The sequence below is a fragment of the Crinia signifera genome, chromosome 7 (assembly GCF_055691185.1).
Source record: "Crinia signifera chromosome 7, ASM5569118v1, whole genome shotgun sequence".
Classification (NCBI taxonomy): Eukaryota; Metazoa; Chordata; class Amphibia; order Anura; family Myobatrachidae; genus Crinia; species Crinia signifera.
The window spans coordinates 174,274,689-174,376,733 of record NC_139223.1 but is presented as its reverse complement, the minus strand read 5'-3'; the positions used below and the strand labels follow the sequence as shown (position 1 = coordinate 174,376,733).

The following is a 102,045-nucleotide window of genomic DNA, read 5'->3' as shown; positions in this document are numbered from 1 at the left end:
CCCTGCTGGACCACCAGGACGAAATTTTGAAAAGTTGACCTTACATTATGACCTCATTCTCAGCCCCAATTACATCCAACATGTTATAACGAAGCAAAGTGTGAAAAGGGAACGGAGGAGGGGAAATACCTTTTATATCTATTGAAAATAAATCAGCAAAGGCAAAGGCTCTTTCACAGTCATTTTAACGCGAAACAGTTCTTTCCTCATTATTCCTGACGATTGTTTCCTCTTTTCTATCTTCCTCTTTTCTCAGGGCATCTAAATAACCAGCGCACTGGCTGCAGCAAGCTCAGGACTGAGGCTGAGGACCTGCCCATCACCTTCTGAGGACGGGGCTGGTTACCTTGTACCAGGCACTATATAAGGTACAGTTATAATGTATACATGATGGTTTAATATGATGCAGCATCAAACTTCATGCACATAAGTAGGTGTGTGGCAATTTCTCCATTCCGCTAGACTTTTTGCCAATTGTCTGCCGTGGGCCAGCACCATTACAATGGTATTTGTTACTGCAATAGAACATAAGCTCTATCGCATGCGATGTATCACATGGGACCCTTCAAAGGGAATTGGATGCAACTTCTACCATCATGTCGACTATGTTCATGTTGACCTTTTGTTTGTGTCAACATTCTGTCCATTTCACACTGAGCAAATGACCCGGGAAATTGCAGGGTTAATCGGGATGCGGTCATTTGGTCTACAGCATGATGGTAGACAGTCATTAGGTCGACATGGGAAAAGGTCGACATGTCATTAGTTCGACAGGTCGTTAGTTTGACAGGTCATTAGTTCGACAGTGTCTACGTTGACAGTCAAAAGGTTGACATGGGGTTTTTCGCTGTTTCTTGAGCTGACATGTGCCGACTATGCGGTATTTCATGCCCTACCATTCACTAGGGCAGGGCAACACCGGCCCTCCAGATGTTAGTAAACTACACATCCCAGGATGCTTTGCATTAGTTTTGCTATGTGGCTATGCTGAAACTGATGCAAGGCATGCTGGGATGTTTAGTTCATCAACATCTGGAGGGCCGGTGTTGCCCAGCCCTGCACTAGGGCGTGGTGGGAGAATAAAATAGTGTGCCGAGCGCAGTGAGGCACCGTGCCCGATGCATAGCGAGTGCAGCGAGTGATGCGAGGGGATGCGGTGCACTTTAAACTGTGTCCATGTCAACGGTGTTGACATTCAGGTAAAAAAAACAGTGAAAACCCTCATGTCGACCTTTTCACTGTCGACCTAGACATTGTCGAACTAACGACCTGTTCAACTAAAGACCTTTCGACCTGGAACCATGTCGACCTTGTCCCATGTTGACCTACACCCATGTCGACATTTTCCCATGTCGACCATCATGCTGTAGACCAAATTATCCCAACCCGGTTAATCTGCGTCATGTGTCGTTGTGAAAGGTTCAACCCGGGTTAAATACCCCATGTCCACGAATAGTCATGACCCAGATTAGTAGGCCCAGGTTATGTTGAAAAAAAGTGCTCATCGGTTGGAGTCACTACCTGGGTGCCACCAAAGTGCACAAGAGTGATGACCCCAAATTGCCACGAACGGGCTGGGGTGACAATGCAGAGTGCACCCCGGGTGTCATATGAAACGGGTTTGAGCAGTTGTTCCATTGGTTGAAACTGTGGTACAGTAACATAGCTGGGACTTGGGATTTTGGTGTGAAAGGGGATAACAGAGCTGTGGTACAATGTCACTGTCAGACTGAACAATGCATTTTGCCTTCGTGGTTCTTCTCTGAAAATATCTATTTTGAGGTTTTGTTTCCATTTACGCATTTTACAGCATGTGATGACCATGTAATTCTCAGGGTTATATTTGTTATATTTCGTGTAAAAAGGATATTAGAAACATAGAAACATCGAATTTGACAGCAGATAAGAACCATTTGGCCCATCTAGTCTGCCCCTTTTTTTACCCTTCAGGTAATCTCAACCCTTTTTAATCCTTATTTCTTTGTAAGGATAATTTGTATCCCACGTTTGCAGAGCGTCTTGCTACATTTCCTGCGGAAATAATGTTGAAATGTGGATGCAACAGGTTGGCAAGAGGACAACTACAGCATTTACACGTTCGGTGAAAAGATCTCAATATATCCGACCAGTGGACGGGGTGGTAACATCCCACTCCAAAAAGTCCTTCTACCCCATTTCCCCTCAGTCTACAGCGCTCACAAGAGCACTCCTACCACATGCGTATGGGTCTGCATGGGGTGCATATACACATTTGCACTTGCGCATATGGTCACAAAATACACTACGCAAGCTGGCATAAGACCCAAATACTGTAAAGTTACAGATGTCCCCATTAAGTCACGGGCGCCATGTTTTTGAAGACCTGCGGATGCACATTAGATTCTGTCATAAAGCCAGAGTTTGCTTGCTGCCATAGAGGAGGGGCCCATGTGGAACCTGCCCTATCCTCTCTTAAAACAAGCCTGTGAGAGAGCGTTGACAGCATGTATCAAAATCTTTGTGTGATTCTGAGTCATGTGTATGGGGATGGGAAGCCGCTTAGTGACATATCTCCTGCACTAGGTATATTAATGATGTGGGCCGCGGCCTTCGTCTTACAATCAGTGAGGGTTTACTCCAGCATATACAAGATCCCCCATATTTGTTGAATCAAAACTTGTTTTAGTATAACGTAACAAATTAAGGTTCTGCGGCTGCCGACAACTACAATTACTTTACGAGCAGAATCAGCCGCAAAATGTGTTAAAAAAAAATTAACAGATGCCAATTAAGTGAATTGACTGAGGCTGACAAACATACGCATTTGCATGGTGTATGCACGAGCCCAGCTTTGAGTGCAGCCAATGATCCCGGCATTAACTGTGGGCAGAGATGTGAGGAGTGATGATGTCAGTGGGGGCTCCACCAGGTCAGAGAGGAGTCACTGTCCCGCGGTGTAGGGTGGGTGATCTATGTCTCACAGAGGGTGTGTTCAGTAGGGAGGATGGGCGATCATTAGAGATCCACCCAATTTCTATATTCTCTGGATTTCACATCTGAATTTTGAATTTGGGATTGCATGATTTTATCAGTTTTTATTGATTTTTATCCATGATTATAGATATCCCCCCCCCCCATTTTAAACTTTAAACACTTGAGGTAATAGTGTATCCATCTGACCGCTGGACACTGTCGCATCTGTCAGGGGATTCCCCCCGCCATTCCGCCTCTGTCACTAGGGTCCCATCCTGACTGCTTGCAGTAAAAATACTAATCCTAAAATGGCCGTTGCCTCAAAGAAGACCGTTATTGTGGACGTTAGGGGAGTTGGAAGGACATTTTTCAATGCCAAAAGGCACAGCCGGACCCCAGCAGCAATGACGCTGGTGGATAGAGGTGGAACGAAGGTTGAACGGAGGAGGGAATCCACTGGCAAAGACTAGGAACTAGGCACCGGCAGTGTTATCAATATCCCCCCAAAACTCCCAGCACCCACAAACCACCCAGGATCTACGGGGGTTATTGCTACGCCACTGACTTGTGATTTTGTCAAAGTAATAAAACAAGGAATTAGACCTCTATTGGTCCTAGTAAGTGGTTTAAGTCCTAGAACTTTTACAGTTGGCCAATCATAGTAGCAGATTTGAAAAGCAACCGTTAGCAACCAGTTATTGATGTGAAGTGATGCGGGCCATGTTCATTTTTGTGTCTCATACTGTATCTTCTATGAAGTTGCAGGCTGCTGAGTGTGGCTTTCTGGTACATTATGTGGGTGGTACTGTGTCATATCTTAGGCAAATTTCACAAACACTTAAGTGGTTTTACTATATGACAAGCAGAGGAAATGAAAAGAGGAAGACGTAAAGGCTACACTGTGGCAAAACTGTGGCTTGCTAACGACATACACACTAGTGTCATTGGTCCAAAGTCTTTTCCAAGGATATTTATTCAGAATGAATTCACTTTTTCTATAAGGACAGGAAGCAGATGGGGAGACTATATAAGGTAAGAGTATCTTCTAATTGTACTATCCTCCTAACCCCAAATAAAGGTGACACAGCAGCAGAAAGAATACAGAAAGAACTACAAATACAAACTGCAATTTGAATTGGTTCTCGCTCCTAAAGAAACTTCTCATTTCGTTATTCATTGAACCGTTGCTCTGTTTCTATGTAAGAAAAAAAAGGTCACAAGTCCCAAGTTTGTTCAAGATTTATAGAACGGCTTCCATATTCTGGATGAGTGCACAGGAAGTCGTTTTATTCATTTCTGAATTATTTCACTGATTTCTTCCTGTATCAGGAACAGTTCTAAAAGTTACAGATTTAACTAAAAGCGCCGCCGTTACTTCATACTGCATAGCTACCTACCTTCCCGCATCCTGCAGGGGGGCTCCCATTTCAGTCATAAATCTCCTGCTGTCCAGGATTGTGCTCCTAATCTCCCAGATTCTTCAGATTCTAACGGGGTGCCAGTAAGGAGTTTCTTTGCAAGGACAGTGATTAGTTGTAAACACTTTGATTTGTTGTAGCTGACAGGACAGAGAGACAGTACCACATGATCACACAGGGTCTTCTTTATCTGTGCTGGTGTGCATTCATCCATAAATATAGGCAGGGCTTAAAACATGCAGACAGTCCAGTGTTCACAATAACATAACAGTTAATACACCAAAAACAAACTTAGGGATGAATTCGCACAAGGTCACATTGCATTTGGAATTTATGGCATTTATTATATACTGTGCTGAGTCAGAAGAAAATGAATATTACAGCGAATGCATAGTTGAAAACAAGAAACCCCTTATAGTTTTCAAAAGTACGCAACAAGGTAATACTGAGCCCAACATAGAGCTGCGGGGACCTATGTAAAATGTAACACATTTCAAAATGAGCTATTTGAATTTTGCTGAATCAGTGTTTATTATGGGACAACATAAGCTAAGAATGACATTTAGATCATTATGGGGCGCATTTATCAACATATTGCGATGCCGGCGCAGTGGCGTCGCCGGACTTCGTATTGCGGTGTTGAAGTACACCGCCTGGATGTATGATTAAAAGGGTGCAGGGACAGGGCTCCGAAAGGAGCCCGTCCCTGTGAAGCCCTGACCCAGAAGCCGGGGGGTCTGGCATGCACGGTTATGCGGACCCCTGCCGACCCCTGTGACCGCACTGCCCCGCTCGGCAGTGCGATCCCGTAGCCATAGGCTACAATGGGCTATCGCCATCCCAGAATGGGGATAGCCCAGGGATGCGAAGCCGGGCTGCCCGATGTTAATACATCGGCAGCTTTGTATTCCCCATAGAAACCTATGGGGGATGCGGCCGGCGGCGGTGCAGGGGGGATCGCAGCAGGGATCGGAGATTCCTGCTGCGGCCCCCCTTTGATACATTTAGGAGATACTTAATATGTGCGGCTAAACCCTGAAAACGTTTTGTGGAGCAGCACAGAGACATATACAAAAAGATTTAATTTTATGGAGTATTTTGTCAGGCGTGATGTTTGGCTATTTCTGCTGGTGCCTAGGAATAGTTTAGTAAATATTATAAAAGTGGTTGTGTAGCCCGTATGAAACAATCAGATTCCAGGGATCATTTGTATATTACATCCTAGAAAATGAAACGCAGAATCTGGTTGGTTGCTATGGGCAACGCCGCTACGTTTTTGAATCTTCGGTAAATGCAGAATGCAGCATTTGTGTAGGCTGATGCACATCATTGTGGTTTGCAAAAGAAGTAGCAAGACTTCTTTTGCAAACCACAATGGCTTTCTTTTTCTTGTGTTTTCTTGTGTTTCTTGTGTTTTGCCCACTAACTGATACTAGTGCAAAAAGTGTTACTGAGGACAAGGGAAAAGCAAAACTGTTAAATGAGTTCTTCTCATCAGTATTTACTAAGGGAGAGCAGACTGTGGAACGAACATTTACCACAAACGGGACAAATAAGCCAAATCTCATTTTGGATTTCACGCCAAAGTAAATAGTACTGAGGCTAAGCAAACTCAAAACAAATAAGTCACCAGGGCCAGATGGGATTCATCCAAGGGTATTAATGGAATTAAGGGATGAACTAGCTACCCCCCTACATTATATCTTTAGCAAGTCACTATCGTCAGGTATAGTACCAAAAGATTGGAGAATAGCAGAGGTAGTGCCAATATTCAAAAAAGGAAGATCCCGCTAATTACAGACCCGTTAGTTTAACATCAATTGTGGGTAAAGTATTTGAAGGATTTTTAAGGGATGGTATGCAGGAATATTTAGACCATCACCGTCTACTCAGTACTAACCAACATGGGTTCGTGAAAAATCTTTCATGCCAAACTAATCTACTAGGGTTCTATGAAGAGGTTAGCAAAAACCTTGATAATGGAAATGCTGTAGATGTGATTTTCCTAGATTTCGCTAAAGCATTTGATACTGTCCCACACAAGAGATTGATTAATAAAATGGAAAACCTAGGTTTGGGTGAAAATATCTGCAGATGGGTAGGGAATTGGCTATGTAATAGAGAACAAAGAGTGGTTGTGAATGGTGCCATATCAGATACGATACCGGTACTAAGTGGAGTGCCCCAGGGTTCGGTTTTGGGGCCCATTCTGTTTAAAATTTTTATTAACGATATTGGGATAGGGTTACTCAGCAATGTATCCATCTTTGCGGATGATACAAAACTTTGCAAAGTCATCAAATCATCAGAAGATGTCACCATGCTTCAAAATGATCTTGCAATTCTAGATGAGTGGGCAAAAAAAATGGAAGATGAGGTTCAATGTAGATAAATGTAAGGTTATGCACCTTGGGAGACACAACCAGTGTGCAAGTTACAACCTTAGCGGAGAGGAACTGGGTAATTTCATACTTGAAAAGGATCTAGGAGTCCAAATAGACAGCAAACTGGGATGTAGTGCCCATTGTAATGTAGCTACAAAAAAGGCCAACAAAATTCTGGCATGTATTAAGAGGGGAATGAAAACTAGGGACTCAAGGGTAATTATGCCACTGTATAAAGCACTGGTGAGACCTCACCTCGAGTACGGAGTGCAGTTCTAGGCCCCACACTTTAAAAAGGATATCATAGAATTAGAAAAAATCCAAAGGCGAGCAACAAAGCTTATTAGGGGAATGGAGAATTTAAGCTACGGGGAGAGATGAAGCAATTTGGGACTACAGGTTGAGTATCCCGTATCCAAAATGCTCGGGACCAGGAGAATTTTGGATAACGGATTATTCCGTATTTTGGAATATTTGGTACTTGTGAGTTATCCGGGCGTCCGATTTTTTGATTGTATGCCTTAAGTTAAGGCATACAATCAGATGCGATGCGATGCGATATCGCATCGCATCGCATCGCATGCGACCATCGGATGCGATGACCCGATTTTTCCATAGGAATCAATGTTAAAATGATTCCTATGGAAAAAGGGGTCCTTTTCATACCCCTACTATCCAAGTGGGCATGGAGTTGGATATAAACCTGTGGCGAGCGTAGCGAGCCACCGAGCCCGAAGCGTGGCGAGCGAAGCGAGCCCCGCGAGGGGACGGTATTCTGTGTCCCCTCGCGGGGCTCGCTACGCTCGCCACGCTTCGGGCTCGGTGGCTCGCTACGCTCGCCACAGGTTTATATCCAACTCCATGCCCACTTGGATAGTAGGGGTATGAAAAGGACCCTTTTTCCCATTGAATTCCATGTTAAAATGGACTCAGTCCATTTTAACATTGATTCCTATGGAAAAATCGGGTCATCGCATCGCATCGCATCCGATGGTCGCATGCGATGCGATGCGATGTCCCGATCCGACCCGATTTAAAAATCGGACGCCCGGATAACTCACAAGTACCGAATATTTTAATATTTCAATGATGTATTTTGAAGTATCTTGCATTTATGCTGTATAAACACATAAAATAAACACAAATATATTTTATTACCACATAAAATACACACAAATATATTTTATTTGTTCAAAAAACAAGGTTTTAAAACATGAAACAAAATTTGTGTCCTATCTCAGATATTGAATTTGAATGCCAAGCAATCATTTTCTTGTACATATATAGTGCCAGTTACATATCATGTCCTCAGTAGTGCTGTTACAGATGTCCCCAGTGAGTTTTTAGCTAAACAATTTTTTTTCCCCACTTTCTGGAAAGTATGGTTTTCGGAATAATTCGGATAACGGATATTCGGATACGGGATACTCAACCTGTATTTACATTGGAAAAGAAACGTTTAAGGGGGGACATGCTCAACATGTACAAGTATATCAAGGGCCAATATAAGGAACTGTCACACACCCTCTTTTCTACTAGAAAGGAATCTAGGACAAGAGGGCATGAGTATAGATTAGAAGAAAAAAAAATTCAGCTAGTAGAAAGATGTTCTTTACGGTCAGAACAGTCAAACTCTGGAACTCTCTTCCCAGAGAGGTGGTAACGGCTGGCTCACTAAATGCGTTCAAGGCAAAGTTGGACAAGCATTTACTGGATAAAAACATCCATGGGTACAAATAAGAAATATAATCTGTCTGTAAAATATCAGAACCTACCAAATCAGCAATGGATATCTATACCAGGTTTAACTAGATGGACGCAAGTCTTTTTTCAGCCTTACCTACTATGTAACTATGGGCCTTATTCTAGTTCACTCTTTCTGACAAAACCCTTCTTAGATGGACAAAACCATGTGCACTGCAGGTGGGGCAGATGTTACTTGTGCAGAGAGAGTTAGATTTGGGTGGGATTTTACTTCAAAGTGAGATCTATATTGCAGTGTAAAAATAAAGCAGGCAGTATTTACCCTGCACAGAAACAAAATAACTCACCCAAATCTAATTCTCTCTGCACATTTTACATCTGCCCCCCCTGCAGTGCACATGGTTTTGTCCATCTAAGAAGGATTTTGTCAGAAAGAGTGAACTAGAATAAGGCCCTATGTAAGTTGCAATTATAGTTAGAAAACTGAGGGAGAGACAAGTACATTTACAGAGGAGAAAGTCCTCACAGAACTCTCAAAACTGAAAGTGGATAAATCAATGGGGCCAGATGGGATACATCCAAGCAGTGGCGTAACTATAGAGGGTGCAGGGGATGCAGCTGCTATGGGGCCCGGCCGCTTGGGGGGCCCGAGTCCCAGCAGACACCTTCCCCTGCACCCATTAAACATTTTTATTTGACTTTGAAAAGTAGTGCCGCAAGGGCAGAAGCAGTAGCGCGGCTATCCTGTGGAAACTCCAAGCAGTTTCCCCTCTCCTTCCCCTTTCTGGCGCTGCTGGGCTGGAGAGCAGGATCTCAGAAAAGCAGTGCGGTTGGTGCTACTTAAGTTCGGGAGGCACAGGGACCCGGCGCCGATGTGCGGGAGGCACAGGGACCCAGCGCGATGTGCGGGAGGCACAGGGACCCGGCGCCGATGTGCGGGAGGCACAGGGACCCAGCGCGATGTGCGGGAGGCACTGGGACCCAGCGCCGATGTGCGCGAGGCACTGGGACCCGGCGCCGATGTGCGGGAAGGACTGGGACCCTGCGCCGATGCACAGGGACCTGGCGATTATGTGTGGGAGGCACAGGGACTCGGCGGTGATGTGCAGAAAGAACAAGGACTCGATGCGCACATGTGGGAGACCCAGCACTGCTTCAGGACTGCAGGTACAATCAAAGAACTGCTTTGCTTGCACTGAAGGGTGAGGGGACAGGGTACCTACTAGTGTACCTGGGGGTGGGAATGGGATAAAATTTAAAAGATTATGTCTGTCTAAAGTAAACAATTGCAAACCCCTGCTCCCCCACATCTCTTCTCACCTCCTGCCCCCTCCCTGTCTCACTTCTCTCTCCTTTCTCTCTAACCCTGCCCTTTCAACCCTTTCTCTCTCACTTCTCCACCATCTCTCTGCCCCATATGTCTCTTTGGTTGGTCAATATGGCGCGCAGTGAATAGCAAGGGGGGAGCTGGAGCTATTCTAGTCAGCATGCTGCTAAATTAGAGAATGCTGGTAGTCACAAGTATCTGATTTTTTTTTTTACTTTAGTGCCCCACAGCGATACTGTTTGCACCACTTTAGGGCTTAGAAAGGAATCGCCACCCTAGTTTTGCTGGTTTTCTGCCTGCACCCTAGAAGTGGTGCGAGCAGAAATACCATAGCTGGAGCTAGCGGTGTGCTGATATAGAATAGCTGTGCAAGCTCCCTCCATGTGCTGCTGACTGTGCACCATATTGAATCGACCCCTTTATCTCTCTCACTCTAGTCTCTCTCTTGATCTCTCTGACCCTGTTATCTCTCTCATCTTTCACCTTTTTTCCCACACTTCACCCTCTCTCTTTCCTCCATTTCCCACTCTTCTCCCCCCCTTTCTCACTGTCTTCCTACCTTGCGCTGTCTCTCTCTCTCTCTCTTTCTCTCTCCCTGTCTTTCCAACACCTTCTCTCTCATTCTCTCTCGCCTGTCACTCTTTCTCTAAATGACACTACCTTCCTCCCCGACACGTTTGAGTGGAGGGGGGGCCCTTCCAAAATTTTGCTATGGGGCCCACAAAGTTCTAGTTACGCCCCTGCATCCAAGGATACTAAAAGAGCTTAAAGGGGAGCTGGTAAAACCAATAACAGAATTATTCAACCAGTCACTAGCTACTGGAGTAATCCCAGAGGACTAGAAAACAGTGAATGTAGTCCCACTGCACAAAAGTGGTAAGCAACTATCGACCAGTGAGCCTTACATCAGTAGTAGGGAAATTGATGGAAACACTCTTAAAACAAAGAGTTGTAGAATATCTCAAAACCAGCAATTTACAGGATCCAAAACAGCATGGGTTTACTGGGGGAAGATCATGTCAAACAAATCTTCTTGACTTTTTTGACTGGGTGACTAAAGTAATAGATCAAGGTGGGGCTGTAGATGTAGCTTATCTAGACTTTAGTAAAGCTTTTGACACTGTCCCACATCGCAGACTGTTAAATAAACTTGAAAGCTTGGGATTGGATTCTAAGATAGTTGAATGGATAAGAGCGTGGTTGCAGGACAGAAAACAGAGAGTTGTAGTAAATGGAGTACAGTCAAAGGAGGGAAAGGTTACAAGTGGAATACACCAGGGATCGGTACTTGGACCGGGCTTTTTAATATCTTTATTGGTGATATTGCAAATGGAATTGAGGGTAAAATGTGCCTTTTTGCAGATGACACAAAGGTATGCAACAGGGTAGACACACCAGGAGGGGTAAAACAAATGATTGAGGATCTAGGTAGATTAGAGGAATGGTCAAGAGCATGGCAACTACAGTTTAATGCCAAAAAATGCAAAATCATGCACTTGGGTCTCAGAAATCCAAAGACTAAATGGTACTTATGTAGTATTTGGGCGCCCGATATGAAAATCGGGTCGGGACGATCACATCGCATCGCATGCGACCAAATCGTATGATGCGATCGACCCGATTTTTCCATAGGATTCAATGTTAAAATGGACTGAGTCCATTTTAACATAGGATTCGAGGGAAAAATGGGTCCTTTTCCTTTCCCCACTATCCAAGTGGGCATGGAGTTGGACATAAACCTGTGGCGAGCGTAGCGAGCCACCGAGCCCAAAGCGTGGCGAGCGCAGCGAGCGCAGCGAGCCCCGCGAGGGGACGTGGATTTGTTAAAAAGTATTCCACGTTCCTATGGAAAAATCGGGTCGATCGCATCGCATACGATTTGGTCGCATGCGATGCGATTATCGCATCGCATGGAATTGCATGCCCAGATAATACATAAGTACCGACTAAATATAGTATAAATGTAGATACTATAATGGAAACTACTGAGGAAGAGAGGGATCTAGGTGTCACTATATCAGGGGACTTAAAAGCAGGTAGGCAATGTAACAAAGCAATGAAGAAGGCAAAGTCAGATACTTGGTTGCATAGGGAGAGGTATCAGCAGTAGAAAGAAGTAATAATGCCACTGTATAGGTCATTGGTACGGCCTCACCTAGAGTATTGTGTTCAGTTCTGGAGGCCATATCTCCAGAAGGATATAAATACATTAGAGACTGTACAAAGAAGAGCAACTAAAATGGTGCATGGCCTACATCACAAAACGTACCAGGAAAGACTAAAAGATCTTAATATGTATACTTTAGAGCAGAGAAGGGAAAGGGGGGACATGATAGAAACTTTCAAATATATCAAGGGCTTTAACAAGGTACAGGTGGGAGACATTCTTCACAGGAAGAGGAGCAGCAGAACACGAGGACATGCGCTTAAACTAGAGGGAGGAAGATTCAGGTGAAATGGGAGGAAGAATTACTTCACAGAAAGAGTAGTAGATAAGTGGAATAGCCTCCCATCAGAGGTGGTAGACGCAAATACAGTAGTACAATTTAACCATGCTTGGGATAGGCATATTGTTATCCTTACAAAAAAATAAGGATCAAATATGGTTTGAGGTAACATGTTTAAAAAAGGGGCAGACTAGATGGGCCAAGTGGTTCTTATCTGCCGTCAAAGTCTATGTTTATGTTTCTATGTTTAACAGTCGGCATATCGTTATGGCATACCTCCCAACTGTCACGATTCCGTCGGGACAGTCCCGATTTTCGGGTCCTGTCCCGACGTCCCACCCGCGGCAGGCATTGTCCCGCTGCGGGGGGTGGCAGTTGGGAGACCCCCCAATCTAGTAGAATAGACGCTGTGCGCATGCGCACAGCGTCTATTCTCGTATGAAAATGAGGTTGCGGCTAATTAGCATAAGCCGCGCCCTCATTTGCATACGCCCCGCCCCCTTTTCGGACACTCGCGCGGCAAAGCCGCGCGAGTGTCCCTATTTCCTCCGGACGAAGGTTGGGAGGTATGTTATGGTTACCAATCAGGTGACTCAGAGTGAAATTTGGTTATTATAGTTTTATTGTAAAAAGCAGAAACTGATTTTTATATTTTTGGTACAGAATGAGTCACATCTACTTTATAGATGACAACGGTGCTGGGAAAGTAGCATCTTACAGCCCAGCATAGGAAGCTAGAGTCGGGGCTTACAGCTGAAAACATAGGGGTTGTTCAGTGCTGGCTTATACCCCTTTCACACAGCACAAATAACCCGCTGTGTGAAAGGGCCATTTCGAATATGCCAGGTCCAGCAACCCAGCAATCCGACCCAGGATAAAAAAAAGTGTTATTCCCGGGTCAGACCCGGGTTGCTGTGCAGTTTAAATGGGTAACCTGGGTTTTGTTCACTTTAATGGAGGAGGCAGCAGCGTCACCTCAGTGCTGACTCTTACCCTGCCTGACAAGCCGCCACCTCGCCCCGCCCCACCGGATGATGTCAGTGACTCGGGAATAAGCTGCTGTCGACGTGACAACTATCAACATTCACAATGTCCGTATTGAATGTCTGAATGCGAACATTTTGAACCGTGCCCCTATTGCAGTGATGGGGAACCTTTGGTCCTCCAGCTGTTGAACTACACATCCCAGCATGCCCTGCAACAGTCTTAGGGCCAGATGTATCAAGCTTCAAAAAGTGATAAAGTGGAGTACACACACTTCATACAAAAAAAAAAACTTTATACTTTCTGCTCCATGTCCGCAGATAATATCTTTACCTTCATGTTTGTAAGAAAGCAACTTTTTGTTCCTTTCTTACAAACATGAGGGTGCAGATATTATCTGCGGGCATGGAGCATAAAGTATCCGGAACAAACCATGTTGTTATGCAAGGGGAGCAAATATTTATTTATCTTTTTTTTTTTTTTTGTGCAGGGTAAATACTGGCTTCTTTTGCATGAAGCCCACAGATGTTTGACAGCTTTATTTTCACATTGCACTTTAGATACCATCAAAATCTAACTAACTAAGAGCCTTATTCTGGTTCTTAGAGGCAAATTCCTTCTCAAATGGGCAAAACCATGTGCACTGCAGGTGGGGCAGATGTAACATGTGCAGAGAGAATTAGATTTGGGTGAGTTATTTTGTTTCTGTGCAGGGTAAATACTGGATGCTTTAGTTTTACACTGCAATATAGATCTCAGTTTGAAGTAAAACCCCACCCAGATCTAATTCTCTCTGCACAAGTAAAATCTACCCCACCTGCAGTGCACATGGTTTTGTCCATTTGAGAAGGAATTTGCCTCTAAGGGCCAGATGTATTAAGCTTCAAAAGTGATAAAATGGAAAGTGATAAACAACCAGCCAATCAGCTCATATCTGTTATTTTTCAAACCCAGCGTGTGACATGACAAGTAGGAGCTGATTGGCTGGCTGTTTATCACTCTCCATTTTATCACTTTTTGAAGCTTGATACATCTGGCCCTAAGAGTGAACCAGAATAAGGCCCTAAATGTATTGTCTTGGTCTTAAGGCCCCCATACACTATGCGATTTGGGCCCGATTCCGGTGGATCGGGCTGAGAAATCGGGTGAAATCGGCCCATGTATCTGATGTCCGATCGGACCCAGAGATTATAAATGCATCACGTATGATCTCAGTGTCGTTCCTCCTCCCAGCGGCATGGAGCGGGGATCGAATGCGATATATTGCATGCAGAAGGGCTGCATGCGATGTACCGCATGCGATCCTGATGCCCAGGATGGTCCCAGGCAGCTCAATGTGAATTGGATGCGACTACTCCTGTTGCATCCAGTGCATGCACTGTCGGTAACTGCGGGGGGATGGCTATGTGCGGGGCCTCACATAGCCATCGCTGGGGGCATTCACACGGAGCAATCCGTGCTTTGGACCTTATTCTGGTTTAATCGGACCCCCGCGCATTCGCTGTGCAGCCACTGTAAATAGATTATTCGCCGGGCGACCGCAGATCAGAGACACCTTAGAGGTTTCTCTGATCTGTGAGCCAGGAGTAATCATTCGATGGTTGTTGACCATCGGATGATTTTTCCCCGGCTGCATTCGCAGCCGTGCAGGGATTCGCGGAGGATCGTGATATGCGAAGGGGGGTGGCCAGCATTGCCGGCGCCGAACGGCGTTTGTTGGGCCTTGCGAGTCAATCAGAATAAGGTCTTTTATTTCTGAAGCCCAAAACACATGGCAATCCCGCCGACGCCAATATCAGTGGCAGCGGGTCCCAGCGTGGTACATACACACTTCCCGATCCCGGATCCCATGCGGTCGTTAATGATCCGCGGGAGCGCACATAACAACATTGAGTGTACACACTAGAAGATAAAGTGAAAGATATATCTACTAGTGTGTATTCTTTATGCCGTTAAAGATGGGCACCTTCACCCATCGTTACCCCATCCAGCAAGTTAGGATGAAGGAGGTCCTCATAACGGCGGCCATGCCCCGTTAACGGGCATCACTCCCCTCGCACCCCCTCCCCTTGTGTGTATGCACTTGCCGATGCTGGCACCCCCAGTGGGACGCCACCGAAAATATTGGTGGCAGTGAGTTTGCGCCGTGTATTTGGGGCTAGAAATAGGGCTTACATTGCCCTGCGTGCACATGTTGCATATGCCCCACCTGCAGTGCAGCCCATCTGCAAACATTGCAGCCTAGCTAACAGGTAGGTCTGAATGAGGCCCATAGTTCTACTATTACTGCAACAATAACTTGTGGCTCGGAAACCAAAGAAACAGCAGACTTTTATACTATAGGCAAAGTCCTAATTCATTTTACTTTTATTTTAGGAAATGTCCTGGTATATTATTTCCCTGTGGATACAAGCCGCAATTCTCACTTCCAGTATTGGTAAGTAAATATGTGTATTTCATTTTGCAGGGACCCACCCGAGAATACGTCTGGGGCATTCCCTGGTTGGCCCCTTTCTCATCAGAAAAGTCCCTGAATTTTCTGGTGCGGGGAGGAGGCGAGCAGGAGGTGGGCAGGACTCAGGAGGCGGGCAGGAGATGGGATGGTGGCGGAGGAGGTGGACAATACTCACCCCGGGTTGCCAGTCCACAGGTGGCGGGCGCAGATGACAGGACAGACGGCGGGCGCAGATGATGCAGCTCTCCGGCTGCAGTGAGGGCACCGGAGAGCTGCGTTAACTTCATCCACCGCCTGTCCTGTCATCTGCGCCCGCCACCTGTGTGGATCCCCATCTTGAATGCCCGGTTGAGTACCCCTACCCCTTTCACACCGGCCAGGACCCTGGGTTGAACCCAGGAGCAACCCTGTTAGCTAGCAGGGTTGAAATCCCGACAAATTTTCCCGGGATTTTGGTCCGGGAACCTTTCACACCAGCAATAGTCGCGGGTTGTTCACGGCCCAACCCTGGAATTTAGGCTGGTGTGAAAGGGGTATAAGATGGAAGTCCAGGGACAAAGCATTGTGCACCTACTGGAGAGGGTCAGGTTGGGAGCTATGCAACATTGTATAGACCTGGGGTGGACAAACCTGTCCTAAGGATCTACCAACAGTTCATGTGACTCAAGCCACCATAGTAGGAATGAATGCAGCAGGTTTGAAAATGTGACAGTTAGTAATGACTACAGCTGTGCACCAGCTAGGTGATCTGGGGAATGTGACAGTTAGTAATGACTACAGCTGTGCACCAGCTAGGTTATCTGGGATATGTGACAGTTAGTAATGACTACAGCTGTGCACCAGCTAGGTGATCTGGGAAATGTGACAGTTAGTAATGACTACAGCTGTGCACCCGCTAGGGGATATGGGGAATGTGACAGTTGGTAATGACTACAGCTGTGCACCAGCTAGGTGATCTGGGGAATGTGACAGTGAGTAATGACTACAGCTGTGCACCAGCTAGGTGATCTGGGGAATGTGACAGTTAGTAATGACTACAGCTGTGCACCAGCTAGGTGATCTGGGGAATGTGACAGTTAGTAATGACTACAGCTGTGCACCAGCTAGATGATCTGGGGAATGTGACAGTTAGTAATGACTACAGCTGTGCACCAGCTAGGTGATCTGGGAAATGTGGACCGTTGGTAGACCTCGAGGACCGGTTTGGCCACCCCTGCTATACACGATTATTTGTTTTCTGATCATACATTCTTCATAGTTGCCTACCCTCCTGCATTCTGCAGGAGACTCCCTGAAATAGCAGCAATCTCCCTCTTTCCCTAATTAGTCTAGCAATCTCCCTCATCTCACCTAGCCCACATTACGCTGTTACATCCTGCTGCAGGTTCAATTTGTCGGATCGGACCCATCAGCGATACATCCGGTCCAATTCCGAGGTATCTGCCAGCGGTACCGCACTGCTGGCACACATTTTTATGCGTGATCTACCTCCAGGCGGCGGGTGCTGAGCAGCAGCAAGTGGTGAGGAGCAGTGGGGCGGGCGGCGATCAGCAAAAAGGGCACGTCGGGCATCGGTGGGTATTAGAATTTTTTTTTAAAGTGTCAAATGACTAGCCGGCCTCTGATTGGCTGAGAGCTCTCATTCGACACAGTTTTTAAAAATTCTAATACTCACTGCTGCTCCCAGGGAGCTGCCGGTCGGCTTACAGGTCGGCTTATGACAAGTTGGCCTAATGTATGGGGGCCTTAAGTTCAACTCGCCATCAGACAGACCAATTATCTGACATTGTCCTATGCCAGGGCTGGGCAACACCGGCCCTCCAGATGTTAGTGAACTACACATCCCAGGATGCTTTGCATTAGTTTTGCTATGTGGCCATGCTGAAACTGATGCAAGGCATGCTGGGATGTGTAGTTCATCAACATCTGGAGGGCCCAGTATACCCACTGCAAGATCTGAGCACTAATTGTCGCATGTCTCGGGGTTTCTTAAAAGACTTCTGATGCCCAACAGAGCTGGCAGAGACTGGGCAGATAATTGGGCACTGTATGGCCAGCTTTATTTATGTTTAATGGTCCGCCCATATGCTGCCAATATCGCTACCTCTGTTAATGATGTGTATGACAGCTGCATTTTACCTGAGTCTGACACAATAAAGCATCTTTCTCTTGGAGAGTTTTTTGTAACTGATCCAGTGGTAGGTGCCCATGTGTAGGGGTGTGGTCAGTCTCCAGAGGGGGTGTGGCCAGATGAAAGAGAGGCAGTAAGATGGTCTTGACTGCTGTATAAACATAGAGGGGGGGGGGGGATTTAGGAAGATGGGAGTTGTATTTCACATGAGATGCTGCAATGGGCAACCAATCACAATCTACTTATTTATTTAGCACCTTCTGGAAGATAATAGATAGAATATTATTGGTTGCCCATAGCAACCTATCTGAAATCCTACATCTTAGTACATACTGCTATTGCATGTATGACAATGTACCAGATGAACAACTGTAGCAATACGCCATACACTGTGCAGCATTATGTAACTTATGTATATAATATATAATTCATCTGCACAGTCTAGAACTTGATCCCTAGAAGAGGAGGCGGGCCCACAGGCAGTGCCCCCCCCCCCCCCCCCCCCCCCCCCAGGGGTTTCCCCTGTACCTCTGTGGACCAGTCCAACCCTGGTTAGAGCTAAATAAAATTTGGAGAAAGGACCATCATGTGACACAGCACAACAGGGGGAGAAGCAAGGCCCGAACATGGGAGCCCAACTGGACCCTTGCTTCGCTCGCCTCATATGAGCATGGTGGCTCATGACACTCTGCTTTGCTTGCCACCTGGTTACTAAAGGCAATAGGTGGTGGCGTGGATAGTGACAGTACGGGGCCACCGGCCTAGCTCCACCCCCATAACCGTGAAAGGTCTTTTCTCCAAAGTGGATCTAGCAACTGCTCGATAAGAACTTGTCTAATGCACGTATTTCTTGCACATAGTGGTCACATTCAGGATAAAGTACAACAGAAACTGGCATAATACTTAGGGCCTCGTTCAGGTTCATTCACAAAAACACATTTGGATTGCTAATAGGCAAAACCATGCCGCACTGCAGCTGGGGCAGATGTAACATGTGCAGAGAGAGTTAGATTTGGGTGAGTTATTTTGTTTCTGTGCAGGGTAAATACTGGCTGCTTTATTTTTACACTGCAATATAGATCTCACTTTGAAGTAAAACCCCAGCCAAATCTAACTCTCTGCACATGTAACATCTTCCCCACCTGCAGTGCAGCATGGTTTTGTCCATTAGCAAACCAAATGTGCTTTGCGAATGACCTTGAATCACCCCCTGAGTAAGCACCAGCCCCGGGGAGTTCAAACATTATAAAGAATTCATGTGTTCACCTCTGATGTACATTCACAACGAGACAGCATGGAACATTTCGCCGCTACAGAGCGAATCTCGCGGGAATTCACTTTGCATGTTCTAGAAATAACCGCTACAAATAAAAAGGCCCAAACCTAAAACAGATTTGAAATAGTGTAATAATAATGATACTAACGCCTCTTCCTTCTTGTTACAGTTTATGGCCAAGTTTGCACAAAGATTAAAGCAGACAACTGTCAGGAATGCATCCGGTCTGGTCCGCACTGCGCTTGGTGTAAGAAAGTGGTGAGTCAGACGTCTTTTAAGAGTAGCGTTAAAGCAGCTTGGAAATGATGTGATGTCGGTTGTCGTTGGCATGTCGTATTGATCAGTGCACTCAAAACTTTATTGATACATACATGGAATTTAGTTTGAAATATATAATAAAATTGCCGATAAAAATGATGTCATCGCGTTGGAAAACATGTTACCTCAAACCATATATGATCCTTATTGATTTGTAAGCTATCAATATGCCTATCCCAAGCATGTTTAAATTGTACTACTGTATTTGCGTCTACCACCTCTGATGGTAGGCTATTCCACTTATCTACTACTCCTTCTGTGAAGTAATTCTTCCTCAGATTTCCCCTGAATCTTCCTCCCTCTAGTGTCAGTGCATGTCCTTGTGTTCTGTTGCTCCTCTTCCTGTGAAGAATGTCTCCCACCTGTACCTTGTTAAAGCCCTTTGATATATGTGAAAGTTTCTATCATGTCCCCCTTTCCCTTCTCTGCTCCAAACTATACATACTAAGATCTTTTAGTCTTTCCTGGTACGTTTCATGATGTAGGCCATGCACCATTGTAGTTGCCCTTCTTTGTACAGTCTCTAATGTATTTATATCCTTCTGGAGATATGGCCTCCAGAACTGAACACAGTACTCTAGATGAGGTTGTACCAATGACCTATACAGTGGCATTATTACTTCTTTCTTTCTACTGCTGATACCTCTCCCTATGCAACCAAGCATCTGACTTGCCTTCTTCATTGCTTTGTTACATTGCCTACCTGCCTTTAAGTCCCCTGAAATAGTGACATCTAGATCCCTCTCTTCCTCAGTAGTTTCCATTATAGTGCCATTTATACTATATTTAGTCTTTGGATTTCTGAGACCCAAGTGCATGATTTTGCATTTTTTGGCATTAAACTGTAGTTGCCATTCTCTTGACCATTCCTCTAATCTGCCTAGATCCTCAATCATTTGTTTTACCCCTCCTGGTGTGTCTACCCTGTTGCATACCTTTGTGTCGTCTGCAAAAAGGCACATTTTACCCTCAATTCCATTTGCAATATCAACAATAATGATATTAAAAAGCACTGGTCCAAGTACAGATCCCTGGGGTACTCCACTTGTAACCTTTCCCTCCTTTGACTGTACTCAGTTTACTACAACTCTGTTTTCTGTCCTGCAACCACGCTCTTATCCATTCAACTATCTTAGAATCCAATCCCAAGCTTTCAAGTTTATTTAACAGTCTGCGATGTGGGACAGTGTCAAAAGCTTTACTAAAGTCTAGATAAGCTACATCTACAGCCCCACCTTGATCTATTACTTTAGTCACCCAGTCAAAAAAGTCAATAAGATTTGTTTGACATGATCTTTCCCAGTAAACCCATGCTGTTTTGGATCCTGTAAATTGCTGGTTTTGAGATATTCTACAACTCTTTGTTTTAAGAGTATTTCCATCAATTTCCCTACTACTGATGTAAGGCTCACTGGTCGATAGTTGCTTACCTCTTCCTTGCTTCCACTTTTGTGCAGTGGGACTACATTTGCTGTTTCCAGTCCTCTGGAATTACTCCAGTAGCTAGTGACTGGTTGAATAATGCTGTTAAGGGTTTTACCAGCTCCCCTTTAAGCTCTTTTAGTATCCTTGGATGTATCCCATCTGGCCCCATTGATTTATCCACTTTCAGTTGTGAGAGTTCTCTAAGGACTTTCTCCTGGTTGGTTGGTTGGTATGAGCTCTGACCCCTTCCACTAGTGTCAGTGATATGCAGAAGAGAGTGAAGGGAGCAATGATAGAGAGAAAGAGAGACAGTGGGGGGCGGAGAGAGGAGAGTGGTGGATAAACTGATGGGGTGAGAGAGAAAGAGGTGAGAACGCAGACAAAGAGAGAGGTCAGGAAAAAAGTGTGGGGGGGAAAGTGAGTGGCGGCAGGAAAAATAGAGAGAAAGGCAGCAGTGTGGCGGAGAAAGAAAATAAGTAACAGCCAAGTAACTTTGGGCATGAGAGTTAGTAGTACATATAGAAATGTGATCCCGTGAATGTGATTCGTTGTCACACTTATTATTGGTTTGCTCATGTTTAATTACTTTTGGTAAATTTTTTCTTTTGCTTTTATGCCAATGGGTCGACATACTATTATAATCTGTCCCTATGCGTGCCCGGATCATGAAGTAAGAACAAGTCGGTTAAAAAAAAAAATCCTGAAAAACGCATGTCGCCCTTTTCACGAGCTGGCCGTAAACATGTCAACATTTTGTTAATGTCGACCTAGATTTGTGTCATCCTTTTCATCTGTTGACCTATTGTCTGTTGAACTGGACACTGTGACCAATCACCCTATGCTATTTAATGCTGGTAATGGTAGAGACAGAGACAGCCATTGAAATGATGAGTAGTCAGAGAAAGGAGACGAACAACTATACACAGAGACTTCTTTTATTCTGAATACAATGGCAATTTACTAGACCCCCTACCTATATTTTGCTTTGGGGCTAGGCGACCAAATGTTCCTTCTGTGATCACAATATTGCGTTCTCAGGAAGCGCCAGTCTCTGGAACGGTGACTTTATTCTCTACAGGATATGACACTCAGCATTCTCAAGAGATTGAGTCAATCATAAATCCATATGTTATAGTTCATGTTTATTATTGGCTGTTACGCATTAATGTCAAAAAGTGCTTTTACTTGTTCTGTAAACAGAAGCATCAGCAGAAAATAATAGCATGCTCACACAAGGGAGGTCAGTCCGGTTGACTAGGTACGCTGCGAAACTCGCAGCTTACCGAGTCCTTGTAACGCAGCCCGCTGTACGTGCGAACGCCCCTCCCCCCCTGCTATCCGACTATTTCACTGCAGCGCTGCTCCTGCACAGACCACACCCCACACACACATCCGCTGGGAGCACCACGGAGACTATGCAAGTCTCCGAGGGCGCCCGCAGTAAAGGCCTGCACATGCAGAAAATATTGGTACCCGGTGCAAATTCGCAACTTAGTGTACAAAGCAGAATGTCCCAGGGCGACCCAGGAGTGCACAGATTTAAGCAAGTTTGAGGCGGACACTGACGTAATGCGCCCGCACCTAGCAGAAAAAAGGAATGCCAATGTTTGGCTGGGCACTCCCAGCGTTTCTATGGTTGTGCCCACCATTTTTATGGGCACGGCCATGAAACACCGGGGCTCCACCATGGCACGTCCCCCTGCCTGTCAGTCAGGCTGTGAGCGCCTTGGCAACTGAGAAATCTGCCAAAGGCGCTGGCAGCTGGGCCATAACCAACCAGAATCACCCCTTGGTTGATTTGGAATCTATCAGGGGACTGTTGGTGATGGTGCATAAGTAATGTTGGAAAATGAAAGTAAAGATCTGATTGGTCAACAGTTTTCTTTTTTTTTTTTTTTTTCTTGAAAGAACATATATATGGAATAGAAGCGGGAGAGCGGATTGTAAATGTATTTCTGTTAATGTGCTCTATATAGAATTTCACCAATGCAGGGGAGCCCAACTCCGTCCGATGTGACACCATGACGGCGCTGGCTGAGCGAGGCTGCGGGGAGACAGATCTCATTAACCCTATAAGCCGACCGCTTTTTAAGGAATCACATTTCATAGGTCGCACGGTACAGCTGAAACCTACAGAGATTGAACTGCAGTTAAGACCAGGTAAAAAACAGACAAACACCTTATTCAGTATCCTGCGGCTTCTTTCATATTAGCAGTGGTGGATTTTACCTGTCCTGCACTACACCCCCCCCAGGGAAAATCCATCACTGTGCTCACCATAAGTAAGGCCAGATGCAGTCTGGACTTCCTATTGGATTGTGACTGACTCCCCCTGACTGCACCGGGACTGACTCCACCTGACTGCACTGGGACTGACTCCACCTGACTGCACTGGGACTGACTCCCTCTGACTGCATCGGGACTGACTCCCCCTGACTGCACCGGGACTGACTCCCCCTGACTGCACCGGAACTGACTCCCCCTGACTGCACTGTGACTGACTCCCCCTCACTGCACTGTGACTGACTCCCCCTGACTGCACCGGGACTGACTCCCCCTGACTGCACCGGAACTGACTCCCCCTGACTGCACTGTGACTGACTCCCCCTCACTGCACTGTGACTGACTCCCCCTGACTGCACCGGGACTGACTCCCCCTGACTGCACCGGGACTGACTCCCCCTGACTGCACCGGGACTGACTCCCCCTGACTGCACTGGGACTGACTCCCCCTGACTGCACAGGGACTGACTCCCCCTGACTGCACAGGGACTGACTCCCCCTGACTGCACAGGGACTGACTCCCCCTGACTGCACAGGGACTGACTCCCCCTGACTGCACCGGGACTGACTCCCCCTGAGTGCACCGGGACTGACTCCCCCTGACTGCACCGGGACTGACTCCCCCTGACTGCACCGGGACTGACTCCCCCCCCTGACTGCACTGTGCTTTCTCTACAATGAGAGTGGGTGCCGGCAGTGGTAGATGTGCTGGCATTGCAGTGGCAGTGGTAAATAGATGCTTTGCACAAAAACACATCGTCTATTCACGGGAGACCGAGGGGGTACCCCAGCTGCTCACAGACTGCTGGGCACGCCCCACAATTATGGCAAATAGGAGGTGTGGCTCGTGGATGTGACATCCATGAAGCAATGCCCCTTTTTGTCAAGATCACGCCTCTTTTTGGACATGGACATGCCGCTGCCGGAGATCTGAATTACATATTCCAATTGTTGGGAGGTATGAGTAAAGGGAACAAGCGGATGTGTGTGACTACATTGTGCTTTAGGACTGACACTGTGATTGTGATATCCTCAGATATGCCTGTGGAGTTCGAAGTGACGTTTAAGCGGGCAGAGGGGTATCCGGTGGACCTCTACTACCTCATGGACCTCTCTTACTCCATGAATGATGATCTTGCCAACGTCAAACAGCTGGGAAACCAATTACTCAGTGCCTTGAACAGCATCACCAAGTCGGCACAGATAGGTAAGAGTTGTTCACATATTGATCTTACCACCAAAAGAGATGCATTGGCCATGGTAATTGGCCCGATTCATGCGTGGAAAGGTCCATACACACTGGGCGATTATGCCTAGTGTGTATGGTGCACGATGATGGTCTGAAAAACGCTCACTGCATACACACTGCATACACACTGCATACACATTGAGCGATTTTCCCCCTGCCCAGCAGGAGGCTATGGAAAGCCATCCTCTCATCTGCTGGTAATACCAGTGGCCGGCAGCAATGATGCGGGAGCGCGCAGTAGCGCTCACCGCTGCCCCGTACACACTGGGCGACTTTCATGCTGAAAGCCGTTAAGCCGAGGAAACTGAACATGAAAGTCGCCCAGTGTGTGCCGGAGGCGCGGAGAGAATTCGATTTGGCTGAAACTGAAATCTAAAATGCAGTGTAAGAATAATGCAGTCAGTATTTACCCTGCACAGAAACAAAATAACTCACCCAAATCTAACTCTCTCTGTACATGTTGCTTTACTTAACATGAATCAGGCCCTATGGAGCCAATTCAGACCCGCACGACATGGTCTAGGTCGACATTATCAAAAGGTTGACGTAAGCAAAAGGTCGACATGGAAATGGTCGACAGAGGAAAAGGTTGAGGTGACTTTTCAGTTTTTTGGGGTGTATACACGTATAAGTGTGCGCTTGGCACATTATTATAATCTAACGCTTGGATCATGAAGTAAGAAAAAGTTGGTTTAAAAAAAAAAACTCATGAAAAACTCATGCCGACCTTTTCGTGTTTCGAAAATGAACACGTTGACCTTTTGTCAATATCGACCCTGACCATGTCACCCATTTTTTATGTGTCGACCTATTGCCTGTTGACCAATGCTGAGTCTCTTGCTGGTGTCGCACAGGTTTCAGTGTGTAATCTGCTGCTGAGTCTCTTGTTGGTGTCACGCAGGTTTCAGTGTGTAATCTTCTGCTGAGTCTCTTGCTGGTGTCGCGCAGGTTTTAATGTGTAATCTGCTGCTGAGTCTCTTGCTGGTGTCAAGCAGAATTCAGTGTGTAATCTGCTGCTGAGTCTCTTGCTGGTGTCGCGCAGGTTTTAATGTGTAATCTGCTGCTGAGTCTCTTGCTGGTGTCAAGCAGAATTCAGTGTGTAATCTGCTGCTGAGTCTCTTGCTGGTGTCGTGAAGGTTTCAGTGTGTAATCTACTGCTGAGTCTCTTGCTGGTGTCGTGCAGGTTTCAGTGTGTAATCTGCTGCTGAGTCTCTTATTGGTGTCGCGCAGGTTTCAATGTGTAATCTGCTGCTGAGTCTCTTGCTGGTGGCGCACAGGTTTCAGTGTGTAATATGCTGCTGAGTCTCTTGCTGGTATCATGCAGATTTGAGTGTGTAATATGCTGCTGAGTCTCTTGCTGGTGTCATGCAGGTTTCAGTGTGTTAATCTGCTGCTGAGTCTCTTGCTGGTGTCGCGCAGGTTTCAATGTGTAATCTGCTGCTGAGTCTCTTTCTGGTGTTGAGCAGGTTTCAGTGTGTTAATCTGCTGCTGAGTCTCTTGCTGGTGTCGCGCAGGTTTCAATGTGTAATCTGCTGCTGAGTCTCTTGCTGGTGGCACACAGGTTTCAGTGTGTAATATGCTGCTGAGTCTCTTGCTGGTATCATGCAGATTTGAGTGTGTAATCTACTGCTGAGTCTCTTGCTGGTGTCATGCAGGTTTCAGTGTGTAATCTGCTGCTGAGTGCTGGTGTTGCGCAGGTTTGTTTGTAATCTGCTGCTGTGTCTATATCTGATGTCGCACAGGTTTCAGTGTGTAATCTGCTGCTGAGTCTCTTGCTGATGTAACGCAGGTTTCAGTGTGTAATCTGCTGCTGAGTCTCTTGTTGGTGTCGCACAGGTTTTAGTGTGTAATCTGCTGCTGAGTCTTTTGCTGGTGTCGTGCAGGTTTCAGTGTGTAATCTGCTGCTGAGTCTCTTGCTGGTGTTGCGCAGGTTTCAGTGTGTAATCTACTGCTGAGTCTCTTGCTGGTGTCGCGCAGGTTTCAGTGTGTAATCTGCTGCTGAGTCTCTTGCTGGTTTCGCGCAGGTTTCAGTGTGTAATCTGCTGCTGAGTCTCTTGCTGGTGTGGTGCAGGTTTCCATTTGTAATCTGCTGCTGAGTCTCTTGCTGGTGTGGCGCAGGTTTCAGTGTGTAATCTGCTGCTGAGTCTCTTGCTGGTGTGGCGCAGGTTTCAGTTTGTAATCTGCTGCTGAGTCTCTTGCTGGTGTTGCGCAGGTTTCAGTGTGTAATCTGCTGCTGAGTCTATATCTGATGTCGCACAGGTTTCAGTGTGTAATCTGCTGCTGAGTCTCTTGCTGATGTAACGCAGGTTTCAGTGTGTAATCTGCTGCTGAGTCTCTTGTTGGTGTCGCACAGGTTTTAGTGTGTAATCTGCTGCTGAGTCTTTTGCTGGTGTCGTGCAGGTTTCAGTGTGTAATCTGCTGCTGAGTCTCTTGCTGGTGTTGTGCAGGTTTCAGTGTGTAATCTACTGCTGAGTCTCTTGCTGGTGTCACGCAGGTTTCAGTGTGTAATCTGCTGCTGAGTCTCTTGCTGGTGTCACGCAGGTTTCAGTGTGTAATCTGCTGCTGAGTCTCTTGCTGGTGTCGTGTAGGTTTCAGTGTGTAATCTGCTGCTGAGTCTCTTGCTGGTGTCGCTCAGGTTTCAGTGTGTAATCTACTGCTGAGTCTCTTGCTGGTGTCGCGCAGGTTTCAGTGTGTAATCTGCTGCTGAGTCTCTTGCTGGTGTCGCGCAGGTTTCAGTGTGTAATCTGCTGCTGAGTCTCTTGCTGGTGTCGCACAGGTTTCAGTGTGTAATCTGCTGCTGAGTCTCTTGATGGTGTCGCCCAGGTTTCAGTGTGTAATCTGCTGCTGAGTCTCTTGCTGGTGTTGCGCAGGTTTCAGTCTGTAATCTGCTGCTGAGTCTCTTGCTGGTGTGGCGCAGGTTTCAGTTTGTAATCTGCTGCTGAGTCTCTTGCTGGTGTTGCGCAGGTTTCAGTCTGTAATCTGCTGCTGAGTCTCTTGCTGGTGTGGCGCAGGTTTCAGTTTGTAATCTGCTGCTAAATCTCTTGCTGGTGTTGCGCAGGTTTCAGTGTGTAATCTGCTGCTCAGAGTCTTTTGCTGATATCTCACAGGTTTTGGCTCCTTTGTGGATAAGACTGTGCTGCCATTTGTGAGCACTCACCCCGAGCAGCTGAAGAACCCTTGTCCCGACAAGCCGGACAACTGCCAGCCTCCGTTCTCCTTCAAACACATCCTCAACCTCACGGGGGACGGGGAACAGTTTAAGACGCAGGTGGGATTGCAAAACATTTCCGGAAACCTGGATTCGCCAGAGGGAGGTCTGGACGCCATGATGCAGGTGGCAGTTTGTGGGGTGAGTACAATTCGGTGTCTTTGGGGTCTATGTACTAAGCCTTGAAGAGAGAGATAAATGGAGTGGTAAAGCATGAAAAATCCCCCCCCCCCCAAAGTAAAAAAATAGTGAAAAACTCTTTTCATGTATCGATCGTCATTGTTATGTTGACCTTTTACTTGTGTCAACCTTTGGCAAGTGAACCTAGTATATGTCGACCATTTGGTGTCGGATTGTCTACCTTATACCTTCCAACTTTCTTAGTAAGCCGACAGGATGAATGCATGTGCCCCAAATGAGGGGGTGTGGCCTCATGGTCTATAATCACGTCACTCCAGCGAGGCCATGCTTCTGTTTTCGCCTCTGTGAGGGGCATGGCCAGTGCTGTGAGCTGCTGACCATGCCCCCTTCCCTCTCTTTTGTGAATAGAATAGGGTCTATGGGGATTATTATTTGTTATGTTCTATGCATTCAACATACTCTTAAAAATCACTGAGAAGATAGCTCTGGCAAAGAAGGGAGGTGGGCCACGCACACGGGCTCCCATTGCAAAATACGCCTCAGTGAGTCCCTGTATTTCTCTGACATCAGGGGAAATGTATTACACATTCTAAGGGGTTGAGACTTGGGCAAGTGGAGAAGTTTCCCATAACAGCCAATCAGCTTCCAGGTAACATTTCTCACTCACCGTCTATAAAATGAGAGCTAGTAGCTGCTTGGGCAGCTTTTCCACTCTTTAGAAGTTTTGATACATTTCCCCCGGCCTCAGACCTACAGATGGCTCATGGGTAAATTGAATTGTGTGCTTTATTTACACAGGAGAAGATCGGGTGGAGGAATGTCACCAGGCTCTTGGTGTATGCCACAGATGACGGCTTCCATATTGCCGGAGATGGTAAACTCGCCGCTATTCTGACCCCAAATAATGGAGAATGCCATCTGGAAGACAACACATACAAGAGGAGCAATGAGTTTGTAAGTGGTATATAGTTAGCGGGAACTGGGCAAAAAACTATTAAGGACTTATCATGAGAAGCAGAGGAGCTAAGCCCAGCGTGACCAGTGCCATGTGGGAGTGGCAAGCTCTGTGGGGGTGTGGCTAGTGGCACGTGGGAGTGTACACCCGCCGTTGTCTCTATAAATAGGCATACAATAATGGCATCATTTTGAAGGTCTCAAGCTGTAGTCTCATTAACCTGATTGTTAATCTGGGCCTATCAAGGCCAAATAAAGGGCCTGGAGCTGAATACATTCAAGGGCCTATACTCAAAGTGGAGGAGCTGTGACCAGTGCTGTGTGGGTGTGGCCAGTACCATGTGGGCGTGTACACCTCTAATCTATTACACCTTCTATCTCCCAAAAATACATAAAAATTGCATAACTTTGTGTGAAAACTACAAATACAATTACAGTACTTATGATTTATGGATCAGCTGGTCATCAACATGCTGCCATGGTGATGGGGCCTAGTTCTATTTGGGGACCTGGAGCTGTTCTCAGCACAAGCATATCTATAATGGGAGCAAGGTCTGCAGTGCACACGGGCTGCTGGGCATACACTGCACCCATCTATTCATACTCACCTCATCTCACAGATGGTTTGGCAGCGCAGCTGCGAAAATCACTGGGAAAATGGCTGCCACAGTCATTTTCCGGTGATTCGCGCATGAGCAAAAGAGGTGTCCTAAGAAACTCTACACAGTCGCCATGCTCCTGGTGCCTTGCACTTGCACAACAGACTCTGGTGTAGATTTATGAAGCAGTGATAAGGGAGGAGAAGTGATACAGTGCCTGGTATTTTATCACCCCCGGCCAATCAGCTCCTATTTAAACCCAGCCTGTAACTTAACAGTCAGAAGCTGATTGGCCGGTGATAAAATACCAGGCACTTTATCACTTCTCCTCCCTTATCACTGCTTCATAAATCTACCCCTCAGGCACCGCTGGAGAGAAGTGGCACCCCTGCCACTCAGTATCACCAGTGGGTGCGCTTATACGCACAGCAAGGACACAATTATTTGAAATAATCAGAAAATTATACTTTATGAATTTTTTTGTTTCATTTTTTCAAGTATAATTTTTGTCTATTTTTGTATCAGGATTACCCGTCAGTCGGGCAGTTGGCCCAGAAACTCTCGGAAAATAACATCCAGGTTGTGTTTGCAGTCACATCCAATATGGTGAAAACATACCAGGTATGAGAATGTACATGGAGTAACGGATGGGCAAGGCAGAACAGCCGCAGATTATTACAGTGTATAATATTATAATAGTTACATTTCTGTATTGTCTTTTTTATATATATTTCATTGTTCTTTTTTAGAACCAAAAAAATATGGGGGGGCAGTTTGTATATTCCTGACATAGGCGGAACTAGAAAGTTGGTAATGGGTGGTCACGGTTACGAATTTCAGTCTTCTGGGGGAAAAAATGGCCTTTAGCGGCAGGTGTTTGCATACAGTGCAATGCAGTGGTCAAAGTGGAAATTTAGAAGTATGGAAAAGTGAAGGCTGTAATGATTGTCACTCAAAAGGAGCTGATCCTTAATTGTAGTGTATCACACCATATACCACTTATACACATTATGCACCAAAATAGTAGGATCCCTTATACCAGTGGTGTCAAACTCATGGCCTTACAGCTTTTGTGGAACTACACGTCCCAGCATGCCCTGCCACAGTTTTAGCAATCCATTATATAAAATCTGTGGCAGGGCATGTTGGGACGTGTAGTTCCACAACAGCTGGAAGGCCATGAGTTTGACACCACTGCCTTATACGATCTCGAACTAGTACCCCTTTCAAATTATGCCACCCGGAATGAGCCAAAGTTCACATCATGCCACCTGGTATGAGACAAAATTCCCAATGTGCCACCTGGAATGTGGTAAAATTCACATTATGTCACCCGGAATGAACCAAAATTCATATTATGCCACCCAAAATGAGCCAAAATTCACATTATGCCACCGGAAATGAGCCAAAATTCACGTTAGGCCACCAGGAATGAGCCAAAATTCACGTTAGGCCACCAGGAATGAGCCAAAATTCACGTTATGCCACCAGGAATGAGCCAAAATTCACATTATGCCACCGGTAATGAGCCAAAATTCACATTATGCAACACGGATGCAGTAACTTAACTGAACGCTAACCGCTGCAAATTTGCAGCTGTGCGATCTGAATGGGGCCCCTAGGTAGGGATGGCCATCGTTGCCTTTGGCATCGATGGTTGCCATTGATGGCAAAAGCGCAACTGACCATCGATAGTGCATAACTATCCAATGGATGACCATCAATGTTCTTAAATATCGATGGTGATCCCTTTTCTTTGATTGATTGGCCTCTGGGCCAATCACAATACGGGGGTGGGGATTTGCGGGTGCCCGGGGCGGAGCTATGCTCCGTGTCCCGTCTCCTTGGGTAAAAAGCAAGAACAAAACTATTCGTTTAAGCTTGACATCGATGGGGGGAAACCATCTGGTTCTCCCCCCATCGATGTCAAAACTATTCAACATCGGCCATAAACCATCGATGATTTCAAATCATCGATGGCCATCCCTACCCATAGGTACCGGCTGCTAATACAGACGGATGCACTGAGCCATGGTCTACAATTGTCTTAAGTTTGCTGGTGAATTTCTATTGCATTTCTACTGCATAAAACCTTATTTTCCATCAGCTCATCAGGGCAGGAAGTCAGGATGGAAGCTCTGCGATGTTGGGCAGGAAGCCAGCTCTTATCTCTAAACCGTACCTGTTTCCTTGCATTCACTTCTGATTCAGCAGCCTGCGTGAACTGACTCTGACTCCCCAGCAATGTCCATGTGATAGGGGAGAACAGGAACGCCTGCTGTAACACACTTCTCTGTGCATTTGTCCTGGGATTTGCCCAAACTCAATAGCAGCGCTCTATTATCCCAGCAGTGTCTGATGGTCTGACATCTAACATCTGTAAGACTGTACCACCTGCTCAGCGGGTCCCCGGTCCCTGCTAAGGCAGTACAAAGGAGGACAGAATTACTCTGATAACATCGTATAATGCTTAGGGATTAGGACCAGGGTTAGCTCTACCAAAATTTGCCGCCATTTTCACCACCTTGATCCCGCTGCCGTCATTCTGACCATCGCAATTCCGTTCCCAACTTGTCTTATGCAACAAGTTAGAAATGACGACCGCTTGTTCATGCAACCGTCCATATTAGTCATATTTCGCTTGTTCCCATTGCAAATCTTTACTGTGGAAATCTTGTATTTTCTTTCCAGGATCTCAGTCAATTAATTCCTAAATCCGTGGTCGGGGGATTGTCCGCTGATTCCAGCAACGTTGTCCAGTTGATTACGGAAGCTTATCAGGTAAATGGCTAATGCTAATGACCCCGCTCATACACCACCGGTATAGGTCAGGCTGGCCCCAAGTATTGTAGCTGCGTATATAAGGACCACATTTGCTCAGTATCAGTCACATGACCCTCCGGAAAGCAGGAAATTCAGGATGATTGACAGCTGATGGCGATGCGTAAGGGAACGCGCATCGGATCGAAGCACATGTCAAAATGTGTGTGCACGCGGTGTGAGATGGCGGCCTCAGATATTGAGCGTATATCAGAGAACACTGACATACTGTTCTAATATGAGTAACATTCTTCTCAGGGGCGTATTAAGAGCAGAGGGGCCAGTGCACAGTCTACATTCAGGCGTCCTCGTCTCTAGCAGGCAGTGACCGTGACCCTACCTCCCAACTGTCCTAAATACAGCGGGATAGTCCCACTAATTAGACACTATCCCGCTTTCCCACCCGCAGGCTGCAGTGTCCCGCAGGAGGGGGGTACAGTTGGGGCATATGTATGGCCTCTAGCAGTGCTGGGAGGAAAGCCAAGGGCTGGCCAGCTGCTCAGGGAACGCTGGGTATGTCCCAAACTGACTAAAATGGTGCATGCCCATTCAGGGCCACGCCCAGCACTCCCGAGGCCCCACCCCTTTTCAGATGGGCCTCAGGCACTGCAGCTCCCGATAAGGCATACGGCAAAGTGGGGAGGTAAGCAGTGACTCTCAGCACTAGGTGGTGGACATGTCTCTGGGAAAATCCTTGCCGAACCTCTCCCTCCCATGCATACTACCTCTCCCTCCCATGCACACCACCTCTCCCTCCCATGCACACCACCTCTCCCTCCCATGCACACCACCTCTCCCTCCCATGCACACCTCCTCTCCCTCCCATGCACACTACCTCTCCCTCCCATGCACACCACCTCTCCCTCCCATGCACACCACCTCTCCCTCCCATGCATACTACCTCTCCCTCCCATGCACACCACCTCTCCCTCCCATGCACACCACCTCTCCCTCCCATGCACACCACCTCTCCCTCCCATGCACACTACCTCTCCCTCCCATGCACACCACCTCTCCCTCCCATGCACACCACCTCTCCCTCCCATGCACACTACCACTCCCTCCCATGCACACCACCTCTCCCTCCCATGCACACCACCTCTCCCTCCCATGCACACCACCTCTCCCTCCCATGCACACCACCTCTCGATCCCATGCACACCACCTCTCCCTCCCATGCACACCACCTCTCCCTCCCATGCACACCACCTCTCCCTCCCATGCACACCACCTCTCCCTCCCATGCACACTACCTCTCCCTCCCATGCACACCCCCTCTCCCTCCCATGCACACCACCTAGTGCTCAGTGTCACCGACTCCAGAGACGTAAGTATTGAAAAAACGGGTGCAAGTTGTGTGTTTTGGGCCCCAGGAGACAGGGGCCCCTATGCATAGCAGACAGTGCACCCATTATAGTTACACCACCGGTTCTTCTAAAAAAGAACTCTTGTCGACCTTTTGACTGTCAACCTAATGCTTGTGTCGACCTTCCAACCCTGTCGGACTTAGCACTTTCGACCTATTTTAGGTATCAACATAAGCATTGTCGACCTTCAGTGGTCAACCCAATGCATGTCAACCTAAATTGTGTCGACCTAGTGACCATATCCCATAGCTTTATTATGTGTAAAATGGATATTGTACATTTTGTCATATTGTGATGTAATGGATCAATGCACCACTCAATGTCAGCAATTGTTACCTGCAACGTATAATATATTTTTTTTTTTAAATGTATACAACACTAACCTTTAAAATTGGATTCTGCCAGCCAAACGCATTATAAGAGGACGTGAGGCCGATTTGCTGACACAGCTGTACGGACTCATCAACATAACTATACACTGGGATCAGATGTAGTGGTCACAGAGAAGGAGACTTCCATTATAACAATACCATTATTCTGTGTGTTTGGTTTAATCACAGAACCTGTCCTCCGAGGTCATCCTAGATCACGGGATTACTCCAGATTCCCTGGATATTCGGTACGATTCTAACTGCAGCAATGGGGACCATACTACAGACCAATTAAAGGGGATTTGCAGAAATGTCAAGATCAACGAGGAGGTGAGCCAGGGTGATAAAAAAAACTTTTCCCAAGTATATATATAGCAAGAGACGCCGGGTCTGGGTCGGGTTTTGGAGAGATCCAGAGTCCTGGACTGTTTTTATTGCAGAACAAGAGTTGGGCCGGAGAGGCATCTGCCTTGGGCGTAGCCTGAGGGGGATGGGGGGGGGGGGAGGGGGGGGGGGGGGGGAAGTTGCAGAGTATTATAGCCTTAGCAATGTAAGTAAGATGGATATATGTTCTTTTGGCGTGTCAGGGTGTGTATTGGTTTTGTCAGGGTGACGCAGGTGCGGAATACCGGCTGATCTTGGATGTGGTTTTGTTTTTAAGCTGTGCTCATTTACAGGACAAAACCAGGTTGGTAAATGATTGCCGCTTTAAAAAAAAAAAAAAAGAAGAATGAAAAAGTGTGTATAATATAATACATATTGTACGCTGACACATCAATTCGCATGCAAAAGTACAGGGTAAAAATCATTCGATGGTCATCGGCTGACTTTTATTTATGAAGACGGGGAGGGCACGGATGTCATGTGACAGCCGCACGTCCTGTGCAGGCATCGGCCCGCCCACGTTTCCAGGGGAACGCCCTCCCATGAAGCTTCCCTCCTACACACCACCCCCCTCCCCTACCCACGCAAACGTCTCGGGGATTGCGATACTCGCTGAAGGCGTTTGTCTGTACATGCGCATATATATCTTCCCCTATCAGAACCGGAACGAACTCGGGCCCCTTCCAATCGGTGGTGAATTAGGCCCATTATTTACATAACGGATTGCTCACATAAATATAATTTCCTGATGTCCACAGTTGGTGTTTCCAGGGTGTGCTGGGAGGAATTGAGGTGCAGTTCTGATAGCGGCCTTAGTCACATAAATTCCTTATCACCATCTTAAATGATAGGCTGTTACCTAGGAGGCTGCAAGTTAATAATGTAATGCAAAATAGAGACCTCAACTAAATAGCTATGAACGGAATACACAGAATACTGGACTCGGGGGTAGATTTCTTAAGCTCGGTGAAGTTATCACCGGCCAATCGGCTCCTACCTGTAATTTTTCAAACCAAGCCTGTAACTTCACCGTAGGAGCTGATTGGCCGGTGATAAAAACCAGACGCTTCATCGCTTCACCGATTTAGTTAAAAGGAAACACATCCAGTATATAGGTATATTTCCCAGCCCAATGCTTTTGATACTGAAACGTACAAACCTGTATTCCGCGCTCTCTGACGGGTATCCCACGTGTCTTTTAGATTAAATTTAAGGTTAGAGTGACGGCGACAGCTTGCCTTCCGAACCAGAGCTTTCAGATCCGGGCCCTGGGATTTACGGACACTATTAAAGTGAGTCTGAGAACGGCGTGTGACTGTATATGTGACGATGCTCCGCTGCCTGGAGAGTGCAACTCCAACGGGACCAGAGTGTGCGGGATCTGCAGGTAAAACGACACCTCCGATGTGTGGTGGCAATGCATGCTGGGAAATACCGTTACCTAATAACTTACCGTTTTTACGCTTTAAGGTTGAGCGAGGCTGGACTGCGGACCCTCATTCTAAACATAAGAGGCGCTACCTTGCTGAGACGGGATACGGTTGCCATGTTGACACTATGAAGGTCAACCAAGAAATAGTTTGACATGGCTAAGGTGACAGGGTCGGAATGTCTACACCAGCATGGGTCGACAGTGAAATGGTCGACATGAGTTTTCACTTTTTATTTTTAGCTGACATGTGCCGACAGGCTGTATTTCATACCCAGCCATCCACTAGGGCATGGAGGGAGAATATAATAGTGCCCAAACCATGGCGAGCTGAGGGAGCCATGCGAGGGGACGCGGTATGGTGTCCATGACAAAAATGTGAAAAACTCACGTCAACCTTCCCAATGTCGACCTAATGCTTGTGTTGATCTTCCAACCCTGTCAACCTTAGCCATGTCGCTCTATTTCAGGTGCCGACCTAAGCCCTGTGGATTGTCAGTGGTCGACCCAGGGCCGCCAACAGGGGGGGTGCTGTGGGTGCAGCTGTCCCGGGACCCGGCCAGCTTATTTTGCCCACCGCAAACCCCGCCCCCCTGACTGCCTCCGCTGTGCTCTTGCACTGCGCTGGGTGCAGGTCCCGAAGCACAGGCTTCTTCAATGCAAGACGCCGGCGGCCAATTAAAATGCTGCACCGGCTTTTGAGCCAACCAGAGCTCGTGTACCGTAAGCCAATCAGAGCGGCTGCCTGTACACGAGCTCTGATTGGCTCACCAGCCGGTGAAGCATTTTAATTGGCCGCCGGCATCCTGCATTGAAGAAGCCTGTGCTTCGGGACCTGCCTGCTGGGGATGAGGGACTCGGAGAAGGAGTCGGGCGGTAAGTGAAGGGAGGGGAGATGGTGGGGCCCGGATTGGAAATCAGTCCCGGGCCCTGAAATTCCCAGTGGCAGCATGTCGACCTAATTCGGGCATGCCACTCCCAGCCCAGACCTAACTGATGGATTCCTCTCATTCCCAGCTGCAACAAGGGTCACGTTGGGAAGAACTGTGAGTGTGTAACCGGAGGGAAAACAAGCCAGGAACTGGAGCAGAGCTGCAGGAAGGACAACAGTTCTGCCGTGTGCTCAGGGGCCGGGGAGTGTATCTGCGGACAGTGTATCTGCCACCTGAATCAGGACCCTGCAAGAAAGACATACGGCACCTACTGTCAGTGCGACAACTGGAACTGTGAAATGTTTAATAACCAGCTGTGCGGAGGGGAAGGTGAGTTCTGAGTCAGGCAGATGATGCTATTCACTGGTCTCCTCTCAGTGACCAAACCATGGATGATGCTGCCACCTAGTGGAATAAGAAGAGATTACACATTGCTACAGCTGGTGAAGCATATTCTCAAAAGCGACAGTGTGGACAGGTTGAAAATATGGGGCGATTCAGACCTGTCCCTTCGGGTCTGAATGTGTTCGAAGGTGGGATATGTAAAACATGTGCAAACCCTGGGAGCGAACGGAATCGGGGGCGGGCAGGTAGCGGCAGCAGGGGAACAACCAGCATTTTTAAGGACTCCACTACTTTGTCCTAACAGGCTGGTTTGTAAACACCAGGAGGATTGGACGGAAAGTGCTGCGTTCCGTCACCGTGACCTGTTGCTCTGTCTAATTCACAGGGACTTGCGACTGTGGCACCTGCACCTGCAGACCTGGATTTGAAGGCAGGGCGTGTGAGTGCAAGAAAGCCACGGATCGGTGTAAGAACGAAAGGGGGAGCATATGCCATGGTCGCGGAAAGTGCACGTGTAATACGTGTGCGTGCAACCAAGGCTATATGACGCCGCTCTGCGAGGTCTGCCCAGGCTGCTCCTCCCCCTGCCCAAAGTTTGGGTAAGTATACAAAGTGATCTCCGTATAAAGCATGGGGCAATCTGTATGTCTGTACCGTGTTGTCCTCCATAATAAGACACTGTCTTATTTATTTATTTTTTTCAGTCCAAAAAACACCATAGGGCTTATTTTCGGGGTAGGGCTTATTTTAGCCCCTCAGTCCTGCTTTTATCCACATCATGCCCCTCAATCACCTAATACTTTAAGCACAACTGTCGCTAATACTTTAAGCACACTGTCTGCGTTTTCAGCCTTTCCGCCGCCGCTCAGTCATTCCGCACCTGCCTGTGTACAGACGTACTTGAGGTGCACATTGCAACGCATCCCGGGGACCGCTAATGCCAGCAGAGGCTTCAGCGGAACCAGGGCTGCTACCGTAGCAGCGGCATCCATTTCGGGGGAGGGGGGGGAGCTGGAAGTTTAGTGCAGGGACTGGACAAAATGGGGATTTAGCTAGGGCTTATTTTCGGGGTAGGGCTTATTATCGGGGAAACAGGGTTTGTAGGTGCAGTTACTACAGTGTTATATAATGCCCTGATTTTCAGTGTCCAGTTCATTTCTAAAGTGCAGAGATGTACCGGCCAATCAGCTGCTATCTGCCATGCACACTATAATCCTGGATCGGCTCCCGAAATTCTGACTGCACCCCCTCAGGAGCTGGTTGGTTGGTACTCATCAATAAATCTGCATGAGAATTTGAATATGTTCTACTTTCATGGAGGAAGGAACCTGAAACAGGATGCATTATATAAAGGAGTTACAAGTCACATTAGCAAATACCTAAGGCAATGTCTCCGATATGTTAATTGTAATTAACATATTTATTTTTACTATGGCATGTTAGACTAGACCATGACACTGTCACCAGCATTGCAGGCAGGAACTTTGGGTCTAAGACCAGAGCTCGTTCTCAGCTTTATAACTGTGTAAAGGGCCTGATTCAGGTTTGTAAGTAAAAAAGCATGCAAAATGGACAAAACCAGTTAGATTTGGGTGAGGGGTGTTGAAACTGAAATCAAAATTGCAGTGTAAAAATAAAGTAGCCGGTATTTACCCTGCACAGAAACAATATATATATATATATATATATATATATATATATATATATATATATATATGTATGTATGTATGTATGTATGTGTGTGTGTGTGTGTGTGTGTGTGTGTGTGTGTGTGTGTGTGTGTGTGTGTGTGTGTGTGTATGTATGTATGTGTATATATATATATATATATATATATATATATTCTCTCTGGACGTTACATCTGCCCCACCTGCAGTGCAGCATGATTTTGTCTATTTGTGTGCTTTTTACATTGCAAATTAAGCTGAATCGGGCCCATAATACATTGTGGGCCCGATTCAGACCTTTTTCGCTGTGCTGTGTGTGGTCAGAGCCCAGCGCGCAGGTTAACCGCTCCCCGCTGAACGCACACCTCCCCCCACCGTGCAAACCCCTGTGCAGAGCTGCAAACGGATGTATACCGGTACACATCCATTCTCTAGCACCCAGACAGAGGTTACTTGCCATCGAAGGGTTTTTCCTCCTCTGCCCGGCACCCAGGAGTCACTTGGTGGCTGCTTGCAAGGACGTAAAATTGGGAGCATTTATATGTGCACACCCACCATTTTTGTGGGCACCCCAATGAAACACGGGGGGGGGGGGGGGTCCACCCCAGAACGCCCCCTGTTAAAGGGACTCGCACATGCGCATTACAAACAATGCACATGAAAGAGGGGACAAAAATGCGGATGGTGGCAAGCAGGTCTGAATCACCCCTGAATCTCAGCTACTTGCAACACATTTATAGACTTTGGGGAACATTTATTATGTAAGTAGTTAAAAGTCCGTCAAAATGACAGCTTAATCCCTGTCTGCGGCTGCGCCTACCTCCAATCTCTGTCCTCACAGCGATATAATGGGATATTTGTGGCTAATTCTGTTTTCAGTACTACCGGCATGTACTGTAAGTAGAAGGGACCGCAGAACGTAATCTCTTATACCTGCTGCAATCCCTCCATTGCCTCCGGCAGCCGCTTGCCTCATAAGTGTCTATGGGGGATGCGCTGCTGCCCGATATATCAATATCCGGAATGCTAGGCTGCGGAGCACAGGGGCTTGTTGGGCGTAGAGGGAGCAGACATTGACAGCGCACTGGCTGTGGCCACAGATGCAGCAGAGTCCCACACTGAATTTACACATTCTGAGCTTGGTGTTTGGCCAATGGTTTGGAACCCAGGACTCGGGCACATCTCGTACTAGGACAGAAACTTCATACATTTACTGTGAAGCTACACATGCGCAGTCAGCATGGCTGTAATGTATAGAGAAGGCCAGTGTCACCATGAAATTATACATACATAATGGATAAAGCGCCTTGTAATGTGCCCTTGTGTTCCCCAGGCCCTGCATTGAGTGCCACATAAAGCAAGGCGACCAGAACACGAGGAACTGCTCCAAGATCTGTCCCGGCGTCACCGCCAACCGGACAGATGAGCTGCCGCAGAAGACACTCTGCAGGGAGAAAGACTCTGACAACTGCTGGATGCAGTACTTCATACGCGAGGATGATGGAGAGAACTTATACACCATACAATATACCTTAAAGAGAGGTGAGCAATGGCAGGGGATGTGGGAGGCTGTCGGTGTCTGATCCAGGTAAGCACACGTTGGGAGAAGCCTAACACAGCTTATTATGGCAGGATCGTGGTGACCAGTGGCGGTTTTTAGGATTGAACCGCTTCCAGGTAACATCCGCCACCTCTTTAGCATTAATGAAGCCAGTGGCTTCACTGGGACTCGCAGTGACTTCCTATTGGAAGTCCTACCTGCCAGTCAACTGCATGACAGGCAGTCCCATGAGGAGGTGTTCCCTCCCTCCAGGACTTCCAGTCCAGGCTGTGCTAGGCAGAGAGCTGGCTTCCTGTACGAAGCCACTCCCTGCCTTACCGTGCAACCCTAGCCAGCTTCTATAGGCTGCAGCCGATGCAGCCCATAGAAGCCAGGCTTTTGCGCAGGTTACATTAAAAATGTGATCATTGCTAAATGGGCCCTTATCACATGTGTGTTCTCAGACTTCTATATACCTGTCTGTATGCTTCCTATTATAGCATCACGGTGTAGGAAAGGGGTTTTGGGAGCCGCACAAGGTTATGCCCACTTCAAGTGATAGAGGTCAAGTGAGACCCTCTTCACTACGCTAGTGGGTTTCGGCCTGGGTTGCCTATGACCAGCTGTATTGGACGTTTGTTTTTACAGGACCTGTCGTGGAAGGAATGTCCGTTTATTGCTGGTGGTGCTCCCCTGAGTCCATTTGTGAATCAAAAAGAAAGGAGAGGGAAAGTGGACTGTGGGGCACTCTTGAAAATATGTAGTTAATTAAAACTTAACTTTTACTGTTTAAATTTTAAAATATGATGGATAACCACACTAATTGGTTGCCAACAAAGCAACCAGGACAAACATATATGTTCAACAAACAAACATAGATTGCAGTGAGCCTTAGAAAAAATACGCTATGCAATGCAAATTATGAACGCGAGCTCTACTAGTGGTATATTGAAATGTCAAACACAATATTTGAACCTATGCGTTCTTGACTTTAACTATTAAACACTATAGGGCTCTAGCGATCGAGGATGTGCCCAATCTGGTTGAAAATATCCTAGACTGGGGAGGATGTGCCTAGTCTGGCTGAAAGTATCCTAGACTAGGGATGGTCTGAAGGCAAAAATAATAAGAAAAAATATATATAAGAAAGATTGTTATGAGGGTAGTATTCCCTTTTGACTGCAATATCCACCAAGTGTTAAAAGGCAGAAATTGATTAGTCCAAACTGGTTGGAACAGATACTTTTCAGTTCGTCCAGTCTAATTGATCAGATTTGGATAAAACAATAGATTGCGCCCGATTGCGCCAGGCAGACAATCAAATACAGCAAACCCATAATTCGTCCAATCTGATTAGTCCGATTTGGTTAAGACAATAGATTGCGCCAAATTGCGCCGACCAAACCATCAAATAAAGCAAACCAATATGTAAACAATATATAATTCTGTAGTTAGTCAGATAATTTTCAATTCGTCCAATCTGATTGATCAGATTTGGTTTAGACAGTAAATAACGCAAAGCTGCGCCAAACAGACGGACAAGTGAAACAAACGATTATGGGTGCAATGCACCAATCTGTCTATCCACCCTGGTTGGTCAGATAGGTATTAGCAATAGGTTGCGCCAGATTGCACTATGCCTGCAATAAATTGGATCAATTTCTGTCTCCAAAACGTACCACAGATTGCGCCTAATTGCATCAGACCTGAAATAAATTGGATCAATTTTTTTTTTCTCCAAAAAATGCAGCGTAAGGTTGCACCAGGTTGCGCCTGGATAAATCCTTAATCGAGACAAATATTTGTATACAACATAATCAGTTTGCTCAGGTCGGTAAGTCACCAATTTCTATACATTTTACATATGATTTTGCCACAAAAAATGGTTTGATCCAAACTGGTTAATCAGAAGGTTTAAATAACACTTTGTGCCAATCGTATTTGAGCATGTAATAAAGTTTACATTTTCTCAGCCAAACACAGTAACTATTAGGTTAGATCACATAAACTTTCTAAAAGATAAACTGTGTCGACTTTCACAGGTGACCATTAACTGTTGACAGTCCGATGGTGGTATTAAGTCACCCTATCCCAGGTATTGGTGATTTAGAAATGACCTTCTAGCAAGTCGGGGAGGACCTGCTGCTTTCACTGAGTCTTGCAAACGTGTATTGGACTCAGGATGAGAGAGTCCTTCCCGTGCTGTAGGGTCAGAATGAGATATAGCAACACTTCTGCTATTGGGGAGTCTGGTAGTCCCTCTGTACTGTTGTTGAAGCCAACATTGCAGTAAAGAGGTTTTCCTGATATCCCCAATGAGAGAGTGTCAGAGTATGGGGATAGGGATAGCGTGCAGCGCTGTGAATGAAGAGAAAATATGGCACAAGTGGTACCTGTGCTGCCTTCTGCTTTTATGAAGTCATGTTCCTACAGAGGACTTCAATAATAAGAGTGAGAGCAAGGTTTCACGTTGTGACAGTAAAGAAGTATAGATAACCGCTTCTTTCACTGCCGTTAGATCACAGCTGTCATGTTGTTCAAGGGGAACAGAGCATGCACAGTCTGAGATCCAACAGTGGTGAAGCGGTGAGAATACCTGTACAGAGGCTGCTCTGGTAGGGAAGAGGTGTGCCGGTCCAAGTGGTGTCCGGAGGTCCCTAACGGCGGAGGTATATAGTAATCAGCTAATTGCTGTGCAGTCAAAAAAAGGGTTACTACACCGCCGGCGCCGGCGGGTAGTGCGGGGATGACGCGCGTTTCGCCTTCCTACGGCTTGATCACATCAAGTGATGTGTGGTGTGTAGGATCTCCTGAAATAACCCCATCGGAGAGAAACTCCCCCGTGGGGTGTAGCTTACTGGTTTGGTCGACGCAATTTGGCGCAATCTATTGTCTTAACCAAATCGGACTAATCAGATTGGACGAATTATGGGTTTGCTGTATTTGATTGTCTGCCTGGCGCAATCGGGCGCAATCTATTGTTTTATCCAAATCTGATCAATTAGACTGGACGAACTGAAAAGTATCTGTTCCAACCAGTTTGGACTAATCAATTTCTGCCTTTTAACACTTGGTGGATATTGCAGTCAAAAGGGAATACTACCCTCATAACAATCTTTCTTATATATATTTTTTCTTATTATTTTTGCCTTCAGACCATCCCTAGTCTAGGATACTTTCAGCCAGACTAGGCACATCCTCCCCAGTCTAGGATATTTTCAACCAGATTGGGCACATCCTCGATCGCTAGAGCCCTATAGTGTTTAATAGTTAAAGTCAAGAACGCATAGGTTCAAATATTGTGTTTGACATTTCAATATACCACTAGTAGAGCTCGCGTTCATAATTTGCATTGCATAGCGTATTTTTTCTAAGGCTCACTGCAATCTATGTTTGTTTGTTGAACATATATGTTTGTCCTGGTTGCTTTGTTGGAAACCAATTAGTGTGGTTATCCATCATATTTTAAAATTTAAACAGTAAAAGTTAAGTTTTAATTAACTACATATTTTCAAGAGTGCCCCACAAAGAGAGTCCACTTTCCCTCTCCTTTCTTTTTTATTATAGCATCACGTCAGAACCCAGGGCCGGCCTTAGGCATAGGCAAACTAGGCAATTGCCTAGGGCATTTGGAATGCATAGGGGCATCAGCAGTTTCTGCTGATTAAAATGATATGCAGCATGCCTATATTATGTGTGTGAGTGAGGCAGTATCTGCATATGAAATAGTGTATTCATGGAAATCACTGTAACATAGCATTCCGTATGCAGGTACAGCCACAGTCGCACACAGAATATATTCATGCCACATATCATTTTAATCATCGGAAGATCCTTGTGTGTCCTGGTCATAACAATGCAAATAAGACGAATTTTCAGCAAAAAAGGCACCCAACGTTAGCAGAACTGGCCAGGAGCTGCATTACCTATTGAGGCAAGATTTATGAGGAAACATCTGTATCCAAGCAGAGGCAGAGGTCACAGTGTTAGCGGCTGTGCGAGTGCTGTCTGCGGGTGGGTTGGTTGTGCAATAGTGTTCAGCATATGTGTAAGGGGCATTATGTGTGTCATGTATAAATTCATTAATAATGTGTGACATGTGTAACAGGCATTATGTGTGTCATGTGTATAAGGTCATTAATAATGTGCAACATATGTGTAATGGGCATTATGTGTGTCATGTGTATAAGGGCATTAATAATGTGCAACATATGTGTAAGGGGCATTATGTGTGTCATTATGTGTATGAAGGGCATTAATAAATGTTGGCATAATGTGTAAGGGGCATTATGGTTATAATGACATTAATAATGTGTGTCATGTGTAAGGGGCATTACTGTCTGGTATTATCAGGGGTGCCGAGAGAAAGGGGTAGGGGGTACAAATTACCCAGGCCAAAGTCTGATGGGAGGGTCCAGTGGGGGCCCCGGGCCCCCTCCCCTTAAGTGACAACAGCAGCTGCAGCTCTTCTCCTCTGCCCAGCACACACTGTTTTGTGCTGGGTGGCAGTGTGGCCATGGAGGTGCTTAAAATACAATATTTTCTCAGGATTTTTTTCTAAGGTTATAATGTGAATAATGTGAGGAGTAAGGTACACCATTGCATGATATAATGTGAATAAAGTTGCACTACTGTGTGGCATAATTTGAATTGGGGGTACTATTGGGTGGCCATGCCCCTTCCCAGCAAGAACACACCCCTGTTTGGACTGCGCACCGAATGTGGTTGATGGTGCTGGGAAAGGGGAGCAGGGTCAGAGGCGGAACTAGTGGCGGTGCTAGGGTGCACCAGTCAAAATCTTGCCTAGGGCATCATTTAGGCTAGGGCCGGCTCTGTCAGAACCCAGTAGACTCCGTCTTACATATAAAGCCCTCTATTACTCCATCACATCCAGTAACATGTAATAACCTATTCTTTCCTCCGCAGAGTGCCCTGCAGCGCCCAACATATTAGCCATTGTGGGTGGCACCATTGGCGGTGTCATCCTTATCGGTATTATCTCTCTGCTCATCTGGAAGCTGGTAACAGAAATTACAGACCGGAAGGAGTACCAGCGATTTGAGATGGAACGGCAGCAAGCCAAGTGGAAAAACGTAAGACACTGCGTTCTTTCCAGTGTCTTCTCTGTGGTCCTATTTCATATAATTATAGCTGCGGGTGGGGACTCGGTATAAGGATGTGCGTCTGCGCAGGAGGATAAATGATCGTCGGAGGCTGTCGCTCATTAGCAGAGTAAATATTGGCCTTGGGCCTCATTCACACCTGATCACATGCCTGCTAATTTGCAGAGCCCTGCGATCAGATATACGCTGCATTTCTCAGTGTGTGCGGTGTCTGCATGCACCCAGCTGGTGCGATAGAATCAGGCTAATCGTGGACGCAGCTGACATCACACACCCTCCCCTCAAACGCCTGGGCACACCTACATTTTGCCAGAAACTCCCAGAAAACGTCCAGTTTCCACCCCCAAGTGCTAACTTCCTGTCAATCCCTTTGCAAACAACCAGCGAGTAAAAAAATGAGCATGCTTTCATTGCGAGCCAGCTCCCGCATACTACGGGACATACTCATGTGCAGTCTATTGCCCGCCCAATTTTCAGCTGTGTGATCCGGTCTGAATTAGGCCCCTAGTTCTGCGCTGGATGTTAACCGCAAGTAATGCCAGTAGGCGCCCAGCTAGCCAACAGTGACCCAGCGATCACCGCATTTGAACGAATTTGAACACACGGAGTGTGGATTAGAGTTGGTGTTTCTGAGAGGAAACGGGGGCGGCCGTGAAGATGCGGGCAACATCGGCTGCGAACCGCTGGCACGGGACGCCACAGGCAGCAGTTAGAATTGAGCACAGGGTAATATTGTTATTGGGCCTGATTCTAATGCTGGGTACACACCAGGACGACAAGGGTCCGATCCCATCAATCTAGATCCAATTTCAATCGATCGGATGTAGATTGTGTGGTGATTGGGCATTTTCTGTCCTGTGTGGACCGATACCGATCCGATGCGCGGTCCCGTGGGTCGGTCGGTCGTTATTAAGATCCTACCTGCAGCAGGTAGGATCTCAAGAACGACCATAATCTCGGTTGCGGGTCGCCATCGGATCGGAAGAACACTGACGACCCATTCACGATGTGCATCATGAGCGGGTCGTCCTGGTGTGTACACTGCATTAGTTAGTAGCAAAGGAACACAAGTCAGGAACCGAACCTGGACAGACTATGTTGCAATACAAAGGCTGGAAATACATTTGTTAGTTTTGCATGCTGGGTAAATACTGGCTGCTTTAGCATGTCGCTCACACATTTATTCTAAAGCCCCGTGCACACTGGGTGACTACTGCGGTAAGCTGATTGTTGTGCTGAATCGTGGATCGCTCAGAACACATCGCTGCACAGCCGCAATGCACCTCCATTGTGTACTGGGTGATCCGTGCGGAGCAGCATTTTGCCAATGCAAATAGGCAAAAGCTGTGATCTAAGCAGGATAGACAGTGCATGCAGTGTCTGGGTGCCGGATGGGGCCCCGACAGTCGGGATCCCGACGGGCATTTACCCGACGTCGGGATCCCGACTGTCAAAACACAGACAGCCGGGTTCCCGACAGTCACCTGCTATTTTCCCTTGTGGGGGTCCACGACCCCCATAGAGGGAGAATAGAATAGGTGGCAAGCGTAGCGAGCCACCGTGCCCGCAAGGGGCTTAGTTGCGCTCACCATGCTGTCTGGGTCCGGCCAGTCGGGATCCCGACGTCGGGCTAATGACTGTTGGGATCCCGACTGTCGGACCCCTGTACCGCACCCGCAGTGTCTGACCCACTGTCTGTTTTCTGCATAAATAAATAATGTTACATCCGCCCCCTCCTACACCTCCCCCTTGCAGTACAGCATGGTGTTACCAAGGTGCAAACAAAGTTCCCTGCTCTGTCTTTGCAGAATCATCCCCATTGGCTCCCTATTAAGTAGTGGGGGTGCTATTGATTTCATTTTAAGTTTTATTTTCAAAGAACAATACACCCTGAGTGGAAATTTGTACAAGTGGTTGTATAAATAATATTCTCTCCCCACTCTATGGCCTGCTGGGATCTGTAGTGGATCTTTGAACAATATACAGTAAAATACCAGATAAAAAAAAGGTAAATGTTTAAAAAAAAATAGCTAAAAGCCCTTAAAAATTACAGCTTCTGTAACTGTACTTTCACTTTGAGCTGTGACAGTTTTTAGCCCAAAAACTCACCACTCCCCACCCCCCAGTCCCTATCTGCTCCTACCTCCAATCTCTGTCTTCACAGCTCCCTCCAAGTGGCCTCTAGTGATTACTGGCGGTATTTCACCTCATAGAGCTGAGGAGGAGTTTGCCTTTTATATATATAGATGGATCAGTGTTACAATGAGCCCACTATCTAACCGTTTCTTATCTTCTGTTTACATAGACGGTTAGTCCTATATTTACCAACGCCACCACCACCGTGATGAATCCAAACTTTGACGGAGAATAATTTCAGTAACAACGAGATACGTCGGATCAAATCGTCTATTTGCTTCATTAATGTCTGCACTGGACGCTAAATGTAAATGTTCATAGAATTCAAGACTATTAAAGTTAGAAAATATTGAATTGCTGTTAAAGGACAGCGCAACCCTCCAAAAAAGTTCAAACTCAGTCTGAGTTTCAGGTGCAGCTTAAGGAGGAATTTGCACCTCTTCCACGAAAAGCCGCCGTCATCCTATAATACTGTATGTGTCCCGACCCCACCCCCTGCGCTGGAGGACGCTGCACTAATATAGCGCAAGACAGAAAGATTTTTGCTCACTGGCAGGGCAGTCAAGAGTGTGGGGGGGGAGAGAGTACTAAATGCTGGAGGGGCCCTGCAGGGGCCCTGGTCCGACCCCTCCCTTCGCCCTCTGTCCCTCCCAGGTAGCAACAGCAGCACACACTTCTACAGCATGTGCTGTGCTGACAGCAGGCTCAGCATGAGCATCTCACTGACAGCGTGAGAGCTCATGCTGAGCCTACTGTCAGCACAGCACATGCTGTAGGTGTGTGCTGCTGCTGCTGAGTTTAGAGTTTTTAGAGTTTTTTTTCACCCTCCTCTAAACATTTTGAGGGTGTGGCCTAAGTGTGGGAGGTGGCCATACCTCCTACACTTAGACCACACCCCCAAAATGTTACTGGGGCCCAGCATTCCTCTCGGCTGCCATGCTCACTGGTGGTATTCAGAAAGATGGCGCATGCCCCCAAGTGAGCAAAGATACTGGCATGGCACCATTGTCTTTGTTACTCTTGTGCGCAGCCATCTTTCTAAATGTATCACCAGATACACGGCACTGCAAGAACAGGGATGAGGGGTCCACTGCACTGCGCCTCCCCCGCCCTTTGTAAATAGGGCGGGGAGGCGCTGCACATAAATCCGCAGTTCAAATCGGTTGGTGCACAGTTTTAGGCACGTGCACCCCCTTGGACCCAAGGGTTCCACGTGCACCAACACCCTGCACTGATGTAGGACTCTGCAGAGGTACAATGCGTCTAATATAAGGGTGCTTGGTGTGCAATGTGGGACCCCTATATCCATTATAGCCAGGCCACTGGATTAAACTTTCAGGTCGGGGACTCTAGAGCTGGAACTTCTAAATGTAATTAATTTATTTTCTTCTGTAAAGCACAAGTACACAACGCATATATTGAACATTGGGACATTTAATGCCATTTTTTTTACCTGTGTGTTCCTACTACAAGACTGGGAGGAGATATGTGCACATTTTAGCCAATTTAGGAAGTTTATTTTTTATTCTATAAATCCCTGCAAACTAGTTAGTGACATCTAATATAGCCCATACACTTAGGAGATATTGCATACAGTCATTCGATTTCGACCACATCTGTTCGATAAATTGAATGATTGTATGCACATTTTGTGTCCCATACGACGCGCTGCATGCAATCGGCGGGCTCTGGGAGCGTTTTCGGTAGGTGTCGGGTGAGGGGAAAGGGGGCCGGAGGGAGAGCTGGTGCAATGCTATGAAGGAGCACCGATGGTGGCGGTGGTCAGCGGCGGCAAAATTTTAAATAAATTGATTAAAACACTTGGTGGCCCTCTGATTGGTTGAGAGAGAGCTCTCTCAGCCAATCAGCGGCTGCCTGAACGTGAGGCCTCTGATTGGCTGAGAGCTCTCTCAGCCAACCAGTGGGCATCCCAGTGTTTTAAATAGTTTTTTCATATTCTGCGGCAGCCGTTGCCCCCGTCCACGCTCCTTCACAGCGCTACGCTACTCCGCCCTCTTCTAGCACTCGATGTGGCATCTCAGATGGCATGTGACATGGGGAGATGGAAGAAGGCACTTTAGTGCGATGTCCCATCGCATCTGTTCACATAAGTGTATGGGCACCATAATAGTCAAAAAATCTTTCCAGTTTGACTATAATGTGAATGTCATAAAATGTACATAGGGCCTGATTCAGTCTACTGAGCAGGTAAACGCCGCGTCACCAAACGCCTGCCCCCTCACCAAGCGAATCCCCGCACTAACGTGATCCTTAGACATCCGCTCACATGCAGCCGCGCAGCAGGAAATATCATTATACTGTCGCTCAAAATCAAATGATTTTCCAGCCTTCGCTCTGAAAAGTCTACGCTTAAAGGGTGTACACACGGAGCAAATTTGTGCTATTTTCTAAGCAATCTGACTGGATTGCTTAGAAAGCACAGATCTCTCTGTGTGTATGCTCCGAGAGATTAAATATATCTTGCTAACGAAGTCAGTGCATGCAGTCAAAATCTAGTCAGATTGCTTAGCAAATGACTGCAAATCTCTCTGTGTGTACAGAATGAAAGATACTGATCGCAATCTCTCATTCTGAACCACTACCCGGCCTTTTTTTGCTTAAGCAAAATTGCTTAGCAAAAATCTCTCTTTGTGTATGTGCTCTCCATGGGAGATCTTGATACCAGCAAAATTGCTTAGCACAGATCTCTACGTGTGTATGCCCCTTTACTTTCTAGATGGCCTCTTTCCTACGAATTGGGGGCGGGCACTGATGTCATGCGATCATGTCTGAATCACCCCATAGTACGAATAAACATGTAATCTATTTTTATTACTTGCTTTTTAAAATCTCACTGGTAAGCTGTACAAATATATTTCTATCTATGATGTCACTTGAAAATAAACTGCCAATATTTTTTACAAAAGGTTTCAGTTTCCTGTTCATCTATTCATACAATGACACAGTGATAAGTGTGTTCTAACAAAGTCTGGGTAAATGTGAAACAAGAGAATCCCTAAAGCTGGGTACACACCGAACGATTTCCCGGCACCTCCGATATCGGTAACAATATCGCCAGTGCTCCTGGGGGAATGATAGAGAGAATACACACTGACCGATATTGCTGCTGTTATCATTCAGTGACGTCACCCGTCACCCTGACCCCTCTGAACATGCAGTCGTTCACGATATAGGCAGATTTCACTGCATGTTCTAATGGCGTTAATGACCCACGGGGGAGTGCATCGTTAACGATATAGTGGGCACACACTAGACGATATGCACAATAATAATAGTATCATCATCGATATTGTTATCTCCAGGGGCACCACCAGTTATCCGGGCACTGATTGCTGTAGCTGGACGGGACGACTCTTGTGCTTAATGTTTGCTATCACCAAAGTGTTCTCCCATAACCAAAATATATTATACAATGCAGCCTGGAGAAACTGGGGAAGATGACTAGACAGTTACAGGTGTGCCCTTGTACATCCTTGCTCAGGTGTGCCATAAAGATGTCCTAGTCGGGATGCGGTCATTTGGTCAACAGTCATTAGGTCGACATATGAAAAGGTTGACATAGGAAAAGGTCGACATATGAAAAGGTAGAAAGGTCATTAGTCCGACAGGTCATTAGTTCGACAATGTCTAGGTCAACAGTCAAAAGGTCGACATAGGGTTTTTCACTTTTTTTTTTTTAGCCGACATGTGCCGACAGGTGGTATTTCATGCCATACCATCCACTAGGGCGTGGTGGGAGAATAAAATAGTGTGCCGAGCGCAGCGAGGCTCCCCTCAGATGTGAGGGGATGCGGTGCACTTGAAGTCCATGTTGACTGTGTTGACATTCAGGTAAAAAAACAGTGAAAAGCCTTTTGACTGTTGACATAGACCTTTCGACCTGGACCATGTCGACCTAAACCCATGTCGACCTAATGTTGACCATCATGCTGTAGACCAAATTATCCCAACCCGTCCTAGTCATGGCATGGAAATACTGATGTGAGAGTCTACTTCATGCAATACACAGTTTAACCATTGGGTGGCCAGTGCTGCGCCTGTCAAAACTTCAGCACAGCACTGAATACAATAGCAGAGGATAGAATGGCACTACAGTAATAATAATAATAATAATAATAATAATAATGATATTTATATAACACTTTTCTCCCAATAGGACTCAGTGCTTTACCGTTGTCTTTACAGCTTAAAATACACAACAAGCTTAACAGTAGATGTCAGTGAAATGCTTGAGTAAATAGGTAAGTCTTTAGTCTATTTTTAAAGGATCCCACAGTGGGGGCTTCTCGCACGGTGCGAGGAAGAGAGTTCCATAGAGTTGGAGCAACAAAGTTGAAAGCTCGACCCCCAGATGAATTCAGGGAGATTCTGGGTACTGTTAGTCCTCCTTCAGTGGATCGTAGTAATCGAGTAGGACAGTAAGGGATCAGCAGCTGCTGCAGGTGGGATGCAGTTAAGATCCCGGCGGTCGGGATCCCGGCGTTCAGAATCCCGACGCCGGAATCCCGACCACCGAAATGCAGACACTTTCTCCCTCCTGGGGTGTCCACGACACCCCTGAATGGAGAATAAAATAGCGTGCCGAGCGTAGCGAGGCACCGGGCCCGCTGCGTGGCGAGCGCAGCGAGCCCGCAAGGGGGGGCGATCCACGTCCCCCCCTTGTCGGCATTTCGGCTGTCGGGATTCCGGCGTCGGGATTCTGAACGCCGGGATCCCGACCGCCGGGATTCAATACTGAATCCGCTGCAGGTACCTTGGGCTTTGGTCATGTAGGGCCTTGAAAGTGAGTAAGCCAATCTTGAAAACGATTCACCATTTTACAGGTAGCCAGTGAAGGGAGTAGAGAATGGGAGTTATGTGGTTGGAGCGGGGCTGGTTAGTTAATAGTCTGGCGGCTGCATTTTGTACTAGCTGCAAGCGGTGCAATTCTTTTGCTGGAAGACCCAGGTAGAGAGCATAATAGTATCATCATCGATATTGTTATCTCCAGGGGCACCACCGGTTATCCGGGCACTGATTGCTGTAGCTGGACGGGACGACTCTTGTGCTTAATGTTTGCTATCACCAAAGTGTTCTCCCATAACCAAAATATATTATACAATGCAGCCTGGAGAAACTGGGGAAGATGACTAGACAGTTACAGGTGTGCCCTTGTACATCCTTGCTCAGGTGTGCCATAAAGATGTCCTAGTCGGGATGCGGTCATTTGGTCGACAGTCATTAGGTCGACATGGGAAAAGGTCGACATATGAAAAGGTAGAAAGGTCATTAGTTCGACAGGTAATTAGTTCGACAATGTGTAGGTCAACAGTCAAAAGGTCGACATAGGGTTTTTCACTTTTTTTTTTAGCCGACGTGTGCCGAAAGGCGGTATTTCATGCCATACCATCCACTAGGGCGTGGTGGGAGAATAAAATAGTGTGCTGAGCGCAGCGAGGCTCCCCTCAGACGTGAGGGGATGCGGTGCACTTGAAGTCCATGTTGACTGTGTTGACATTCAGGTAAAAAAACTGTGAAAAGCCTTTTGACTGTTGACATAGACATTGTCGAACTAATGACCTGTCGAACTAATGACCTGTCGAACTAATGACCTTTCGACCTGGACCATGTTGACCTTTTCCCATGTCAACCTAGACCCATGTCGACCTAATGACTGTTGACCATCATGCTGTAGACCAAATGATCCCAACCTGTCCTTGTCATGGCATGGAAATACTGATGTGAGAGTCTACTTCATGCAATACACAGTTTAACCATTGGGTGGCCAGTGCTGCGCCTGTCAAAACTTCAGCACAGCACTGAATACAATAGCAGAGGATAGAATGGCACTACAGTAATAATAATAATAATAATAATAATAATAATGATATTTATATAACACTTTTCTCCCAATAGGACTCAGTGCTTTACCGTTGTCTTTACAGCTTAAAATACACAACAAGCTTAACAGTAGATGTCAGTGAAATGCTTGAGTAAATAGGTAAGTCTTTAGTCTATTTTTAAAGGATCCCACAGTGGGGGCTTCTCGCACGGTGCGAGGAAGAGAGTTCCATAGAGTTGGAGCAACAAAGTTGAAAGCTCGACCCCCAGATGAATTCAGGGAGATTCTGGGTACTGTTAGTCCTCCTTCAGTGGATCGTAGTAATCGAGTAGGACAGTAAGGGATCAGCAGCTGCTGCAGGTGGGATGCAGTTAAGATCCCGGCGGTCGGGATCCCGGCGTTCAGAATCCCGACGCCGGAATCCCGACCACCGAAATGCAGACACTTTCTCCCTCCTGGGGTGTCCACGACACCCCTGAATGGAGAATAAAATAGCGTGCCGAGCGTAGCGAGGCACCGGGCCCGCTGCGTGGCGAGCGCAGCGAGCCCGCAAGGGGGGGCGATCCACGTCCCCCCCTTGTCGGCATTTCGGCTGTCGGGATTCCGGCGTCGGGATTCTGAACGCCGGGATCCCGACCGCCGGGATTCAATACTGAATCCGCTGCAGGTACCTTGGGCTTTGGTCATGTAGGGCCTTGAAAGTGAGTAAGCCAATCTTGAAAACGATTCACCATTTTACAGGTAGCCAGTGAAGGGAGTAGAGAATGGGAGTTATGTGGTTGGAGCGGGGCTGGTTAGTTAATAGTCTGGCGGCTGCATTTTGTACTAGCTGCAAGCGGTGCAATTCTTTTGCTGGAAGACCCAGGTAGAGAGCATAATAGTATCATCATCGATATTGTTATCTCCAGGGGCACCACCGGTTATCCGGGCACTGATTGCTGTAGCTGGACGGGACGACTCTTGTGCTTAATGTTTGCTATCACCAAAGTGTTCTCCCATAACCAAAATATATTATACATTGCAGCCTGGAGAAACTGGGGAAGATGACTAGACAGTTACAGGTGTGCCCTTGTACATCCTTGCTCAGGTGTGCCATAAAGATGTCCTAGTCGGGATGCGGTCATTTGGTCGACAGTCATTAGGTCGACATGGGAAAAGGTCGACATATGAAAAGGTAGAAAGGTCATTAGTTCGACAGGTAATTAGTTCGACAATGTGTAGGTCAACAGTCAAAAGGTCGACATAGGGTTTTTCACTTTTTTTTTTAGCCGACGTGTGCCGAAAGGCGGTATTTCATGCCATACCATCCACTAGGGCGCGGTGGGAGAATAAAATAGTGTGCTGAGCGCAGCGAGGCTCCCCTCAGACGTGAGGGGATGCGGTGCACTTGAAGTCCATGTTGACTGTGTTGACATTCAGGTAAAAAAACTGTGAAAAGCCTTTTGACTGTTGACATAGACATTGTCGAACTAATGACCTGTCGAACTAATGACCTGTCGAACTAATGACCTTTCGACCTGGACCATGTTGACCTTTTCCCATGTCAACCTAGACCCATGTCGACCTAATGACTGTTGACCATCATGCTGTAGACCAAATGATCCCAACCTGTCCTTGTCATGGCATGGAAATACTGATGTGAGAGTCTACTTCATGCAATACACAGTTTAACCATTGGGTGGCCAGTGCTGCGCCTGTCAAAACTTCAGCACAGCACTGAATACAATAGCAGAGGATAGAATGGCACTACAGTAATAATAATAATAATAATAATAATAATAATGATATTTATATAACACTTTTCTCCCAATAGGACTCAGTGCTTTACCGTTGTCTTTACAGCTTAAAATACACAACAAGCTTAACAGTAGATGTCAGTGAAATGCTTGAGTAAATAGGTAAGTCTTTAGTCTATTTTTAAAGGATCCCACAGTGGGGGCTTCTCGCACGGTGCGAGGAAGAGAGTTCCATAGAGTTGGAGCAACAAAGTTGAAAGCTCGACCCCCAGATGAATTCAGGGAGATTCTGGGTACTGTTAGTCCTCCTTCAGTGGATCGTAGTAATCGAGTAGGACAGTAAGGGATCAGCAGCTGCTGCAGGTGGGATGCAGTTAAGATCCCGGCGGTCGGGATCCCGGCGTTCAGAATCCCGACGCCGGAATCCCGACCACCGAAATGCAGACACTTTCTCCCTCCTGGGGTGTCCACGACACCCCTGAATGGAGAATAAAATAGCGTGCCGAGCGTAGCGAGGCACCGGGCCCGCTGCGTGGCGAGCGCAGCGAGCCCGCAAGGGGGGGCGATCCACGTCCCCCCCTTGTCGGCATTTCGGCTGTCGGGATTCCGGCGTCGGGATTCTGAACGCCGGGATCCCGACCGCCGGGATTCAATACTGAATCCGCTGCAGGTACCTTGGGCTTTGGTCATGTAGGGCCTTGAAAGTGAGTAAGCCAATCTTGAAAACGATTCGCCATTTTACAGGTAGCCAGTGAAGGGAGTAGAGAATGGGAGTTATGTGGTTGGAGCGGGGCTGGTTAGTTAATAGTCTGGCGGCTGCATTTTGTACTAGCTGCAAGCGGTGCAATTCTTTTGCTGGAAGACCCAGGTAGAGAGCATTGCAGTAGTCTAGTCGTGATGATATAAATGCATGTATGACTTTAGGCAAATCTTCTGAGGGAATTAAGTGCTTGATCCTAGCTATGTTTCTCAGATGATAGAATGAGGATTTGATTGTGGCTGACACCTGGGGCGAAATGTAATAGGGTGGGATTTTTAGACTTTTGCGATTTTTGGTCAAAAACGGGCAAAATCGCAATTTTTCTAAAAATCGCACATGTAATAGGGTGCGATTCGCGGGAAAAAGCACATTTTTTCCCGTGAATTCGCACATTTAAAAGATGCGATTTTCAGTCACACTGAAAATCGCATCCAGATGTTTTCCCATAGGAAACTATAGAACTCGCATATGTAATAGGATGCGAGTTCTAAAGTCGCATATGGGAACTTACCAAAACCCGCAAAAAAAATAGACCAGCTTCTTGCTGGCGATTTTTACAGAAACATGCACAGATCATTGAGATCTGTGCATGCTTCTGTTGTAAAAAAAAATAGTTAAAACAAAAAAGAAAAAAAACGGCGTGCCCCCCCCCCCCCAAGCATAACCAGCCCCGGGCTCAAAAAGCCGGTGCTGGTATCATAAAATCAAAGGAACAATCAAGTTGGGGTTCCCTGGATTTTATAAAACCAGCACCAGGCTCAAGGTCCAGCACTGGTTCCCAAAATACGGGGGACAAAATGACTAGGGGTCCCCCGTATTTTAAGAACCAGCACCAGACCCAACCAGCCAGCAGGGTAATGCCACAGCCGGGGGACACTTATTATATAAGGTCCCGCGGCCAAAGCATTAACCCCCTGGCTGGTCAGCATGGGCAGGGGTCCTGGGGAAGTGGGGACCCCCCCCAAAGAAGGGGTCCCCCCCCCTCCAGGACTTACCAGCCTATGCTGAAAGTCCGGGGCTGTCCCCGATGCACCTGGGCGGTGGGCATCGGGCTGATGTAAAGTGTAAAAAATAGAAGTAAAACTATTGTCTTATGCTGAAGAACTAGGAGTCCCAGCAAGCCTACCCCTCATGCTGGGACTTGGAGAACCACAAGTCCCAGCATGCGGGGCATTAAAGGGCCCGCTGGTACTTGTAGTTCCATAGTTAAATAAAACACACTGACACCCTGAAAAATAAAAGTTTAATACATACACAGCCCACACACACTGATACTTACCTACCTTGAGCCCGTAGGTCGGTCCCTGAATCCTGGGTCCGGGCTCTGGGGCTCCAGGGCAGAAGAGTCCGGTTCCGGGGCCTTGGTCCTGGTTCTGGGGCTGGTCCTGGGGTTCCGGGGCTCCAGGGCAGAAGAGTCCGGTTCCGGGGCCTTGGTCCTGGTTCCGGGGCTGGTCCTGGGGCTCCAGGATCCGAAGTAGTCCACAGGGGTACCTGAGGAAGGAAATCCTACTCACCTGGTCCCCGGCGATGACATCGGCATCCTCTCCGGCAGACGCGCTGCTCCCGGCTGCTGTGGTACCCGCTCTCAGCCTGGAGAGGCACAGAGATTTTCATCTTCTTGGATCCCCGGAACCCCAGGACCAGCCCCGGAACCAGGACCAAGGCCCCGGAACCGGACTCTTCTGCCCTGGAGCCCGGATCCAGGGACCGACCTACGGGCTCAAGGTAGGTAAGTATCAGTGTGTGTGGGCTGTGTATGTATTAAACTTTTATTTTTCAGGGTGTCAGTGTGTTTTATTTAACTATTTCTTGTACTATGGAACTACAAGTACCAGCGGGCCCTTTAATGCCCCGCATGCTGGGACTTGTGGTTCTCCAAGTCCCAGCATGCGGGGTAGGCTTGCTGGGACTCATAGTTCTTCAGCATAAGACAATAGTTTTACTTCTATTTTTTACACTTTACATCAGCCCGATGCCCACCGCCCAGGGGCATCGGGGACAGCCCCGGACTTTCAGCATGGGCTGGTAAGTCCTGGAGGGGGGGGGACCCCTTCTTTGGGGGGGTCCCCACTTCCCCAGGACCCCTGCCCATGCTGACCAGCCAGGGGGTTAATGCTTTGGCCGCGGGACCTTATATAATAAGTGTCCCCCGGCTGTGGCATTACCCTGCTGGCTGGTTGGGTCTGGTGCTGGTTCTTAAAATACGGGGGACCCCTAGTCATTTTGTCCCCCGTATTTTGGGAACCAGCGCCGGACCTTGAGCCTGGTGCTGGTTTTATAAAATCCAGGGAACCCCAACTTGATTGTTCCTTTGATTTTATTATACCAGCACCGGCTTTTTGAGCCCAGGGCTGGTTATGCTTAGGCGCACGCCGTTTTTTTTATAATTTTTTTTTTTTTAACCAAAATCGCATATATGAAAATGCGCACATTTTCAGGACTGAAAATGCGCACATTTTCAGGACTTTAAAACGCCCGAAATCGCGGCAAATCGCATTTTTTGCCGCTAATTCGCATCTCATTACATATGCGATTTAGCGTCAAAAAATGCGATTTTTAAAGGTGCGATTTCTGGCGAGTTTGGAACTCGTCCAAAAATCGCACCCTATTACATTTCGCCCCTGATGTTTAAGTGTCAGGCCATTATCCAGGACAACACCAAGATTCCACACATGATCAGAGTTTTTTAGTGCTGTGCCCCCCAGCGTAAGACCTGTCAGTTGGCTATGCTGCCATCTTGTCCTGTGATTTATCACCAGGGCTTCTGTTTTATCTGGGTTCAGTCTCAGCCAACTGGCACTCATCCACTCCTGGAGCTCAGCTAGGCAGCCATTCAAGGTTGTTATTGAGTTATCGGTGCCTGGAGCAAAGAACAGGTACAGTTGGGTATCATCTGCATAGCAGTGGTAGACCAGGCCATGGCGTCTGATTATATCACCCAGTGGGAGCATGTATACTGCAAAAAGCATGGGAGATAGTATAGAACCCTGTGGGACACCACAAGACAACGGCACTGGTGGTGAAGAGTATACTCCCGATGAAACTCTGTGACCTGCCAGCGAGAAATGATTCGAACCAGTTAAGGACTTTACCACCCAGAGCACAGTACTGTATAGCAAGCTGTTACAGGTGGGGCAAATATACAGTAAGACCCCCATACACTTATTAGATTTGGGCTGATTTTCAGATCGGACCCATCAGCGGCACACTGCAGGTGCTTGTTAGCACCCACGATGTATTGGGTCTTATCTGTGGTATGCATGCGATTTATCCAATGTAAAAATGGCACATCATGCGCCAAATCGTAAGTGCGCCTCCTGGGGTGCTGCCTGGGGAGTTCAAAGGGCAAACTGGTCGGATTTGTCCTTAGGACAAGTCAGACTAGTGTATGAGGGAGACAATATAATTCTGTACTGTGCGATGATGCTAGAAGCAGCTGGTAGCCTGGTATGGAGAACACCCCTAGACTCCAGAACAATGGATGGGACAAAACAATACCGGCACCAGCGCTCAGGACACGCGTGTTCATCAATCAAGGTCCTGCAGGTCCAGCCCCGTTCTTTCTAATGGGCAAGGAGGACTTACATTCAGTTCCATGCAAGTGTGCACATAAAGGTTTCTTTAAACTTCCATTCTGTTCTAGAATCACTGAATGTGCATCTTTGCATGTAACATGTATGGTTTCACTTACATTATATGTCTCCCTCAAATACACATAAAGGTTTCTTTTCTTCATACCATGGACCTTATTCAGGTCCGTTCGCTAGTGGCGCTTGTTCGAACGAGGGCCGATGTTTCTTCTATGCGCATTTCTGTGCATGTGCATGTTGCGTCCGAGCGTGGTGACAGATTGGCGAAGGGCGGATAACACCAAGCTGCAAATGGATGTTACTGTGGATTTGCCTTGCGAATGGGTGGCGGCCAGCCAAGTGTAGCGTATCTATGAGAGAGAGAGATCTCTCTCTCTCTCTATATATATATATATATATATATAGATGATTATGAAATATTGACAATGAAGATGAGAGTTGTATATCACGTCACGTGGGATGTTGCTATTGCAACCAATCAGAATCTACTTCTTAATTTATCACCTTCTAGAATGTAATAGATAGTATCTGATTGGTTGCCCATAGCAACATTTCATCTGAAATACTCCCATCTTAGTAAATAACCCCCTTAGCTTTTATATGTACAGAATATGCAGTTCATTCAGCAGATCCATTTATTTGCAGTGACACAGTGGTACTGCTCGTACATGCATTACACACACAGTGGTTCTGTGCACACATGCATTATACACACATGTGGTGGTACTGTGCTCACATGCATTACACACGCAGTGGTACTGTGCTCACATGCATTATACACACATGTGGTGGTACTGTGCTCACATGCATTACACACGCAGTGGTACTGTGCACACATGCATTACACACGCAGTGGTACTGTGCACACATGCATTACACACGCAGTGGTACTGTGCACACATGCATTACACACGCAGTGGTACTGTGCTCACATGCATTACACACACCATGGTACTGTGCTCACATGCATTACACACGCAGTGGTACTGTGCACACATGTGTAAGCCCCAGAACTGTCAGTGCCAGCGCACATAGAGTTAATCCGGCGGCAGCCCGTGATGGACAGGTCAGGGAGCGTACCTGATTGGAGGAGAGAGACTAGGAGGGAGCCGGAAGGAAGGAGGGGTAGTAAGAGGCCGGACGCACGCGTGCAGTAACGGCGTGGCGGAGCGTGGAGGGAGGACCGGCAGCGCGTGCAGCAGGACAGATGCGCGCCGGGGAGAGACATAACGGAGGGTGGGTGAGTGACCCCCGCCGACCTCCAGTATCCGTGCCGGACCTGTGATGCGGCGCTCGAGAGCGTGAGGCACCCGTCGCCCCCAGAGACAGGCTGAGAGGCATACTACCCACGCCGGCACCCGTCACATCAAAGGAGACAGAAGCAGCCAGCAGAGTGTGCAGTCCAGACTAAGACACACCGCAGAGAAGGTGGTGATCCCTGCGACCTCCGCTGTCCCAACCAGAGTGATATAGAGAGAGAGAGAGCAAGACGGGTTATACCCCACTGATCGCATTGGCCGCCATCTTGTCCCTCTATGAAGACGCCAACTGTAAGTCAGCCCTCTGGGCACCCAGCCACGGTATACTGGTGACAACTCCCCCAAAGGGCACCGTTTAGCAGCCACTTACCCGCTGAGTAAGACACATAGTCTGTCTCCACATTGAGACGCCTGTCCCAGAGGCCCATCCTGGTGATAGCGCGTAAGGACAGAACCCCTACCCCTTTGTGACCTGGACACTGCTAAGAGTACAGAAGGCAGTCACAGCCTGGCCAGCAAGGCCTATCACGCATTCCCTTCCTGGTAAGGAAACAGGGTAACTATAAGGGCCTAAAGGCCTCCTTACCTAAACCTGAGACTAAGCTAATCCTCCCAGAACTCCAAGTGGGAGTAGCCCACGCCCCAGTGAAGCGACCTCACTCATATCTTAGCAAGAGGCTTCCTTGGATGGTTTTCCTTTGGGCCCCTCTTCAAGTAGGATCACCGTTTGGGCCCCACCGAAACCCCTGTGCACGGGTCAGGTTACTAGAACCTGCAGTCCGGGACTAGAGTTAAGGGTAATGGTTACCGGTAACACTAGGTTATATGTATGCAAGAATCTATGGTAAATAGGAATCAGAAGCACTGATTGATTATATGAGTAATGAGTAACGTCCAGTATTATGGTAAAACGTTTCCTCTTATGTATTGCCTGACATTATGGTAAAACGTTTCCTTCAATGTATTCTTCAATGTATGGTAAACCACTTCCTTTATGTTGTACCACTGGGAAGTAGTGGGATCCTGTACCCTCCTTTGGTACTGTAAAGGAACTGCCCTTGTAGCATTACATGCCATTGCACTTAAATGTGTTGACTCTATTGCACTTTGTTCAATTGTTGTTCTAGCATTGTTAAATTAGTTAATGAAAGAGGTTGACGTCCTCCGGGACAGATCCTGAAATAAATGGTCAACCTAACCCCGTAGTCGAGTATTTCTGTGTCCACTCCTGTATCACGAGAAGACTCCAGACTGAGATCCGTGGATTTGGGGAAGTACAACCCTCACCGCATCCATCAGATAACTCCTCCTCTTGGGTGGTTACACATGCAACACACACACCGTGGTACTGTGCACACATGCAGTACACACACAGTGGTACTGTGCTCACATGCATTACACACGCAGTGGTACTGTGCACACATGCATTACACACACCGTGGTACTGTGCTCACATGCATTATACATGCAGTGGTAATGTACTCACATACATTTTACACACCTTGGTACTGTGCACACATGCATTACACACACACAGGGTGGTACCGTGCTCACATGCATTACACGCGCGTGGTGGTACTGTGCTCACATGCATTACACACAGGTGGTGGTACTGTGCTCATATGCATTATACACACATGGTTATACTGTGCTCACATGCATTACACACATGGTGATAATGTGCTCTCATGCATCACACACACCATGGTACTGTGGGGGGGGGGAGTGTTGAGAGAGAAAGGGAGCCGCTCACCTGATGGGGGGGGGGGGGTCTGCACAAAATGCCTAGGACTGCCTAGTGGTGGCGCCGGCCCTGGTAGTGGTACTGTGCTCACATGCATTACACACATGGAGGTACTCTGCTCACATGCATTATACACACATGAAGGTACTCTGCTCACATGCATTACACACACACACACGTGGTGGTACTGTGCTCACATGCATTACACACACGGGGTGGTACTGTGCTCACATGCATTACACACACACATGGTGGTACCCTGCTCACATGCATTATACGCGCGTGGTGGTACTGTGCTCACATGCATTACATGCACGTGGTGGTACTGTGCTCACATGCATTATACACAGGTGGTGGTACTGTGCTCACATGCATTACACACGTGGTGATACTGTGCTCACATGCATTACACACACACACGTGGTGGTACTGTGCTCACATGCAGTGCACACACGTGGTGGTACTGTGCTCAGATGCATGACACACAGGTGGTGGTACTGTGCTCAGATGCATGACACACAGGTGGTGGTACTGTGCTCACATGCATGATACACACGTGGTGGTACTGTGCTCACATGCAGTGCACACATGTGGTGGTACTGTGCTCACATGCATTATACACACGTGGTGGTACTGTGCTCACATGCAGTGCACACACGTGGTGGTACTGTGCTCACATGCATTACACACAGATGGTGGTACTGTGCTCACTTGCATTATACACACACGGTTGTACTGTGCTCACATGCATTACACACACACACACACACACACACACGCACGTGGTGGTACTGTGCTCACATGCAGTGCACACACGTGGTGGTACTGTGCTCACATGCATTATACACACACACACACACACACACGTGGTGTTACTGTGCTCACATGCAGTTCACACACATGTGGTGGTACTGTGCTCACATGCAGTACGCACACGTGGTGGCACTGTGCTCACATGCATTACACACATGCGGTGGTACTGTGCTCACATGCATTATACACACGTGGTGGTACTTTGCTCACGTGCAGTGCACACACGTGGTGGTACTGTGATCACATGCATTACACACAGGTGGTGGTACTGTGCTCACATGCATGATACACACAGGTGGTGGTACTGTGCTCACATGCAGTGCACACACGTGGTGGTACTGTGCTCACATGCATTACACACAGGTGGGGGTACTGTGCTCACATGCATTATACATACGTGGTGGTACTCTGCTCACATGAATTATACACACGTGGTGGTACTGTGTTCATATGCAGTGCACACACGTGGTGGTACTGTGCTCACATGCAGTGCACACACGTGGTGGTACTGTGCTCACATGCATTATCCACACGTGGTGGTACTGTGCTCACATGCATTATCCACACGTGGTGGTACTGTGCTCACATGCAGTGCACACACACGTGGTGGTACTGTGCTCACATGCATTACACACGTGGTGGTACTGTGCTCACATGCAGTGCACACACGTGGTGGTACTGTGCTCACATGCATTACACACAGGTGGTTGTACTGTGCTCACATGCATTATACACACACACACACACACGTGGTGGTACTGTGCTCACATGCAGTGCACACACACACACGGTGGTACTGTGCTCATATGCGTTACACACAGGTGGTGGTACTGTGCTCACATGCATAATACACTCGTGGTGGTACTGTGCTCACATGCATTATACACATGTGGTGGTACTGTGCTCACATGCAGTGCACACACGTGGTGGTACTGTGCTCACATGCATTACACACAGGTGGTGGTACTGTGCTCACATGCATTATACACACGTGGTGGTACTGTGCTCACATGCAGTGCACACATATGGTGGTACTGTGCTCACATGCAGTACACACACACACACACACACACGTGGTGGTACTGTGCTCACATGCATTATACACACAGGGTGGTACTGTGCTCACATGCAGTGCACACATGTGGTGGTACTGTGCTCACATACAGTGCACACGTGATGGTACTGTGCTCACATGCAGTGCAGACAGGTGGTGGTACTATGCTCACATGCATGATACACACGTGGTGGTACTGTGCTCACATGCCGTGCACACACACTTGGTGATACTGTGCTCACATGCATTACACACAGGTGGTGGTACTGTGCTCACATGCATTACACACAGGTGGTGGTACTGTGCTCACATACAGTGCACACACGTGGTGGTACTGTGCTCACATGCAGTGCACACACGTGGTGGTACTGTGCTCACATGTAGTACGCACATGTGGTGGTACTGTGCTCACATGCAGTGCACACATGTGGTGGTACTGTGCTCACATGCATTACACACAGGTGGTGGTACTGTGCTCACATGCAGTGTACACACGTGGTGGTACTGTACTCACATGCAGTGCACACACGTGGTGGTACTGTGCTCACATGCAGTGCACACACGTGGTGGTACTGTGCTCACATGCAGTGCACACAGGTGGTGGTGGTACTGTGCTTTCACGCATTATACACACATGGTGGTACTGTGCTCACATGCAGTGCACACATGTGGTGGTACTGTGCTCACATGCATTACACGCACGTGGTGGTACTGTGCTCACATGCATTACACACAGGTGGTGGTACTGTGCTCACATGCATTACACACAGGTGGTGGTACTGTGCTCACATGCAGTGCACCTTGTAGGACTGCTTTGAACCCTACCCCAACATGGCCATTATTATGTTAATAAACTGTAGCTCATGTTTGCTTTGAGGATGGAAGAATACAGGATGTGTTTTGTATACAGTATATGCCTCTGGGCATCGTTACACTGCAGAACACGCAGTCATTGCTGTATACTACATACCTCCCAACACTCACGATTTCAGCGGGACAGTCCCGATTACCGGGTCCTGTCCCGCTGTCCCACCTGCGGCCGGAGGTGTCCCGCTGCAGGGGGGGCAGTTGGGAGCCCCCCCAATTTAACAGAATAGACGCTGTGCACATGCGCACAGCGTCTATTCCCGGCCGAAAACGTCATTTGCATAAGCTGCGCCCCTCATTTACATAAACCGCGCCCCCTTTTTGGCAGCTCACGCGGCTTCGCCGCGCGAGTGTCCCTATTTCTGCAGCTACAAAGTTGGGAGGTATGATACTAGGAACTATAAAGTCGCACATGCGGGTTTAATAAAATGAGATGAGTTCAGGTTTGTAGTCCCATAATAACTGTATACAGTATATCATTAATGTTGTTTATATAGAACCTGACAAAGGAGCAGCCAAGTTTAGACACATTTTAAAGTATTTCATACCTCCCAACTGTCCCGCTTATCGCGGGAGCGTCCCGGTATTTTGGGACATTCCCGTGTCCCTCCCGCCGGCAGCAGTGTCCAGTTGGGAGTCCCCCCTGTCGTCCGTGAATAGACGCTGTGAATAGGGTCATGTTGGGAGGTATGGTAATGTGAATAAGGAGCAATATGGTATGTAGTAATGTGAATATGGAGCAATATAGGTTGGTGTAATGTGAGGAGCAATATCAAGTGTAGTTTGAAAATGTGACAGTTATGACTACAGCTGTGCACCAGCTAGGTCAAGCATTCCCAGCCATGGTCCTCAAGGCACACCAACAGTACAGTGCAGTGCAGTGCTATCCAGGCTTCAGCACAGATGGTTTAATCAGAATCACTCAGATACTAATTAAGTCACCTGTGCTCAAGCCTGGATATCACTAAAACCTGCACTGTTGGTGTGCCTTGAGGACCGTGGTTGGGAATGCCTGACCTAGGTGATCTGATGAATGTGACAGTTAGTAATGACTACAGCTGGGCACCAGCTAGATGATCTGGGAAATGTGACAGTTAGTAATGACTACAGCTATGCGCCAGCTAGGTGATCTGGGAAATGTGACAGTTAGTAATGACTACAGCTGTGCACCAGCTAGGTGATCTGGGAAATGTGACAGTTGGTAATGACTACAGCTATGCACCAGCTAGGTGATCTGGGAAATGTGACAGTTAGTAATGACTACACCTATGCGCCAGCTAGGTGATCTGGGACATGTGACAGTTAGTAATGACTACAGCTGTGCACCAGCTAGGTGATCTGGGGAATGTGACAGTTAGTAATGGCTACAGCTGTGCACCAGCTAGGGAGTCTGGGAAATGTGACAGTTAGTAATGACTACAGCTGTGCACCAGCTAGGTGATCTGGGAAATGTGACAGTTAGTAATGGCTGAAGCTGTGCACCAGCTAGGGAGTCTGTGAAATGTGACAGTTAGTAATGACTACAGCTATGCACCAGCCAGGTGATCTGGGAAATGTGACAGTTAGTAATGACTACAGCTATGCACCAGCTAGGTGACCTGTGGAATGTGACAGTTAGTAATGACTACAGCTATGCACCAGCTAGGTGACCTGGGGAATGTGACAGTTAGTAATGACTACAGCTATGCACCAGCTAGGTGATCTGGGGAATGTGACAGTTAGTAATGACTACAGCTATGCACCAGCTAGGTGATTTGGTAGATCTCGAGGATCGATTTGGCCACTATAGACCATATATATTGTTAGATATTATTACTATATTCCATACAATATCCAGTGTATAAAAACACCAATGTTCAGGGTCATTACTAGGTTCCTTTATCGCTCCCCCAGACTCCTGCACTTACTCCAATGTTCCGCAGAGTGGGAGATTGTAGACTGCATTTGGAACCCCCCTCTCTAGAAATCCTGCGTTTGCATACCTCCCAACATGACCCTTTCCAGGAGGGACACATTGCTCTACTCCTGCACTTCCCTATTAACCCCTTCCCGACATTTGACGTACATTTACGTCATGGTCGGGAAGTACTTCCCGACACATGGCGTAAATGTACGTCATGGCTTGTAACTGTCACCGCGTCTATAGACGCGGTGACAGTTTCAACATGTCTGCTGTCCCTGACAGCAGACATGTCCCTGCATGCCCAGGGGGGGCTGCGATGCCGCCCCCCCGTCGGCGATCGCTGTGATTGGCTGTTCAGTGTGAACAGCCAATTACAGCGTTTTCTGTGTCACCGGCGAATAACGTTCGCCGGTGACATGCGATCGGAGGTGATTGGTGCTGTAAAGTACAGCACCAATCACCGCGGGGTGTAAGGGTGACACTGGTGTCACCCCACCTCACCCCGCCCGCCCCCAAAGGCCGTGATTGGTTCGTCGGACCGACGGACCAATCACAGCCAAGGAGGGGGATTTAAACTAACGGTGACTGCACTGCAGACGCCATTCCGGTCTGGAATTGCGTGCAGTGCGGTCACCGTGCCTAGCTGCCGCAGTATACTGACCTGAACCGAGCAAAATGCTTACCTGATCACTGCTTCATCACTGCTTGTAGTGTGCTGGATGCTTCCTGGATCCTGTTACTACTTGTGACTTCCTGTGTTGTGAACTTGTGCTGCTGCAGTGTAATAGCGTTAGATAGAGAGAGATAGATAGAGAGAGATAGAGAGAGATAGTGTCAGAGAGTGCTATATTTTGTGCTGCTGCAGTGTGATATAGTTATAGATAGAGAGATAGAGAGAGAGAGATAGAGAGAGATAGAGAGATAGTGACAGATTGTGCTATATATTTTTTATATAACTGACTGCTGCCCCCCCTTTTGTGCTGATCAGTATAAATTAACTGATCAGCAACTTTTTGGGGGCGCAGGTTTTTTTTTATATATATATATATACCTGTCAGTGCTGCTGCTGCAGTGTTATAGAGTGATAGATAGTGAGAGATAGAGAGATAGAGAGATAGAGAGAGATAGTGACAGAGAGTGATAGAGACTGCTATATTTTGTGTCTGCTGCCCCCATTTTGTGCACCCCCAGCAACTTTTTGGGGGTGCAGGGGTTATTTTTCATATATATAACTGTCAGTGCTGCTGCTGCAGTGTCATAGAGTGATAGATAGTGAGAGATAGAGAGATAGAGAGAGATAGTGACAGAGAGTGATAGAGAGTGCTAAATTTTGTGTCTGCTGCCCCCGCCTTTTGTGCTGATCACTATATCTGAGGTGATCAGCAACTTTTTGGGGGTGCAGAGGTTTTTTTTTTTATATATACCTGCCAGTTGCTGCCAGTTGCACTGTCAGTTGCACCAAAGGTTGTGCACCTGCTGCCCCTCACTGGTAATCAGTGTCGCATCACTGATCACCTTTTTTTTTTTTGAGGCTGCTGTGGGGTCTTTTTTTAATTTTTTTTTTACACACACTGTGATTTTGTGGGTGTCCTGTGGCCACTGTGCGCTGATCAGTGACGTACATCACTGATCAGCTTTTTCGGCACAGGGTTGATCTTTTTTTTTTGATCAAATTCCTGTTGCCTTTGAGCGCTGTTCAGTGACGGACGTTACTGACCAACATCTGTGCTCAATTTTTGACGCAGGACCTTTTTTTTTTTTTTTTAACCCCTTCAATTTTTTTTTTTTTAACCCCTTCAATTTTTTTTTTTTTTAACCCCTTCAATTTTTTTTTTTGTATAAAGTATTTTTTTTTTCTGCACTACACACTACACACTACATACCCCCCGGGTTGAAATAAAGTTTGTACCCCCCCCTACACTATACACGTGTTGAAACATTTCACTACCAGTAACACAAAAATAAAAATGGCATCCCAAATGTCATCCCAAATGTCATCCCAAATGTCATCCCAGTCATCCAGAAGAATGTATTCAGCGGAGGAGGCATATGCCATGCTTGCCTCTGACTCTGACACAGCCAGTGATGCAAGCGGGGAATTTGAAGGCTTCGTCTTAAGCTCCTCTTCCTCCTCTAGTGATGAGGGACCCCCTCAAAGACGCCCCCGTAGAGCAGCTGAGACCCCCCTCCCAATAATTGATCTCGTATGGACCCCACCACCAGACAATTTTGAGCCCCAGGTTCCTGAGTTTTTGGCCATGCCAGGAATCCAATTTGATTCCACAGGTCTCAGAGAAATTGACTTTTTCAAATTATTTTTCTCTGATGATTTTATAAATTTAATGGTGGACCAAACTAATTTATATGCCCAGCAGTTTATTGCTCAAAACCCCGCGTCATCATTTGCTAGGTGGACCCCTGTAGATGCAGTAGAGATGATGACGTTTTGGGGTCTGGTGTTTCATATGGGCATAGTAAAAAAGCCAGAAATTAGGCAATATTGGAGTACAGATGTTCTGTACAGCACCCCATTTTACCGTATGGCCATGCCCCGGGCTCGATTTGAGACGATCCTTAAATTTTTGCATTTCAACGATAATGCACAGTGCCCACCCAGAGATGATCCCACCTTTGACCGGCTATTCAAAGTCAGGCCGGTCATTGATCATTTCAGTGCCAAATTTGAAGAGATGTACATCCCAGATAAATTCATTTGCATAGACGAGTCCCTTATACATTTTAAAGGAAGGGTTAAATTCCGCCAGTACCTTCCCAGTAAGAGGGCAAGGTATGGCATAAAAATGTATAAGCTGTGTGAAAGCACCTCAGGGTACACCCACAGGTTTAGGGTATATGAAGGGAAGGATTCAAGAATTGAACCGCCAGAATGCCCCCCCTCCCTCGTAGGTGTTAGTGGAAAAATTGTCTGGGATTTAGTGCACCCCTTCCTGGATAAAGGTTATCACCTCTATGTGGATAACTTTTACACCAGCATCCCCCTGTTTAAGGCCCTTGGTTCAAGAGGTACAGCAGCTTGCGGTACTGTGCGCAAGAACCAAAGAGGCCTCCCAAAAACGCACATTGCCCAAGTAATGAGAAGGGGTGAAAGCAGGGGAATATGCACCGAAAATATGTTGTTGGTCAAATATAAGGACAAGAGGGATGTCCTTATACTGACAACAATTCACGGAGACAGTACCACCTCCGTCCCTGTACGAGGTACCAGTACCCACACCTCAAAACCTAATTGTATCCTGGATTACAATAGGTACATGGGCGGAGTGGATCTTTCAGATCAGGTACTGAAGCCGTACAGTGCCCTGCGGAAAACAAAAATCTGGTACAAGAAGCTGGCCGTGTATATCATCCAGATGGCACTGTATAACGCTTACGTGCTATTCCGTTCTACCGGCCAGAGGGGGACATTTATGCACTTTCAAGAGGAAGTCATAAAGGGCCTAGTATTTGGGAACCAGCAGGCAGAGGGCCCCAGTACTTCTAGTACTGGCCCCCGTATTGTACCAGGGCAGCATTTTCCTGATGAAATCCCCTCCACTGGAAAAAAGGGCAGGACACAAAAAAGGTGCAAAGTTTGCTATAAAAAGGGAATAAGAAAGCAAACTATTTTCCAGTGTGACACTTGCCCCGACAAACACGGCCTATGTATAAAGGAGTGTTTTAAAATATACCACACATCTATGGATTTTTAGGTTCATCATTTCACCGTGCTTCGGGGGTCTTGCTAATGCCACATAGCACCCACCATTCATTCCACCAGAATCTGAGCCGCAAAATCCAAAAATCACTCCTTCCCTTCTGAGTCCTGCCATGCACCCAACTGGTATTTTTTGGTCACATATGAGGCATTGCCGTACTCGGGAGAAATTGGGGCACAGATTTTGGGGTGCTTTTTCTCCTTCATACCTTCTGAAAATGAAAAATTTTGAGCCAGAACTGCATTTTTGTGTAAAAAAATGTAATTTTTCATTTTCACTGCCCAGTTGTATCAAAATTGGTGAAACCCCTGGGGGTTTGAAATGTACACTATACCCCTAGATGAATTCCCTGAGGGGTGTAGTTTGCAAAATGGGGTCACTTGTGGGGGGTTCCACTGTATTGGTGCTTTGGGGGTCTTGCTAATGCGACATAGCACCCACCAACATTCCACCACCAAAAATCACTCCTTCCCTTCTGAGTCCTGCCATGCACCCAACTGGTATTTTTTGGTCACATATGAGGCATTGCCATACTCGGGAGAAATTGGGGCACAGATTTTGGGGTGCTTTTTCTCCTTCATACCTTATGAAAATGAAAAATTTTGAGCCAGAACTGCATTTTTGTGTAAAAAAATGTAATTTTTCATTTTCACTGCCCAGTTGTATCAAAATTGGTGAAACCCCTGGGGGTTTGAAATGTACACTATACCCCTAGATGAATTCCCTGAGGGGTGTAGTTTGCAAAATGGGGTCACTTGTGGGGGGGTTCCACTGTATTGGTGCTTGGGGGGTCTTGCTAATGCAACATAGCACCCACCAACATTCCACCAGAATCTGAGCTGCAAAATCCAAAAATCACTCCTTCCTTTCTGAGTCCTGTCATGCACCCAAATGGTATTTTTTGGTCACATGTGAGGCATTGCCGTACTCGGGAGAAATTGGGGCACAGATTTTGGGGTGCTTTGTCTCCTTCATTCCTTGTGAAAATGAAAAACTTTGAGCCAGAACTGCATTTTTGTGTAAAAAATGTAATTTTGCATTTGCACAGCCCAGTTGTATCAAAATTGGTGAAACCCCTGGGGGTTTGAAATGTACACTATACCCCTAGATGAATTCCCTGAGGGGTGTAGTTTGCAAAATGGGGTCACTTGTGGGGGGTTCCACTGTATTGGTGCTTGGGGGGTCTTGCTAATGCGACATAGCACCCACCAAAATTCCACCAGAATTTGAGCTGCAAAATCCAAAAATCACTCCTTCCCTTCTGAGTCCTGCCATGCGCCCAAATGGTATTTTTTGGTCACATGTGAGGCATTGCCGTACTCGGGAGAAATTGGGGCACAGATTTTGGGGTGCTTTTTCTCCTTCATACCTTCTGAAAATGAAAAATTTTGAGCCAGAACTGCATTTTTGTGTAAAAAAATGTAATTTTTCATTTTCACTGCCCAGTTGTATCAAAATTGGTGAAACCCCTGGGGGTTTGAAATGTACACTATACCCCTAGATGAATTCCCTGAGGGGTGTAGTTTGCAAAATGGGGTCACTTGTGGGGGGGTTCCACTGTATTGGTGCTTTGGGGGTCTTGCTAATGCGACATAGCACCCACCAACATTCCACCACCAAAAATCACTCCTTCCCTTCTGAGTCCTGCCATGCACCCAACTGGTATTTTTTGGTCACATATGAGGCATTGCCATACTCGGGAGAAATTGGGGCACAGATTTTGGGGTGCTTTTTCTCCTTCATACCTTATGAAAATGAAAAATTTTGAGCCAGAACTGCATTTTTGTGTAAAAAAATGTAATTTTTCATTTTCACTGCCCAGTTGTATCAAAATTGGTGAAACCCCTGGGGGTTTGAAATGTACACTATACCCCTAGATGAATTCCCTGAGGGGTGTAGTTTGCAAAATGGGGTCACTTGTGGGGGGGTTCCACTGTATTGGTGCTTGGGGGGTCTTGCTAATGCAACATAGCACCCACCAACATTCCACCAGAATCTGAGCTGCAAAATCCAAAAATCACTCCTTCCTTTCTGAGTCCTGCCATGCACCCAAATGGTATTTTTTGGTTACATGTGAGGCATTGCCGTACTCGGGAGAAATTGGGGCACAGATTTTGGGGTGCTTTTTCTCCTTCATACCTTCTGAAAATGAAAAATTTTGAGCCAGAACTGCATTTTTGTGTAAAAAATGTAATTTTTAATTTTCACTGCCCAGTTGTACCACAATTGGTGAAACCCCTGGGGGTTTGAAATGTACACTATACCCCTAGATGAATTCCCTGAGGGGTGTAGTTTGCAAAATGGGGTCACTTGTGGGGGGGTTCCTAAATTTTAGCATCTTATGGTGCCTAGAAACCTACATGGTGCCTAAAAAATAATCTCATAAAAAGGAGGCTCCAAAATCAAGTAGGTGCTCCTTCTATTATGAAGCCTGTGGTTTGGTCAACGTGCACACTAGGGCCACATATAGGATATTTATGAAAACAAAAGAATTGGGGGAATCAATTTTTAGTCACATTTCTCTAGTAAAATGTACTGTGTTCCTTAGAAAAATGTATTAAAATTGCAAATCTGCAAAAAAAATGAAATTTTGAAATTTCACCTACACTTTGTTTTAATTCCTGTGAAACACCTAAAGGGTTAACAAACTTCCAAAATGCTGTTTTGAATACTGTGAGGGGTGCAGTTTTTGAAATGGTATCATTTATGGGGGTGTCTCACATACAAGTCCCTCAAAGTCACATCAGAACTGAACTGGTCCCTAAAAAAATCAGTGTTTGAAATTTTCTTGAAAATTTGAGAATTTGCTATTCATATTGTAAGCCTCCTAGTGTCCAAAAAAATTAAAAGGAAGTTGAAATAATGATGGAAACATAAAGTAGACATATGGTCTATGTTAGTTATTAACTATTTTGAGTGGTATGATTATTTGTCTCACAAGCAGAAAATTTAACATTTTGCAAATTGCTAAATTTTCAATTTTTTTACGACATTTTGGTATTTTTCACAAAAAAACACAGACTGTATCGACCCAAATTTACCACTAATTTGAAGTACAATGTGTCACGAAAAAACAATCTCAAAATCACTGGGATAAGTAAAAGCAAAAAAAAGTTATCCCCACTTAAGTGATACATGTCAGATTTGAAAAAAAGGGCTCTGTCAGGAACGCAAAAACTGGCTCTGTCAGGAAGGGGTTAATATATGATTGCCATCATCTGTGGTCAAACACCTTACTTATCAATTACCCTGTTCAACACAAATGGAGGTAATCATACATTAAGAAGAAAGTCCAGAAGCAGAGCATTGTGTCCCTCCTGGAGAGGGTCATTTTGGAAGGTATGCGTTTGCCACTGCCTCTGGCTGCCATTCCCAATCAAGTTCCTCAAGACACACTAAGGAACAGACGATCGGATGGTGCCGAATTAGTCTCTGTTCCGATAGTGGGGGGTCTGCACATGCACCGAGCCGTTCGTTCCAGAGGGACGGTCATCAGGCCGGACCAGGGATGCTGGGCATTTCCCTGGGAATGTGGGCGGGCCGATGCCTGCCAGGGGGTGGACATCTGACATCACAAGATGTCAGCACCCGCCCTCTCCTCGGCGTACACAGAAGGAAATAAAAGTCAGCTCTGACTGACCTTTATTTCTGAAGGAGAGAAAAATCATTTCATGGTTGGCAACCGTTGAATGATTTCTCTCCCCTTTAGCGCGCCTAACTGAATCAGGCCCTAACACTTCAGTTTTTAGTGATATTCAGCCTTGAGCACAGGTGACTTAATTAGTACCTGAGTTATTTTGATTAAAACATCTGTGCTGCAGCCTGAATATCACTAATGCTGGCCACACATCACACCAACTTTTCTCCAACCATCCAACTAGTTGGTTGGATGGATGGAATAAAAACCTGGTACTGGATAGGAGCAAATATAATTTGTAATGAAGTAATTTGTTTCCCAAATCTGAAAATGGAAAACAGCTGTCACTCAGACAATGTACTGTAGTTGGACCTATGTGATTTAAACAATTTCACTGAATGATTTTGTCCATTCTCATGAGTTTGTAAGATAATTGCTTATTGGCATTTGTACCGGATTTTCAGTCCAACCAACCAACTAGTTTGATGGTTGGAGAAAAGTTGGTCTGATGTGTGACCAGCATAAAACCTGCACTGTTGGTGTGCCTCGAGGACCGTGGCTACAATTGGATATGGGTAAAAACCGGACCCAGGCAAGACATCAAACTTTGCATTTCGGAGCTTGTAGTGTCCGGTCCAGGGCATACTTTCACAGTACCACCACATGTGTGCACCGCACCCCCCCCCCCCCATTCACTACAATTGTCCCCGCATTTCCCATTTGTGTAAGTCTGAAAAAACGGTACTTGTCTCCTAGCACGGCGCCAGCGATAAAAAATTGTGGTACTTGTTTCCTAGCACGGCCACACCGATTTACATCGGGGTGGTCGTGTCGGAAAAATCGGGTCGATCGCATCGCATGCGATTTGGTCGCATGCGATGCGATCGACGCGACCGACCGATTTTGGACCCGATTTTTTTTTTTGAATGAAATGTAAATCGGGTCCCTGGGACCCGATTTTACATTGGATTCAATGTAAAATATTCCCAACCCCCCCAAATGTCACGGCGTACACCCCACCCCACGATAGACGCCAACCCGAAGCGTGGCGAGCGCAGCGAGCCCGCGAGGGGCGGCGGTGCGCGTCCTCCGACCTTTTCATTCCCCTACTATCCACGTCGGCGTGGTGTTGAGAATAGAATAGTGTGGCGAGCGCAGCGAGCCACCGAGCCCGAAGCGTGGCGAGCGCAGCGAGCCCCGCGAGGGGACGCGTATACCTGTGAAGTTATACGCGTCCCCTCGCGGGGCTCGCTGCGCTCGCCACGCTTCGGGCTCGGTGGCTCGCTGCGCTCGCCACACTATTCTATTCTCAACTCCACGCCGACGTGGATAGTAGGGGTATGAAAAGGTCGGAGGACGCGCACCGCCGCCCCTCGCGGGCTCGCTGCGCTCGCCACGCTTCGGGTTGACGTCAATAGTGGGGTGGCGTTTAAAATGTGGGGGCATGACGGGGCCATATACAATGAGAAATGGCCCATATTGGCCCCTTTCCCATTGATTACTATGTGAAGATGGACTTAATCAAGTCCATCTTATCTTGTGCCATTATAATGGCACAAGACCGACACGACCGACGCGATTTCAATGTTAAAAATATTTTAACATTGAAGCCTATGGAGAAATCGGGTCCATCGCGTCGGTCGCGTCGTGTGCCATGTTAAGGCACACGACGCGACCGACGCGATGGACCCGATGGACGCGATTTCTCCATAGGCTTCAATGTTAAAATATTTTTAACATTGAAGCCTATGGAGAATCGGGTCCATCGCGTCGGTCGCGTCGTGTGCCTTATTAAAGGCACACGACCGACGCGATGGACCCGATTTTCCATTTGCCGGTAAAATGGACCTGATTTGAAAGAAAATCGGGTCCATCGTGGGCATCGTGTGCCTTAAAGTTAAGGCACACGACCAAGAAGATTGTGGCCGTGCTAGGAAACAAGTACCATAATTGTATCCATCGGGACCCCCCGAAATCGCGTCGATCGCATCTCATGCAACCAAATCGCATGCGATGCGTTCAACGCGATTTTTACATTGGAATCAATGTGAAATGGTCCCCAGACCCCAATTTTTATTGTTTCCCAACCCTGATGGGTCAAATGCACCCCCATTGTAAACGCCACCCCACGTTTAATGCCAACCCGAAGCGTGGCGAGCGCAGCGAGCCCGCGAGGGGCGGCGGTACGCGTCCTCCGACCTTTTCATACCCCCACTATCCACGTCGGCGTGGAGCTGATTTTATATAGTGTGGCGAGCCACCGAGCCTGAAGCGTGGCGAGGGGATGCGGATTGCTTCAGGTATTACTCGTCCGCTCGCCACGCTTCGGGCTCGGAGGCTCGCTTCGCTCGCCACACTATATAAAATCAACTCCATGCTGACGTGGATAGTGGGGGCATGAAAAAGTCGGAGGACGCGTACCGCCGCCGCTCTCCACGCTTCTGGTTGCCGTTTATCGTGGGGTGGCGTTAACAATTGGGGGGAGGGGGGGCATTTGTCATGTAAAATGGGTGGGTATACAATGAAAAATCGGGTCCATTGGCCTATTTAACATTGTTCCCTATGTAAAATCGCGTCCATCGCATCGCATGCCTTAACTTAAGGCATGCGATGGACGCGATTTTTTAATTGTCGGGGAAAAGGCTAAAAATAGCCTTGAAACCGTGTCGGTCGCGTCCATCGCATACCTTAACTTAAGGTATGCGATCACCTACGACGGGTGCCGTGCTAGGAAACAAGTACCAAAAAAACTTCATGACAAATGAATGAGCTTCTAGCTATTAAGGTGCCCATACACGTTACAAATATTGTATACAATATTGTATACAATATCGCATCTCATTGCATATCGGTTTTGCGATGAGATCTAGTATGTGCTGCACATACTTTTTGTACTAGATCTCATCTCATCTTATCGCAAAACCGAGATGCGATGAGATGAGATATTGTATACAATATTGTATACAATAATTGTAACGTGTATGGGTACCTTTATTTACCTAGTACATGCTATACATTGGTTGCTAAGGGCAACTGCTACACCTGGACTCTTTAGAAAGCTGATTATATTTCACATCTCCCCCATAAAAATGACGCATTTCCCGGTGTTATGGGTGCGGGAGAAGAGAGACCCCTTTGATTAGAACTGAAGGAGGCGTAAAAGAAGAAAATGGGCGTGCCTAGCATGATCACGTGTGTGAGAAGCGGACGGCTTCATGAGCCCATTGACTTTGCTTCAGTGGGCGAGAGCAGCGCGCGGATTTCCTACTAGTGGGCGGGGACTGTGGGCAGAGTGGGCGGTTGTTGGCGGCTGACGTCGGCGGCAGCTGGGCGGCGCCTGTGGCCCGGGTCACGTGCTGCTGAGCGGTGTCGCGGGCGGGTCACAGACTGTCGGACAGTTTAGTAAGTTGTTATCTCCGGTCCCGGGAGCAGCACCGTACCCCCGCTGGAGGATGGAGGGGCCGAGCCTCCGCCGCTGCCTGGCCGCCCTGCTCAGCCTGCTAGCTGTGGCCGCCGCGGCTGACACCGGTGAGTATAGCGGGGTAGGAGAGCAGGATAAGTTATGTGTCCGCCGCCCCTGAGCCCCTCTTCACGGCGCTGTACCGGGGGTGGGGGCACACTACTCCCTGTACACAGACTGTTAGGGTAGTCCTTATACCAGGTGCTGAGGGACTACATATACCAGCATGCCCGGTCACAGTCATGCTTGCTGAACCTGTGGCAGGGCATGCTGGGAGTTGTAGTCCCCCCCAACAGCTGTTTTCCCCCTCACCCTAAGTACCCCATTATCTCTATTATCCTATAGGACCCCCTCCATCTGCACCCTAACTGCCCCATCTCCCTGATACCTGGACCCTACAGTGACTACACCTGCCTGGGGGAGCAGGGAACCCCAGCAGTCCCCCTGCCCCTGGTGGTGTTACCCTGGGTGTCTTTGCTATCCAGGGTCTTGTTAGAACCATCACCGACTATAAGCGCTTCGTGTGGGACTTTGGGAATACCATGGCAGATGGATCTGTGTGGTGGGAGTAATCGAGCTTCCTTACCATGCTCCGCAAGCGACCTTGGTGGTGTGGCCCCCATTGCTGACAGTGGGGACCCAGCATAAATTCCCGCCTGGGTGTAATTGCAGTGTGTGTCGATGGCTGTCACTTTGCAGGCTGCCCGGTAATGTAACCTGTGTAGAACCTTTCATACTTAAGCTGGATACACTCTAAACCATGTTTTCAACAATGGTGCCAAGTCCAACGGGTCGGAATCACCATTTTCATATCATATTTAGTCTGTATGCTTTATGTCGTCATCGCCGACATCCTCTGTATGATGGAGGAAATCGCAAGGGAGAGGAATACCACATAGCCCTCGCTCTGTTGCTGCCGGCATTGGGTAGTGTGTACGCAGCATAAGCCTGGTCTTGGGTTTCCCAGACAAGAACATGGGGCACACATTTGAATACACCTGGACAGGGATCCAGTGTCTGGCCATGTATGGTAGGCTCCCATATACCCTGGCTATCCTAAGGCAATCCTCCCTATTGATAGTCTAGGTAGGTTACTGTAGCTGTCTGACCCAGCTGGGGACCTGGAGATTAGTGTGGACTGTATTCCATGTTGTGAAAAAATGTAGGTCACATGGGTGTGATTTACACCTCTTCCAGAAATGCAGTAATCAGGGCTAATGTCAATCCACCAACAGTCTCAATGGTAAAATAATCCTGTTAAAATTGAAAACTAGTGGCCTCTCCTGGGAACCCAGCGGCCCATGTAAGTCCAGTGCTTTAGTACAATCTCATTAAAGCTCCAATTAGCACCAGACTGCAAATTAAATTAAGAAGTGCTAAAATTCTTATTTTATCTGCTCTTCATTCAGGTTAAGCCTTTAATTGTTGGTTGTTTGTCAGTAATTGAGGGCCGATTGAAGACGCGGCTGATCACATTTATTACCCATACTATTTTCTAGATTACCTTATACCTCCCCCTCCACCACTACATAACTGTGCTTTATGTCCCACCACTGTGCAGATATAAGGTTACGTTGGGTAAAGCACTGCATCCACCTGCACACCTGTACTGACGGTACAGGTATTCTGTACTTTCCCCCTGAGTCGTATTGTTTCCCATTAGAATAATTTATTGCAGTCTCTACTGTGCCAGAGCAAAACAAACCCAGCTCCGATTGTTATTCTATGCTTTGATTTAGCAACTGTTTAAATACCTAATCTTATTAACCTGGCTGTTTGCTCTGCCATAAATCGCTCATGTGCAATGTGTGGTATCTGTCTTCTGTTCCATGCAAGCGTTTCCTTGTCTGATTGTCCACTCGCTCAGTTGGATGACTGGTTATGTATAAAAATGTATTTAACTTGACCATGTAGCAATTTCTTACAGTACAGAAACAGCTGTTGTGTGTAATGTTGCATTTTTAACATTATACTGAAGTGCTATGATGGGGGTATGCAATGTGGAACTACACATCCCAGCATGCTCTGCCACAGTTTTTGTTGTTTGTGTTAAAACTGTGGCAGTGCCTGCTGGGAAGTGTAGTTCCACAGCAGCTGGAGTGCCACGGGTTGCCTGACCCAGCTCCTTGTTTCTGTATTACCTTTGTGCAGCAGTAATTGTAGTATAGCCCATTCACACCAGCCTAAATTCCCGGGTTGAGTCCGGGAACAACCCGGTACTAGCGCTGGTGTGAAAGGTTCCCGGGACAAAAAATTTCAACCCGGGGACCTGGCTGGTGTGAAAGGTACAGGTTATACTTACCCGGGTTGCCGTGTCCTCGGTGTGCTGTCTGGACGGGAATCCACGCAGGCGGCGGGCGCAAATGACGGGACAGCCGGTGGATGATGACGCAGTTCTCCGGCAGCAGTGAGGACCGTCATTTGCGCCGCCGCCTGTGTGGATCCCTGGCCTGCACGGAGGACCAGCAACCGGGGTGAGTATTCTCCCCACCTCCGCCGCCGTCCCGCCGACTGCCGGCCTCCTTCCCGCCCCCTTCTCACACCAGAAAATGCAGGGACGTTTCTGGTGTGAATGGGTCCAAACCCGGGAATGTCCCTGCTTGTCCCGGGTACTGAATTCCCGGGTTTGTCCCTGCATTTCTGGTGTGAATGGGGTAGTAGTGGAACAGGTTAATGGTGTGTACACACGGTCGACATGCTGCCGTGCGATGCGAGTCCCGATGCGATCTGATGGCATCGGGACTCGCATCGCACGGCAGCATGTCGACCGTGTAAAGGAGAGCAGAGGACAGTACCTGTCACCAGGGTGCCGGGATGTCAGCGTGCTGCGACACCCGGGGCCGCGGCACATCAAACAGCTTCCCCCCCGCTGTGCAGACATCAGGCCACACCCCCCGCCCTCCTCTATATGCGGACTTCTTCCGGGTCATCAGCCCTGCAGCGCAGCCCCAGGAGAAGCCCCTCTCCCTCTGGCTGCCGGAGCTGTAGTGAGTATTCAGGCACAAAGACTATATAGTGCAGATCTGCACTATATAGTCTTGGCTGCCCTCACTATGTCGCTGCCGATTTGCGCTCACTCGGGAGCGCGCATCGGCAGCGCATCGGGCTCGTAAGCCCTGAAAAGTATATGGCTTCCGATGTGCACTATATCGTCAACGTCGGAAGCCATATCGCACCCGTGTGTACACGCCATAAGTCTCCCATATCTGTAATGCTTGGTATCAGAGGTATGTTGGAATATTTGCATACCATTAGGAGATCAGGAGCACAAGAGCAGCGGTTCCCAACCTCCATCTTTAAGGACCCCCAACAGTCCATGAGTACCCCCAACAGTTCACGATTTCCAGGTCTCCACACAGAATTGCATGTGGAGCTTAACATGTGCCGGTAAATGAGTCTCGCCTGTGGAAAATGTGAACTGTTAGCGGTAGTTGTGGACCGAGGTTGGGAACCGCTGATCTAGGGTAGTGCTTCTCAAACTCTGTCCTCAGGACCCGACACCGTTCACGGAATTTAGGTCACCCGACAGGTGCACTCATTACTGACTGGAACATTTTAAAAGATCCACAGGTGGAGCCTAACTATTTCACTTGATTATGTGAGGACTGATGCAGCCCACACACGCACCGTACCCGGCGTGCGTTGTGGGCTTAACTAGCACACATAGCGTCGCATCGTATGACTTGTGCATGCGATGCTATGCTAGAAAAAGCTAGTACAAAAAGTATGTGCAGCACATACTTTTTGTACTGTACGATGAGGTGCCGCGGGAGCGCGCACCCCATCGTACAGCATCGCACCGCCCGCCCGCATCGGTGCGTGTGTGAGCTCCTTAACTTTGAGAACCTTTGATCTAGATAAGTGGTTCTCAAGTACCCCAACAGTTCATGTTTGGCAGATGCACTCATTACTCAATGACACATTTTAAAAGATCCACAGGTGGAGCTAATTATTTCACTTATGATTTCTGTGTGGAGACCTGGAAAACATGAACTGTTGGGGCTACTTGAGGACCGAGGTTTAGAACCACCTTCTAGGCTAGGACCCTAAACACAGAATGCATTTATTTTATATTCATTGTACAGACGACCTGGAAGTCATTTCATACAGTTTTATTATTGTGTACATTAAACCATCAGAAAATAAGTGTCACTATTTCAGTCAATCCACTGTGATACATACTGAAGCGATGTCGGGCCGTTTCGCCTACATCAGTGTGAGTGCGCAGTCGCTAGGCTTTATGTGTTGCACATGAAACCTAGCGATAAAGTTGAATTGAAATTGGACAGAAAAATCTTGAGGTGTGTGTGCATTAGATATCGCTCTGTCATCAGATTTATACTGCGGACCATGATCTGGGGTGTGGCGTTCTCATCAGCATTCACATAAATTAAGACGTGGCAGGATTCTGATGAATCTGATTTCCAGCTGCTATAAAATGGTTATTACCTTGTTTTGCAGATTGTTCCCAGATGAACAACACCAGCTGTGAGAAATGCCTGAGTAATGTTAAGGTAAGTACTGTCCAGAGCTAGGATACAGCACTGTGGTGTCGGTGTATATATCGCTGAATTTGGAACCAATTGTGCATCTATGTAAACCATGCTTTATTGTATGGTTATTGCTTGCTGAACAAAGTAAATGGGCTCAATTCATCACCCCTGCCGTTCCACTGACTGGATAAGCCAATCAGAAGGCTGCAATGACCGCCGATCCATTGGGGTTACCGGGGATATTAAGTGTACTACGTTCTGATTCGATGATCCTGAATCTGATTTTTATGCATGTTTAATATCTCCGATCCCCCCAATGTGACCCTCGGGGGGCTTCCCCAATCCCCTACTGGTGTATAGGCTGCTTTAAGCCTGATTAGAGGATTCCTGCTCGCACCCCTCCAGAGGGTGTGAAGGGGACAATTGTATAACTCCAGGGCGTCCTTCTCAATGCTAATCCTATCGCGCTGAATGGAGACCACTGTTATAATTTATAGGTACTCAGTTAGCTGCAGTGACTCGCCATGTACAATTGACCCTCTGGAGGTTATCCAGTTAAGCACAAGGCGGGAGAAGAGACCCCATGATAAATGACCTGTTGTCATGGTCAGGAAAACACATTGTTTCAGGAACTTATCCAGCCTCCTATGTGTTTAAGGACAAAAACTGGTTATTTTTCAGACCAAAACAGAAATTGAATCGCCCAAATAATGACCGTTTTGTAAAAACCTGTTTTTGTCTGAAAAAATGTCAAGCTTCATTTAATACCCCCCATAATGTACCTGGGTCACTGCTGTGCTAGGTCTCACAGCGGCTGCTTTTTGTAGTGCACTGATGCTTATTATCTGCCAACATTGTGAATGACTGGTGTGAGTGATGGCACGTCTGTATACAGCCCTCATTAGTCCCCATTGTGTCCTTGCAACTGATACCAATGGATGTCTTCTATACCATCTAAATCGATCACTGCATTTGGGTCCTTCCTGTTTTCCCTGCAAGCTGTAATTTGGCCTCTGGGGCTGGTGACAGCGCTGATGTGAGGCATCATGTGACTCTCATGCGGGAGTCACATGGTCTCCAACCTAAGGCAAGTTTCTGGGTGTGTTTATGCAGCAAGGCTTTCTATGGGTGAGATGAGTAGTTGCCAATAGCAACCTGCACGCCTCTAGTTATGCTATAAGTTGTGCTAGGTATATGATGGCTAGAAGCTGGTTGCTATGGGGATCACTCTGGAAAGTTTGATACATCATCTCCTATATTACTGTGATCATATAACTGCAGAAACTCCATAACACACTGTGTGTGTGTGTGTGTCGGCTCCGGCTGAACGTATGAAAGGAGAGCGAAGGATGTTTAGACTGCAGCACAGTTTCCATTTGCATTGTTATTGTCCCGCACACTGTGTAACCTGTTCTCTGGGCTGTACAATGTCACCCTGCTGACCGTGTGTGTACAGCTATGCGCGGTATGGTCACACGTAGTGCTGTGTACTCCCCAGGAACTGGGCACATGCTCCTCCTTCTTTTTTTTTTTTTTTTTTTTTTTTAATAGACCACTTACAGCTGAGATACTCAATGTTATGGCCTTCTAGCTGCTGTGGAACTACATTTCCCAGCATGCCCTAAAGTAAAACTGTGGCTGAGAGTTTTTTTTTGTTATTTAAATGTCCTGTGATGTGAGAGGCAATCGCTCCTGGTATCATAACGATATTTCGTACTGGTATTTTAATTGTTAGTAAAACAAAGATTTTGGCCTGAGTCCAGAAAGGCCTTTCTGGAACTTGGTTACCCAGCATTCAGTTCTCAGTGGGAGCAGCTGGGTTGCATATCGCCCATAGGTGACGGATCTGTGTCTTGGGGCTTGTTCTTCTATGCATCGGTAAAGTTACTTTTAAACTTCCAGTATTGTCCTAGTGGTGCATAATGTAGGTGGAGAAACAGGTCCTGCAGCATTACCATCGTAGCATGCACTTGTTGGGTGGGTGTCCTAGAACCGGATTTGTTGTTACTGTTTGGTTTTGCATGCAGCCCACAAATACCGGGCAGCTTTTTATTTCCTCTCTCCCGAATCAGAATCCATGTCTTCTAGCATGGTCTCTGTAAAAATGGCTGGATCTATATTCGGATGGTATGATGCGGTGTACAATAAACTGTAAATGATAATTACTTGGTAATGTTGTTAGTTTTTCATGAGGGTGCACGTCCTCCTCTAGGGTGGACTCTGTAACCGTATAACCTGTGTGTGATCCTAGTGTTCATCTTACGGTGAGTGGGGTTACAGGACTGTGACTTGCGGTGAGCGGGGTTACAGGACTGTGACTTACGGTGAGCGGGGTTACAGGACTGTGACTTGCGGTGAGCGGGGTTACAGGACTGTGACTTACGGTGAGCGGGGTTACAGGGCTGTGACTTACGGTGAGCGGGGTTACAGGACTGTGACTTGCGGTGAGCGGGGTTACAGGACTGTGACTATCTGTTGCTCGGTGACTTCTGGAATAATGACTCACAGAACTCTAATTACATTATACTGCATTCACACGCTAACGATTCTATAGGATATGAGGTATCCCATCGCTCTATCTTACTAGAACTTCATAACTGTCCTCAAGAAGGGTGATTAAGTACCTCGTGCCCTGGGAATGCCGTAATCTCTTCCAGAGAATATGGAGGCTGAATATACTGTGTGTGTGTGTGTGTGACTAATGTTCAGTGGGTGTGATGTTAGAAGTTACATACAGTAGAAGAAGCATAACCCCCCCCCCCCCCCCCCTCCTGTCTTTCCAGTGTCTTTGGTGCAATACTAACAAGAAGTGCCTGGAATATCCTGTGAAGAACATCCTGCCTCCGTCATCGCTGTGCACGCTGAGTGACGCTCGCTGGGGAATATGCTGGGGTGGGTAAATATTTGCGTTGCTAGATGGGTTGTGTATTGAATTATTTTTTTTCTTTAACACTGAGATGTAATAACATTAAGAATTCTATATGGAAGATATAATTCAATTGAGAATAAATGTGGTAATTGGTCCTAACATACCATGTTTGGCCAACTGCACTGTAGAAGACTATTAAAAGTGACAAAATATTAGTCTGTCGTAAAGACCAGCTGAGTGGGTTGGTACTGGGCTCCTGTGCACCGCTACAGGCTGTGGTGGGTTGGTACTGGGCTCCTGTGCACCGCTACAGGCTGTGGTTGGTTGGTACTGGGCTCCTGTGCACCGCTACAGGCTGTGGTTGGTTGGTACTGGGCTCCTGTGCACCGCTGCAGGCTGGGGTTGGACCGGTACTGGGCTCCTATACACCGCTACAGGCTGTGGTGGGTCGGTACTGGGCTCCTGTGTACCTCTTCAGGCTGTGGTGGGTCAGTACTGGGCTCCTGTGCACCGCTGCAGGCTGTGGTTGGACCGGTACTGGGCTCCTATACACCGCTACAGGCTGTGGTGGGTCGGTACTGGGCTCCTGTGTACCTCTTCAGGCTGTGGTGGGTCGGTACTGGGCTCCTGTGCACCGCTGCAGGCTGTGGTGGGTCGGTACTGGGCTCCTATACACCGCTACAGGCTGTGGTGGGTCGGTACTGGGCTCCTGTGTACCTCTTCAGGCTGTGGTGGGTTGGTACTGGGCTCCTGTGCACCGCTGCCAGCTGTGGTTGGACCGGTACTGGGCTCCTATACACCGCTACAGGCTGTGGTGGGTCGGTACTGGGCTCCTGTGTACCTCTTCAGGCTGTGGTGGGTCGGTACTGGGCTCCTGTGCACCGCTGCAGGCTGTGGTGGGTCGGTACTGGGCTCCTGTGCACCGCTGCAGGCTGTGATTGGACCGGTACTGGGCTCCTGTGCACCGCTGCAGGCTGTGATTGGACCGGTACTGGGCTCCTATACACCGCTACAGGCTGTGGTGGGTCGGTACTGGGCTCCTGTGTACCTCTTCAGGCTGTGGTGGGTTGGTACTGGGCTCCTGTGCACCGCTGCCAGCTGTGGTTGGACCGGTACTGGGCTCATGTGCACCGCTGCAGGCTGTGATTGGACCGGTACTGGGCTCCTGTGCACCGCTGCAGGCTGTGATTGGACCGGTACTGGGCTCCTGTGCACCGCTGCAGGCTGTGATTGGACCGGTACTGGGCTCCTGTGCACCGCTGCAGGCTGTGATTGGACCGGTACTGGGCTCCTGTGCACCGCTGCAGGCTGTGATTGGACCGGTACTGGGCTCCTGTGCACCGCTGCAGGCTGTGACTGGGCTCTTACTCCTCCCAGCAGCCACAATAATTCGGCAAGCTTAAATGTTTTGCTGTTTCTTTGATACAGAGACGCACCAAATCTCTGAATATATATCCGGAGCAATTACATGGCTTGGTGGAAGTGAAGGGAAGATTATTAATAATTACTGTAGCTTCCCTGCAAGATTCCCTGATTACGAAATAATACGATGGACATATAATAGGTTTGCTGGCCTAGTGCCCCGGGTGTCCATATTGGCCTGCAAATGTTTGGTGATCTAAGTGCACGTTTGAAGGAGCGCTCTATGGTGTCTTGTTACCTTTAGCATGCCGTCTGTAAAGGTTTAGGTGTTGGCACCAAGATCTGGCATGTGTTGTACAATGATACACACACACTCGTGTAAGACGCTGCTGATAGAGGGCTGGCCGGTGCCTCCTGTGTTATGTATGTGTCCTGATTCATGTTCAGGGATTAGCTGCGCCTTTAATGTGAGTCCTGGGTTTCAGCTGGTCTCCTGTGTGTTTGCTTCTGGCTGTTTACAGACCTCGTTAGCCAATTGTACAGTCATGTTCCAGTGTCTGCAGGGTTACAGTCCCGTGTTCCGTTCTGCTCTCTCTAATCCCCAGGCACACAGATCTGTGGCTGTACTCGCTGGGATTGGGAAGGCCTGGCACTGGGAATGTGCGGGTGCTCTCATGTGACTTGTCTTGAGAACCACACGGCTTGGCTTTCCAAGACCTCGGGCTGTACTGGTATATTCATTGCTGCTGCTGTTTGTTGGGTCTATGAAATTGTTGCCCTTCACAACAAACACGGCCACGCCGGAGCCTCGTCTGGTCACTTATTGTTTACCCAGTCTGATTCTCCCACTGTTCGGGGTGCAGCTGCTCTGGGCTTCGTGTTACATGCAGTCTGATTGCCCTGAGAACATCGCCAGAGATTAGGGGTCAGATGAACTAAGCCCTGATAAACCACCAATCAGCTCTAACTGCAATTTTTCAAACTCAGCCTGTATCAATTACAGTTAGGTGCTGATTAGCTTTCGAAGCTTAGTACATCTGACCCTAGGTGTATAAGTGTCTGCTAAATACTGATGGCGGTACTGCCTCTGGTCAGCCTATTAGAGGACGTTAGTTTAACATGGGCCCACACGGTGTGGAGGGCTCCGCCTTGGTACGAACGCCTGCTGCTTTCTTACAGAACCGCTCTTGTCTTTCAGTTAATTTTGAGGCTTTGATTATCACCATGTCTGTGCTTGGAGGCGTCATTATCCTGTCTGTGATCGTCTGCTGTTGCTGCTGTTGTAGGAAAAAGAAGAGCAGAAAGTAAGTTACCCAGTGACGGAACCGTACAAGTGGTGTCTGCCCAACATCTCCCTTCCCACCACATCCCTAAGCTGCTCTGTCGGAGTTCATGATCCACACCCGCCAAGCTCTATATCTGGGGTGCTCAAACTTGGTCCTCAGGACCCCCACACAGGTCACTGTTTCCAGGTCACCTGGCAGGTGCATTCCTTACTCATTGACACAGTAAGCCACAGGTGGAGCTAATTACTTCACTCGTGATTATTCGACAAGACTTCCAAAACATGCCCCGTGTGACTTCCTCAGGACCTAGTTTAAGAACCTGTGCTCTCTATATAGCACAATCCTCTCTTGTGCGCTCTCTCATATTTATATATTAAGTAGAATGTCTCACGATCTGTTACATAATGCGGTGACAGGGTGTGGTGCAAAACACACTGCATTATGTAATACGTTCAGGTGTTATAATCACACTTTATAATATGATTTCTAGATGCAGTTCATCTTCCCTGCCTGGGGTGACACTCTACTGTGGTGCTTCTATCACAGTGTGATCTGTATTTCAGCACTGGTATACAGGCCAGACATGCGCTAGGAACATACTGTATTTTTAGGGGACGGTTTTCCTTGTACTGCTATATTTTGCTGGCTTAGAATTGCCGATTTACTAGTGTGATTGCGGCTTCCTCCCGTGGGGATAAGACACCATGAATAAGAAGCTAATGCATTCTCACTGTAATTCATTAGCTCAAGCCTGGAGACAGAGCGGTCCATGAGAGAGAAGGAGGAGAGAAAAGTACATCAGGAAGAAAGGTAAAGCCGGGCATCTGGTTGTTGGGAAAGCCCCATTCCTTAATATAAAACTTCGTTATCACATTTTATTTTTTTTTTTACCTGTCATTCCAGGAGGGCTCAAATGAAGACGCGTCATGATGAGATCAGGAAGAAATACGGTAATGTCTACATGCCTCCTTTTTAATACCTGTGCTCAGACACTGCAGAGTAGCTCTTTGTGCACAATCTTTCTGCTGCTTGTGGGCACACCATGATGCATGGTGTAGGGTAGGCCAGAGGTGTGACACTGAAGTGTACTGCACTGTGCATGGGTGGGGCGTTAGTGCTGCAAGAGGTTTGAGGGTCTGTTTCACCTGCCAGGAGCGCCTGAAGAAGGGGCCTCGTACACCAAATTATAGTGTCTAGTCTTTATAACTGTGATAAGCTCCTGATGGCGATTTGTATAATTTTCTTTTGAGGTCTGTGAATCTTTATCCACTGCCTGCACGGAACGTTTATGGGGGAAGTTTTCATGGTGGACGTGATGTGGCGTTCCAGAACCCCATGGAGGTGCCCAGAAAATAACCTCTCCTGTTAGAAATGGACTGTAAATGTGGCCTTAGTCCTCTGTGTATAGAGGTCCACCCGTCCCTGGTATGCGTGATACAGAAAACAGGGCATGTTTTCTGCATATCCGGCCCAGCTGTGTGTTTACATATTTATAGCCCTATTGTCATTCTCATTGTCAAGCAGCTAATAGACTGTGTTGCTAATTCCATAATAAATCCTGGTTACAAACTGTCCATTGCTGTGGCTGCTGCACTAAAGTCTTCCTGTTATAGGGACCTTGGTCGCTGACTGAGGAAGGTGCAGAAGATTTGGGTCTCTGCACTGTGACATCACCTTGTGCTGTGCTCGGAATTACTGTGGCGGGTGCTAGATGAATGTGCAGGTGACTGGAGCGAAGGCCGAATTGCAGCTAATTTTAAAGTTGGCTTCTGCAGACACCACCTAGTGTCCCGCTGCCCCCACACCTGCCATGCATGTATACGCTGCAGGGAAAATTGATTCTCCCAGCCACTATTAGAAGTCCTACCCCGTCATTATGTTATTTACTGTAGGTGTCTATGGTTAAATTGCTAATACGGGTGAACCTATTCTCTTAAGATAAATGTCAATCTTATTTGCAATCTTCTGTTCTGTATATTTGAACAGAATTTTAGTGTTGCCGGTTATGAAGAAGGCGAAGCCTTTACAGCGTGGTTTTGTGTATAAAAGGTTCTCTCATTACATTGCGCAGACTGCCACCATGTGGTGAATGTGGGGTACTAGTTGTGGTTGAAAGTTCAAAATCTTTGCTTGGAACATTAGTTTCTGGTTCCAAGTCGATAACGTTAGCATGTGAGTGTTTACCATTGTCTGATCGGGTCGTTCTCATAGATGTTTAGGGTTACATTTTACAAAGAAGAAATCCTCTTTGCAACACTAGCTTAGTTGGTGATTGCAATTAGAAATTACATTACTTCATTCTATTGGAACCAGTATGTTGTGGTTGTCTTGTGACTGGCATTATAACTCCTGAGGCAGACCGGGCAGTCTCCTGGCGGACCTCACACTGCCCCAAACATTCCCTTTCTGGACTTCTCCCAACACTGTTGCGATGTACTGCAAGAAGCTGGTTCCCAGCATCCCAGACTTTGTGCTATGTTGCCGGTAAAGGGTACACCGGTGGTGGATTGCTGCACCGCTGACATGATATATGGTGGAAGTGTGTGCAGGCGATGGGATCAATGATGGGGTATGGCAGTGGTAAACCTGGGGTATGGTATAACTCTCCGACTGCTGGGATTCCAACAGTTTCTCAGACCTCAGAATCCCGCCACCTAGTCGATGCTCCCTATTTTCCCACGAGTGAATGTAATTCGGGATTTCGACTGTCTGGGTTCTGATGTTGGAGAAACATCTGTCAGAATCACGACTGTCGATGAGTAATCCGGCACCCCCCAATGTTATTGGTGAGGTCTTCCTAGCAGGAATTCAGAACTAGGAATGCCTGCGGACTGTTCTGGTAGAACGTCACTTATTCTGTGATAGAGGCTACGTGTGTGTGTTTAATTTAATTTATGACCAGTTCTTTATATAGCACACACATATTCCGCAGTGCTGTACAGAGTATATTATTACTAGTTATATAGTGCACACATATTCCGCAGCGCTGTACAGAGAATTTTTGAACATTTACATCAGTCCCTGCCCCAGTGGAGCTTACAATCTCTATTCCCTACCAGATGTAAACGCACATACAGACATTCTAGGGTTAATTTGTTATGAGCCAATTACCTACCAATTTATTTTTGGATTGTGGGAGGAAACCGGAGTACCCGGAGTAAACCCACGTAAGTATGGGGAGAATATACAAACTCCACACAGTTAGGGCCATGGTGAGAATAGAACCCATGACCTCAGTGCTGTGAGGCAGTAACGTTAACCACTACACCGTGCATACTGCCACAAAGTGTTGACTCAACCCTAAAGCACCATTGTAAACCAGATAACAGATACAGATTTTTCTTTTCTTTCTAGGTTTGTTCAAAGAAGATAATCCCTACTCAAAGTTTGACAATTAAGTTTGGATGCTCTGAATCCTCCGCCTCATTTATACAAGAGATTTTCCCTAGTAAATATGCGTATACAGCCCGTAACATTACCCAACCGTACCAGCCTGAGGAGCACCTACAGAGGGAACGTAGCTTCTGTACTGCGCTTTGCATGCATTTCTCATCTTCACAAAAACAGAACTTTCTCCAGATGGCCCCTTCCTAAAATGTATTGTGATGAAGGACTGAGTAACCAGCCATTCCTGCGCCATGTGCGTCCTCTTGGTCTGAATATACCAGACAAAACACCCCTTTAGCATTAAGAAAATTGGTTAATGTAAATTTAGGATATTTTAGTACGGATTTTGTTACTGTGATTATTACCTGAGCCTCCATCTTGTTTGTGGATGGCGATTATATAGGTGAAGCACCTTACGTGTTCTATGAATTTACGTTGATGATGAAACCTATTATTATTATTATTATTTTTTCAGCTTTCCTTTGGGAGGTTTTGCCAAGCAATGTTGCCACAAGCATTCATTGTTATGGTTTATTGCAGGGATGGGGGAACCTTCGGCCCTCCAGCTGTTGCACTACACATCCCAGCATGCATTGCAACAGTTTTAGCATGGCCAAATAGCAACACTGTAACAGGGCATGCTGGGATGTGTAGTGCAACAACATCTGGAGGGCCAAAGGTTCCCCATCCCTGGTTTATTGTATCTGCTGGTACTTGGCTACTGACTGCAGTGTAATGTTCATGTAAATGCCTATTCCTCCTTCCAGGGCTCGTACAACCTTCTAACACTCCAGACCTTTGTTTTGTTGTATTACACTGCACCATCTTCTCTCTATACGTACGGTCCCATTAGTGCCAGATGTAATTCTAAACAATGTACGTTCAGATGTGGATGGAGTTCATGTCGTTTAAGTGGGGTCTGTCTGAGCCAGCAAGTCACATGGTATGTGCTGTAGGCTCACAGAAGACCACCACTGAGCACACTGCTCTGCAGCAGCTGTTGTAGGTACTCGTTACATCAAAGCCTCAGACCTAAAATAGTCACAAGGATGTGTTTTGGGAGCTCCACATTGGTTATAATTACCCTTTTAAAGGCGGGTTTCCAATCGGTGACCTCCCTTTTATAAGAAGCGCTGCTGCGTGCTTCTGTGGATGATGGTCTCCTCCAACTTCACACAATTTCTAGTGCACATTCCACTATGAATTCTAGTGCCTTATAGAAGTGTCATATAAACTTATTTTGTGAAAAGACTGTATAGTGTTAGCTTTTGGCATTTTATAGCATTTTCTTATTGCCACTTTATACCCTTTGTTATATAAGGCTGATGGGATTTATACCTACACTAATATACTTTCTGACTAGCGAGATTTGTTCTAGAAGCTTGATCAAAGTACATAAGGGCTTAGTACACGTGTACAGCTAACTCTATCATTGTACTAATATGAAATGTTTTCTTTAATAAACAGTATTTTGCACATTTTTGTTTTGCTGTAAAAAATAAATAGTTTGGACCAATATCTGTTCTCACTGATTATTTTACATATAACGTTCGTACTGAAGCAGGGTGAGCGCGGGGGGACGCGGTGCGAAGGTTCAGTGTCCATGTAAACTAGAAATTCTGTGAATTTTTTTTTTTTTTTTTTTTTGTCAACCTTTTGACTGTCTGCCTAATGCTTGTGTTGACCTAATGCCTAATGCTTGTGTTGACCTAATGACCTATGTCAACCATCCTGCTGTCTACCCAATGAGCCATACCCTTATATACAATGCTGTGCCAAGCTGAAGAGTCCATGATAGCCCTGGAGTGGTTTCTAGCATTAATGGCAGCAATGTGCCTCATCTGCATGAGATTAAGTAGTGCCAGCTTCAACACCATAATGGTTCTCACCAACTTTCTGCCTATTAAAAATACTGCACATGGCATGTTACAAAATGGGATGGGTATATGTTGACCAATGTCTACATTCATCATGCAGTCATCCTGTATAAAATAGGAAGATCAGCAAGATGGAATGTTATGTTACCCCCCCGGTAACCAGCACTGACTTATCTGCTGGACTGGGGTCTCCCAGGTCTCACGTCCTTTTTGGTGGAGGCTTCTTTCTGAGAAGACTAGGTCAAGAGTATGACTGACTGAGAATTGGAAGATGTGGTGGTAACAGGCGGTTTATCAATCAGTGATACGGAAGTCACATGTTGTAGGGCGTAGCTGGACAAACCAGTCTCAGAGAGATACCAGCAGTTCACACAAGGATGCAGGACCTGCTCCGCACAGCAGGGGTAGCGTCCCCACCATCTGACTTGTTGAAGGTGGTTCTGTAAAGGTTTGGATTGTGTGCAAAAAGCGGTGGTTTAAAGGTGCCCATACATGTGGCAATGCAATGTGTGCTATGAGATGCGAGCTCCCGCGGCATCTCGTCGCACAGTACAAAAAGAATGTGCTGCACATACTTTCTGTACTTGCTTTTTATCGCATTGCATGCACAACTAATGCGATGCTATTTTAACCCAGAATGCACGCCGGGATCGGGACTTGTTTGGGCAGCTTAAGAATTAGCAAGGAATGCCAACGAGCTCTTGTAACGTGTGCTAAATTTCTTTAACCCATATGTGAGGTGGTCTGGGAATAGATACGCCAAGCTACCACAGCAAGGGGTCCATTCTGGGAGGGAGAAATTTATGTTATTCAGAGGTTTGGTAGCTGGACAGTGGCCCACCATATCTGTTTTCCACTGGATCTACCTATTGTTGATATGGCTAAATCAGCAAACCTGATGCGCCCCTGCATTGGTATCTGTGTATACACACTTGCACAATGCAAGCAATGACGTGATGTAACATGTCACGCTTCATTCAGCTGTATGGCATAGATCTCTGATATATTTTGGCTACATCTGTCAATCCAATGTGAGTGTGTCTATAACGCTGGGTGGAGCCTCTGACGCACACACACTCACATAGTGACAGAGAACCAGCCCACAGTGCCAGACACTCTCTGACTCCCCATGCTGCTACTCCACAGCCACCAGGTGAGCGGCAGATCTGCCTCCCTTCCCCCCCCCCCCCCTCCGATTCGAGGCAACCCCCCCCTCCCACAATTCGCAGGACTCCCGCGATTCGTGGACCCCTCTTTCCGCGATTCATGCCTCCCTCCCGTGGTTTGCGGGCATCCCATCCCGCAATTCACGCCCCCTCCCGTGATTTGCAGACCCCCTCCCGTGATTCGCGCCACATCCAGCCCCCCTCCCGCGATTCGTGGGCCACACCCCCGCAATTCGAGGCACTCCCCGCGACCCCCTTCCGTGATTCACGCGACTCGTGGCCCCCCGCGATTTGTGGACTCCTGCTATTCACAAACCCCCCCTCCCTTACACGATTCACCGCCCCCCCCCCTCCCATGATTCACGCCACCCCAGCCCCCCTCCCGCGATTCGATTTCAAATCATCAGCCTCGTGCTCTCATGCACCCTAACTCCCACCCAGTAGGAGGAGACACTGACTCAGGGGCACCGTCCTGTGCTGCCACACTGGACCCTCACCCACTGGCAGAAGCTGCACCATGTCCCCCAACCCTCCTCTTTAGTCCCCCTTATGCCCACACACCCCTATCACTACCCAGCTTCCTGCTCTCCTGAACGGAAACTTCCACCACTGGGGAGCCGCTGACTCAAAAACACCCTACTATGCTATTGCACACACACCTAAACAACATGCACCCCCCCACAAATGTCACTGTACCCTCCACAATGTACATCTTACTCTGTAACCGCTTTTGTATTAAACAAAACAATACACCCCCTTCCAAATCATATGCTCTCTATTTAACACATTTCACCTATAACTCAAGTTGCAATACACGGCATCTTACATACAATTCTAACCATATTTCTCATATACAAATGTTCACAAATTAAGGGGGCGCAGCCCCTTACGACGGTGTGAAGAGCGCCCGTATATATCCCATCAATAAGTAAAACTATCGTTGGTCACCAATCACATGATGTAGTTTACCATCGATAGTTGGTTGCAGTATTGCCATAGATGGCAAACATCAATGGGGACTGCACCAAGGGCCATCCCTACCAGTCTACTGACCTTACCCAGAAAGCTCAAAGGAACTAAATAAGGGTCCTGATCTAGTTGCAGATAAGGGAGTGCTTACCTTAGATTATTGTCCTTGCAATTTGGTCCACTGGTTCTCAAACACGGTCCCCAGGACCCCACACCGTGCACGTTTTGCAGGTCTCTAGCTCCACCTGTGGATCTTTTACAATGTGTCAATGAGTAATAAATGCACATGTGCACCTGCCAGGCGACCTTAGATATGTGAACTGTGTGGGGTCTCGAGGACAGAGTTTGAGAACCCCCGATCTAGTCTAATTCTGCTACAAAGAGAATCTCTCCCAAAGGGATGGGCCTCCAATGATCTTTTGAATCTGAATTTGCTTGCCAGGCTCATACCCATATAGCACATCCTGCAACAATAGTAAATGCAAAAAATCGAGAAGAAATAATGCTTCACCAAGATCGCAGATACCTTCCTATATTCCACAAGGTAGAAATTGTTCAATCAACTGAACCAAGTCTCCGCCAGAAGATTGTGTAACCTGGGAGATGAAGGAAAAACTACAGGGTTCAGTCACTTAAAACAGTCGGTGCTGGGCATAGTCGCCCAGTGTGTATGGACCTTACGAATGGTCAACCGAGAACAAGCTTTAGGGTCAACATAAGTTTTTTTTTTTTGAGTGTCCCTTGACCTATGCCTGTAAAAGTGTACTACAACCCCTTGCATGGTTCACCATTCTTCAAGCAGTGCCTCGGTGTGCTCAGTAACTTATATTTACACTCTATGCCCACTTGGATAACATATGAAAGACCTTAAAATGAAAGACCCTAAGGCCGGTTTCACACACTCCGGCTCCTGCCGGACGGTGAAATCATGCATGGCCAGGGAGCCGTGCCGCACACATTAGTTGTGAATGGACAGTATTGTGTCCATTAACACGAGACGGCCACGGCCCGGCCGCACGGCAGCAGCCGGATCCCGACACTCGAAGGGAGGGCTGCCGGGCTGTGGCCATCCCCACCATGATAAACTACTGTGTGCGGCACGGCTCCCTGGCCGTGAGGGATTTCACCGTCCGGCAGGAGCTGGAGTGTGTGAAACCGGCCTTATACATGTCAACAAAGTGTTAACCATTCTTAGGTGTAGACCTATTGACTGTCCAGCTTGACATTGTTGACCTAGGTACCACATCACTCTCCTTAGTCTACTCTCCCATTGACTGTGCCTTGAGGCAATCTAAAACAAAATATCCACCCAATTCCCCTTGGCAACCCCACCACCAATCTCTCCCTCAAGCCAACAACTGACAAAGTCCACTACCTTATTTTATCCTCTTCTCCTGCCCCCTTTTGGCCTGCTGTCACCTTGCTCAATTTATCACACCCTACCAGCAATTTTCCATCACCATCCAAACACCTGTCCCTATTTTTTAATAACCCAGCCTTCCTCAGTTTCTAGGTACCACCCACTCTCTCTCATTCACCACTAAACTTCTCAAGCAGCTGGCATACAAACCTCTTACCAGCTATCTCCATCCTTGCTACAATCCACACCACTGAAACTGCCCTAGTCAAAGTGAGCCAAATCCAGGGATTATTTCTTTCCATTCAACATCCTGGAACTTAATGCGCCCTTTGACTCTGGATCACGCTCTCCTCCAGTCCATTGCCCTTTCTAGCACTAGCCTTGCCTGGTTCACTTCTTACCTCACTAACTACTATTTCTCTGTCTGCCTTTAGCTTCACCTCAGCCCCTGGTTCCCACTGCCCTACATAATACCCTCCCCAGTTGGCCACTGACTCGCATCTCTTCTGCCCTGGTCACTGCATCCCTTGTGCAAATCCAGTAATTTGCCCATGCTACCCCCTTCATTCCATGAAGGTGTGTACACACACAGAGATCGACTACAAAGTGAAATCTCACAATAGTGTCTGGATCAAAGTTGGTTATAGGATTATCCTGGACAGTCCAGTAATTAAACTTGATGTCCAGATGTGTAGAGTTCCCAGACTATACATTGTCCAGGAACAGAGCAGGGAGGGAGAGTTGGGCAGCTGCACTTCCTTTGTCTGTACTTCGGGTGGGCTAAACTCACTGGGGACCAAGCTCCGGTAGAGATAATAGCTGCTGCCCCGACAAAAGACAGAAGCGCAGGTCTACAGCTTATTTCAATCTTGTGGCTGCCATACCATGCGAGCTGGTGCAAGATTCAAATAGCACAGACCTGCTCTGACAGCTATACAGCTTCCTTCAGTTCTCTGCCTGCCTGCCCTCACCTCTCACTCAACCCCTGGAAAAGATCATACAATCCTTGACATTGAGCATGAAATATTAAAACCCTTGGCATCAAGAATGAAACTCATAGCAACAAACATGTAGGTAAGCAGCACTTATATGTAACAGGCTTAATGGCGTGTGGTATCTCTTATATATTTAGCCAGAACTGTCAGTCTGGGACTGTGTGTATAACGCTGGGCGGAGTTATACACACAGTCACAGACTCCAGTCCTCACAAACACTATAGCTCACCTGCTGCAGGGAACCGAAAAAGTTCCCCATCATGTGCACACATCCCCACAGCCCACACACATTATGCAGTGATGGGGAGGCACCGGCACAGCCACATACTTCCCAACTTCTTCAGTGTATGAAGCATCTGCACAGCGTCTATTCATCATGCTGGGGGGACTCCCAACTGCCCCCCTCCCTGCGCACGCTGCTCACAGCCTCACCCCCCTCTTCAATCTTTGACTTAACTGGCACAGTGCCAGTATGTGTACGCAGGCTGGCAGAGGGATTCAGAGAGTGTCTCTCCCTCCCTGCACATGTGACTGCTCTCTGCTGCGCCGGCCCCTGAATGTATGACAGGAGTCAGGCCGGCCTGGCCTGATGAAAGGGAGCAGAAGAGGACACAAGCAGGGTGCCTGCCACCGGACCAGAAGAAATGCGGGTCCCAGTGGCAGAAAGGTGAACAGAAGGGAGAAGCAGCCTGCAGTGAACCTGGAAGCGGAGGTCCCCATAGGATGCAATAGTTCATTGGTCTGGCGTGTCCCCCCAAAAGCGGTCTCCTTCTAAGCCCAAGCTAGTAACCCCCCCCACACACACCCCCTAACTCTACCTATACACCCCCTCCCCCGCAAGCCTAACTATTTATACAGTACACCCCCACAAGCCTAACTACAGTGTATACACATCCCCATCCCCACAGCCTAACTACAGTGTATACACATCCTCATCCCCGCAGCCTAACTACAGTCTTGAAAAATTTTCCAGGTGATAGAGGGAACGAAACACGTTGACGTCATTTGACATCAATACTCACCATTATAGAAGCCTAACTACAGTGTATACACATCCCCCCTCCCCGCAGCCTAACTACAGTGTATACACATCCCCCTCCCCGTAGTCTAACTACAGTGTATACACATCCCCCTCCCTGCAGCCTAACTACAGTGTATACACATCCCCCTCCCTGCAGCCTAACTACAGTGAATACACATCCCCCTCCACACAAAAAGAATAGAATCAACTTTATTGGCCACGTGTGCTTGCGCACACTAGGATTTTTTTGTGGATTTCAGTGCAGCATCAAGCAGGAGTGAAGAAGGAGGGGGGATGACATTACATAGGGCCATTACATGCCCGCCGAGCTGCGCGGCACCTAGACAGCCATCAGCAGCGCCACTGGTCATTGCAGCAACCAGGTGGGTAACAATATAAGCAGGGACAGTAGTTTTCACATGGGGACACATACCCGCCGAGCTGCACAGCGCCTAGGCAGCCATCAGTGGCACCACTGGTCGTTGTAGCAGCCAGGTGGGTAACAGCATGAGGTAACAGTGTAAGAAAAGACAGCACAGATGCAAGAGACAGTAGTTATCACATAGAGGACACGGGATACATATGTATGAGTGCAGTTCTTAGGCAGCCATTGCGGCGCTATCTTGCAACTTCCTGTAGAGAGAGCCGTGGGTAGCGGTGGTGGCAGGGGAAGAGTCAGTGAGGCCTGGGCCCTCCTTGGACTGAGATCCATGCCACGATGTCTCCTGGGGCATCGCTGGTGCCCTCCCATAGCTTCCCCTCACTTCTACCACCAATGGTCGCCGGGACACCAGGGTCGCGGGATAGATGCCTGCAGACCTCGGTGTGGGGCCTCCGGTAGGCCGGACCACCGCTGCCTGGGGGGATCCCAGCACTCTCTTCACTCCTGGTGGCAGTCTCAGCTCACGATCCTCCAGTGGAGCTGGGGGGGGGGGGGGGCAGGAGCTCCATGGATGGAGCTGGAGCTCCCAGTGTGGTTCCCTCTCCAACCCCAGCAGTCCCGCTGCTGCTCTAGCGGTTTGCGGCACTCACCGCCCACTGGGGGACAGGAGCTCCACGTGCATGCGACCATCCCCGGAAGCCTAACTATCTTGCAGAACACCCACCCCTACCACCCACTCCACATACCCCACCGCACTACTAATGCACTAACCTTTACCACCCCAACCTCCTAACCCCCACAACACTGCACCTGCCCATAACCTGACTGCATTACCAACGCCCCCATCTGTCTCACACCACCACTGTCCCCACACCAATAAACACCCGCCCCTCCACCACCCATAGCAACCCCACATCCACTTGCACAACAACCACCCCTCCCCCACCATACTCCCCCATCTACCTGCCAAAACAATGCACCTGCCCCTCATGGTACAAATACAACAACACACACCACACCTTCACCCCAAATTCCTTAACTCAAAGTATCAATGCACTCACCTATGGCAACACCATACCTGCCCACCCCCCACCTACACTGCCAATGCACCCATGCCTCACCCAAACACACTACCCTTGCTACTACACCCACACCACCACTGCAAATGCACCGCACTGAAACGGTGCACCACCACCCCTAACCAACCCACATGGCCAACCACCCCACATACACTCCACCAATTCACAACACACACCACCCCTAATGCCTTTTCACACCCATAGCACCCAACCTTCACACACCCCTACCTACAGCATCACCCCAACATCCACCTGCAAAAAAATACTGCACCTGTCCCTCTCCATCCTGCAGTACCCCTGCAACAAGCAGCACCAACACTGCACCCGTCCATCCCCCTCCCGCATTACCAAAACCCCCATCTGTCTCCCAACCACACACACCACCACATGTGTAACTCCACCACCCACACTCTCTCGCACCTCACAGTAGCCCACCCACAAGCACCCCCCGCAACACTTGCACATCTCTGCCACACACACACACCACCACAGCATCCCGCCATCCACTTGCGCAAACACGACAACCACACCACCCCTCCTCACCAACGCTACACCAGCCTTTTACACATCCACAACATGCCCAAACCCCCCGCACCTCCTACTCCACCACTTGCAAAAAAAAAAAAAAAAACGCCCCGCCACCCCCCCCTCTCCATTCCACATTACCACTACAACCAGCCACACCAACACCACAGGCGCCCATCGTCTGTAAGCACTGTTCATACCAACAAAATAACCTGCACCCTCTTCACAATCATATGCCCGTTTCATCTTAAAAATGAAACCTCTAACTATAGTTCCAATACAGGTAATCCTACATATAATAAAAACCAGATATTTACACACTAAAGGCATTCACATGTTAAGTGGGCAGAATCACCTAGTTATATATATATATATATATAATGTGCATTACAATGTTTAGTATAACGTGTAATGGGCATTATGGCATACTATGTCATTGGCGCGCACTGTCAATATTGTTCCTGCTTTAGAAAACATTTGTTGAGTCCTGGCATAACAAATAATGATGTGTGGCCTAACATGTAATACGCATTACTGTATGTGATGCAACTGGCATTACGGTGTGCAAATCAAGAATGCTATGGAAGCAAGGGTTAAAAAGAAAATCCCATGAAGCGGGTCACTGTCTGGGAATCTCTCAACACAAAGGTGGTAACCCTAGTTGGTTACTGCTCACATTAGATGACTGTAGTATAGATCTGTACTATATAGTCTTGGCTGCCAGGACTATTTTTCTATTCGATTTACACTGCACGGGACCACACATTGGATCAAATGTAGAAAAGCCATTTGATTTTTGCTTCTATAAAAGGAAAGGCGAATAGAGAAATAGTGCATATCTCACCGTGTGCACCCTCTATTAGACTCTCCCCAAACTTGCACAGCTTAGAATAAACAAACATCAGGGTGATTCAACCATTTCCCCACAACACCTATCATTAGTGAACTCAAAACTGAGCAATTTAAATTGTTGCTCCATTAAGATGCTGATTAGCTGTGGGGGTGGTGACGTTTGTCCCACAGCCTCAGACAGGTGCTTATTCACCAAGCTGGGAGTGCACAAAAACCACTGAATGGCCCCCATCATTTACATATGAAACTAGTTAGTTGAATGCACTAATAAAATGAATATACATTCACATAAAGGATGCTATTCAATTGGGACAGGAGATTGAAGGGCAAAATGTAATTAATGCTTTTTATCGCAGCTAAAGCCAACCACGTTGTACCCATTAGTACAGGGACTGTTCTCAGGAACGCACAGAAAAATATTAAAATTTAACGTCCAATACTTTAAGACTCCCTTATACAATTTACTATTGGCGGTAACAGTGAAATTTAGCAAGAATTAAAATCACACGTATAGACATACATACACAGAATGTGTATCATAGTGAAAAATAAAGAAAGAAAGGTGTGTGTTTCAATACTGATGTCACCTTCAGGGGCAAACGCAGGATTTTCAAAAGGGGGTTTCCAGAGGGGCGGAGCAAAGCACACAGATGGACACTTAGGTGACCCAGT

The 102,045-nt window shown here is 47.3% G+C and overlaps 2 protein-coding genes across 3 annotated transcripts; both read left to right on the top strand.

Moving 5' to 3' along the window:
• The first annotated feature begins 256 nt into the window (after positions 1–256).
• ITGB2 (integrin subunit beta 2) lies at positions 257–48,058 on the top strand. 2 transcript variants are annotated; one of them, XM_083154419.1, is made up of 16 exons: positions 257–368; positions 15,593–15,653; positions 19,248–19,336; positions 22,798–22,981; positions 24,141–24,311; positions 27,461–27,702; positions 28,501–28,656; positions 29,781–29,876; positions 31,947–32,036; positions 34,003–34,143; positions 35,400–35,584; positions 36,644–36,888; positions 37,289–37,502; positions 39,904–40,112; positions 45,037–45,203; positions 47,539–48,058. In XM_083154419.1, exons 2-16 carry the CDS (start codon positions 15,596–15,598, stop codon positions 47,602–47,604), a joined length of 2,313 nt encoding a protein of 770 aa, XP_083010545.1. In that variant the 5' UTR covers positions 257–368; positions 15,593–15,595; the 3' UTR covers positions 47,605–48,058. The 2 variants fall into 2 exon arrangements, with proteins under 2 accessions (XP_083010545.1, XP_083010544.1); XM_083154418.1 differs by lacking the exon at positions 257–368 and adding an exon at positions 3,834–3,984.
• A 29,526-nt stretch (positions 48,059–77,584) lies between these two features.
• On the top strand, positions 77,585–92,665 carry PTTG1IP (PTTG1 interacting protein). Its single transcript, XM_083154417.1, has 7 exons — positions 77,585–77,818; positions 82,212–82,264; positions 85,027–85,135; positions 87,673–87,778; positions 88,505–88,570; positions 88,664–88,710; positions 91,115–92,665. Exons 1-7 carry the CDS (start codon positions 77,743–77,745, stop codon positions 91,156–91,158), a joined length of 501 nt encoding a protein of 166 aa, XP_083010543.1. The 5' UTR covers positions 77,585–77,742; the 3' UTR covers positions 91,159–92,665.
• Positions 92,666–102,045: the final 9,380 nt, after the last annotated feature.

Coding starts and splice junctions, on each gene's coding strand:
- ITGB2 (XM_083154418.1), top strand. Junction 34,144..35,399: donor ATGTCAAGATCAACGAGGAG/GTGAGCCAGGGT, acceptor CGTGTCTTTTAG/ATTAAATTTAAGGTTAGAGT. Junction 36,889..37,288: donor CCAGCTGTGCGGAGGGGAAG/GTGAGTTCTGAG, acceptor TCTAATTCACAG/GGACTTGCGACTGTGGCACC.
- PTTG1IP (XM_083154417.1), top strand. CDS start 77,743: ATGGAGGGGCCGAGCCTCCGCCGCTGCCTGGCCGCCCTGCTCAGCCTG. Junction 82,265..85,026: donor AATGCCTGAGTAATGTTAAG/GTAAGTACTGTC, acceptor CTGTCTTTCCAG/TGTCTTTGGTGCAATACTAA. Junction 87,779..88,504: donor AGGAAAAAGAAGAGCAGAAA/GTAAGTTACCCA, acceptor GTAATTCATTAG/CTCAAGCCTGGAGACAGAGC.